Source organism: Schistocerca piceifrons, chromosome X, assembly GCF_021461385.2.
Source record: "Schistocerca piceifrons isolate TAMUIC-IGC-003096 chromosome X, iqSchPice1.1, whole genome shotgun sequence".
In the NCBI taxonomy this organism is placed as follows: Eukaryota; Metazoa; Arthropoda; class Insecta; order Orthoptera; family Acrididae; genus Schistocerca; species Schistocerca piceifrons.
The window spans coordinates 770539933-770684111 of NC_060149.1; the positions used below are offsets into that span (position 1 = coordinate 770539933).

A 144179-nucleotide genomic window follows, 5' to 3' on the forward strand; every position below is an offset into this window, starting at 1 on the left:
AAATGTGGCGCTATAGAAGAATGTTGAAGATTAGATGGGTCGATCCATGGTTAATGGGGGGCTGTAAAAACGAAACAGAAGTTGGACCTGAGATATATACTTCATAAGGACTGAGGAGGTTAAGGTACGGGCAAGAAGAGGAGTGGTAAGCCGTGCAAAGGAAACATCTGCGAAATGGTGAAGGCTGATAGCAGCTGCTTATTTATCCTGCCCCACGGCCAAGGAAATACCCCACGGCTAGAGACAGAGTAGCAAATTCTCAGACTACCGTCACGACTTTTCCAGTCTGTGCTCTGAATGTACAAAGAGGCAGCGTCGCAAGATGAAATGCAGTCACTTACCGACGACAACAAGAAATGAATTTGACTAGTGATACCAAAACATCACTTCTAACTTGTTATTTGGTATGTGGCTAAAGCATATGGATATGTTTTTAGTGTGGAGTAAACGGGACATCTCGTACGAGGCAAGGTATACGTCTAGCGAATCAAAGAATAGTGAAATATCAGCCATTTATTATTCGGAATGACGAGGAAAAGTTCTTCTTTTTGATGGGGAATTGTTGATCTAGGAAATTTGTCTTATGCTGAAGATATCCAGAAACTCATATCCGCACCGACATGCAAAAACGGTATAACATAGAAAATCGGAGAAACAATTCCTTCCTACCTGCCTTTCGAAAAGGAGACGTCTTAACTGCACTGGAACAACAGCAGTAACTCATAACAAGTAAACGGTTATCCATATTGTAACACAATGAAAGTACTCATTGTCGGATTTATATTCAACGCCTTTGATTTTCTATAGCAAATTGTTTTCGCTTTGAGTGAGTTAAGAGGACTAAAGATTGGTAAGTTGTATGTATTACAACAGAGGCAGGTTATAATTCGCGAATCAAATTTTTCGCACTAAAGGAAAGGAACTATGGAAAAAAATAACAAGGAAATGCATGAGGAATCAACCGAAAATCTTTGGACTGATAGTCTGGCCGTTGGCAACTAGCCCACACATTACAACATAGCAGTAGTTAATCAACATTTAGTATGTGTTATCCATTGAATGAATACTTTCAACGATGTGTGTTGATCTACTACTAAAATAATAGTATCACAACTGTTTGACAAGAAAAATATGGGTTTTTTTATTATTGCCCTGTAACATACAAGTTATACATGCAAGACTGAAAAGCCTTTGAAGAAAAGAAGATATAACGCAATGTTGTTTGTTTGAAGTTATTAGTGACATATTATGCCGAAAAAATGTACTTCACGCAGCAAGTAATAATTTATGAGTTACCATAAGTCACCTGTACGATTTCCGTCATCCTGATAAGCTTTCACTGCCCACTGTTTACATATTTCTTCATTTCTTGGAAATACTGGGGTCACGAATCCACCATTGGTTCAAATTTTAGTCTATACCGGAACAATCTGTAATTTCGTTGATAATTCATCATCATTCTTGTCTTGTTACATTACACTACGGGGTCGCCATTGTTACACAGTGTGAACTGATGTCAGCGAGAGTGGGTGCTACTGTTAGGATGGAACTCGTGTATCCCATTTGTCTGTGGCTAGATGGAGCACATTCTCTAGTATGAGATTGTTTTCTAAATATGTACCTATCACGAAACTGATGTGGGACGTACGAACCATCCCAGTATTTACCTAGCTGGATGTGGAAAACCGCCTAAAACCACATCCAGGCTGGTCGTTACACCGACCCTCATCGTTAATCGCCTATCAGGGTTCGATCTGGGGCCGGCACGCCGCCCCAAATACCAGAAGCGGAGTGCGTTATTGGCCTTGTTAATCACCAAATATTGGTGTGAAAAACTAAAGCGAAACTAATCGCTCGAGAGCGGAATTACAACATGACTTTTTTATTGATGGCAAATTACGTACAATGAACCAACAAAGGGCACTCAGAAGTTCATCAAAACCTATTGCACTTCAATCTGCAAATAATTATTCCACGAAATGGATTTTGGAAACGTAAACATAGGTTTACAATAAAACCGCTCAAACTACTTCATCCATAATAAACACGAGATAACTAAAAAAAAAATGACACACCGAGCTCTCAGTCAGTCAGTGTCAATATCATTTATTGCCACTCACTCTATTTTATTATTATTTAAATGGAACTTTGAGAAGCAATTTCCAAATGTATCCACACCAGTATTAATGCCTCACAAAAATCGACGTATCACATGTAAATAATTATGTACTAAGTTCAATGATGTTACTACCAACCACAGAGCACAAAGTCTGTATAACTGTACATAACGTGCTAAATAAAAAGTCAGTAGACTTAGATAAGGTACTAATATGTGTGCTGAAACAATTTATACATAGTATACAAGCTCCCTTGTTGAATTTAATAATGAATCATTCATATCAGCGAAGTTTCCAGCGTGTTTAAAACATTCAACAGTTGTACTTCTGCTTAGGAAAGGTAATGCAGAAGGCACAGAAAACTACTGGCTCACTTCCTTGTTGCCACTGTTGTCAGAATAATATAATCAATTATGAAATACAAATTAATGACTTACTTGAATAAATACAACCTTTCAGGTGAATCACAGTTTGGTTTCCAAAGTGATGGAAGTACAGCATCAGCTATAGTAGAATTCACAGAAGTGGTACTCGACGCTCTTGAAAAAGATGAGTGTGACAGAATCATATTATTAGACCTTTCTAAGGCTTTTGATACTCTTTACCGTAAGTTTGTAGTAAATAAGCTAGAAAAAATAGGAATCTGAGGTGCAGCTGATGTCAGGTTCTGATCATACCTAACAAATAGCGTTCAATACAGGAGCTGGAAAACCCCCAACAGATTGATAACAAGGCTGACAAGGTACAAGATTAATTTGAAACAGTGGGGTATGAGTGATGATGAATTTTGCCAATGTGGACTGTGAACACTTGTTGATTTGCAGAAATCTTAGCGAACCATGGACACAGATTATTTGTCTGGCAGTAAGAATATGGCAGTACTATAGTAACTGAGAAAACATGAGAACGTCTTGCAGAGCCTGGTAGGGCGCTAAAAGCATGAGATATTTTTGTGATTCTTAGTTCATAGAAACGGCTTGTTGGGAGTTCAAAGCAATGGTGGCGCGCCCATCCCTTAATAAATCTTGCCAGACAAACCCACAGCCATACAGGGCAGCTCCTCGTCGAGACAGGGTTCCAGTAGAACAATGCTGTGATACCTGCCGCAGTGCCAGCAGAAGCCTGGGCAGGGGCAATGGTCTAAAGGAATGCCTCTATCCAGTGGAGTCGTAAACTGGGCATTGTGTGCAGAGCCACACAAAATAAAAATTCACATGTTTCCATGTTCGCCAATAGTACAAGTAGGCCAGTGAACCACTTCCCTCGGCTGCCTCTGTTGTACAAGAAAACTCTGGCATCTGAGAAACGTTTAGAGATAGAATCTTTATTATACCTCATAGCTAGGACTAACAAGCTCCAAGGCACAAACGATTTATATAAAAATCTTCGAGATTGTATCTATTCGCTTGTTGCCATGGGAAGTGACATGACTTCAGAAAAAATCATATCTTCCCCCCCCTCTTTTTTTTTTTTTTTTTTAGAGACGCAGGTATCTTAACGCTTGCCCTAGTCCGACATGAGTTTGTGCTGACGTGTGGGAGGAGAGATTTAGCGCGCCAAGAGCATTGTGATTAGCTCAAGATGGGGTGAAGGCAGAGAACAACAGATTAAGGCAGCAGCCAACTAAAACCTGAGCTGCAGTGGCTGCACAAGCAGTCACAAAACCCCAAACCACTAAAGTGACAATTGCTAAGGTCACTAAAAGGCCGGACACGGCGGTCTTTTTAAGACCCCTGCCTGGGCAAACAATCAAGAAAGTACAGGAAATATTCACTACTACAATTGACCCTGCTAAAGACAAAATTAAAATAAATAAAGTTAGGGCAACAAAAAACGTGGTAGTAGTTGACGTACCAACTGTGGAAGACAGAGATAAAATTCTAAATAACACCAAATTGAATACGGCAGTCAAATGTGAGCCACCGAAAAAGCGAAATCCGCTGGTGATCCTCTATGACGTACCAGTAGCATTAACAGAATCAGACATGTATGAGACGCTATATAATCAAAATTTCGATGATATGGAATGGGAAACTTTCAGAAATGACTTCAAATTACGTTTCAGAACAGGGCCCCGAGAGCGTGACGTCGTACATCACGTTGCCGAGGTCTCTGGAAAGATGTGGCGCAGAATCACCACTATGGGAAGAGTTTACATAGGCTTCCACGCGATAAACGTGCGAGATTACTTAGTGGTTCCAAGATGCCACAACTGTTGCGACCTAGATCATATACATAAGCATTGTGCGGGTCAGAAGATCATACGAGGAAAAACTGCAGCAAAGCCGGAATCTGCATACCCTGCATAAGGAGAGGCAAAAAGCCATGTAACACCACCGGCAGAAATTGCCCTACCTACAGGATGCTTGAGCAGAGACTCATAGCTCGAATCGACTATGGCTGAGTCCATAAATGGGAACAGGAAGCCTAAAAGAAAGTCTCCAAGCAAGAGGTTGAGGGATGCATTAAGGGCCAACAAATTCAAAGAATTTATACAGAAGATCACCAGGCCACAACACCTTGTTATCACAATGAAAGATGTCTGTATACAAACAGATCGTTGTGATCAGAATGATGCACCCTCCCCTCCGAATCGGGGACTAAGGTCGCCTAAAGGTCAAGCACGACCACTTGGGCATCCTGTGGTAGGGAAATCATTAATGACAGAAGTTCCAAATACAAAAAGTCAGGAAGAACAAGTACAAGTAAATAAAATAAGTAGCACCAGTGTACCAACAAACATAGGTACACCAATAAGCCCACCTATAGAACGAGGGCCAGGAATAGATCCTGCCAGGATTTACCCCAACCTGGAGCACGCCTTACAGCTGTCTAGACTGGAAGAGCAGGCCACCCTCACAATAGCCTTGCGGCATGTGGTGCGTGTCGGCCATGAATACGGCAGAGACGTTACCTTCCCAGTGATGGAGGCTGTAGACAGAATACAGCTAAAGACAATGAATCTCACCACAGATTTCGGAGCCCTGCGAGACCTGGTTATGAAAGTGTTTGAAAGGCGCAATGAAAAATACGACCTCAATAAACTATACAACCAATCTGTCATCACTAACGGCAGAATAGTACACGACTGGCGCAAAAACTGGCCAGAGTCTCATATACATACATACTTCCCACGTGAGCCAGTTAAGAGTGGGACAGATAAACGCACATAATAGTAAACTGGTTCTGCAGGAACTCCGGAAAGTGGTGGAGGAGAAGAGTCTAGATGTAGTCTGCATACAGGAGCCATACTCCCTGGCTGGACGGATCCCGTTCACCGCAGTCAACTGGCAACAAATCTATAGTGGAGCGGAACCTAGAGCCGCAGTCATAATCATAAAAAAGCGTTGAGAGCCACCGTATTAGCACAATTTTCGGATGACCACTGCAACGTCGTGGAACTTCATTCACCCACAGGAGTACTATACTTGGTCAACATGTACTTCCAGTACGGAAGACAAATAGATGAATTCCTGGATAAGCTTGTGCAAATAGCCACGGCGTTGCGGGGACAAAAGATTCTTGTGACTGCAGACATCAATGCAAAATCCCCCTGTGGTTCAGTGGTACTCAAGATGACCGAGGAGAAAAAGCTGTCGACACCATCATGTCACTACAACTTATGGTCGCTAACAAACAGGGAAACCCTCCCACCTGCACCGGGGGGGGGGGGGGGGGGGTCACGGTACAAACATTGACGTTACCCTGGTAACGCCAAACCTTGCAACAAAAATATCGAATTGGACAGTTTGGGATCAGATTACCACAAGTGATCATAACCTCATAACATTCACCATTGGAGACAGCGAGTGCCACTGGGACATAGGGTGGGAGACGCAGCTCAACTATAACAAATCCGACTGGGACCGCCTGGCTAGGGAGTGTGACATCCCTGCATTGCTGGAGGGTGATGTCAACATAGAAGAATACGCCCGTGATCTTACAAGTGCGATAACCAGGGCAGTAAAGGCAGCTGTACCAACCAGGAGGAGGGCCGTCGCGGCCTTCCCTTCACCATGGTCAGCCGAACTGGGGCAAATGCGCCAGGCAGTACGGAGGGCGAGGAGGTATTACCAGCGGTGTGTCGTCTGGCACAAAAAGCAGCGATGGCTGCAGATATACAGGGAAGCCAAAGAACAGTTCCAACAGGAACTCAAGGCTGTCAGGATGAGGAGCTGGGAGAAATATGTGCAAAGCCAATTGGCTACAGACCCTTGGGGATTACCCTACAAAATAGTAAGAGAAAAAATTAAATCACCTATGGTGCTATCTACCGTCAGGAGTGGGGACCGGATGACGGAGACTTGGGAGGAAACTGCGAAGGTCCTTCTCCATGCCCTATTACCTGACGATAGAGAGGAAGATGATTCGGAAGAACAACAGAGAATAAGACGAGAGAACCAACGGGTCTATGAAAACAACTGTGTGGTCTACCCCTTCTCTGAAGAAGAGGTAAACTCCCAACTAAAAGCTCTCAAAAAAGGCAAAGCTCCTGGCCCAGACGGCATTACTGCGGGGGTGATACAGTACCTCGCCCCCCAGCTGGTGGCACCTCTCACTCAGCTGTACAACGAGTGTTTACGGCTTCGGACATTCCCCTCAATATGGAAGAAGGCAAATGTAGTCATAATCAAGAAAGTCCCGGACAAAGACCCCAAAGAAGCCAAGTCATACAGACCCATATGTCTACTGGACTTGTTGGGCAAGCTCTTTGAGAGGCTGCTGGCAGACAAGTTGGCTGCACACCGAGTCCTGTGCGGGATGAGTGACAGGCAGTTCGGTTTTCGGACAGGGCGGTCGGCGTCTGACGCAATCGCCCTGGCTGCGGATGTCTGTGACTCTGCCCCGCACAAGTCCATAGTCGGCATCATGGTGGACATCAGTGGCGCCTTTGACAACCTGTGGTGGCCTTCGCTCTTCTCCTGCTTGCGGGAGAAAGAACGCCCAGGGCCGCTATATGGCTGTCTGAGGAGCTATTGTGAAGACAGGGAGGTCTGGCTATCGGCCCCTAGCGGCAAAGTCAGTAAGAAAATCACCAAGGGGTGTCCTCAGGGATCTGTCCTGGGGCCACTCTTTTGGGATATAAACATGGAACCACTCTTGGAAGAATTAAAGAGCAGTGAAGATGTGCTAGAGGTCATAGCCTACGCAGATGACCTCCTCCTGCTGGTCGGCGGCCGTAGCCGCGAAGATTTGGAACCAAGAATAGAAAGAGCTATTACAATATTGACCACATGGTGTCATAAAACTAAAATGACTATCGCACCTAATAAGTCAACTTACCTGCTGCTCAAAGGCCAACTCACAAGAAATCCTACCGTTAGAACAAATGGCCTACCAGACCTCAGGCGCCGTGAAGCCCGGTATCTTGGTGTCATCGTCGACGAGAGGTGGAACTATGCATCGCATATAGACACAGCAGCACAAAGATCACTCACAGTACTACATAACCTAATCGGAATAGGACATAAAAGATTCCACCTCCCACCTGATCTTATTAAATTATACCATAATAGCATCCTCACATCCATAGTAGGTTACGGGTCAGCGGTCTGGGCACACAGGCTCACGAGGGTCATGCCTGCCGTGGCCGTAAGAAGAGTGCAGCGGAACATGCTCCTACGCTCAGTAGGCGCATACAGAACAACTCCAGGACGGGCACTTTCAGTAATGATGGGGCTATGTCCACTAGACATAAAAATCAGGGAACAGGCCACCTGGTATTGGATAAAGAAAAATCGAAGAGAAAAAATAGAAGAAATCATGGGGATATATGTAGGGGACAAACAAAGCATCAAAAGAAGGGGAATGGAATTATAGCAAGAACTCTGGGACAGCGATGAAACTGGCCGAAGAACACACGAACTGCTTCCCAACATAAAGGAACGCCTAGAACTCACCTACATCAAACCGACAAGGGGTTGTTGCACTTTCTTACTGGGCACGGACCCTATCCGACATATCTTTGTCGGTTCGGGAAAAGGGCAACATCAGCGTGTGACTGTGGAGCAGTGCTGGGCACTCCAGACCATGTGGTGTATGAGTGTCCCCTCTTCGACGATGTTGCACAACAACTTAGGGAACAATTGCCGAACAACGACACGTACCACTTGCTCAGACACGAAAACACATTCAACGTCCTGAACCATCTAACAAACGTAATATCGAGAAAAGTCCTCAAAGAATATCTTGGCAACAATCGATAAATAAATAAACACCGGACTTGTCGCGTACGCCCCTCCTGTTCCGCCGGGACGTGGACTTGGCCAGCCGCCTCACGGCTGGAATCCGCCAGGTTTTCGGAATAGGTTGGGGGGTAGTACATAACCACCGAACTTGACTATGCACCGATCATGACATTAGATATAAGGTTAGTTATAAGATCAAACTAGGATAATAGAACTAGCATAGAATTGGAGCGACTCCGTCACCGGCCAGCCCAGTGCCAGGGGCACTCCCACTGGGATTAGCTCAGTGGGAATGGCCAAAAAAGTTAGGTTTGTATCTATTCTGGCACACTTGTAACGCTGCAGGTAGAGTAGTCATAATAATAATCATCAGCAAGTAGTATCCTAACAATAGAAGCTAAAATTAAGGAACACTAGACAGACATTAACACAGTATAGTGTGGTATAGTAGATTAACCCCCACAGTGGTGATGGAGTGTAGAAAAAAACCTGTAGTGTTAAACATCATAATAGCTGCAGATAGAACGTAGAAATAGTTAAATATAGGACATACTAATGTATTTAGGTAGTAGGTTACATTGTAACATGATAATGATCAAATAAAGATTTCTGGAAAAAAAACAAAAAAAACAGGGTAACGTACTGCCGCTCCGGCATTGTCAAAGCGTACAGATCTCAATCGCCAGTTGCTGTCAGCTGGACCTATGTAGAGAAACGTCAGTAGATTTGATCAATCAAAGTCAGCTCAGCATCAGATCAATTCAAATGGTTCAAATGGCTCTGAGCACTATGGGACTTAACATCTGTGGTCATCAGTCCCCTAGAACTTAGAACTACTTAAACCTAACTAACCTAAGGACATCATCCTGCCCGAGGCAGGATTCGAACCTGCGACCGTAGCGGTCACGTGGTTCCAGACTGAAGCGCCTATAGCCGCACGGCCATACCGGCCGTTCTCAGATCAATTCAGCCTGCGTTATCCACATCGTTAGGGGCAGACTACCTGACTCACTGATCACCTAGTTAAACGGACTTTGCCAACCAGGATCCACCCAGTGGAGTATTAAATCACTTGTTAGTTGTTAGGGGTATTCAATCTATAACTTTTATAGTGTAATTTATGTCTTGTTTGGGAAAATAAATGTTGTTAGTACACTAAATTTTGCCAACATTCTCAATCAATTAATAGTCTATACATGTTACCTTTCATATTTATTGCCAGAGTTGAAAGCTTATTGCACCTCTAAACAAGTCTTCAGAAGGAAGATTGAAATTACTGAAAGTCACAGCTGCAGCTCACAGTACTTATAATCTGCAAGTGGCGGCTGACGTGGCTGAAAAATCGGTCATTGGCTCTGTCTCCAACTCCACAAAGAAAAACCTTACGGCGTAGTAGTTTTGGAAGCATAAATATGATTAAAAATGTGTCACTGAGAGAACTAAAAGCTATCCCAAAGACCGAGTTCCGCAACAGTTTCGGGGATTGGAAAAAGGGCTAGTATAAGTGTATGACACATAATGTGACTGTTCTGAACGAGGCAACGTCGATGGAGACGAATAAATAAAATTATTTCCATAAAACCTTAATTGCCGTTTTTTTTAAGCACATAACTCCGAGACTGATTTCAGTTGTTGCGTCATGGAGATGGGCCCTCAGAAAATACCCGTCTCATTAACGCGCGTGACACACGAATCGTACTCCACCTATCGCTATGCCTGTCGACGTAGATGTACACACTGACGGAATACTCACAGCATGCAACTGTCCTAGCAGATCCTCTCTGTCTCCATCTAAGATATACTCAACGGTATGAGAGCCTCTCGTCCCAAACGAGCCTAGAGAAGTCATCTAGAAGTGAAATCTGCCCATAGAGAAGACTGCCAGAGAAGTAACTTTCTGCAGAGTGCTTCCGGCAAGGAAAACCCTATGCTCTGAACTCTTTGTTTTTCAGTGTCGTGTAATACCAATTGGCTGAATAATAATTCTTGTGTGTGCCGACCAGTAAGAAGTTATCTTAAAAGACTATGGTCTCCCTCACTTACACGTGTTTCAGATGGGTAACCAGTGAAAAACTTGTTAGTCTCGGTACTCCAAAATGATCCTTCCTTTCCTAAAGTATTCCAATGCCCTCGCCAGTACAGAAAGATCTATGTAAGCAGAGACACATTACTTACTCCCACTTGTAAATTATTTACATGCTTCAGCAGTAGCCAGTTTTACATTTTTTTTTTTAATATTTGGCTTAGCGACACTTGACTGAGGTGTCATCATCTCGCTACCTTCAAAGAAGCCGTAAACTTCCTGTTCCCAGTACACTTTCTAAGATGTTTTCTTAATAGCCTGTGTTTTTCGGCGAATTTTGACTGCCCATAGTTTCGCTCCACAATGGCAGTTCTTCCGTGGCTTTGCCATTAAGCAACATGCATCTCGTGACCACACAGCTTGCAAAAAACAGTCTCTGTTGCCCCGTATAACCCGGAGATGTGATCTGCATTGTTTGGCTTCTGATGGTCGGCACCAGTGTGGCTTCCTTTCAAAACATGGCCCTGTCCAACATTATACCTGCCTGGCCTTTTCCATCGCAAGGGTGCGAGTGGCAATTCTATGAAAAAAGATGATAGGACTGACTCCTTATAATTTATAGCCCTATTATGCTTAACTCGTTCTCCGTAGAATACAGTCTGTTATCGCAGTGAATTTTCATTTGGCTGTACTTGCAGTTCAATATAGGAAATTGTAATATAAATACACTCTTGGAAATGGAAAAAAGAACACCTTGACACCGGTGTGTCAGACCCACCATACTTGCTCCGGACACTGCGAGAGGGCTGTACAAGCAATGATCACACGCACGGCACAGCGGACACACCAGGAACCACGGTGTTGGCCGTCGAATGGCGCTAGCTGCGCAGCATTTGTGCACCGCCGCCGTCAGTGTCAGCCAGTTTGCCGTGGCATACGGAGCTCCATCGCAGTCTATAACACTGGTAGCATGCCGCGACAGCGTGGACGTGAACCGTATGTGCAGTTGACGGACTTTGAGCGAGGGCGTATAGTGGGCATGCGGGAGGCCGGGTGGACGTACCGCCGAATTGCTCAACACGTGGGGCGTGAGGTCTCCACAGTACATCGATGTTGTCGCCAGTGGTCGGCGGAAGGTGCACGTGCCCGTCGACCTGGGACCGGACCGCAGCGACGCACGGATGCACGCCAAGACCGTAGGATCCTACGCAGTGCAGGAGGGGACCGCACCGCCACTTCCCAGCAAATTAGGGACACTGTTGCTCCTGGGGTATCGGCGAGGACCATTCGCAACCGTCTCCATGAAGCTGGCTACGGTCCCGCACACCGTTAGGCCGTCTTCCGCTCACGCCCCAACATCGTGCAGCCCGCCTCCAGTGGTGTCGCGACAGGCGTGAATGGAGGGACGAATGGAGACGTGTCGTCTTCAGCGATGAGAGTCGCTTCTGCCTTGGTGCCAATGATGGTCGTATGCGTGTTTGGCGCCGTGCAGGTGAGCGCCACAATCAGGACTGCATACGACCGAGGCACACAGGGCCAACACCCGGCATCATGGTGTGGGGAGCGATCTCCTACACTGGCCGTACACCACTGGTGATCGTCGAGGGGACACTGAATAGTGCACGGTACATCCAAACCGTCATCGAACCCATCGTTCTACCATTCCTAGACCGGCAAGGGAACTTGCTGTTCCAACAGGACAATGCACGTCCGCATGTATCCCGTGCCACCCAACGTGCTCTAGAAGGTGTAAGTCAACTACCCTGGCCAGCAAGATCTCCCCCATTGAGCATGTTTGGGACTGGATGAAGCGTCGTCTCACGCGGTCTGCACGTCCAGCACGAACGCTGGTCCAACTGAGGCACCAGGTGGAAATGGCATGGCAAGCCGTTCCACAGGACTACATCCAGCATCTCTACGATCGTCTCCATGGGAGAATAGCAGCCTGCATTGCTGCGAAAGGTGGATATACAATGTACTAGTGCCGACATTGTGCATGCTCTGTTGCCTGTGTCTATGTGCCTGTGGTTCTGTCAGTGTGATCATGTGATGTATCTGACCCCAGGAATGTGTCAATAAAGTTTCCCCTTCCTGGGACAATGAATTCACGGTGTTCTTATTTCAATTTCCAGGAGTGTAGTTCAGTACTGGCAATCACTAGTACTGATTCACATTATCCGGTTGGAGTTAATTTATTCCGAATTGAGTTATTCTTACGCGTTTTACATAAGTTATGGAAGCATTAACAAAAAGACATTTACGTAACAATGTCATCAGTATTACAGGCAGCGTCTTTTAGCTATGTACTATTCATGTGTAAACCCAATCCTTAGGTATGGAATTCTATTCTATGCACCAAATGCACAAAATACACTGATAAAAACGAACGCAACACCAAAATATAATTAATGTAGACTAATAAAATTTCGGTAATACATTTGTCTAGGTAAGAAATTTTTATGTAATTAACATTGCGAGATCACAGGTTAATGTAAGCGTGGATAAGCAAGTGTAAATGTGCATAAAATGTGGTATTAGCCAAATCTCATTGGCCACTTTTCCCGACGTGCTGCGTGGCCAGTTTTCCCGATCGCACGCTGTGTCTGTGTCTGTGGTTCACACGCGACGATATACTGCTGAAGGACACGACTGTGACTTATACACTGGAGAGCCAAAAAAACTGTTACAGCTGCCTAATATCGTGTAAGACCCCCGCGAGCACGCAGAAGTGCCGCAACACGATGTGCCATGCACTCAACTAATGTCTGAAGTAGTGTCGGTGGGAACTGACACCATGAATAATGCAGAGCGCTCTATAAATCCGTAAGAGTGCGAGGGGGTGGAGATGTCTTCTGAACAGCACGTTACAAGGCATCCCAGATATGCTCAAGAATGTTCATGTTCGGGGAGTTTGATGGCCAGCGGAAGTCTTTAAACTCAGAAGAGTGTTCCTGGAGCCGCTCTGTAGTGATTCTGTACGTGTGGGGTGTCGCATTGTCCTGCTGGAATTTCCCAAGTCCGTCGGAATGCACAGTGGACATGAATGGATGTAGGTGATCAGACAGGACGCTTACGTACGTGTCACCTGTCAGAGTCGTATTTAGACATATAAGGGGTCCCATATCATTCCAACTGCACACGTCCCACACCATTACAGAGCCTCCACCAGCTTTAACAGTAACCTGCTGACATGCAGGATCATGGATTCATGAGGTTCTCTCCATACCCGTACACGTCCATCCACTCGACACAATTTGAAACGAGACTCGTCCGAGCAGGCAATGTGTTTCAAGCCCTCAACATTCCAATATCGGTGTTGACGGGCCCAGGCTAGGCGTAAAGCTTTGCGTCGTGCAGTCATCAAGGATGCACTAGCACGCCTTCGGCTCCGAAAGCCCATATCGATGATGTTCCGATGAATGTTTCGCACGCTGACACTTGTTGATGGCCAAGCACTGAAATCTGCAGCAATTTGCGGAAGGGTTGCACTTCCGCCACGTTAACCGATTATCTTCGGTCGTCGTTGATCCCGTTCTTGCAGGATCCTTTTCTGGCCGCATCGATGTCGAAGATTTGATGTTTTACCGGATTCCTGATGTTCAAGGGACACTCGTGAAATGATCGTACGGGAAAATCCCCACTTCATCGCTACCTCGGAAATGTTGTGTCCTATCGGTCGTGCGCCGACTATAACACCACGTTCAAACTCAGTTAAATCTTGCTAACCTGCAGTTCTAGCAGCAGTAACCGATCTAACAACTGCGCCAGACACTTGTCTTGTATCGGCGTTGCCGACCGCAGCGCCGTATTTGTCTGTTCACATATCTCTGTATTTGAATACGCGTGTCAATACCAGTTTCTTTGGCGCTTCAGTGTATTTGTAAGTCAAAAGACATTGAATGAAGCGTCATAGCACAAAAACCTATTGCTCTACATAAAAGTGAAGCAATTAAAGTAATATGTGTGATTTACCTTACATCAAACGGTGGAAAAGCATAAACGATTTTACAGAAAAAAGCGGAGCAAGCTTCCCTTGCCAACGTCACTGACAACACTAGTTCGGCCACTTCGTGGTAGGAAGCAGCACTGTTGAGAACATTAAATAAGCAGTGGCCACTTTTCCCGAACTGGCCACTTTACCCTTCTCTCCCATTTACAGGGTGTACATAAAGCCTGGGAACACTTTCAATTATTTATTGCACAAGAACTAAACAATGTACAGATGTCATACATATTACATATTGAAGAGAAATTCTGAAAGGTTTTTTTTTCTTTTTTTTTCTTTTTTTTTTTACAAGGATTCGATATGCGAACCATGAGATGTCAATACGGTAATCGAATTCTTGTCATAACCATCCCAGCGTGGCATCGTCGAGTGTGGCAGTCGCTTCCCGTATTCTCTCGTGAAGCTCTGCTACATCACGTGGTAGAGGCGGTACATACAGCACATCTTTTGGTTCCTGTCTAATAAGTAATTGAAAGTGTTCCCGAACTTTATGTACACCCTGTATATGTGTAATACATTTTGTAGAATGTGTTTCACAGTTGGGAAGCATCGTATCTAAATATGACTTTGAGCAAGTTTTTCGTCATTCAACGTATACCAAATTATCTTAGCTGTTTTGGTCAACTGAGAACGACATACTGTATAAACGCTCTTGCGTCGAGAAAGGCGATGACATTTCTGTTACAACACTAGTAGCTAAGGCCGCAAAAATACCTAATTATACGAATATATGTCTTTTATAAAACGGAAAAAGATTACGAAAATGCACACTAGAAAGAAATAAACATATACATGCTCTACACACGGAGGAAAGTCTGATGCCAGAAGAGAAAGTTATCGTTCGATGCACTCAAGACCAATGGCTAAGAGGAAAAATGATCATAAATGAATCAAATTTCATTACTTATCATTCCAGTAATTGAAGAAAAACATTAGTTCAGTAAAAGAAATTCCTCCTTATGCAAAACAAGTTATTTTTGCTTTACCCAAATATCCATTATGGGCAAATCGTAGTTCCATTTATTCTGAAAAAAGGGGTTATCACAACTGAAATCTAGGTAAATCTAGGTAAACATTGCAACTGAGGCTGTTGTTACTTTAAAATTAATTATTACCCAAATATGTTTCAGCATTTTCTGTGCAATCTTCAGTGGGTTTTTGTTTATTATTCCGTCTCAAAATTACTACGACATTACAATATCTTGTGGAGATTGTATGAATTACGGATTATGTATAAAAGCCGTAATTGCGTCTTTCCATGTGTACTTGGAGGTACATACAAACATAAAAACATATGGCTTGTAATAGCTGTAATTATTATTTTACAAATAACGTAAATACTGAGGTTTCGTACACCGTCCTCAGTCACCAATAGAAATATCTGTACTTATACCCGCTACACTAATGGTAAGAAGCTAAAAGTGGGACCAAAGGCTAAGAGAGTTTCTGCTGAAAGGAAACTTTTCCAAGAAGAAGGGGAGGAAGAAAATTCCACTGATGAGGGCAGCAACACAGACCGCTTTTACTGCAAGGAATCATTTTCTAGATCTAAAGGAAATGAACGATGGATAAGATACCGGTGCTGTAAACGCTGGGCTCATATACACTGCGCTGGAGGTGATGAACACGATAACAACTTCAGTTGCGAATTTGTCGACAGGTCGTGGTCTCGCGATCGCGTTCTCGCATCCCAAGCACGGGGTCCCAGGTACGATCCCCGGCGGGATCAGAGATTTTCAACTGCCTCGAGATGAGTGGGGGTTTGTGTTGTCCTCCTCATTTCATCATCATTTTTGAAAGTGGCACTACTGGACTGAGCAAAGGTTGGGAATTTGTACGGGCGCTGATAACCGCGCAGTTGAGCGCCCCACAAACCAAACATCATCATGGCTTGCGAATTTTGTACGTGACTTAACATTGTTTCTGTGTGGATAAACTGTGAATGAAGTAGACTAATATAGTAATCCGTAGTTAGTCGTAGATTTCTGCATTTATATAATTAGGAATAATTAATACTTCTCATTTGTTGATCTTTTTGTGACAACAATGTATTTCAACACGTTTCTTTCCCATTTATATTATCGTTCTCATAATTATAATCAATGTTGAAATAAAAACTATAAGATTACCCATTTTTTTATAAACTAAACAGTCTGCTTGGGAATTGTGGCAAAGGGTTGGCCGCTATACCCCATTACGTCAGGAAAATTGGCCACTACGTAAGCAGTCAGAAAAATGGTTCAAATGGCTCTGAGCACTATGGGACTTAACAGCTGTGGTCATCAGTCCCCTAGAACTTAGAACTACTTAAACCTAACTAACCTATGGACATCACACACATCCATGCCCGAGGCAGGATTCGAACCTGCGACCGTAGCAGTCAGAAAAATGTTTATACATCCTATAAAATATATTTGTACAAGCCACAAGATTGTGTTAATAGTCATGATTTCATAAAAATTCAATTTCATTTAGAATGGCCACTTTCGTGAGTGCGTACGCGCGTGTGTGTGGTTTTCAGTCATGATTTAGCCATCAAATTTTATGATGATACGCTCTAAAGAGGTTCTCTTGCTGATTCTGGGTGATTTGCACTCCAGGAATAAGATATGTGACTCGGATATTATTTTGACAAAGCCTCAAGACTGTTACTCGATCATACTTCTTTATACAGTAAATTTTCTGTTCTTTTAATGTAACATTTCATTTCGTTTGCAATAAAACTCCAAAATTGCTGAGCTGTAGACTTCAGACCAACTTAATCATTATTGGATTAAGTGATTACAGTTATTAAAATGTAAAGATGTGGGTACATTCTGGAAAGAAATGATGCCTTCTGAATAGTTATTTCTCTTTTTCCTTTGCAATGAGGAGTTGTTGTGCAAAAGAAATTACAATATGGAAGAAAATTGTGACACTAATCGTATTATGTGTAATGTCCAGTAATTCTAACAGCAATAGGGGAGGTGGAAGTTGACGGCTACTTTCAGTGTATTGTCTTCCAAACTGAAAAAAAAAAGTAGAAAACAAATGCAGGGTCCTTGACCATATATTGCGTAATAATAGCACAGCTCTAAATAGAGTGCTTGTAAAGTATATTTTATCGTACGCACTACAACAATAGTAACAGGTAGTGTACGCACTATGGAAGCTCATGAGTTTTCATCTGATACAAGCTGGAAGCACACAAAGCTTTGCTGTAGGCCATCTGTTCCAAATCACTAACTTGTAATAGCAAATCAGGACATCAGATACAGTTCATGATGATCCGCGCGCCACATTGTGGTCTCATGAGATACTACCTCCGTCATTCTCATAGGCTGATCGTGTGAATGCCTTTAATTGCCATCTATGACAGTTCGTTTTCCAAACGCTAAATGAAAACGTCGGCCGTAAACAACTGAAAGGGACAGGTTAATTGTTTTGAGAAATTGCTTATTAAAGATTAACTGAAATCTCATAAATAGGAGATTTCAGTTACAAGCAGTGTGATTTTCAGTCGTCCCTTAACATGGTGTACTTGCGAACTGAGTGCACGTAACATGGGTTAGCATGTACTTGCCACTGTCTAATTTCTGGTCGAATTAAGGAAACATTATGCGAAGCCTGTCGAAGATATCAATCCAAAAGTCTTAAATTATTTCAGTTTTTGATACTAAGACACCCATTAACAATTTTTACAATAATGTAAGATAACAAACCCAAAAATTAATCTGCGATTTAGCACAATGTAAGATTAATTTTAGCAAGAGCCTTAAGTATAGCACTTAATACTCTGCAATCACCTTGCCATGTAAACTCACGACAGCTATGGTAAGGGACACAACACTGTTTACCTTCTTAAAGAAATGTTCGCATTTACCTAATTGGCAAGTAATTTTGAAGCGAATTTGCATTCAGGTTCATTTTCTGAGTTATATTTATCCACGTCATTCTCATATTCTTACAAATCGTCCCCAAAAACCCTTTTCCTCGCATCATCATCGCCCGCGTCACTAAAACTGGCAGCCATCATTTTGACACTGACCACACACAACATGACAAGGTTGCCATTAGCAAAAATCTGAAATTAGAGATAAAGCTTCAGTTTCTCAGTTATTGTGGAATTAAGCACTAATATGAATAAAGCACATCGCTTACCATGATTATATGCAGTCACTCCATTTCTCATTGCTTGTCCCTTACCACTCTTTGCAGCAAAGGTCTTCAAATGTATGATACGCATTCTGAACAGTACGTTAATGAAATTTTGAAAGAAGTTATAGCCAGTATCGTCGACAATATATTTGACTGTTGGATGACTACCTCTGACATTTCTCTCACAGGATCTCTAATTCAAAAGTTCCGGAGAATACTCGGTAATAACATGTGCCTTTAGAGACGGAAATGTAAGCTATTATAATCATTTGAAGTGATGTGGGAGAATTATCATACTGTTTGCCAACTATTCCAGTACCTTCTAACGAATCTGTATTGCTGAAAGACAGTAATGCTGCAGAACGTGCTTTGTAGTTAGGATACTTTGGGTGTGTTTCTGCATATGTATGGTGTCCAGGTAATAATGAAAGAAAATGAAGCTTGATACTCACGACGTGCATAATAACAAAGGATAAATAGCTTATTGTCGCCGTAAGTATCCAAGCTTTCTCACTGCATAGTATTTTGCTAAAAAATGACAAGAGATTCTTTATATATGTTTCCAGTGTGGAAAGAAGACGTATGAGGTTTCTGGCTCATCCCGGATTCTCGTAGCGTCTTAAGCGAATCTCAGTAAATACATGTGAGAAATTGCACTGATAACTTCTTAAGCGAGTTCCGTTGTCCTACACTGTCTCGCTTGGAGACCGTAACGTTCAGTACCAAGGTCACTTCTCAAAATCAACGAAATCGACTGCAGTTTTACGTGACTTGCATACAGTGCCCCTTACTTTAATGTTCGAGTTCACCCTCGGCAGCTGCTGTTTCAACAAGACGGTACTATTTCCAGATACTGAGTCGGAATATTTGGTTGCTTCCAAATGTAAATCGCAGTGTAAGAATGCGGAGAAACAGTTCATAGACAACAGAAAACGCCTGTCGTCTTCTAACATTGGCGAATGTCGTATACAACACCAAGAAACACTTGGGCTTCATGATTCAACCGCCTGAGGCAGTCTTTGTTGCTCATCCTCTTGTAAATCACTTTCTCTGTAGTTTTCAGTCAGATGTAAGTGGTGCACTGGCATCTGATGAACATCAAGACTGTCAGCTGGAAATTTAGGGAGCTTTAATAGTAAGTACCTAACAGCAAGATAGTCGAAACGTTGGTGCTCAATCTTGACCCACTCTTCAACAGTGGTTCTTCTGAGGTAATCCAGCACGTGAGGAGGATTCCTACAATGACGCACTGTAAGTTCCAGTTTATCCCATGTATGCTTAATAGCGCTAACGCCATTAGATACCGCATACCATTCCATTAGGTTAACTCATGTGCCCTACAGGAAGGTGTTCACAAGCTGTGTGCGGTTTGCTCATGTTTATCGTTTTGAAAGATAAACCCACCGCCCAGTTATTGACTGTAGGGCTTGACAGTAAATTGCAGGATTCTTTCTTGATACCGCACAGTCATCAAATTACCCTTAATAGCGATGGGAGGCGTCTGACATTCGTAAAAGATACCGGTGCAATAAATGACAGATCCTCCTCTCTGCCTATCCAGTAGGACTGTGTGACTAAGAAATGCATCGGAGCATGATTGTCTCTTGCATCAGGCATCAGACAAATCCAACATTCTGTGAAGAGAACCCGGGGTCATTGGTCCTACACTCCAAATGTTTCCTTGCCCACCTACTTCGCTCACCATTGTGCTGTGGAGCTTGTGCTGTTGTTAATAATTAGCACTTGATTTGAGCTGATTTAATCAGGGAGACAAAGCAATAGAGGAGTTAGCTTCCCGTTGCCCGCACCGAAACTATGTTAACTGAGCGGTGTATCTCCTTATTATTCTAGTAAAACCAGCCGGGGTGACGAAATTGCCGTGTGTTTTTGCAATGGATTTTAACACAGAATCATATAGCACGTAAGTTTTCACCACATTTCACCTTTTAATAACTTTAAATTCTGTTTATAAAAGTTTTGTTAGAGGTCAAAATGACTAAATCTGCGTCCGCAGCTCGTGGTCGTGCGGTAGCGTTCTCGCTTCCCGCGCCCGGGTTCCCGGGTTCGATTCCCGGCGGGGTCAGGGATTTTCTCTGCCTCGTGATGACTGGGTGTTGCGTGATGTCCTTAGGTTAGTTAGGTTTAAGTAGTTCTAAGTTCTAGGGGACTGATGACCATTGATGTTAAGTCCCATAGTGCCCAGAGCCATTTGAACCATTTGACTAAATCTGTAGTAAAATTTACCAGATAGTGAACAAATAACTGTTTTAACCCTAATCCGTGAATATGGACTGTCACTGAAACGTGTTCATGTTTTGGTTTTAAATAAAAAGCATCTAATAGCCGTCCGCAGCTCGTGGTCGTGCGGTAGCGTTCTCGCTTCCTGCGCCCGGGTTCCCGGGTTCGATTCCCGGTGGGGTCAGGGATTTTCCCTGCCTCGTGATGACTGGGTGTTGTGTGATGTCATTAGGTTAGTTAGGTGTAAGTAGTTCTAAGTTCTAGGTGACTGATGATCATGGATGTTAAGTCCCATAGTGCTCAGAGCCATTTGAACTATTTGAACCATCTAATAGCCAAACATGCATTTCATACATTAGTTGACGGCTGTTAATAGTCACCTTCTAAAATGTTTATATAACTTTCTGTCTATCCTAGTGCAACAAACCAGTAACGAACACAAGACGAGTTTCCAGCAATAAAACAACGAAACCTGTAAGAACAATCCGAAGACGTGTTTGTAAAAAAATCCAAAACCGGCCGTGATTTGATTCAAATAAACCGTTCTAAACCATACTTGTGGCTGACTGCTGTTTCAGTTATGAAACTTATAGTATTACAGCCTCGGTTCTCAAAGCGTCAGTTTTCGACAAAATAGCGTTAAGCAGAGAATGTGTCTAATACAGTCCTGTGCATGAGTTTCCAGCAATAAAACAACGAAACCTGTAAGAACAATCCGAAGACGTGTTTGTAAAAAAATCCAAAACCGGCCGTGATTTGATTCAAATAAACCGTTCTAAACCATACTTGTGGCTGACTGCTGTTTCAGTTATGAAACTTATAGTATTACAGCCTCGGTTCTCAAAGCGTCAGTTTTCGACAAAACAGCGTTAAGCAGAGAATGCGTCTAATACAGTCCTGTGCATGAGTTACTATTTATCACATCGTTCTGCTTACTGGATTTCATCCCTGCAGTGTGCCTGGAAATTGTATTGGCTTTCCTTCAGTGTTCTGCTCTCGACGAACTTGACTGTGTTTACGGATAAGGGAGGGGGCGGAAATACAGGTTTTCATTTTAGGTAAAATGGAAATGGCGTGTGGCTAGGGCCTCCCGTCGATTAGACCGCCGGCCGGTGTGGCCAAGCGGTTAAAGGCGCTACAGTCTGGAACCGCGTGACCGCTACGGTCGCAGGTTCGAATCCTGCCTCGGGCATGGATGTGTGTGATGTCCTTAGGTTAGTTAGGTTTAAGTAGTTCTAAGTTCTAGGGGACTGATGACCTCAGATGTTAAGTCCCATAGTGCTCAGTGCCATTTGAACCATTTGAACGATTAAACCGTTTGCCTGGTGCACGTCTTTCGTGTTGATGCCATTTCGGCATTTCGGCGACTTGCGTGTTGATGGGGATGAAATGATGATGATAAGGACAACACAACACCCAGCCCCTGAGCGGAGAAATTCTCCGATCCAGCCGGGAATCGAACCTGGGCCGTTAGTTATGACATTCCGTCACGCTGATCACTCGACTACCAGGGGCGGACTTAATTTTAGGTAATAAACTGGCTTCAAGTCACTGTTATTGAGCAAAAGATGAACTATAGGGCAGCCAAAACAGTTTCGTGAAATTTACTCAGAACGCTCTACAAGCTACAAATTTATTCTCACAACTGCTTAAAAACCATTTAAGAAACTAAAGAAATTATTAGGTCATATGCACAAGATTTAATTTAACTCATACCTGACGAACAACATAGGTAGCGGATGCACATAGTCTTTTGTCAGGAAACACAGCATCAAATTTTAGTTCAACATTGATTTGATGTTTTCACATGTAGTACCATGAGAGCATTTGCACAATTTTAGGTTCAGTTATTGTTTCATACAGAAAAAAATTTCTCTGTCTACATTCAAAATAATTATCAATATCAGAACGAAAGGCGGGCCGGAGTGGCCGTGCGGTTCTAGGCGCTACAGTCTGGAACCGAGCGACCACTACGGTCACAGGTTCGAATCCTGCCTTGGGCATGGACGTGTGTGATGTCCTTAGGTTAGTTAGGTTTAAGTAGTTCTAAGTTCTAGGCGACTAATGACCTCAGAAGTTAAGTCGCATAGTGCTCAGAGCCATCACAACGAAAGGAAAATAATGCGAGTTTCCATTTCTAACTGTACAGTACATTACATTACAATTTCGAACATATGATGAGAATATTTACACCATTAACTATTGGCTGAATTAGCAAATATAAGTATTATCAATATTCATCCACAGATCTAAATAACTGCGGATGGTACTGATATACAGGTGATTTGCCATGTCTGCTGTGATTTACCATGTCTGCTGTATTACATAGTGTGTGCGATAACATTGTATTAGATAGTGTTAAATACGATGTTCCATATTTGTGTGTTGTGCAGTGGCTATTTGTCCTAGAGCAAGTAATGAAACAGTAGCTGGTCCACCGTTGGCACTACCTACGACTCCTCGAAAACAAAGCTCAGTACAAACAGTGAAGCTAGATGGAAACAGTGGCTGTATTGTACGAGGGAAGCAGGACTACCTTCATCCCCACCGTTCGTTACTCTGTAGCAGCAGACATGGTGGCCCACATTGCTAAAACGGGAAACCGCCGTGACATCAAATCTGATGAATAAGAGGTACATTTTGTCATAGGTGGCTCAAAGCTGATATCCCTGACTGTTAAAGTTTGGCGTGGGAAGCAGGAATATTGTCCTGCCGAGCAAGCTATGCTCAGCTAGACAGACAATCCATCGGTGGACCCTTATGACTAAGCTCAGTGCGATGCTCACTTCAGCGAAGAGTCACATTCAGTGAGAGTATGTACAGCTAAATCACGTGATTTACATACAATCTATACGTCAGTAGATATCTGTTCAGGATATCCAATGAGGAAGTACTCTAAAATTGCTGTTTCTTGTCTAAGTCAGTCGGTGAGTGTGAATCCTACAGAAGAGGCGGAAAACTTACACTGCTAAGCAAAACATACGGACTACTGCCCACTGCGAGGTTGGATGTCGCCTGATGGCATTGCGATACGGTAAGGAGAGTATACAGGGTGGTCCATTGATAGTGACCGGGCCAAATATCTCACGAAATAAGTATCAAACGAAAAAACTTGAAGGGGGAAACCAGATGGCGCTATGGTTGGCCCGCTAGATGGCGCTGCCATAGGTCAAACGGATATCAACTGCGTATTTTTAAATAGGAACCCCCATTTTATATTACATAATCCTGTAGTACATAAAGAAATATGAATGTTTTAGCTGGACTACTTTTTTCGCTTTGTGGCAGATGGCGCTGTAATTGTCACAAACGTGTAAGTACGTGGTATCACGTAACATTCAGCCCTTGCGGACGGTATTTGCTTCGTGATACATTATCCGTGTTAAAATGGACCGTTTACCAATAGCGTAAAAGGTCGATATCGTGTTGATGTATGGCTACTGTGATAAAAACGCCCAACGGGCGTGTGCTATGTATGCTGCTCGGTATCCTGGACGACATAGCCCAAGTGTCCGGACCGTTCGCCGGATAGTTACGTTGTTTAAGGAAACAGAAAGTGTTCAGCCACATGGGAAACGTCAACCACGACCTGCAACAAATGATAAAGCCCAAGTAGGTGTTTTAACTGCTGTCGCGGCGAAACCACATATCAGTAGCAGACAAACTGCTCAAGAATCGGGAATCTCAAAAACATCAGTGTTGAGGATGCTACATCAACATCGATTGCACCCGTACCATATTTCTATGCACCAGGAATTGCTTGGCGACGACTCTGAACGTCGTGTACAGTTCTGCCACTGGGCACAAGAGAAATTACGGGACGATAACAGATTTTTTGCACGCGTTCTATTTAGCGACGAAGCGTCATTCACCAACATCGGTAACGTAAACCGGCATAATATACACTACTGGCCACGGAAAATCCACGATGGCTGCGACAAGTGGAACATCAGCGACCGTGGCGGGTTAATACACTCCTGGAAATGGAAAAAAGAACACATGGACACCGGTGTGTCAGACCCACCATACTTGCTCCGGACACTGCGAGAGGGCTGTACAAGCAATGATCACACGCACGGCACAGCGGACACACCAGGAACCGCGGTGTTGGCCGTCGAATGGCGCTAGCTGCGCAGCATTTGTGCACCGCCGCCGTCACTGTCAGACAGTTTGCCGTGGCATACGGAGCTCCATCGCAGTCTTTAACACTGGTAGCATGCCGCGACAGCGTGGACGTGAACCGTATGTGCAGTTGACGGACTTTGAGCGAGGGCGTATAGTGGGCATGCGGGAGGCCGGGTGGACGTACCGCCGTATTGCTCAACACGTGGGGCGTGAGGTCTCCACAGTACATCGATGTTGTCGCCAGTGGTCGGCGGAAGGTGCACGTGTCGCGACAGGCGTGAATGGAGGGACGAATGGAGACGTGTCGTCTTCAGCGATGAGAGTCGCTTCTGCCTTGGTGCCAATGATGGTCGTATGCGTGTTTGGCGCCGTGCAGGTGAGCGCCACAATCAGGACTGCATACGACCGAGGCACACAGGGCCAACACCCGGCATCATGGTGTGGGGAGCGATCTCCTACACTGGCCGTACACCACTGGTGATCGTCGAGGGGACACTGAATAGTGCACGGTACATCCAAACCGTCATCGAACCCATCGTTCTACCATTCCTAGACCGGCAAGGGAACTTGCTGTTCCAACAGGACAATGCACGTCCGCATGTATCCCGTGCCACCCAACGTGCTCTAGAAGGTGTAAGTCAACTACCCTGGCCAGCAAGATCTCCGGATCTGTCCCCCATTGAGCATGTTTGGGACTGGATGAAGCGTCGTCTCACGCGGTCTGCACGTCCAGCACGAACGCTGGTCCAACTGAGGCGCCAGGTGGAAATGGCATGGCAAGCCGTTCCACAGGACTACATCCAGCATCTCTACGATCGTCTCCATGGGAGAATAGCAGCCTGCATTGCTGCGAAAGGTGGATATACAATGTACTAGTGCCGACATTGTACATGCTCTGTTGCCTGTGTCTATGTGCCTGTGGTTCTGTCAGTGTGATCATGTGATGTATCTGACCCCAGGAATGTGTCAATAAAGTTTCCCCTTCCTGGGACAATGAATTCACGGTGTTCTTATTTCAATTTCCAGGAGTGTATATGGTGCGGCATTACGGGAGGAAGGATAACTGGTCCCCATTTTATCGACGGCAATCTAAATGGTGCAATGTGTGCTGATTTCGTACGTAATGTTCTACTGATGTTACTACAACATGTTTCACTGAATGACAGAATGGCGATGTACATCCAACATGATGGATGTCCTGCAAGCCGGCCGGAGTGGCCGAGCGGTTCTAGGCGCTTCAGTCTGGAACCGCGCGACCGCTACGGTCGCAGGTTCGAATCCTGCCTCGGGCATGGATGTGTGCAATGCCGTTAGGTTAGTTAGGTTTAAGTAGTTCTAAGTTCTAGGGGCCTGATGACCTCAGATGTTAAGTCCCATAGTGCTCAGAGCCATTTGAACCATTTGATGTCCTGCACATTGCTCGCGTGCGGTTGAAGCGGTATTGAATAGCATATTTCATGACAGGTGGATTGGTCGTCGAAGAACCATACCATGGCCCGCACGTTCACCGGATCTGACGTCCCCGGATTTCTTTCTGTGGGGAAAGTTGAAGGATATTTGCTATCGTGATCCACCGACAACACCAGACAACATGCATCAGCGCATCGTCAATGCATGTGCGAACATTACGAAAGGCGAATTACTCGCTGTTGAGAGGAATGTCGTTACACGCATTGCCAAATGCATTGCGGTTGACGGACATCATTTTGAGCATTTCAAAAAATGGTTCAAATGGCTCTGAGCACTATGGGACTTAACTTCTTAGGTCATCAGTCCCCTAGAACTTAGAACTACTCAAACTCAACTAACCTAACGACATCACACGCATCCATGCCCGAGGCAGGATTGGAACCTGCGACCGTAGCGGTCGCGCGGTTCCAGACTGTAGCACCTAGAATCGCTCGGCCACCCGGCCGGCCGTGGTCATGAACCAGCTCTTCTAACCTTTTCACAGTTTAGCTCCAAGTATTTCCCTCTTAGGTGTCTGTGTTCCATGTATTCCGTCCTTTCATGTGAGACTTTGAGGTCCGTTTGTCCAGTGATTTCAGGCTAGATCCCCAGCATTCTTTGTGCATCTTTCCGGTTCCTGGCTAATAGGTCGAGGTCATCGGCAAAAGCTAAACACCTCATTCCCAAGTTGTTTCCTTCGTTTCCAAGTTGAATTCCACTTATTAGAACTCCAGAGATTCTTCTCAGGTCCTCGTAGTTTTCTCCAGGGCGGTACTGAAGACAGCTGAGGATAGTCAGTCTCCTTGCCTGACCCCTTCCTTTTTTCGTAGGGCTCAGAGATTTCTCCAAAAAATTAAACTATTGAAATGGTCTGTCAGGGTCTATTTTGCGATATCTCTAGTTTTTTCTATCAATTCAGAGTTCCCGTAAAGAGCTAAATAAAATTTGTCTGTCAGCTGAGACGTGTGCTTTTGTGAAGTCGACAAAAATTATTGCTGTGTTCTGGCTTCTTGTTGCTCTAGCTCTCAGAATGCTCTTCAGGTTGAATATCTGTTCCACGCGTGATCTGCCTTTTCGGAAACCACCTTGGTGTTCTCTAATGAAGTCATCAGTCTGTTCTTCTACTGTTTTCTGCAGGACTTCAGAGATTACCGTATAAATAACTGAAAGTAATGCAACACGTGCACATTTCGTGTTACAAGCCAATTTTATAGTATTGCACTGCTTCAAAAGTTCTGTTACGGCATTCATGTCGTACCAAAAAGGCTTTCTAACCACTATATAAATAAAGCAGTCATATAAAATGCATTGTAATCTTATAATATACTAATTAAAAATAAACAGTGTTCGTAACAAACGTCAGAGGGTTATTGTTAGATTCAACAAAAGACAAAATAGTCCTATTAACTTACATTCGCAGTTCCAGAAACCACACTGAAGTATCCGCTATGAGAAGCAATAAATGCCTGCTCCCAACACAGAACGATGAAGCCGCTCTGTGTTACACACGTTCTGTCGAACTGCGGTACATGCATTACAGACAGGCTATCTAAAGTCTTTGACGTTGTTAAGCGGAGTACGGTTCATCATACATTGACACTGGGTGGATTTCGGTCCAGATAGCTGATAAGCAATAGCACTGGTCCTCGAAGATCGATCCACCGCCTTAAAATATATGTTGCCTAAAATCTGATGTACTTCCAAACAGAAATGCACACTGGTTCGATACTGTATTAGCCACAGGGCACACCTTCCGGTAAGACAGGGCAATCGTCAATAAAGTCAAGTACAGTGGTCGACAGAGACTTCAGGATAACGTCCACAAATCCAAATGATCATAGAAAACCTACAACATATTGACTCCAAGTTAGTGAAAACGCACCATGGCAATTCCAGCCTGCATTTCAGTTCGTAGGGCTATCTCTTCCAAATAAGTTCAAATGGTTCAAATGGCTCTGAACACAATGCGACTTAACTTCTGAGGTCATCAGTCGCCTAGAACTTAGAACTAATTAAACCTAACTAACCTAAGGACATCACACACAACCATGCCCGAGGCAGGATTCGAACCTGCGACCGTAGCGGTCGCGCGGTTCCAGACTGTCGCGCCTAGAACCGCTCGGCCACTTCGGCCGGCCCCAGTTGTCGTTGAAGTTAGTCAATCGACCCACTGCGCGCTGAAATTCATGTGACCCGCCAGATACAATTAGTGTCAGTTGTTCTCAGAGCGTAGATGATAGCGCAAGAAACTGATCTATCCTTGGCTCGTGTTCGACTCTTACCACCGTCCCATGTCCAATTTTCTCTATCAGTCTCTTGTTCGGTTTTAGGCAACCAAACGAAGAACACGTTTGGTGACAATGACTCTGGAGGGCCGCTTGAATTTGCACGTACAGCGGCTTGACTGTCTAAAATCAATACTGATTTACTTGAAAACGGTGCAACGTATCTAACCTACCCTGAAACATCCTTATAAGCTTTTCAGGCTGATTCTGATTGCCTTGTATAAGATAACATTACGCAGCGGGTTTCTCATTTAGAAATCAGATTTAAATGTTGTTTATTTATGAGAAGATCTGCCCGTCCAGGGTAGCCTAGAGCGCTAATGCGCTGCTCCCTGAACTCGGGTATGCACGTCGACCCTGGATCGAATCCGCCCGGAGGATTAACGATGCGGGTCGGTATGCCGGGCAGCCTGGATGTGGTTTTTAGGCGGTTTTCCACATCTCGCTAGGCGAATACCGGGATGGTCCCAACATTATGCCTCAGATACACGACTCATAGACATTAGAACACTTTCGCACTATTTCATGGCTTGCACTAGACGCAGACAGCTGGGGTACACTACTTACACCCCGGGGGGTTCGGGATGGCTGCAGGAAGGGCATCCGGCCACCCTCTGCAACTAAATCCGTACTAACACGGCCGACCCCGCGCTGACGCGGGACGAAGGCCCAAAGAAAGAAAGAAAGAAAAGAGTATATGAGAAGATCGTGTTATGCGTAGTGTAAGAAAGTGAAGCGTCTCCCAGCACGTGTCGGAATTCTACAGCGGATGGTAAATGGCCTATCGAGACAGAGATTTATCGTTCCGCGATGTGGCTGTTCTTGTGGCTCAGGGTCACACGAATCTCATTCGAATATGGAATGTATGGATTGAGTTGGGTCCTAGACAACGTCATACACGATCTCAGCGGCACCGCTCAACTAGCGCCAGAGATGATACACATATTCGCTCGGCCGTGCAGAACCCTACAGACATTTCATGTTCCTTGAGAGAGCAAATGGGCGTGTTTGCAGCAAGACACTGACACCTCGACATCTGGATCACGAAGGACTCTCAGCACTAATTATGGGACAACCGACCGTTTTTAACAATTGATTGGTCAATCTGTTGTTTTTTCGTTCAGTCAGTTTTTTCAGTCAAATGAAACAACCGAATAAACTAGTCTTTGCGGCCATGTCAGCTATAGGAATGTTTCCACTCTCTCGCAAGGTTTAAGTGTTTCCCTCAATGTAACGCAACCGATTGGAACAAGTCTCCGTCGACAGTGACCTTTTTATGAATGTTTTGACTTACTCACCGGGCTTGAGTGGTTTCATTCAGTGGGATAAAAATGAGTTTGAGTGGCATTATTTACATACTTCTTCAGCCTTTATACACTAAAGCGCCAAACAGAGTGATATAAGCTTGCGTATTCAAATACAGAGCCGGCCGGGGTGGCCGAGCGGTTCTAGGCGCTACAGTCTGGGACCGCGCGACCGCTACGGTCGCAGGTTCGAATCCTGCCTCGGGCATGGATGTGTGTGATGTCCTTAGGTTAGTTAGGTTTAAGTTGATCGAAGTTCTAGGGGACTGATGACCTTAGAAGTTAAGTCCCATAGTGCTCAGAGCGATTTGAAACATCAAATACAGAGATATGCAAACAGGCAGCATACGGCGCTGCGGTCGGCAACGCCCATATAACACAAGTGTCTGGCACCAGTTGTTAGATCGGTTACTGCTGCTATAATCGCAGGTTCTCAAGATTTAAGTGAGTTTCAACGTGGTGTTATAGTCGGTGAACGAGCGATGGGACACAGTATCTCCGAGGTTGCGATGAATGGGGGATTTTCCCGTACGACCGTTTCACGAGTGTACCGCGAATATCAGGAATCCCTTAAACATCAAATCTCCGACATCACTGCGGCCGGAAAAGGATCCTGAACAATAGGATCAACGACGACTGAAGAGAATCGTTCAACGTGTCAGAAGTGCAACCATTCCGCAAATTGCTGCAGATTTCAATGCCGGGGCATCAACAAGTGTCAGCGTGCGAACCATACAACGAAACATCATCGATATGTGTGCCCTTGATGACTGTATGACACAAAGCTTTACGCCTCGCCTGGGCCCGTCAACACCGACATTGAACTGTTGATGACTGGAAACATGGCCGGCCGCGGTGGTCTCGCGGTTCTAGGCGCGCAGTCCGGAACCGTGCGACTGCTACGGTCGCAGGTTCGAATACTGCCTTGGGCATGGATGTGTGTGATGTCCTTAGGTTAGTTAGGTTTAAGTAGCTCTAAGTTCTAGGGAACTGATGACCACAGCTGTTAAGTCCCATAGTGCTCAGAGCCATTTGAACCATTTGAACTGGAAACATGTTGTTTGGTCGGACGAGTCTCGTTTCAAATCGTATAGAGCGGATGGACGTGTATGGGTATGGAGACAACCTAATGAATTCATGGACCCTTCATGTCAGCAGGGGACTGTTCAAGCTGGAGGAGACTCTGTAATGGTGTGGGACGTGTGCAATTGAAACGATATAGGACGTCTGATACATTTAGATACGACTCTGACAGGTGACACGTACATAAGCTTCATGTCTCATCACCTGCATTACTTCATGTCCATTGTGCATTCCGACGGACTTGGGCAATTCCAGCATTACAATGTGACACCCCACAAGTTCATAATTTCTACATAGTGGCTCCAGGAACACTCTTCTGAGTTTAAACACTTCCCCTGGCCACCAAACTTCCCAGACATGAACATTATTGAGCATATCTGGGATGCCTTGCAACGAGCTGTTCAGAAGAGATCGCCACTCACTGGTACTTTTACGGATTTATGGACAGCCGTGCAGGATTCATGGTGTCAGTTCCCTCCAGCACTACTTCAGACATTAGTCTAGTCCACTCACGTCGTGTTGCGGCACTTCTACGTGCTCGCGGAGGCCCTACACGATGTTAGAGATGTGTACCAGTTTCTCTGGCTCTTCAGTGTAGATGGATCATGACTAGGGTTGATAACTTTTGTTAGAGAATAGTAAAGTGTTTTATTTTCAGGACATGTGAATAAATGTATATTTCTAAAACTAAAGTATTTTCAAAATGTATCTATTTACTTACTCCACTATGAATTTATGTACTTGTGGCATTAAACATAAAGTTTTGATTGGTTTTAAAAGTTTAATATGTCGTGCTGCGCTCTAAATTTATGTATATATAAATGACAATCACTGTTTAACATGTTTTATTAGGTCTGTTTCTTGTCTGTTTGTTCGGTATAAATTTTGCAACTGATTTTAAACTAACTTCCAGGTAAGCTACAGACCTGACACTTTCAACATAGCTCAGAACTGGATGTCACTGCAATATTAATTCCTTTAGAGTCTGGTGTGTGACGGAGTGTATTTTGTTTTTCAGTCTGTCTGTCTGTTCCGTGCAAATTTTCCAAAAGACTTTAAACTAACTTCTCGATAAGCTCAAATTTGGAACTTTCGACTTAGCTCGCAAGTGGATGACGATGCAGTATTAACTTGATTTCTTTTCTGGTGTGTGGCCGAGAGTATTTCGTGTACCAATGCCGTTTCCCTGTTTTTCCCGTTCCAGTCGCGAATGTTTCGCAGTTAAGAACGATTGCTGCTAAGCCTCAGTGTGAGCTCCATTGTTTCCAATTTTTACACTCGCGGTCTTTTCGGGACGTAAACATAGGACGAAGAAATATATTGGTTGGCTCAGCTCAAGAGAAACTGAAAGAATGACTCTTTCAGTCAATACGTAAAGCTACAACGGTGTCGAGTGCTTCCATTCTATTGCTCCCTGACACTGCTCTTACTCGGAAAAATACATAAATAACAGTCCAGTCAGCACGTAAAACTAAAACCGACTGACTTGATTGTTTTCATTCTGTTGCTCCCGCAGAAATCTATTGCTTTCATTCGTTTTCTCCCAAAGACTGGTTTCAGTCAAAAGAATGAATTAGCAGTCCCACGAACTGACACATTGTTTTCATTCGGCTGCTACCACAGACTGGTTTTACTTAAAAGAGTGAATGAGTAGTCCAACCGGCTGAATCGCTTGTTTTCATTTGGTTGCTCCGATAGACTAGTTTCACTCAAAAGAATAAATAAATAATTCAACCAATACGGAAAACTACAACAGAACGAGCCGATTGTTTTTCCAATGACCGAATGAATAGAATGTTCCCACCACTTCTCAGCACGGCGACAACTGTTGTCCCTTCTCTTGACGTGGAAAGAGAGGTAAGTGTGCTGACAGAGGGGCGCCCAACGACAACACTGGTTATATTAGTGGCAACAGTTCGTCTTTTCTGACGGGTCTCAGTTTTCCATACAGTATAGCGATGGTCATATCTCTGTGTGGAGCCTAAAAGAGAATGAATGTTGCCAGACTGCATCCGTCATCGTCATACTAGTCCAGCATGTAACGTAATGCTACGGGACGTCGTCGTGTACACAACACATCATCTCTATTTTGCATAGATAATTTGTGCTGTAGGCACTATATATCTGACATATTAAGGTCAGTGGTTGTGCTCTGTCTCCAAGGTCTCCGTTTACTCTGAAGAGTCAAAGAAACTGGTACGCATGCCTAATATCGTGCAGAACCCCGCGAGCACGCAGAAATGCCGCAACACGATGTGACATGGACTCGACTAATGTCTCAAGTAGTGCTGGAGGGAACTGACACTATGAATCCTGCAGAGCTGTCCCTAAATTCGTAAGAATACGTGGAGGTGGAGATCTCTTCTGTACACCACGTTTCAAGGCATCCCAGATATGCTCAATAATGTTCATGTCTGGGGCGTTTGGTGGCCAGGGGAAGTGTTTAAACTCAGAAGAGTGTTCCTGGAGCCACTCTGTAGAAATTCTGGGAGTCTGGGGCGTCGCATTGTCATGCTGGAGTTGCCCAAGTCAGTCGGAATGCACAATGGACATGAATGGATGCAGGTGATCAGACAGGATGCTTACTTATGTGTGACTTGCCCAGTCGTATCTAGACGTACCGGGAGTCCCATATCTTTCCAAATGTACACGCCCCACACTATTAAGAGCCTCCAACAGCTTTAATAGTCCCCTGCTGACATGCAGGGTCCATGAATTCATGAGTTTGTCTGCATACTCGTACTTGCCCATCCGTTCGATACAATTTGAAACGAGACTCGTCTGACCGGGAAACATGTTTCCAGTTATCAACAGTCCAATGTCGGTATTGACTGGCCCAGGCGAGGGATAAACCTTTGTGTCGTGCAGTCTTCAAGGGTACACAAGTGGGACTTCGGCTCCGAAAGCCTACATCGATGTCTTTTCGTTGAATGGTTCCCATGCTGATACTTTTTGATGGCTCATCATTGAAATCTGCAGCAATTTGCGGAAGGGTTGCACTTCTGTCACGCTGAAAGATTCTCTTCAGTCGTCGTTTGTCCCGTTGTTGCAGGATCTTTTCCTGGCCACAGCAATGTCGGAGATTTGATGTTTTACCGGATTCCTGACATTCACGGTACACTTGTGAAATGCTCGTACGGGAAAATCCCCACTTCATCGCTACCTCGGAAATGCTGTGTGCCATCGGTTGTGCGCCGACTATAACACCACGTTGAAACTCACCTAAATCTTGATAACCTGCGATTGTAGCAGCAGTAACCGATCTAACAACTGCGCCAGACACTTGCTGTCTTATATAGGTGTTGCCGACCGCAGTGCCATATTCTGCCTGTTTACATATCTCTGTATTTGAATACGCAAGAAGCCTGTACCAGATTCTTTGGCGCTTCTGTGTAGATACTGTAGGACCAAACGTTGTCCGTGCTACCCTAACTTAACTGGATACAGAATTTGTTCGCCTGTTGACACGGCCAGCATGTTCTGCAGATCTCTCACCCTCTGATAATAGCTGGTCGTGGGTTGCCGCGAGACTGGCATGCCTCCATTGACAAGCCATTATGACTGAAGAACTCTGGCATATAGTTGAAGAAGAATGGAATGACGTATCCGTATCTATCGCCCAATCTCAATTCGGAAACTGGAAATTTGTGGTAAGTTCCTATGGGACCAAACTACTGAGGTTAGTTGGTTGGTTGTTTGGGGAAGGAGACCAGACAGCGTGGTCATCGGTCTCATCGGATTAGGGAAGGATGGGGAAGGAAGTCGGCCGTGTCCTTTCAGAGGAACCATCCCGGCATAAACTGCTGAGGTCATCGGTCCCTAGGCTCACCCGCTACTTAATCTAACTTTAACTAACTTACGCTAAGGACAACACACACATCCATGCCCAAGGGAGGACTCGAACCTCCGACGGGGGAAGCCGCGCGAACTGCAGCTATCGCGCGCGGCCAGTCTCTCGGTGCCCAACTAGTATTTTATTATTTCTGTTATTATTATTCAAAATGGTTCTAATGGCTCTGAGCACTATGGGACTTAAATGCTGAGGTCATCAGTCCCATAGAACTTAGAACTACAAACCTAACTAAACTAAGGACATCACACACATCCATGCCCGATGTAGGATTCCAACCTGCCACCGGAGCGGTCGCGCGGTTCCAGACTGTAGCGCGTAGAACCGCTCGGCCACTCCTGCCGGCTATTATTATTGTTGTTATTATTATTTTATTTGCTACAATCTACAAATGACTTTTCACATATTGACTAAGAAAGGTCTTATTTTCATAATATTAAATTGCTACATATTATGAAGCTTATTTGATTTTTTGGTATTTTGACAAAGTTATAGCTTTAAATATTTGGAGATTTAAAACTAATAATGAAACATAATTGCTTAAAATTAAGAATTTATGTATTAAGAAGGTAGGAAAATAGGAAGATAGAAAAGAGGTTAGGCTTACGCGATGGGCATTCAATTAGCAATGCAATACTTTTTTTTCTGAAAGCAGGTAGGTTTTATTCAGGGTTCCAGTACACCATATTACTCCTCACACTTTTGGCTACAACATCCTATTATTCAACATCAGCTTTGTTCAATGTGACCACCTTACGGTACCTTACGAGAGGGTCTGTATGCCCGCGTGGTTCCTCTCTACTCGTCAACGTCGGAACCAACGTCCTTCTGCGTCAATAACCTCCTCATTCTCCACGTAGTGCTTCCCGCGGAGTGCATCCTTCACTGGGCCAGGCAGATGGAAGACGGAATGTGCGAGATGCGGGCTGTAGTGTGGATGAGGAAGAACACTCCAATGAAGTTTTGTGAGGTGCTCTCGTCTCTGGAGACTTGTGTCGGCCCTTCCTTTGTCATGGAGAAGAAGTTCGTCTGAATTTTTGTCACGCCGAGCACGCTGAAGTAATTTTTTCAGTTTCCTGATGGTAGCACGATACACTTCAGATTTGATCGTTGCACCATGAGGGAGGACATCAAAAAAAATATCTCCTTCACAGTTCCTGAAGGTCGTCGTCTTAACTTCACTGGCTGAGAGTGGAGCTTTGAACTTTTTCTTCAGAGGAGAGGTGGTGGCCGCTTTGTTTCCAGTTCGAAGTGATGGACCCATGTTTCAGCGTCTGTGACAACGTTCGACAAAAAATTGTCACGATCGGCCTCGTAACGCACGAGAAGTTCCGCACAGATAGTCCGTCGATGCTCTTCAGGATGGTTCAAATGGCTCTGAGCACTATGGGACTCAACTGCTGAGGTCATAAGTCCCCTAGAACTTAGAACTAGTTAAACCTAACTAACCTAAGGACATCACAAACATCCATGCCCGAGGCAGGATTCGAACCTGCGACCGTAGCGGTCTTGCGGTTCCAGACTGCAGCGCCTTTAACCACGCGGCCACTTCGGCCGGCGCTCTTCAGGATCTTCTGTTACACGGCGAGCAACCGAGCTTTGAATACGCCAACTGGTGGACAAGTGTGTCAGCACAACCAACAGAGACATTCAGGTGAGCAGCGAAGTGTTTGACTGTGAACCGTCGATCACCTCGAATGAGAGTGTTCGCACGTTCCAACATTGCAGGAGTCGTAGCTGTGTGCGGCCGGCCCTATATCTACACTACTGGCCATTAAAATTGCTACTCCACGAAGATGACGTGCTACAGACGCGAAATTTAACCCACAGGGAGAATATGCTGTGATATGCAAATGATTAGCTTTTCAGAGCATTCACACAACGTTGGCGCCGGTGGCGATACCTACAACGTGCTGACATGAGGAAAGTTTCCAACTTTTTGTACTTCTCCTACACAAACAGCAGTTGACCGGCGTTGCCTGGTGAAACGTTGTTGTGATGCCTCGTGTAAGGAGGAGAAATGCGTACCATCACGTTTCCGACTTTGATAAAGGTCGGGTTGTAGCCTATCGCGATTGCGGTTTATTGTATCGCGACATTGCTGCTCGCGTTGGTCGAGATCCAATTACTGTTAGCAGAATATGGAATCGGTGGGTTCTGGAGGGCAATACAGAACGCCGTGCTGGATCCCAACGCCCTCGTATCACTAGCAGTCGAAATGACAGGCATCTTATCCGCATGGCTGTAACGGATAGTGCAGCCACGTCTCGGTCCCTGAGTCAACAGACGGGGAAGTTTGCAAGATAACAACCATCTGCACGAAGTTCTACGACGTTTGCAGCAGCATGGACTATCAGCTCGGAGACTATGGCTGCGGTTACCCTTGACGCTGCATCACAGACAGGAGCGCCTGCGATGGTGTACTCGAAGACGAACCTGGGTGCACAAATGGTAAAACGTCATTTTTTCGGATGAATCCAGGTTCTGTTTAAAGCATCATGATGGTCGCAGCCGTATTTGGCGACATCGCGGTGAACGCACATTGGAAGCGTGTATTCGCCATCGCCATACTGGCGTATCACCCGGCGTGATGCTATGGGGTGCCATTGGTTACACGTCTCGGTCACCTCTTGTTCGCATTGACGGCACTTTGAACAGTGGACGTTACATTTCAGATGTGTTACGACCCGTGGCTCTACCCTTCATTCGATCCCTGCGAAACCCTACATTTCAGCAGGATAACGCACGACCGCATGTTGCAGGTCCTGTACGGACCTTTCTGGATACAGAAAATGTTCGACTGCTGCCCTAGCCAGCACATTCTCCAGATCTCTCACCAACTGAAAATCGTCTGGTCAATGGTGACCGAAGAACTGGCTCGTCACAATACGCCAGTCACTACTCTTGATCAATAATCAATAATTCAAGAACAGTCTTAATTGCATTTATTATTATTATAATACCGCCAACCGGTTTCAACCCGACGTAGAGGTTATGTAGACAGGAGTGACACCAACAGCAGTCGACCAATGGTGTAAACGCCCAGAAGATGACCCCTACGTCGGGCTGAAATCGGTTGGCGGTATTACAACAATAATAAGTGCGATTAAGACTGTTCTTGAATTATTGCTTAATCATACTAATCACTGCTTCTCTCCACAACCATGTTGTCCAAAAAACTACTCTTGATGAACTGTGGTATCGTGTTGAAGCTGCATGAGCAGCTGTACCTGTACACGCCATCCAAGCTCTGTTTGACTCAATGCCCAGGCGTATCAAGGCCGTTATTACGGCCAGAGGTGGTTGTTCTGGGTACTGATTTCTCAGGATCTATGCACCTAAACTGCGTGAAAATGTAATCACATGACAGTTCTAGTATAACATATTTGTCCAATGAATACCCGTTTATGATCTGCATTTCTTCTTGGTGTAGCAATTATAATGGCCAGTGGTGTAGGAAGCAACGGTCGGCGAGGAAACGGTAGTCAGAGCCGTACCCCTTCTGATGACTCCCTACACAGGCAAGGTGACGACCCAGCTACTGATGGTGCGCTGTCCTCTGACGTCCTGACACCTAGCGGCGCGACTCCTTCCCCGCCTCCATATCCAGTCAGTGTCCACCTCCGCACACCGACCTCCTGCAGATGTTGACGTTGCTCTTCTTCAGTAGGTGGACGTTGCAACTTTCTGTGCTCCCCATAGTTTTACAGCACATGTCTCTCTTGCTAGTGGGGTGGTGATTCTCTTACGTGACTGTATCCTCGCTGATGCAGTTGCCTATCTCCCTGACGCGAGAGGTATGGCTCTCATGTTTAGTGGCGTCAGGATCGCCAATATCTATGCGCCATCTGATTCGGGCCGCTGCCGTGAACGTTTCACCTTCTTCTCAGAGACAGTCATGTCTCTTTTATTGGATCGGCTTTAATCTGCTTGCTAACGTCATTGACGACGAAGTCCACGATGCTCTCCAGGTGGGTTCTACGAACAGGTTGCCTGCCTCTAACGGCCTCCCACTGCAGTATTATCGGACACTTCGTCCCCTTCTGGACGGAAATTTGTCAGTACTCTCTGTCACCTTTCACGACGATTCCAGACAGTTTCCTTGATGTTTTCCTCATTCCCTTCCATAAGCCTCTGGGTAGTTCACAGATATACGATTACCGCCCCTTGACGTTACTCAACAGCGACACAAGGATCTTTACTTGCCTGTTGGCTGCGCGGCTTCAACGGGCGGCTTGGTACGTGGTTTCCACCGATGAAACTTCTTTGGGAGGTGCTAATAACATCCGCACTGCCCTCTGTCTCTGTCGGGACATAATCGCTCTTGCTCACACTCGTCGTATGCCTGGACTTTCGGAGGCTCTTGACTTCAGTCAGGCGTTCGATCGGGCAGATCACGACTACCTGGAATGGGTTCTCCTCAATATAGGAAACCCTGATACTGCGGTCGACGTCGTAATGGGTCTCCTTCGTGGAGCTACGTCTCGTGTACTCTACAACGGCTGTCGGACTCCTCCCATCTCGATCCGTCGATCAGTGCCCACTCTCTGCACTGTTATATGCTTTCGCCATGGAACTCTTGCCCTGCGGCCTCCGTCAATGCCTCTCTGGGATGTCTCTCGGTGACCATGTATTCATCTGCATTGATTATGCAGACGATCTCGTCATTGTTCTTCGTACCGGTGATGACGTCAGAGAGTCACTGCCATGGGTTACCACCTACGGCGAAGCTTCTGATAGCTGCCTTAACGCCGCAAATCGAGCGCTATGGCTACAGGTGCAGGGTTTCATGCGGACAGCGCTGCCCCATTGCGTGTAGCTGATATTATCCGATGCTTAGGACTCGATTTCGCAAGAGATCTGCAGTCCACGATTGCCCTGAACTGCCGACACCTACATTTCCAACTACGAGCTGGGCTCTTAGATCACCGTTTACGAGCACTCGATCTTCTGCAACGGACACAATATGTAAATGTATATTTGGAATCATGTATCCCCCAAGTGGCACGGACGCTTCCTATTCTGCCATCTATAGCCCCGCCGCTTTCTATCGGCATTGGGTTCATTTGTTTGCCAAGGCTTGCTGTTGAAGATAAGGTACGCTACTGGCCATTAAAATTGCTACACCACAAATATGACATGCTACTAACGCGAAATTTAACCGACAGGAAGGAGATGCTGTGATACGCAAATGATTAGCTTTACAGAGCATTGACACAAGGTTGGCGCCGGTGGCGACACCTACAACGTGCTGACATGAGGAAAGTTTCCACCCTCATAGACAAACAGCAGTTGACAGGCGTTGCCTGGAGAAACGTGTTGTGATGCCTCGTGTAAGGAGGAGAAATGCGTACCATCACGTTTCCGACTTTAATAAAGGTCGGATTCTAGCCTATCGCGATTGCGGTTTATCGTATCGCGACATTAGTGCTCGCGTTGGTCGAGATCCAATGACTGTTAGCGGAATATGGAGTCGGTGGGTTCTGGAGGGTAATACGGAACGCCGTGCTGGATCCCAACGGCCTCGTATCACTAGCAGTCGAGATGACAAGCATCTTATCCGTATGGCTGTAACGGATCATGCAGCCACGTCTCGGTCCCTAAGTCGACAGATGGGAACGATTGCAAGACAACAACCATCTGCACGAACAGTTCGACTACGTTTGCAGTAGCATGGACTATCAGCTCGGAGACCATGTCTGCGGTAACCCTTGACGCTGCATCACAGACGGGAGCGCCTGCGATGGTGTACTCAACGACGAACCTGGGTGCACGAATGGCAAAACGTCATTTTTTCGGATGAATCCAGGTTCTGTTTACAGCATCATGATGGTCGCATCCGTGTTTGGCGACATCGTGGTGAACGCACATTGGAAGCGTGTATTCGTCATCGCAATACTGGCGTTATCACCTGGCGTGATGGTATGGGGTGCCATTGGTTACACGTCTCGGTCACCTCTTGTTCGCATTGACGGCACTTTGAACAGTGGACGTTACATTTCACATGTGTTACGACCCGTGGCTCTACCCTTCATTCGATCTCTGCGAAACCCTACATTTCAGCAGAATAATTCACGACCGAATGTTGCAGGTCCTGTATGGGCCATTCTGGATACAGAAAATGTTCGACTGCTGCCCTGGCCAGCACATTCTCCAGGTCTTTTACCAATTGGAAACGTCTGGTCAATGGTGGCCGAGCAACTGGCTCGTCACAATACACTAGTCACTAGTTTTCATGAACTGCTGTATCGTGTTGAAGCTGCATGGGCAGCTGTGCCTGTACACGCCATACAAGCTCTGTTTGACCCAATGCCCAGGCGTATCAAGGCCGTTATTACGGTCAGAGGTGGTTGTTCTGGTTACTGATTTCTCAGGATCTATGCACCCAAATTGCACGAAAATGTAATCAGATGTCAGTTTTAGTATAATATATTTGTCCAATGAATACCCGTTTATCATCTGCATTTCTTCTTGGTGTAGCAATTTTGATGGCCAGTAGTGTACGAGACCCTCACGCTCCCGCGGTGCAAGTGAGGTTTAGGTCTGTATCATGTGCGTGACAGCGATAGCACTTTCGTTGGCTTTCACATGGCGTTGTGGCGCCGTTGTCCGACGTGCCTGAGCAGCTTATTGCTGGAGGCCCTTGCACTACACTCTCTGCAAGCACCTATCTCGCTTTCGGACGTCCCGCCGCCCTTCTTTTACTTCCGCCACTTTTTCTTCGAGCTGAGCTACGTACTTACGTACTGCGATAATACCAACGCACTTGATATCCACGAAGGCGATCTATGGCTTTTTTCAGTCACACAGGTCAGTGTATCTTAGAAGAAAGATTAAGGAAAGGCAAACCTACATTTCTAGCATTTGTAGACTTAGAGAAAGCTTTTGACAATGTTGACTGGAATACTCTCTTTCAAATTCTGAAGGTGGCAGGAGTAAAATACAGGGAGCGAAAAGCTATTTACAATTTGTACTGAAACCAGATGGCAGTTATAAGAGTCGAGGGATATGAAAGGGGAGCAGTGGTTAGGAAGTGAGTGAGACAGGGTTGTAGCCTCTCCCCGATGCTATTCAATCTGTATATTGAGGAAGCAGTAAAGGAAACAACAGAAAAGTTCGGAGTAGGTATTAAAATCCATGGAGAAGAAATAAAAACTTTGAGGTTCGCCGATGACATTGTAATTCTGTCAGAGACAGCAAAGGACTTGGAAGAGCAGTTGAACAGAATGGACAGTGTCTTGAAAGGAGGATATAAGATGAACATCAACAAAAGCAAAACGAGGATAATGGAATGTAGTCTAATTAAGTCGGGTGATGCTGAGGGAATTAGATTAGGAAATGAGACACTTAAAGTAGTAAAGGAGTTTTGCTATTTGGGGAGTAAAATAACTGATGATGGTCGAAGTATAGAGGATATAAAATGTAGACTGGGAATGGCAAGGAAAGCGTTTCTGAAGAAGAGAAATTTGTTAACATCGAGTATAGATTTAAGTGTCAGGAAGTCGTTTCTGAAAGTATTTGTATGGAGTGTAGCCATGTATGGAAGTGAAACATGGACGATAAATAGTGTGGACAAGAAGAGAATAGAAGCTTTCGAAATGTGGTGCTACAGAAGAATGCTGAAGATTAGATGGGTAGATCACATAACAAATGAGGAGGTATTGAATAGAATTGGGGAGAAGAGGAGTTTGTGGCACAACTCTACTAGAAGAAGGGATCGGTTGGTAGGACATGTTCTGAGGCATCAAAGGATCACCAATTTAGTACTGGAGGGCAGCGTGGAGGGTAAAAATCGTAGAGGGAGACCAAGAGATGAATACGCTAAGCAGATTCAGAAGGATGTAGGCTGCAGTACCTATTGGGAGATGAAGAAGCTTGCACAGGACAGAGTAGCATGGAGAGCTGCATCAAACCAGTCTCAGGACTGAAGACCACAACAACAACAGATCAGCGAATGTGGTTGAGGGGAAGCATCCCCACGTCGACCGGCGTGCCGTTTGGCGATCGGTGTGCGCTCCTCATCTTGACACTGACGTCCAGTTTTCATGATGCCTTACTGTCCATGAGAAGCAAGTATGCCGGTCACGCCTTCACAGGATTCACCTCGCAGACACACCGTTGTGTGTCGCTTGTGACGTATACAGACCAGCATCGCCTGGTGTGCAGATCAGTAAGAGGTGTCTGACTACTGGTGCGAAAGATGTTGTTCCTAATTACCCGTACGTACGACTCCTCATCAGATACGTACTCAACTGCTGCTCTTTCCGGATGCGAGATGCTTCCCGCAAGCGAAGACGTCCTCTATGAAGCAGATTTGTGGACACGCAGCTCACCACTCGTTTGCTGATGGCGAGAAAAGTATCCTTGATGTTTGGCAGTTCCTTAATGAACGCCATTGTGCAGTTGACCGCAGTCTAAAATGCAGAAAATTTTTCTCCAATTTCCTTTGCAGTGTTTTCCTTAAACCGCCCCAGAGTTGGGGTGCTCCTGTCATGAAGAGTTGATGCCCTCGGAACCGATATATCCTCTGGTCATCGGAACGTTCTTCTCGGAAAAACTATACGTCGATTGTCTACATGAGTCTGACGTCTTGAAGAGCCCTTCTCCTCGCGACGCCGATTTCCTGCTATTTTCGGTGGCATTAATGTTAATTGAAAAAAAACAGGAAAATAAATAAATATGCAATTGATGTTTATTGTACCTCCACTCGACGTTCCCTACGCTTTGCTTGGTTCCCGGAGGGTGGGAATAGGACATGGTAGTCAGGCCTCGGGTTGCGACCCCTGCCCACTTTGCCCCCACCCCTCCATTTGGGCCCCAGGAAGGTTCTTATAGATTAAAAAAAATATAAGATGAAATTCTGTTAACTTTTTATTTTTAAATCATTATCGAATGACTTTGATTATTGTTTTTATTCAGGTAATTGGATTAAATGCATTTCTTTTCAAGTTTAAATTCCTTTGTAACATTATTTTAATCACCGTGTAACTGTTACTGTTGCTCTCATCTTTTTTCCTATCTTTCTTTATCCACCTGTAGTGTTTACGGAAGTGATTTTAATTACTTCCATCCATTAGCTCCGATTCAGTTACTTCCGTTTCTGCATCTATGTTTTCAAATGGTTCAAATGGCTCTGAGCACTATGGGACTTATCGGAGGTCATCAGTCCCCTAGAACTCAGAACTACTTAAACCTAACTAACCTAAGGACATCACACACATCCACGCCCGAGGCAGGATTCGAACCTGCGACCGTAGCGGTCGCGCGGTTCCAGACTGGTGCGCCTAGAACCGCTCGATCACTCCGGCCGGCTTCGATATTTTCGATCATGCTATTGCAGTAATTATTCATCATCTTTGTTCTTCATTTTCCTTAAATTTTTGTTTTACGCATAATTCCTACTTTCGTTTAAATCTTCATCTGCGTTATTTTGTCCCTAGTGCAATAAGAATTTATGTAGTAAGTGTTTGTATGACGTTTACTATCCAAGAAAATGTACATCTTGTAACGAAAATTACATTTTGACATCATTCCATGTATAAGTAGGTTATCCTGTCTTTTGTTTTATAACCGATAAATCGACATTTCTTTTAAATATTATGATAGATAGATGAAAATAATTATATAATCAAATTCACACGCACGAAGAGACCACCTGGATAAAGAATGACGGGAAGAAGAAATTAGAGGAATTGAAAAAGTATATACGGTGATTAAAATGACGTGAGAAAGGAAATGCAATATAAAATTACTTTAAAACCCTTTAATTGATTAAAAATGATGATCGAAGTCATTTCGATGAAGATTTAAAAATAAAAACAATTGTAGCACCTGACGAGATCCGAACACACAATCATTTGTGTTTTTGATTTGTTCAGACTACGTAACTTGTCCTTACGATTTATCTCTTTTAAACCTATAGCGTGTCAAGCGAAATTCGAAAATTTTTTCAACGTTTATTTGCCAACGAGGGCCCACCAGGATGAATGGTTGCCCGGTGTGGTATCTGGGACATTAACCTATAATAACACCGAGCGAGGTGGTGCAGTGGCTAGCACACTGGACTCGCATTCGGGAGGACGACGGTTCAATCCCGCGCCCAGCCATCCTGATTTAGGTTTTCCGTGATTTTCCTAAATCGCTCCCAGCAAATGCCGGGATGGTTCCTTTGAAAGGGCACGGCCGACTTCCTTCCCCGTCCTTCCCTAATCCGATGAGACCGATGACCTCGCTGTCTGGTCTCCTTCCCCAAACAATCCAACCCTATAATACCGTACATATGGTTTCAAAAAGCCGATCCAACTGCTGGGGACGTCTCCTTGTAAGTGATCTGTATACTCACAATAATTAAAATTTCATTTTTGTAGTCCTTCTTGGTTTTGGACATTGATGACCAGAGATGTAATATCCAAGTGCGTGGCGACTGGGCAGGAGGCGTTGTCCACCCTAAGTGACCAGTGGCCTGCTAGAGGCACTCAGCAGCTCCACAGCTCCCGGAAGGCTGCAGCCAGGGGCGCGTTTCGTCATGTAGGCCGCAGGAGCAAAGCTGGAGGCAGCGGCGGAGTGGAGAAAGTGGGGCCGAGTTGATTTAACCGGCGAGCGGCGCGCGCCGCCGACACTCAGCTGCAGCATGCGGCCCGCGCTCCTACTCCTGGTCGTCGCAGCCGCCACCGCCGCCACCATCCAGGTGACCCAAACCTTCTGCTCTCGTGTCGACACTGCTCAGCGGAGACAATTTTGCTCACTTTATGATAAATTTTGGGGCCTTGTCGTGGTCCCAACTTTCCTTTCAGCCATTCTTTTGCTGGAATCTAATTTAATACCTTTCGCTTTTTTTCTTGATACGTGTATGTAGTGATGATCGGTTTTTGATACGTGTTAAAAATACGGCGTCTCAAAATTTAAATACTGGCTTGATGAATCTCATGAGCTCGTTACTATGTGATTGGTTGGTTGTTTTTGGGGAAGGAGACCAGACAGCAAGGTCATCGGTCTAATCGGATTAGGGAAGGACGGGGAAGGAAGTCGGCCGTCCCCTTTGAAAGGAACCATCCCGGCATTTGCCTGGAGCGATTTAGGGAAATCACGGAAAACCTAAATCAGGATGGCCGGACACGGGATTGAACCGTCGTCCTCCCGAATGCGAGTCCAGTGTCTAACCACTGCGCCACCTCGCTCGGTCGTTACTATGTGAAAACATGTTTACTGAGTATACAAAATCTCCACAATTTCCACACCCTGTCCTTAACTATTAGTCGATATTCGTATCTCGCTTAATATTTACCGCTTACCACAAATGGCTCTGAGCACAATGCGACTTAACTTCTGAGGTCATCAGTCGCCTAGAACTTAGAACTAATTAAACCTAACTAGCCTAAGGACATCACACACATCCATGCCCGAGGCAGGATTCGAACCTGCTACCGTAGCGGGCGCTCGGTTCCAGACTGTAGCGCCTAGAACCGCATGGCCACTCCGGCCGGCATACCGCTTACCACAATTTGTAACGAAACGTCCAGTAAATATAGACACACACACACACACACACACAGACAAACTGTATTCCACGTGTACGTAAGCTTTGTTGACTCTTATTTTCAGCGCATTATAACTCAAACCTACTTTAAAAATGAAACTGCTGCTCGGAATAAACTGCGCGAAGTGTCACGAAATGACGTTAATGAACGTCATGATTCATTTAAAGTTATGTTGTTTGCAGGAAATGGGACACAAATCCAGACCAATTTTCTTAAGCGGTCTCAGGTGTCTCGTTGAATCATTCTCGCTGACGACACGCAGCTGTAATTTCTCCGTCCGCCGTGGGTCCAGATGATAATCTGAAAAAAAAAGTTCAAATGTGTGTGAAATCTTATGGGACTTAACTGCTAAGGTCATCAGAAATGGCTCTGAGCACTATGGGACTCAACTGCTGTGGTCATCAGTCCCCTAGAACTTAGAACTACTTAAACCTAACTAACCTAAGGACATCACACACATCCATGCTCGATGCAGGATTCGAACCTGCGACCGTAGCGGTCTCGCGGTTCCAAACTAAGGTCATCAGTCCCTAAGCTTACACACTACTTAACCTAAATTATCCTAAGGGCAAACACACACACACATGCCCGAGGGAGGACGCGAACCTCCGCCGGGACCAGCCGCACAGTCCATGACTGAGCGCCTTAGACAAGTTTCTTTTTTTTTTTTCATTTTGTTCGATGTAGTTCGTTGCGTTTGGTCGGGGTGGACGTCACAAGTTGCTTCACTCAGTTTTTTTATTACAGAGAGCACGCAGCCCTCTGACCGAACACGCTTTTTTTTTTCAATTTGTACGTTGCGTTTGGTCGTTACGGACGTCACATGACATCCGGTCAAGTTCGTTTGTGATCCTTCCACTCAGTTTTCTTATTACAGAGGTCAATCAGCTCTCTGACCGAACATGCTGAGCTACCGTGCCGGCGACCGCTCGGCTAATCCCGCGCGGCTGATGGTCTGATGCGTCCCTTTCGCGCTCTACTAATTTATCACAATGTGGACTAACACAATATTACCACATATCACTCTGAGATGTAAATAGTAAAGATAAGCTAACCCTGTCGAGGTGCAGGGGTTGTAGGTGTCATTAAGTTCCATATTCTCGTGGATGGGATGTCATTGAATCGATCCTTTGAGATCATTCCGTCATATGTTCGTTTTGCAGTAACCACAAGGTAACGCATGTATGCTAACACAGAGGCTCGCCGCTACTTCGGCTACTAGTCATACTACTCGTGATATAATGAATTGCCTAGGCAGCGATTACGACGATGACGGCGACGTACGGCAAGCAGCTGCCTATTCTACATGTGCAGCCAGTTCTGGTTACGGAAGACATATTTTGAACTTCCTCACGGGCCATCTCTTCTGCGACTCGAGAATGATGGAGAATTTCGCGGTGTTGCCGTCGAGAACCATAACTCAGTGCCACAAAAAAGTGGTTCAAATGGCTCTGAGCACTATGCGACTTAACGTCTGAGGTCATCAGTCGCCTAGAACTTAGAACTAATTAAACCTAACTAACCTAAGGACATCACACACATCCATGCCCGAGGCAGGATTCGAACCTGCGACCGTAGCGGTCACGCGGTTCCAGACTGAAGCGCCTTTAACCGCACGGCCACACCGGCCGGCTCAGTGCCACACACTGTCTCAAATGTTACTTGTAATGAAAAGAACTGTATGATCACCAATCCATCTTGTACTTGTTTAGCGATGTTCTTACGACGTAAATCTGAAAACACGATATACCGAGGACAGATTATTAGAGATAATTAGCAATGTTCGGTTGCACTACCTAAAGAGTCTGTTTTTGAAGAGTACAAACAACTATGGCCGGTCGAAATGTGGTTTACAGCGTCATAGGTCCCTCCGTAATTTGTGTTCAGAATGGCCCAGCTATCATGTGCTTTAACACAATCATATCTACTGTATATTAAACAACTTGAACTGTTCGCGTTGCAGCGAGGTTCTCGTTAATATGGGGCGTGTCGATACTTGAAAGCCAATAGTGCCTCCGCTGTAGAAGAAACATCTGTGGAGATGAACATTGTAGAATCAAGTGCAACCATTTAGCCAGAAAACTCATTGCGCCAAATGTAAATGAACATAGCTGACAAAATAGTTTGAAACTCATAGAAACTTCAGTACAGTTACATGCACGAGAACTGCTTACTTTATGTTACGAAATTATAACTGCTTAAAAATACATGTCGCTCGTTTTCTTAAATTTCTTGCCAGAATAGTTTTCTAGTTTACCATATAATTTAATCAGTGTGAGATGATTTCCAGACAATTGTTTGGTTTACACGCTCATGTGGATTACGACTCACGCCTTGCTCTCGGCTGATAACGATCATGTGTCTTCCCAAGCCAACGTAACCTTACAAAACACATTGTTCCTTGATCACCACACAAAATTCGCATCGTTATCGTCTAAATAACAATCTCTAGCTGATTGCTATTATCACTCTAACCTTCACTGGAGTTAACTGTAACTGTAACAGATGAGAAACATTAGGACAGACGATATGTATCGCACGTACGCACATCGATAGTATAATAAGCATTTGTTTGAATTGCGCAACTGTCGGTATCTGCGATCCTGAACTCAATTGTATTTGCATCATTTATCGAGTTTTGAAGATGATACGTCGGCACTGAAATTTCAACACAAAGTTTGAACTAGCTAGATTTAATTGTCAAGACGTGCTGAATGAATGTAAAGAAAATTTCGACACTTGATTACACTGTAATTACAATACTCTTTAAAACTGATGGCTCTATTTAAAAAAAGCATCATATTTAAACACTGTCCATAACGTATAGAGGTTTTTCAGTAAAGCAACAACCAGGACAGAGTCAACTGAAGACAATGTCCACCTGTTATCCTTCAGTTGTCCTGCGTCTGGATTTTGTAACTTTCATAGTCTCGAATGCAGAACGTAAAAGTAACGTTGCTACTTCCCCAAACTGAAATTTATCTGGTTTTTTCATCGGAACAGGTATTAGTCAGAATTAGATACATGTATTCGGATTTTAATACAAAGTCGATTATAAAAATGTACATCGCTAAAAAAGTTACTTTCTCATCCCTACGGAATTACGATGAAATACTGTTGCACTTACCTTTAAAGGGTTTACAATTTTGAAAGGACGTAATGTTTAGACAATCCAAAACTAACGACAAATCATTACATTGCTATTTTATACCACCTCATTCCTATAACTATGCAAAACTTCTGCTGTTACAGCTTCTGTGCAATGATATTAGATGTAAATTAACAAAGACAAGTGACTTCAGACGTTTATTTCCTCGTCATACTTTACGAGCGGAAATAATAAGTGGCCGTTACACGAAATCATGGCTCCAACATTGAGGCAAGCGGGCAGGTCGTAGTCTCAAGTGGTCTGACGGTGAGGTAGTAATATATGAGTTGCAGGTTAACTGTAACTACAAAATATAGACATTATGTTGATAAATTTTGTAAAACAAATGTAGCCATCCATTACTGCCTTAACATTCAGGAGCCATTGTGAGCCGGCAATTATTTGGTTTGTTAATCATTAAAAGAATCTGGTAGTTAACTTGACACTGACTCTTGGTATTCTCAAATTACGATTGTGTCTTTTATAACAAGAGTAGTCTCTGCACCGACGAATAAGAAACGTGATGTTTTGTTGTCTAGCACGTAAAAACTGCTTGAACAGAACCAAAGAGACCTAGCTAGTTTGAATACTCGGAGTGGAAGAAATCTTCGTAGCCGATACTCGGTCATCATACAAATTAGACCTGATGGCGCTCAACTTCTGATCACTGAACTGTGCGCTACTGTGCTGGCTTGAACTGCAAACCTCTCCGGAGTTTCTTATGTGGTCGTGTGTGACTAGGGCCTCCCGTAGGGTAGACCGTCGCCGGGTGCAAGTCTTTCGATTTGACGCCACTTCAGCGACTTGCGCGTCGATGGGGATGAAATGATGATGATAAGGACAACACAACACCCAGTCCCTGAGAGGAGAAAATCTCCGATCCAGCCGGGAATCGAACCTGGGCCGTTAGGTATGACATTCCGTCACGCTGACCACTCAACTACCAGGGGCGGAGTTAATTTTAGGTAATAAACTGGCTTCAAGCCACTGTTATTCAGCAAAAGATGGACTATAGGGCAGCCAAAACAGTTTCGTGAAATTTACCCAGCCGGGAATCGAAACCGAGCCCTTAGGATTGATATTCTGTCGCGCTGCCCACTCAGCTAGCGGGGGCGGACTCTTACGTGGTGAGAGCAGTCACACTGTTGATATCGAGATCGGGAAGGAGACGTTAATACCGCTGATTCGATAGGATTAGGGTATGTGCCGGCACCAGTTTCTACCACCTCCCTACGTTCCATTCCATACAAAAACCCGTCTGGTTAGTTGAGCACGTTAACGCGCCTCTTTCGGGATACGGGGAGCCGACTCTGACCCGAATCGAATCTGCCTCGCGGATTAGCGACGGGGGCTGTTAAGCCGCCTTGCCTGGACGTGGTACTGAGGCGGTTTCCCACATCCAAGTAGGTAAATGCCGGGCTGGTTTCCACACCCCGCGTCAGATACGCACTGTGCAAAGATTTAGAAAACGTTCTCACACACGCTCAAGGGATTTACTCTAGACGCAGACACGTGGGGTACACAGATTCTGTCTTCCAGGGTGAATACGAGACTGAAGACCACAGGTGTTTCTTCTCTTGCCCGCATCTCGTGGTCGTGCGGTAGCGTTCTCGCTTCCCACGCCCGGGTTCGATTCCCGGCGGGATCAGGGATTTTCCCTGCCTCGTGATGGCTGGGTGTTGTGTGCTGTCCTTAGGTTAGTTAGGTTTAAGTAGTTCTAAGTTCTAGGGGACTGATGATCATAGATATTAAGTCCCATAGTGCTCAGAGCCATTTGAACCATTTTGTCTTCTCTTTAAATCCATAATCAGCATCATTCCATACAAATAACAGACTCTCACCATTCATCTACACAATCCCAATAAATACTCGCCCTTTTGTAAAAGGTCATCATATTATTCTAAGAGAAGGGACGTTCAATAGTAACCTGCGTGACGGGACTGAGGTCACTACGTTTTAATTCTCAAAACAATCACGGCCGCCGTGCGGTTCTAGGCGCTGCAGTCTGGAACCGCAAGACCGCTACGGTCGCAGGTTCGAATCCTGCCTCGGGCATGGATGTGTGTGATGTCTTTAGGTTAGTTAGGTTTAAGTAGTTCTAAGTTCTAGGGGACTGATGACCTCCGATAAGTCCCATAGTGCTCAGAGCCATTTGAACCATTTGAAATTATAGATGCAGAAACGGAAGTAACTGAATCGGAGCTAATGGATGGAAGTAATTAAAATCACTTCCGTAAACAATACAGGTGGATAAAGAAAGATAGGAAAAAAGATGAGAGCAACAGTAACAGTTACACGGCGATTAAAATAATGTGACAAAGGAATTGAAACTTGAAAAGAAATACATTTAATCCAGTTACCTGAATAAAAACAATAATCAAAGTCATTCGATAATGACCCCAGACGTTGAGTCCCACACTGCTCAGAGCCAATCACGGCCAGAAGTCTTTACGTAGGTTCCATTACTCACCAAGAGACACATAAATAAATGACTTTACATTGCATAGGACGTCCGAAACTTAACAGCTTATATCTACATCATGTATATAAGAGACGCGTTACACCATCGTTAATGATGACAGAGAATCAATTCTCCGTGTAGGTAGAGTATTGTTTCTTCCCTGTTATGTTTGTTGATCGAAATCTGGTATTATACACTACTGGCCATTAAAACTGCTACACCAAGAAGAAATGCAGATGATAAACGGGCATTCATTGGACAAATATATTATACTACAACTGACATGTGATTACATTTTCACGTCCGCAGCTCGTGGTCGTGCGGTAGCGTTCTCGCTTCCCACGCCCGGGTTACCGGGTTCGATTCCCGGCGGGGTCAGGGACTGGGTGTTGTGTGATGTCCATAGGTTAGTTAGGTGTGAGTAGTTCTGAGTTCTAGGGGACTGATGACCATAGATGTTAAGTCCCATAGTGCTCACTGTCAGAGCCATTTGAACCATTTGAACATTTTCACGCAATTTGCGTGCACAGATCCTGAGAAATCAGTATTCAAAACAACCACCTCTGGCCGTAATAACAGCCATGATACGTCTGGGCATTGAGTCAAACAGAGCTTGGATAGCGTGTACAGGTACAGCTGCCCATGCAGCTTCAACACTATGCCACAGTTCATCAAGGGTAGTGACTGGCGTATGTGACGAGCCAGTTGCTCGGCCACCATTGACCACACGTTTTCAATTGGTGAAAGATCTAGAGAATGTGCTGGCCAGGGCAGCAGTCGAATATTTTCTGTATCCAGAAAGCCCCGTACAGGACCTGCAACATGCGATCGTGCATTATCCTGCTGAAATGTAAGGTTTCGCAGGGATCGAATGAAGGGAAGAGCCACGGGTCGTAACACATCTTAAATGTAACGTCCACTGTTCGAAGTGCCGTCAACGCGAACAAGAGGTGACCGAGACGCGTAACCAATGGCACCCCACGCTTTGAATGTGCGTTAACCGCCATCTCGCCAAACACTAATGCGACCATCACGATGCTGTAAACAGACCCTGGATTCATCCGAAAAAATGACGTTTTACTATTCGTGCACCGAGGTTCGTCGTTGAGTACACCATCGCAGGTGCTCCTGTCTGTGATGCAGCGTCAAGGGTAACCGCAGCCATGGTCTCCGAGCTGATAGTCGATGCTGCTGCAAACGTCGTCGAACTGTTCGTGCAGATGGGTGTTGTCTTGCAAACGTCCCCACCCATCTGTTGACTCAGGGATCGAGACATGGCTGCTCGATCCGTTACAGCCTTGCGGAAAAGATGTCTGTCATCTCGACTGCTAGACGAGGCCGTTGGGATGCAGCGCGGTGTTCCGTATTACCCTCCTGAACCCACCGATTCCATATTCTGCTAACAGTTATTGGATCTCGACCAACGCGAGCACCAATGTCGCGATACGATAAACCGCAATCGCGATAAGCTACAATCCGACCTTCATCAAAGTCGGAAACGTGAGGGTACGCATTTCTGCTCCTTACACGAGGCATGACAACAACGTTTCACGAGGCAACGCCGGTCAACTGCTGTTTGTGTATGAGAAATCGGTTGGAAACTTTCCTCATGTAAGCACGTTGTAGGTGTCGCCACCGGCGCCAACCTTAAGTGAATGCTCTGAAAAGCTAATCATTTGCATATCACAGTATCTTCTTGCTGTCGGTTAAATTTCGCGTCTGTAGCACGTCATCTTCGTGGTGTAGCAATTTTAATAGCCAGTAGTGTATTACGATGAATTAATACGTTTAACAGTCTGGCCTCCCTCCCTAACATCTCATCTTGAAAGCATTGCAGGACTACCATCCGGTAGCCGAAGTACGACACGGCGCAAGGTGATGACTTATAATTTCAACAAAACGGTTCCGAGCAGTCGTTGTTAGGGCGCGGATCACGTAAAGACGCATCCACATTCATCCAAAAGAAATGTATTCGCAATAGCGAATACAATGAGACTCTAGCTGTGAAATTTATTGGCGACATCTGAAAATTTGTACCGGACCTTAACCACCTGCCGTATCCAGCAAGGCTTCTACGGCCGATCGAAACCTCCATATGTCACCTTGTGTCCACGTCCTGCACTCGCAAGATCGCTGCCATTCCCGCACACGAAGAGACTTACTTGTTATTGTCGCGGCCTTTGCCGGCATGTGAATACTATTTGCAGTGTCCGTGTTTAACGGTCTGCTACGCAATGTCCTTCAGACAGGCATGCGTGCGTACAGATGTCTGCGGGACACTACATTATTTTTCGAGTCATCAATCTTGTGATTGGTTTGATGCGAACCTCCACGAATTTCTCTCCTATGCCAACCTCTTCATCTCAGAGTAGCACTTGCAACCTACGTCCTCAATTATTTGCTCGATAAATTCCACTCTCTAATTTCCTGTACATTTTTTGCCCTCTACAGCTCCCTCTAGTACCATGGAAGTCGTTTCCTGATGTCTTAACAGAGGTCCTACCATCCTCTCCCTTCTCCTTATCAGTGTTTTCCACATATTCCTTCCCTCTCCGATTCTGCGCAGAACCTCCTCATTCCTTACCTTATCTGTCCACCTAATTTTCAACATTCGTCTGTAGGGCCACATCTCAAATGTTTCGATTCTCTTCTGTTCCGGTTTCTCCACAGTCTATGTTGCACTACCATACGATGATGTGCTCGAAACATAAACTCTCAGTAGTTTCTTCCTCAAATTAAGGCATATGTTTGATACTAGTAGACTTCTCATGGCCAGGAATGCCCTTTTTGCCAGTTCTAGTCTGCTTTTGAAGTCCTCCTTGCTCCACCCGCCATTCGTTATTTTGCTGTCTAGGTAGCAGAATTAGTTAATTTCATTAACTTCGTGACCATCAATCCTGATGTTACGTTTCTCGCTGTTCTCATTTCTGCTACTTCTTATTACCTTCCTCTTTCTTTGATTTACTCTCAACAAATATTCTACACTCAGACTGTTCATTCCATTCATCAGATCATGTAATTCTTCTTCACTTTCACTCAGGGTAGCAATGTCATCAGCGAATCGTATAATTAATGTCCTTCCCCCTTGAATTTTAATTCTACTCCTCGATCTTTGTTTTAATCTCATAATTGCTTCTTCTATGTTCAGATTGAACAGTAGGAGCGAAAGACTACATCCTTATCTTACACACTTTTTAATCCGAGCCTTCGTTCTTGTTCGTCCACTCTTATTATTCCCTCTTGGCTCTTTTACGTGTTACGTATTAACCGTCTCTCCCTATAGCTTACCCCTATTTTTCTCAGAATTTCGATTATATTGCACCGTTTCATATTGTCGAACGCTTTTTCCAGGTCGACAAATCCTATGAATGTGTCTTCATTTTTCTTTAGTCTTGCTTCCATTATCAACCGTAACGTCAGAACTGCCCCTCTGAGGCCTTTACCTTTTCCCAAGCGAAGCTGATCGTCATCTAACACATCCTCAATTTTCTTTTCCATTGTTCTGTATATTATTCTTGTAAGCAACTTGGATGCATGAGCTGTCAAGCTGATTGATTGTGCGATAACTTCTCAGCTCTTGCAGTCTTCAGAATTGTGTGGATGATTATTTCCAGAAAATCAGATGGTATTTTGCCAGACTCATACATTCTACGCACCAACGTGAATAGTAGTTTTGTTACCACTTCCTCCCATGGTTTTAGAAATTCTGATGGAGTGTTATCCATCCCTTCTACCTTATTTGATCTTAAGTCTTCCAAAGATCTCTGAAATTCTGATACTGGATCCCCTATGTCTGCGTAGTAAGCACAGACACTGCAAATAGTATAAATTCATACACCTTAAAACGTTGCAGGTTAGCTAGGACCAGATCAGGCGTTAGTTCTCACGTTGTATTTTCTAATGCAGGTCGGAAAGAACTATTCACAATATATCGCTTCATTTAGTATCCTCTGACCATCTGTGTAATGCACTGTCACCGACAAAATTAAATTATGCTAGGAATCGTGCAGATCATATTTGAGCTTCTTTGCAGTTGTTCTCACTCGATAAGGATTCTCGACTAACTTGCAGCACTCAAGGTCGGGACGCTCGTCTGCGTCTACCTACATACTCTGCAAACCATTGCGAAGTGCATGGCAGAGAGTACTTCCCATGGTACAATTCCGTAGGCATATGGAGCACGAGAAGAAAGATTGTTTAAATGCCTCTGTGTGCCGTAAGTTGGACAAATTTTGCGTTCATGATACGTAGGGGGGTGTAGTATATGGCTAGATTCCTCATTTAATACCGTTTCACTTAACTTTATAAGTACGCTATAGCGGATCCATCTACATCTACGAGATTACTCTATAATTAACAATTTGTTTGGCAGAGGCATCTCAGTACCGCTCTTCCGTGGGTCAAGTAAACCTGTAACGTTCAATATCACCAACTAGTTCTACTCTTTGTGTCCCAAACGTTTCGCTAGCTAACTCCTCCGTAGATGCGTTGCAGCCACTCAAAATCATTACAACGAAACATACTTGTGAAACTCGTTTCCACTACTCCAGGGCTTGGTGATCCTTCCCTGTCAAAGAGCCTCATAAGTGAGAGCTAGACGTCTAATCGATGTTAAGGACCCATTCTGCTTTCGCAGATACCACGCACAAACCACAAAGCGAATTTTTATATTCTTCTGTTTGTTATTTTTCCAAACTTTAAAGTAACGTCAGAATAGTTCACATTTCTACAGCACAAGATAAGTGAAATGGGAAAGAGAGAAAAGAAGACCCCCCCGTTCATCAAAAAAAAGTACCTACTAATACAACCTCTTCCTTTTTCATATCAGGTTTAAATGAAAGTCATCTCGCGTTTGAAGTAGTTATGTGCACTGTTCTTAGTTTTGTTGTGGTAAGGGCAGCAACTATCCTGTAGCGGTGAGTTTTGTGCATGTACGATAGTGTACCTGGTACAACATGATGGTTCTTGTTTGGCCTTATATTCTAGTGAGCGACTTTAAAATCATATGAAGAAACGCTTACTAGAGACCGCTATTAAGCAGTTTGCACCATTTTCTACTGTTTTTATTGTTGAGAGACAAGTGTTTTGTCCAGCGTTTGGAAATATTACGATTTTTACATACTTAAGTGCTGTATAATACATTAAAGCTATGTGGAGAACAGTGTTAATTCTTCAGTTAAAACGTTTTATGGTGAGTAAAATTCTATATATTTTTACAACTTGGTACATAACGTGTGGACGGTTAAACCCTACTTCCTCTGTCGTGCGCCATCTTGTATCTTGAAACGGAAGGTCTCCTGCCACACAACACGTGATGTTTGATGTGAACTGCTTTTATTTAATTTCTTAACAGTTTTCCCTTTCATGTAAATATAATTTTTTCTTAGCCAATAGCTTTTATTTCAAAATGTTTTTAACTTCTAACTAATTTCAATAATAATTCTTCTTTATTTGATTTCACTTACCGATTGGTGATGTATAGTAGATCAATAACATAACAGAGATACCATTGAATATAGTTTTGACAAGGTTTTCTCAGTGTTACACGTCTAATTGAGCGGAATATTTGTTTCTAGGTACGTGACAATGTTTGTACCTTGGAACCGTTTCTTCGTATTTGCAAAAACCTTACTTTTCAGGTGTAATTTTTGTAATTTCAGAAAAAGATGCAGCACCCATAAACTGAATTCAACCATTTAAAAATGGAATCTAAAATTGTATTAAACTTTTATTACAGAGCTGACTGGAGGCGAATATCTGAAAAGTGTTTCAAGGTACAACACTCTCAACTAATAACTACTGTACATTTCTTTGTGTTTAAAAACTGAGAATCCCTCTCAGTGTACTGTCTCTCTATAATAAGCTTCACTGACTATTAACAGTCTCACTGAGCTACTAAAAGTATGTTGAATTCATTGCGTGTAGTGCAGATAGTAGCGTGCTCAAAAAAGACGACTGCGCCTTTAATGACATTGCGATGACTGCGCATCCCGAAACGCACTTTCAGTTTCTACTGGGAAGGAAGTAGGTCGAGAGGAACAGGTTGGATCGTGCACTTGCGCAGCTCAAGTCGTGAGGATGTCGCCATACGCAACGCTCTAACATCACGGAGGAAGCGACTCGTGCTGCGTCTTCAATCCCCGGTGGATATTTATTGCGTCGTGACTAACGGGTAACAACGGCGGCGGTTCCTCAAGCGGAAAGCAGCTGCCCACTTGTAGACGCCGTTCTCAAAACTATTGGTTTGTATAGATTACTGAATTTGAATATCACGAGGTCACCGCGACTGACTAGCTGCATCGACCCCTCTACTCACTGGTGCATTAATAACGACAGAGGTTCAGATGCGCAGTAGCAGGAGAATGCTTCACGCTATGTGCCAAGCAAGATCGTAAGAGATGGAAAAGAGCCACCGTGGTACAAAAACCGAGTTATAAAACTGCTGCGGAAGCAAAGGGAATTTCACAGCAAACATAAACATGGTCAAAGCCTTGCAGACAAACAAAAATTACGCGAAGCGAAACGTAGTGTGAGGAAGGCTATGCGAGAGGCGTTCAGTGAATTCGAAAGTAAAGTTCTATGTACTGACTTGGCAGAAAATCCTAAGAAATTTTGGTCTTATGTCAAAGCGGTAGGTGAATCAAAACAAAATGTCCAGACACTCTGTGACCAAAATGGTACTGAAACAGAGGATGACAGATTAAAGGCCGAAATACTAAATGTCTTTTTCCAAAGCTGTTTCACAGAGGAAGACTGCACTGTAGTTCCCTCTCTAGACTGTCGCACAGATGACACAATGGTAGATATCGAAATAGACGACAGAGGGATAGAGAAACAATTAAAATCACTCAAAAGAGGAAAGACCGATGGACCTGATGGGATACCAGTTCGATTTTACACAGAGTACGGGAAGGAATTTGCTCCCCTTCTTGCAGCGGTATAACGTAGGTCTCTAGAAGAGCGTAGCGTTCCAAAGGATTGGAAAAGGGCACAGGTCATCCCCGTTTTCGAGAGGGGACGTCGAACAGATGTGCAGAATTATAGACTTATATCTCTAACGTCGATCAGTTTTAGAATTTTGGAACACGTATTATGACTTTTCTGGAGACTAGAAATCTACTCTGTAGGAATCAGCATGGGTTTAGAAAAAGACGATCGTGTGAAACCCAGCTCGCACTATTCGTCCGCGAGACTCAGAGGGCCATATACACGGGTTCCCAGGTAGATGCCGTGTTTCTTGACTTCCGCAAGGCGTTCGATACAGTTCCCCACAGTAGCTTAATGAACAAAGTAAGAGCATATGGACTATCAGACCAATTGTGTGATTGGATTGAAGAGTTCCTAGATAACAGAAACCAGTATGTCATTCTCAATGGAGAGAAGTCTTCCGAAGTAAGAGTGATTTCAGGTGTGCCGCAGGGGAGTGTCGTAGGACCGTTGCTATTCAAAATATACATAAATGACCTTGTGGATAACATCGGAAGTTCACTGAGGCATTTTGCGGAGGATGCTGTGGTATATCGAGAGGTTGTAACAATGGAAAATTGTACTGAAATGCAGGAGGATCTGCAACGAATTGACGCATGGTGCAGGGAATGGCAATTGAATCTCAATGTGGACAAGTGTAATGTGCTGCGAATACACAGAAACAAAGATCCTTTACCATTTAGCTACAATAGAGCAGGTCAGCAACTGGAAGCAGTTAATTCAATAAATTATCTGGGAGTAGGCATTAGGAGTGATTTAAAACGGAATGATCATATAAAGTTGATCGTCGGTAAAGCAGATGCCAGACTGAGATTCATTGGAAGAATCCTAAGGAAATGTTCACCAGTGTGGGACCCGTACCAGATAGGAGTGATAGAAGAGATAGAGAATATCCAACGGAGAACAGCGCGCTTCGTTACAGGATCATTATTAATCGCGAAAGCGTTACGGAGATGATAGATAAACTCCAGTGGAAGACTCTGCAGGAGAGATGCTCAGTGGCTCGGTACGGGCTTTTGCTGAAGTTTCGAGAACATACCTTCACCGAGGAGTCAAGCAGTATATTGCTCCCTCCTACGTATATCTCGCGAAGAGACCATGAGGATAAAATCAGGGGGATTAGAGCCCTCACAGAGGTATACCGACAATCTTTCTTTCCACGAACAATACGAGACTGGAATAGAAGGGAGAACCGATAGAGGTACTCAAAGTACCCTCCGCCACACACCGTCAGGTGGCTTGTGGAGTATGGATGTAGATGTAGATGTAGATTACATTTACAGACCAATAGTTCAAGCGGTTCTGAGGTAGCAGATATCGACCCATGCTGAAACAGCCATGTTAGTACGTGGTATAGCCTCCACAGGTGGAGCCGCAAGCGCTGACTCTGTCATCCAATCGATCGTACAGATGGCGAATATTGTCCTGGGATAAGTTATTCCACGCATGCTCGTCCTATTGACGTAGTTTTGTAAGAGTTATTGGTTGATGTGTCGCACGAGTCACTTCTCGTCCCATTATATCCCACGCGTGCTCGATTGAAGACAAGTCCAGAGATCGTGCTGGCCTGTGAAGTTGCTACACGTCTTGCAGAGCACATTGAGTTTCACAGGGAGTGTGTGGCCGAGCGTTATCCTGTTGGAACAACACATCACCTTACTGCTGCAAGAACGGTAAAAGAATGGGTGTAACAACATTCTCCACATACTGAGGTCTGCTTAGCGTCCTCTCTAGAAACTCCAGAGCTTAATGAGAACTTTAGCTTATCACACTCCAGAGCATGAGTGCTGGGATGGGGCCAGTGTGTGTTGGGCGTATGCACCCTAGAGACAGCGCTCACCATGGTTGCCTTGTACTTGCAAACGACCGTCACTTGAGTGCAGGCAGATCTACTTTCATCGTTGAAGACCACAGCGTGCCGTTCTATCTTTCAAATGATCCTCTGGTGGTAATAGTCGAGCGTGTACGTCGATGCTATGGCGTGAGTCGAAGACCGGCTGGATGCGTCCCTGCCCGCAGTCCCACTGCTAATAATGGGTTCGCAATTATTCGTGTTGACACGTCTGGGCTCTCAATTCCTCTTATCTGTGTTGCGGTTGCTGTGCTATCTGCCACTGCTGCCCTTACAATACGACGATCCTGGCGGGCGTCTGTGCTGCATGGACCCCCAGAACCTCGTCTACGGTTATGTGGATGTTCACGTTACCACTGATATCAGCATCTTTGCACAACTGACGCAGCAGCATTTCCAACTTGCGTGGCAACTCACTGAAAGGCTTATCCTGCCACTCGGAAGGTCACAACTTGACCCTTTCAAACCCGCTCACTTGGGTGTAGGAAGCACGAGTACATCTCCGTGTCATGGCTGCCTGCTTGCTCCACACGTTTGCACCACATTGTTCGTTCTGGCTGCGAGCAATCCCCCTTAAAGGGGGAATGGCGTTTTGGTAGCTCTGCCACTACGCTATCTATCGGCGGACGACACTGAAGCCATTATCAGTATTTTTCGACAACATGGTTGTGGAGATGAAGCAGCGATTAGCATGATTAATCAATTATTCAAAAACAGTCTTAACCGCATTTTTTAATTATTATACCGCCAACCGGTCGGTTTGAAACCGGTTGGCGGTATAATAATAATAAATGCGATTAAGACTCTTTTTCAATAATTCATTATCAGTATATCCACACTACTGGTACAGTTCATCAAGAGTAGTGACTGGCGTATTGTGACGAGCCAGTTTCTCGGCCACCATTGACCAGACGTTTTCAGTTGGTGAGAGATCTGGAGAATGTGCTGGCCAGGGCAGCAGTCGAACATTTTCTGTATCCAGAAAGGCCCGTACAGGATCTGCAACATGCGGTCGTGCATTATCCTTCTGAAATGTAGGGTTTCGCAGGGATCGAATGAAGGGTAGAGCCACGGGTCGTAACACATCTGAAATGTAACGTCCACTGTTCAAAGTGCCGCGAACAAGAGGTGACCGAGACGTGTAACCAATGGCACCCCATACCATCACGCTGGGTGATACGCCAGTATGGCGATGACGAATACACGCTTCCAATGTGCGTTCACAGCGATGTCGCCAAACACGGATGCGACCATCATGATGCTTTAAACAGAACCTGGATTCATCCGAAAAAATGGGGTATTGCCATTCGCGCACCCAGGTTCGTCGTTGAGTACACCATCGCAGGCACTCCTGTCTGTGATGCAACGTCAAGGGTAACCGCAGCCGTGGTCTCCGAGCTGATAGTCCATGCTGCTGCAAACGTCGTCGAACTGTTCATGCATGTGGTTGTTGACTTGCAAACGTCCCCATCTGTTGACTGAGGGATCGAGACGTGGCTGCATGATCCGTTACAACCATGCAGATAAGATGCCTGTCATCTCGACTGCTAGTCATACGAGGCAATGTCGTAATACGATAAACCGCAATCGCGATAGGCTAGAATCCGACCTTTATCAAAGTCGGAAACGTGATGGTACGCACTTTTCCTCCTTACACGAGGCATCACAACAACGTTTCACCAGGATCGCCGGTCAACTGCAGTTTGTATATGAGAAATCGGTTGGAAAATTTCCTCATGTCAGCTCATTGTAGGTGTCGCCACCGGCGCCAACCTTGTGTGGATCTCTGAAAAGCTTATCATCTGCATATCACAGAATCTTCTTCCTGTCGGTTACATTTCGCGTCTGTAGCATGTCAACTTCGTGGTGTAGCAATTTTAATGTCCAGTAGTGCACCTGCCACTGCTTCCCTTACAATACGACGAATCCTGGCTGGCGTCTGTGCTGCATGGACCCCCAGAACCTCGTCTACGGTTTTGGGGATGTTCACGTTACCATTGATATCAGCATCGTTGCACAACTGACGCAGCAGCACTTCCAACTTGTATGGCAATTCACTGAAAGGCTTATCTGCCACTCGGAAGGTCACAATTTGACCCCTTTCAAACCCGCTCACTTGGGTGTAGGAAGCACGAGTGCATCTCCGTGGCATTGCTGCCTGCTTGCTCCACACGCTTGCGCCACATTGTTCCTTCTGGCTGTGAGCATTCCCCGTTAAAGAGTAAACACAGATGGGGAATTGGTAGCTATGCCACCACTCTATCTGTCGTCGGACGACACTGAAACCATTATCAGTGTATCTATATCCTCAAAAAATGCCTGTAGGGCAGTTGCTGTCGACTATCCAAGGAGCGCACATGCCCGTGGGACAGTTGCTGTCGACTATCCAAGGAGCGCACATGCCCGTGGGACAGCTGCTGTCAACTGTCCAAGGAGCGCACATGCCTGTGGGACAGTTGCTGTCCACTGTCCAAGGAGCACACATACCTGTGAAAAAAAAAAAAAAAACTTCACGATACCTCTTGACAGTGCTGCATTGCTTTCCAACACGATGGTTACTCGATATACGCATGCCTGAAGATGGCATAATGTGTTGCCAAAACTGGTTGCCTAACAAATAAAACCAAAATAACGGCTGTTGGTATTTTATTATGGGCGGCTTATGTTCTCTTCAAATCAAAATCGACGTCGTCTTCCCAGGTGTACTATTTTTTTTTTCCCAGCAGTGTATGTTAATTTTTTCCCATCGCTTCCAATATATTACAAAAATTATAAGGAATGACAATGTGACCCTGGAAGACTCAGCACAAAGTATCACTTTGGTACAGAACTTGCGAATAAGTGTTATTACTTTTTTAACTAGTAAAGAGTATTTCGTAAAAAAATGAAGATTTCACTCTGTGATACTTCCGGTGACCATGTTTGTGTTCTCCATCAGATCAATATTACCATTTATGATCTACCAGTTCTGATATTTTCAAATACTTTTTCAATATTATCGTCGAGTCGACAGTAGTGATTCTGGATAGGGCTGTTATCTACATCGATATAGCGTCGGGAACTAAACGCTGGTGATATTTGTCAAGGAAGAGTTTTCCCATTCATGTGGAATGACATCCACGTATTCTGACTATGTAGGATTCGTTACCAGTTCTGTAGTGGAGCTCTCAGCGATTCAAGATGCATACGGAGTCCGTCGCCCGTTGGGAGAAAAGGAAGGAACGTCACAATTCAAAGTACTGTTGACGACAAGCTGATTTTAGACGGCCCGTGCGTTCAGATTCGGCAATGAAGGAAAAAAATAACGTAATCTTATAAAAAGAACTGTCAGAATTCACCTTAAGGGATTTGCAGCGCGGGATTAGCCGAGCGGTCTCAGGCGCTGCAGTCATGGACCGTGCTGCTGGTCCCGGCGGAGGTTCGATTCCTCCCTCGGGCGTGTGTGTGTGTGTGTGTGTTCGTCCTTAGGATAACTTAGCTTAAGTAGTGTGTAAGCTTAGGGACTGATGACCTTAGCACTTAAGTCCCATAAGTTTCCACACAGATTTGAACATTTCTTTTTTGGGGGAGAGACCAATTTAAACCGGTATGTTAAGATTAAAACTGCCCATTTTCATTGGCAGTTAATACTAATGGGATAAAAATCACCTTTAACATATTAGAGAGAGAGTTCACAACCAACAAGTTTAGCGAACTTCTGACATGGTATCTTGAGCAAATACACTCCTGGAAATTGAAATAAGAACACCGTGAATTCATTGTCCCAGGAAGGGGAAACTTTATTGACACATTCCTGGGGTCAGATACATCACATGACCACACTGACAGAACCACAGGCACATAGATACAGGCAACAGAGCATGCACAATGTCGGCACTAGTACAGTGTATATCCACCTTTCGCAGCAATGCAGGCTGCTATTCTCCCATGGAGACGATCGTAGAGATGCTGGATGTAGTCCTGTGGAACGGCTTGCCATGCCATTTCCACCTGGCGCCTCAGTTGGACCAGCGTTCGTGCTGGACGTGCAGACCGCGTGAGACGACGCTTCATCCAGTCCCAAACATGCTCAATGGGGGACAGATCCGGAGATCTTGCTGGCCAGGGTAGTTGACTTACACCTTCTAGAGCACGTTGGGTGGCACGGGATACATGCGGACGTGCATTGTCCTGTTGGAACAGCAAGTTCCCTTGCCGGTCTAGGAATGGTAGAACGATGGGTTCGATGACGGTTTGGATGTACCGTGCACTATTCAGTGTCCCCTCGACGATCACCAGTGGTGCACGGCCAGTGTAGGAGATCGCTCTCCACACCATGATGCCGGGTGTTGGCCCTGTGTGCCTCGGTCGTATGCAGTCCTGATTGTGGCGCTCACCTGCACGGCGCCAAACACGCATACGACCATCATTGGCACCAAGGCAGAAGCGACTCTCATCGCTGAAGACGACACGTCTCCATTCGTCCCTCCATTCACGCCTGTCGCGACACCACTGGAGGCGGGCTGCACGATGTTGGGGCGTGAGCGGAAGACGGCCTAACGGTGTGCGGGACCGTAGCCCAGCTTCATGGAGATGGTTGCGAATGGTCCTCGCCGATACCCCAGGAGCAACAGTGTCCCTAATTTGCTGGGAAGTGGCGGTGCGGTCCCCTACGGCACTGCGTAGGATCCTACGGTCTTGGCGTGCATCCGTGCGTCGCTGCGGTCCGGTCCCAGGTCGACGGGCACGTGCACCTTCCGCCGACCACTGGCGACAACATCGATGTACTGTGGAGACCTCACGCCCCACGTGTTGAGCAATTCGGCGGTACGTCCACCCGGCCTCCCGCATGCCCACTATACGCCCTCGCTCAAAGTCTGCCAACTGCACATACGGTTCACGTCCACGCTGTCGCGGCATGCTACCAGTGTTAAAGACTGCGATGGAGCTCCGTATGCCACGGCAAACTGGCTGACACTGACGGCGGCAGTGCACAAATGCTGCGCAGCTAGCGCCATTCGACGGCCAACACCGCGGTTCCTGGTGTGTCCGCTGTGCCGTGCGTGTGATCATTGCTTGTACAGCCCTCTCGCAGTGTCCGGAGCAAGTATGGTGGGTCTGACACACCGGTGTCAATGTGTTCTTTTTTCCATTTCCAGGAGTGTATGCTGAACGTCTAAATAGAAGGTTAGGCGTCATTCGCGACACATCACAAGTAGGTCATGAAATTCTTCATGTAATCATCTTTCAGTGCCGGCCGCTGGTGGCCGAGCGGTTCTGGGCGCTTCAGTCTGGAACCGCGCGACCGCTACGGTCGCAGGTTCGAATCCTACCTCGGGCATGGATGTGTGTCATGTCCTTAGGTTAGTTAGGTTTAAGTAGTTCTGAGTTCTAGGGGACTGATGACCTGAGATGTTAAGTCCCATAGTGCTCAGAGCCATTTGAGCCATTTAATCTTTCAGTCATTAGTGAAGCATTATCGTCAAGACCGAAAAATATTGATAGCATAAAAGGCACATGAACTGTAAATTCTTCATGTAATAATCTTTCAGTCATTAGTGAAGTATTATCGTCGAGACCGCAAAATATTAATAGCATAAAAGGCACATTAACTGTAAAAAGTGATGTAATTTTGATCTTGAGCACTTAAAGCATAAATCAAGCGCAATAAAACTGGTACTGGAAATTTCGATCACTTGTCTCTTCGGCCTAAATATTAAGTGTTTGGACGTTAGTGTTCGTCTTATGAAGGTGGTTATAACTATATTCCGGGGAATAATGAACTGGTTTGTACTGCTGCAGTCCAAGAATATTTAGAAGAAATAAATGGAGCACCATACAAAGCCCTGAAAGATTCTTATTGAATCCTGAAAGAGATCGACACTTACAAGCTTCGAGATAATAGTATTGCCACACATCACGTTTGACGAAATTGTGTTACATTTGATGTGGATAATTTCGAGCAGATGAAAATTGTACCTGAAGTTGAAATCGTTGTGTAGACTATTGCGTATTCCTACGAAGTTAGTGATGTGCATTCGCATGCGGCTTGCTTCATAACCACAGGAGTAATTGCACGTTACTCCGTGAACAGACGATAACTACCTATCAGTAAAGGTCATGCCGAACTCATAACAGCCAGTTACCCGGCGTCCTCTATAATTTAATCTTCGTTCGTGCACTTGTTTCGTTCGAATACTAAAATTAAACACCATATTATGGCAAAAGGTAGTCTCACCCGAAGGGCGTTTTTTTCTTTTTTTTTAACCAAGTCGATCATGCGATCGTGATGAAATAAGAATCGGAACGAGGATTCGAGGTCGTTCAAAGATGGGGCAGTCAGCAAAATAACTTCCTCGTTAACGCAAAAATCTCTCCCCTCCTGCGTAGAAAGGTCAGCTTCGTGAAAATGAACAGCTGTTATGTTGCGTACACGCCAGCTGCGAGGCGGCTGCTAGCGGCCCCGCACTTCCAGTGTTCGAACATCTGTGCTGTCGACCCGCACTTCCAGAGATCTAACATCTGTTCTGGGCTACGTAGTCATTTCTTCTCACGAAGTTACTTTGTGAATGCTCAAGGCTAGCGACGGCTGCCTTCGCATGGAGTATAACCGATGAGTCTGGTTGAAAGATGTTCATATGTCACGTACACTGCTGGCCATTAAAATTGCTACACCAAGAAGAAATGCAGATGATAAACGGGTATTCATTGGACAAATATATTATACTAGAACTGACACGCGATTACATTTTCACGCAATTTGGGTGCATAGATCCTGAGAAATCAGTACCCAGAACAACCACCTCTGGCCGTAATAACGGCCTTGATACGCCTGGGCATTGAGTCAAACAGAGCCTTGATGGCGTGTACAGGTACAGCTAGCTGCCCGTGCAGCTTCAACACGATACCACAGTTCATCAGGAGTAGTGACTGGCGTATTGTCACGAGCCAGTTGCTCGGCCACCATTGAACATATATTTTCAATTGGTGAGAGATCTGGAGAACGTGGTGACCAGGGCAGCAGTCGAACATTTTCTGTATCCAGAAAGGCCCGTACAGGACCTGCAACATGCGGTCGTGCATTATCATGCTGAAATGTAGAGTTTCGCAGGGATCGAATGAAGGGTAGAGCCACGGGTCGTAACACATCTGAAATGTAACGTCCACTGTTCAAAGTGCCGTCAATGCGAACAAGAGGTGACCGAGACGTGTAAACAATGGCACCCCATACCATCACGCCGGGTGATACGCCAGTATACACGCTTCCAATGTGCGTTCACCACGATGTCGCCAAACACGGCTGCGACCATTATGATGCTGTAAACAGAACCTGGATTCATCCGAAAATTGACGTTTTGCCATTCGTGCACCCAGGTTCGTCGTTGAGTACACCATCGCAGGAGCTCCCGTCTGTGATGCAGCGTCAAGGGTAACCGCAGCCATGGTCTCCGAACTGATAGTTCATGCTGCTGCAAACGTCGTCGAACTGTTCGTACAGATGGTTGTTGTCTTGGAAACGGCCCCCTTCTGTTGACTCAGGGATCGAGACGTGGCTGCACGATCCGTTACAGCCATGCGGAAAAGATGCCTGTCATCTTGACTGCTAGTGTTGCGAGGCCGTTGGGATCCAGCACGGCGTTCCGTATTACCCTGCTGAACCCACTGATTCCATATTCTGCTAACACTCATTGGATCTGGACCAACGCGAGGAGCAATGTCGCGGTACGATAAACCGCAATCGCTATAGGCTACAATCCGACCTTTATCAAAGTCGGAAACGTGAGGGTACGCATTTCTCCTCCTTACACGAGGCATCACAATAACGTTTCACCAGGCAACGCCGCTCAACTTCTGTTTGTGTCTGAGAAATCGGTTGGAAACTCTCCTCATGTCAACACGTTGTAGGTGTCGCCACTGGCACCAACCTTGTGTGACTGCTCTGAAAAGCTAATCGCTTGCATATCACAGCATCTTCTTCCTGTCGGTTAAATTTCGCGTCTGTAGCACGTCATCTTCGTGGTGTAGCAATTTTAATGGCTAGTAGTGTACATTTCAGTCATTTTAGAAGTTAGAAAAAAAAAAGCAATCGTCAACCTTGAGGTTGGTTTAAACATTACAGCACTGCCTCACCTATGGCCATACTGTTAAGTTCCACTCACAGCTCTTCCCGTGACAGAATAACGCCCCGCCAGTTCATGTAGCAGCTGCACTTTTAAGTGGATTCTGAACCAATACGAAAAACGTTTTTCATATACGCAGCGCACCAATAGACCACGTGCTGGGAACTGTAAAATAAAAAAAAATTAAGACCTTTATGTAAGAGAAACATGAATAAACTGCAGATGCAGACAAATTTCATGAACAGCTACTGTCAGAAACAGACAAAAGCTTAAGCACTGAACGAGGTGCAAGCTTGAAACGTTCGTATTTGTACGAGGTCTTCAAAAAGTCTCTCCGCAGCGCCATATGCCGCAGTGAATACACCGAAATGAAACTCAGTGAAATAGAAGTTATTAATTTATTGAATATTCATTTTTACTTAGAAATTTTCAAATTAAATGTTGAAAGTGTCCCCGTGTTGTTGAATACATAATTCAATTCGTGTAATCATATTTCCAAAATCTAGCTGTAACATTTATTCTGTAACAGAAGCAGTGAAAGTGGATATTGCAGTTTTCAATTCATCGTTGGATTTTGGACGTTTTTTATAGACAGTTGCTATAGACAGGTGCTTTAGCTGCACCCCAGGAGAAAAGTCTGGTGGTGTTAGGTCAGACGATCGTGGAGGCCAAAGTCCTTGTGAAATTATGCGGCCACCAAAAACAACAGCAAGCAGTGACATTGAAACGCGAGCTGTATGCGCGGTTGCACCATCTTGCTGAAAATAACCGTTAAGTATTTCACTTAACACAAGTTCTCCTATGAATGGGTACAGACTATCACTGCAGTATAGTTTTACGTTTATTGTTTCGTTGAAAAATATGGGACCCAAAATCCGACGTCTAAAATTGCAATCCAAACTCCTTTTTTCTCAGAATGAAGTGGTTCCTCATGAATACACAATGGATTTGCAGTACTCCACATACGAGAATTTTGCGAGTTCATGTACCCGGATAAATGAAACCACGCCTCATCAGTGGAAAACGTTCCACTAAGAATATCCCTTACATTTCGTTGAACGAAAGTTTTGAACAATTGACAATAATGCAGTCTCTTGCCATGATCAGTATTTTTCAGTTCTTGCACGACTGTCACTTTGTATGGGAAAAGTTCTAATTTTTTCCTTACAGCTGTGTGGGCCGTTCCGACACTAACATCGATTTCCTGGGCGAGTTTTCTTACTGACTTGTTCGGACTCATGGACATTTTATCGGAAATATCCTCAGACAAAACGCTAGGACGATCACTTCTCGGTGCATCTGTGACTGAACCCGTACTTCGAAATTTGTTAATGAAATCTCGCACACTATCGCGATGCGGGAGTGTTGTCTCCGGGAAAACTGAATTAAATGTTTGACGAACTGAAACTGTGTATTTACCGCCGGCTTTGAACACTTGTTCGACTAAAAAGACACGTTCTTCAATTATTAGCATTTTAACAGTGACAAAAACGAAACAAACGATCAAAGGAACTAAACTTAAACGTTCACGTCAACACGTAACGACACACACCAACGATACTACTGACACTGGTTCAGATAAACGAAACAGTGGATCGTTGGGAGAGTCCACTTGAAGCCAGGCCAACAATCATACGGCACGCGCGGCTAACAATCATACGGCACTGCGGGGAGACTTTTTGAACACCCCGTAGTTTTAATCGTTGAGCCATCAAGGTACACAGAAGCTGGGATGCCTTTGGAACAGTTACTCGCGTGCAGGATATTTTGGGTGGCTGTGCAGATGCAGTCATAATAGACAGTCCAGTCACATCAATGTGACCACCGCCTATCTTCTAAGTCAAAGTGCAATAATCACTCGCAGACGGCAGTTGGCACCACTAGCGGTGGAGGGCATAAAGGGTGTAGGGGGGACGCGGAAAACAGTGCAGTCTTTGTACGAGGCTTGTCCAGAAAGTAAGTTCCGATCGGTCGCGAAATGGAAACCACTGGGAAAATCCAATAAAGCTTTGCACAGATGTGTTGGGCATTGTCTCTAGTATGCCTGTCGATAGTGTCGCGTCGCTCTTTTCAGTTTTGAGTGAATAGTGAGCACGTAAAGACGCGTCTCCCGCCAAGTATGAGGGCCTGGTTAGAGATTTCGCCTGTGTCATGCAGCCCACATAACACAACTGTCGAGCAGTACCTTGTTCATGCCAATTCTCGGCGGCACACTGCAGGGGCAATGAAGACGCTCCTGCAGCGTTTCCGATGAGAAGTGTTTGATCACGCACAATACAGTCCGTAATTGGCTCCCCCTGAGACTCATCTCTGTTCACAAGAACCCCTTGCTATGAAGACAAAATTTTTCCGCAGACAACGAGCTGCAATCCAGTGCAGATAACTGGCCGAAAGCACATGCGGCTCCTTTCTACGACGATAATATTGGAAAGTTGATACAACACTACAACACTCGAAGTTGGAGCAGCGACTATGTAGAGAAGTAGGTAGAAGGTGTACCTAACTGTTGCAAATAAAACGTTTCTGGTTTTCGCTGTGGTTTCCATTTCGCTCCCGATCGGATCTTATTTTCTGGACAACCCTCGTATTGTGGAAACGGAGCGATTTATCTGAGATCCAAAAAGAGCATGATCATTGGCTTTCGGGCCAAGAGTGGAAGCATTTCGGAAACGGCTAAGTCTGTAAGCTGTTCGCATGCCGTTGTGGTTAAAATATACCGTATATGGTCAAATGTCGCTATCCAAAACCGACGCAGAGGGCCATAGATGACAAGGGTAAACGACGACTGCGAAGATGTGTGGCCTACTGGCGAATAGAAGCACAACTGTTTAGCAGCTGACTCCCATATGAACTAAGGAGCTACCAACACTGCCTGCTCAATGACCGTTCAGCGAACATTGATGCGTATTGGCCTCCGTAGCGGGCACCTGGTTCATGCTCCCCTCTTGACTGCTGTTCATCGGCGACGGAGGCTGGAAATCGCATGCCAACTGGACGTCCATTGAGCTGCGACAGGTGACCTTTTCAGATGAATCACGATTTATGCTCCATCGGACTGAAAGCAAATTCCCTGCAACAATAGTAGGAAAGATCGAGGCCGGAGGAGGGAGCACTATGGTCTCGTAATGTTTTTGTGGCGTTCCCTGGGCAATTTCGTCGTTCTGGAAGACAAAAGGTTTGCATCTGCCCTTAGGGACCATGTCCGATCCTGGATGCGTTTGTTTTTCTCGACATCTACCATCAGGACAATACAACATGTTAGACAGATAGCAGAGTACGTGCGTGGTCTGGAGAGCACCAGGATGAGTTTACAGTACTCTCCTGGCCACCAAACTCCCCGGGTTTAAATCCAGTCGAGAATCCGTCTCGATCAGGCTGTTCGTGCCATGGATCCCCAACCGAGAAATCGAGCGCAGCTGGTCACGCACTGGAGTCAGCATGGCTCCACATCCCTATCGATGCCTTCCAGAACCTCATTAACTCTCTTCCTGCACCTCTCGCAGCTGGATAGCTTATTTGGATGAATTCTTGCCCAAGTCCTCAAGTTCGAGTCCCGGCTAGGGACACAGTTTTATTCTGCCAGGAAGTTTCAAATCAGATGCAGAGTGAAAACTCTTTCTCTCTGCTCCTCATTGTAGGTCCAGTGCACCGCCACCATCGATAACAGTGCGCAAGTGATACTTGTACCACAATATTTGGTGGAAGACAATGATTGGTTATAGAGTATCTGTTCACTGCCTATCTGCATAGTTACCATAAAGTCGTTGTATCTTTTAACATTCGATCTTACGAAATAATGTATTATTTGTCTAATTAGGAATTTCTAAACCTTCAGTTCTTTTTTCAAATGTTATAACTGCATGTACCCCACGAATCACTGGCATTTGTGTTGACAGGAAAAACTTCTGGCATTCTTGAAGTTAGTATTTCTCTAACTCCGACAATACCTTTCTTACTCGGTATAGTACAAAAGATGATGGACATTTCATTTCTGCCAAGAAAGAAAGAAAATACTTTATACAACAGGAGACTCTGTAAACTCTCAAACTGAACTCTGCAAATCTGGAAGCTGTCTGGTTCTGCTTCAATATGCCAATGATTCTTGTAGAAAAAAAGAAAGATTCCTTTCAGTAAGTTTTATCAACACCAACTATATTAATAGATGCATTGCTATGGATAGAGAAATATATACTCACATGATAAATAAAATATTTTAATTGGTCTAACACAAACTCAATTCTCAATCTCTAACAACGACTTGTACACCACGAAATGCAGCAAAGGTTCAGAAACTGTGATGCCAGCTGCGGACTTATGATAATGGCAAAGAAATAACCTGAAAGTGGCTAGATCGATGTTCGAAATTAAATTACAATTGCTAATTCATTATGTCAGCAATATCAAACGCATAATTTCTTGTGACGAAATTAACACTCAAAAAAGCTAGAATTAGCCTAACAAGGCAATATTGTCCAGAGACAGGTATCAATATTTCGGTATTAAAGCAAGTTAAGTGCAGAAGTTATGTTGTCAAATGTTTTTAGTAAATTTACCCTTGTTTAGAATCAATATTACTTGTGGAAGTTAAATAACTTATATTTTCGTATAACTAAAATACTGTGGCTGATGGGGAATTTCTGATTTCAACTTTGGATTCCCCATATAAAATTGCTTCACAAAAACTTATTTCCATATTAGAAAATTTTCCTTTGTAGAACAGTGTAGTAAATGAACCATGTGAAAATAACTGACGCATTTGTGGTATTAAGTAGATTTTTAGAAATGTTCAAATGTATGTGAATTCCTAAGTGACCAAACTGGTCAGGTCATCGGTCCCTAGAATTGCACACTATTTAAAAAGAACAACACGCACACCCATGCTCGAGGGAGGACTCGAACCTCCGGCGGCAGTCCGTGGCGTGACGCCTTAAACCGCGCGGCCACTCAGCGCGGCGTAGATGTTTAGAAACCACGAAAATATGACACGTTGCCGTAAATTCATTAGTGTAAATGTAGTATGGTCACGAGGTTCTGCGTATTCGTGATAAATGAAATTATGATATCCGCTATACTTCGTAGCTTTTAGAAGCGTTCTGTCGTTCGAAAATCTCAACATTTTTTTATCGAATTTATAGTGTCACAAGTGTGGAAACCCCTATTGGCCTTCAGCCGGTGCGAGATCCAATGAAAATCAGCACTCAATAGATATTACAACAAGCAGCATATGTGCGTTAAACGAAAACAGTTAGGTTCATGTGTCGTGAGGCTGACAGAGTGATTGTGATTTTCATGCGGCAGTTACCTCAGTTCAGATAAACCGGCAATATCGCTCCGTATCACACTCACGCAATCTAAGACCTTTGTTGGGAACAACAGTTACACATTCACCGCTCGATTCTTTACTGCCTCGCGTGATATTGTCATAGTTACGCGCAGCTTTCCAGTCCGTTCCGCAGTCGTTTGTAGCTGGGCTTTACTTGTATACGGCAGCAAGACCGAAAGTGAGCCTGTTCATTTTGATTCCATCTACACAGAGATTAGGCTTTAAGGCTTTCCATGTTTTATATTCACTTCTGTGCTCCTTTATTTATCTTTAGACCTTTTCTGCACTATCAGGACAATAAGAGTGGATTGTGTTACATAGTTCTGACCTCCTGGAAATTTATTTTGTTTTCCTTTTCCAAGTGCGAGTTAACAGACAGAAGCGCCAATGCAGTGTATTATGTGTCGTTTTTCAATGAGTACAGAGCTCGCGTGCTTCTAGTTTTTATGGGATTACAGTCTCGTAAACAGTGACTACTGGGGAGACATAGTATATTTCATGACTTGAAGTTTAGTGCAACTTTGGATGAAGTGGGAAATCAAAGGCAAACTTTAGAAATATACTTGGATTTGTGTTTCATTGTGAACAGGGGAGGTGATGAATAGAAAAAGAAGAAAGGCAACTTAGAGTTTAACTTCTCTTTCACGCCGAGAATTTTAATGACGAACCACTAGTTAATCTAAAGAAACATGGAGAAGCAAATCAACCAATGTCTTCTTGATGAAACCTGATCGTACCACAAATTATAATTAGGTGTGTTCGGCTAGTATAACTTTCGTATATGCACTCTGAACTTTTTTTAAACAACAAGTTTTCTAACGTAACTTACATATAACTATCTTGACTGAGTAAACTGAAGCGCCATTCTCCGTTGGCAATTACACCGTCTCTGTATGCTATCTCGCCACAAAAATGAAAGAAGCCACTCACATCACTTAGGAACTACTGTCGTGGTGCGTTAGTGCGTTAACTGTCTTCAGATCTTCGACTGAGTCTTTATGCTATGACAAGTTCCATCTTATCGATCGACTCAGTGGTGGTGGAAGCACAGATTACTACTGATGTGTTTTTTCTCTCTGCCAGAAGACAAGAAACGGTCAAGCTCAAGCGTATCCTAACGAAAAACCACGCGCATAAACATTTTGAGACGTGGAACGAACGATTGCTGACGTGTCTGAGCTCAAATGATTCCTACTCTGAGGACGACCAACACTGACTGAACATATTTAGTAAGTACATAAATTTGCCGTATCTGACTCGTTTCTTTCGTGTCAGCCTTCGGACACGACTTTTTCCGGTGTAGCCCTACGACACGCCTGTTGTGAACAACTCTTTCATTGTCACTGAGTCCACCGATTTTGATGAAACGTGTCAAAGCGTAAGAACACAACTTAAGTCAAAAAACATAGTGCAGTCTAGTATGTCACGAAAATTAGTTCCTTTGTCCGTGCTGGTTTGAGAACACCGTGACTATTTTCGTAAATATCACACAAAATAAAATGCACCAATCCACACTTTTTCATTAATGATTTATTTCGTCGTAACTAGTTTCGGACCTGAGACTATCGTCAGATGGCAGCGAGGATTTCTTGTCTCAATTTCGTTTTATTTTTCATCCACACTCTATACCGCCATTTTTAGCTTAGGTAGTTAAAAAACTTTCTTACGAAAAATTTCATTTTGTAGTGCAATTATTTTTCAAAAGGTAAATGTATAGCAGCCATTACAATCTAGACTAAGAAAAAGAGTATTATCAATAATATGCATCATAGCTGTATGCCATTACTGCGCCATCTTGTTGTTTTGTACAACCAGTCAGATCGTAAGATCACGTGACGTCAGATCTGAACACACGGGGCCAGCGGGATGTACCAACACCGACTCAAAGGAAGGCCTCGGCGCTTGTTGGTGACGTCACGTCAGCTAGGCACGGCGAACGCCAGGTCTCTTGTAGGCAGAAACGCCTGGGCGTGCTTATCACTATAAATCTCTTATTTTTGGACAAAATGTTTGGTATTGTTTTGGATTCTGCAGTTTTATTTTGATGAAAGATTTTCTTACTATTGTAAAGCTGCAAATGAAGATCGAAACAAACGTAGATCAATATGAGAAGATGCTTTGCCCCATTGCGAGCTTCGGAAATTTTACATTCAAGTAACTATATTTACTTGATCCATTTTGTTATCAAAAATGGTTCAAATGGCTCTGAACACTATGGGACTCAACATCTTAGGTCATAAGTCCCCTAGAACTTAGAACTACTTAAACCTAACTAACCTAAGGACATCACACACACCCATGCCCGAGGCAGGATTCGAACCTGCGACCGTAGCAGTCCCGCGGTTCCGGACTGCAGCGCCAGAACCGCTAGACCACCGCGGCCGGCCATTTTGTTATCGAAACTTACTCCAACCCCCACACAATTAACTCGTTTCTTTTATTTATTTATTTTCGCTTGACATCGTCACTGGAAATGTGAACTAATTTACATGTGTAAATGTCCAACTGTTGCCAGTCATTAGATTACAGTCGTTTTCAACGAAAACAGGAAACAAACAGGAAACAAAATAGCTTCATACATCGAAAATACTGCTGAGCTTAAACTTTTTTAAACATGCATATTAGAAAAGATAAATAATCTCCTCTTGAAACTGAAAGAACAAACTTTATATGATAAAACAATTTTATTTAATAAAACAAGTATCTCACTTTTGCCTCTTCTTGTCCCCCACCCCCTACCCCAATGTGTGCAATCGCAAGATATTTTATTAACATTCGGTGCTCCTCACCCCATAGTCAACCAAGATACCTAAAGAAGAGCACAAATATGTTAACAGTTTCTTGTAAAAGCAACCCAGTACAAACGTAACTTCCTCAGATTTACAAATAAGGTAAAGAAGGACGAATTCTATTGCTACTGGACCATGAAGTTGTTTTTGTATGTCAATCCTTAAAAGACATGGAAATTTAAGTTCAGGCGTACACTATTTGTTAAGAGGTGTAATGAATTGCACAATTAATTGATTGCAGAAATCTCTCAGAACAATGTGTGTTGGTCAACTACCGCCAATAGTTTCACATTTTCCTGTGTCAGAGAGGGAGACACCACTATTATGAGTATGCCTGCAACAGACCTGGCGATCGCCGTGCCTAGCTGACGTGACGTCACGAACAAGCGCCGAGGCCTTCCTTTGAGTCGGTGTTGGATATACAGACCCTGCAACGAACTCGTGACGTTACATTCGTCGGCCTGTCCGCCACACTTCGAAAATGTTCGGCTCCGTGCAAGGGCCACTCGTCTGAAATAGTACTCGCTCCCCGCCGGAGACAGCTGCTGGTACTCTGAAGACCTGCAGTGTCATGTCCATTGACATACACACCACGGCCTGTCTTTATCGTGGGACCCGTAAACACATGTTACCACCATCTTGTCTTCAGTCAAGCTCATGTTTAGTATTTTACCGGGTGATCAAACAGTCAGTATAAATTTGAAAACTTAATAAACCACGGAATAATGTAGATAGAAAGGTAAAAATTGATATACATGCTTGGAATGAGATGGGGTTTTATTAGAACCAAAAAAAAAAAAAAAACCCCATATTGCTAGACGCGTGAAAGATCTCTTGCAGGCGTCGTTTGGTGATGATCGTGTGCTCAGCCGCCACTTTCGTCATGCTTGGCCTCCCAGGTCCCCAGACTTCGGTCCGTGCGATTATTGGCTTTGGGGTTACCTGAAGTCGCAAGTGTATCGCGATCGATCGACATCTCTAGGGATGCTGAAAGACAACATCCGACACCAGTGCCTCACCATAATTCCAGGCCGGCCGGTGTGGCCATGCGGTTATAGGCGCTTCAGTCTGGAACCGCGTGACCTCTGCGGTCGCAGGTTCGAATCCTGCCTCGGGCATGGATGTGTGTTATGTCCTTAAGTTAGTTAGGTTTAAGTAGTTCTAAGTTCTAGGGGACTGATGACCACAGATGTTAAGTCCCATAGTGCTCAGAGCCATTTGAACCATAATTCCGGACATGCTTTACAGTGCTGTTCACAACATTATTCCTCGGCTACAGCTATTGTTGAGCAATGATGGTGGACATATTGAGCATTTCCTGTAATGAACATCATCTTTGCTTTGTCTTACTTTGTTATGCTAATTATTGCTTTTCTGATCAGATGAAGCGAAATCTGTCGGAAATTTTTTGAACGTTTGTATGTTTTTGGTTCTAATAAAACCCCATGTCATTCCAAGCATGTATGTCAATTTGTACCTCTCTATCTATTATTCCGTGATTTATTCAGTTTTCAAATTTATACTGATTTTTTGATCACCCAGTACATTACAATGATGCAGTCCTCTATGCTGTAATGCTCTGTAGCGAACAAAGAAAAACCTTTCCTCAAGCAAGTAAAATGTAAAGTGCTTATTTATATAGGGTAAATGCTTTTGCGAATGAGAAAATTATAAATATTCTGTTACATTGATAAATTCTTCTCGGGTTATCAGCCGAGTGGTGGCGTCTTTGCCAGGAGATGATGGGTACGAAACTCACTGAAACGCTGCGACAAGACGACGCCACCACTCGGCTGATACCCCGAGAAGAATTCATCAGTGGAATACTCCGAGAAAGACTGCAATCTTCTTCTTCTTCTCCTCCTTCTTGCGTTACGGCCTCTGTAGGACCACGTGTAGCCCCTCTGTGGACTGCATTCTCCTCTTCTCCCAGAATCTCTTCATTCTTTCTCTTCTTCTCTCCCGTTCTTCTTCCGAGATCTTCAGTGTCCGTTTCTCCTGTTGGCTCCACTGGCGACACTCTAATCTTTTCCTGTATTCTTCTCTGTCATTGATATCCGTCATATTGGTCGGTGTATATTTATTCCTCCAATTTTCCTTTCTTTCGACCTTGATCCCCAATTGCAACCAGTCCTTTCGAAGTTCAACAACCCACTTGGTTCCTGTCTTTCCCCTGGTCCTCCCTGTTGTTTCCCACACTCTCTTCGTCATTCTGTCCATACTCATCCTAACTACATGTCCAGCAAACCTTGCCCTTTTGAGTCTGATTTCCTCGGATAGGCAGTCCACTTGAGCCCTGTTGTCCTTTTTGTACCCCATATGGGTCTTTGGTATTCCCATTTCCTCGTTTATTGCTCTCCACTGCCTGATTACTTCGTCCAGTGCTATATTGAACAACAATGGTGAGAATCCATCTCCCTGTTTAACGCCAGTCTTCATCTCAAATTCTGACTGCAGTCGCATATACTCTGTTACATTATAAGACAAAAATAATGTAATAATGTAAAAGTTGTACAAAAATCCTCTCTGCCGTCTGACGATGGGCTCAGGGCCGAAACTAGTTACGACGAAATAAATCGTTCATCGAAAGGTGTTGATGGTTGTAGGTTTCGCTTCTGTGATATGCAGCTCGTCTCCATTGAGAGCAGTCTCGTTTATTTTGTGTCGTGCGAGTATGCCAATAGCGTCACCACAAATAGATTGGTTAACGGTCAAAGATAATGTTAGAAGTAATTTTGGATGACAGATTTGCCTGTTTCAATGATGTAACGTTTAGCACTGTTGAATGACAGTCTATGGCCTGTAGCTTTAACCCACTGTTGTTTTGACGACGTGTGTTCATGGAAAACATACAGCAGCAGTGTGCTTGTTCATTTTTGTTCTTCTGATAGTGAGGTATTGTGCCATATAGTTTGATGTACACGATCAACAACTTATCACTGACAGCACTGTGATTAGTCCCGTATGAATTAAACACAAACGTCAGAATAAGCCTAACAATCCATCCCGGTTGTACGAACTATATTTCATTCCATAGCTATATAGTGTTTGAAGAATATAATTTGACTGTTCACCTTTCGGTACTTGTAATTTCCTGGGTATAGTGTCGTTCGTTCACACACTGCAAAAGTTAAGAAGTTATTTCTGTAGAATCATATGAGCAATCACATTAATAATGAAATAGTTTTTATATCTACACTCTAAATTCGGAGCTCGGAATCCCCATATTATCATGCGTTGCCACTTTCAGATGCTGCAGTGCATTTATAGGAAGACTAGAGCCGATTGCCTCGGTCTGTTCGTGTGGGAAGGATAGCCAGTACCTTATTCGCTAAATGAATTAACTACCTTGAGCGTTTGACCTAACCGGGTAAAGTAAACCAGTACGTGCATTCTTGGGATGGGTACTGGAGTTCCCCACCGCAATAGTGGCCTTTAGGCTGACACACCGTCTGGATTTTCACATTCATTTAGACGAATGGTAGACTGGCTCACTATTTATACTCTAAATTCACAACACGTAAAGAATTGTAATTGGCGGCCAAATGAAGACGAGTCAGTTAGAAAAAAGTAAGTAAATGTTTATTTTTTCAAATCGCCATTCGTGGCAGTCAACTTGCTTCGGATGAAGAGGTGCTCATCTGGGTGGAATGATGGTACCACAGACAACCACAGACATTTTTTCATGAAGGTACCGACCGTCTTGTCTCAAAAGGGGATAAATGATTAAGTTATGGCGATAATTTTTGAAATAATAAACAGTTTACTTACATTTTTCCCCATCTGTCTCATTTTCATTTGACTCCCCTTTATAAAATGCCAACGACTCAAAGAAAAGCGTTTATCTAGCTCAGGTGGATGATGTCCACTTTAGTCTCCAATGTAGGTTACAATGACATTGTTGCGTGATAAACTGTATGAGACTATTGAAATCGGCGGCAGTGACTACGGCGGTAATTGAATATCTCTCCGTATGAGGTTCGAGTCTTCCCTCTGGCATGGGTGTGTGTGTCGTCCATAGCGTAAGTTAGTTTAAGTTAGATTAAGTAGTGTGTAAGCTTAGAGACCGATGACCTCAGCAGTTTGGTCTCATAAGACCTTACCACAAATTTCCAAATTTTCCAAAGATTAAAGGCGTCGGATAATTGGTTTCTTGGCATACTGAACGCACTAATGACACACTATGTAGCTTTTTGTGGATTCCCCGGTCCCTGTTGCTGACTGTAAGGTTATTCCCTCATTCTACATCTACATATATACTCCGCTAGCCACCAATCGGTGCGTGGCGGAGGGCACAATTCCCCCTCTGTTCCATTCGCGGATCGCGCGAGGGAAAAACGACTGTCTGAACGCCTCAGTACGCGCTCTAATTTCCCTTATCTTTGAGTGGTGATCACTGCGCGATTTGAAAGTTGGTGCTAATAATATATGCTCTACATCCTCGGTGAAGATCGGAATTCGGAATTTACTGAGCAGCCCCTTCCGTTTAGCGCGCCGTCTATCTGCAAGTGTGTCCAACTTCAAACTTTCTATGAGATTTTTAACGCTCTCGCGATGGCTAAATGTACCAGTCACGAATCTTGCCGCTCTTCTTTGGACCTTCTCAATCTCTTGAATCACACCCAACTGGTAATGGTCCCATACAGTCGAACAATACTCTAAGACTGGACTAACTAACGTATTGTAAGCTTTTTTCTTCGTTGAAGGACTGCAACGCTTCAGGATTCTACCAATAAACCGCAATCTAGAGTTCGACTTACCCGTTACTTGTGTAATCTGATCATTCCATTTGAGATCATTTCGAATAGTCACACCCAGATACTTGACGGATGTTACCGCTTCCAAAGACTGGGCATTTATTTTGTACTCGTACATTAATGGGGATTTTCACTCATGTTACCCCAGGTACAGGTACAACAACACATCGGCAAATGGAACAATGCTCTTCATTGTTTCAGGAAACAGGATGGACGCTGGAGTGAAGATGAATCCAAGACAACTTTGTTGGAATCATTTCTAGAGACATTCTGGTGCCCATGTTCTAATCGAAAGCGCAAGGTTCTATTTATTCAAAATATTAAATGTGTATAGACTGCGGGACATAACTGGAAAGTACATTATTTGCCCTGTTATTCTCATTATTTTCATATGAGGTGAAACACATTAACATGACTCCACAGCGCTGTTAATAGTAATTTTCTACAATTCGTCGATGAATGACATAATCACTTCGGCTGAGTGTGGACGGACAAATCACCATAGACAGTGTCACACGCCATCGCTCCATGAGACACTGGGCAAAAATTTAGAACTATAACAATTACTGTGGAGCACCGCGCAATGTTGAACATCTGAATGCTGGCTTATCTGTCCTTACCGACCAAATTCTAGTGGCTACACTATTTTCCGCTCGTCATCAGGATCTGAAGCAGCTCTGTCAGAGTGCAGTGCAACATCACTGCCACGTGTTAGAGAACTTAGCCACGAGAGTGAGTGGAGAAAAGTACAGTGACGAATACAATATACCTATTAGACGAAAATATCATGGTAGTCGAACGTTTGAATAAATACACGACATATATTTTTGTTTCACTATTGATTAAGACAAGTGGTCGGTTAATGAGATAACCAGTAACTTAGTGTGTGTTTCCTAAACATCCCGTACACACAAGCTGAACGTCCGTATGAAATCGGCTTCGTGAGCATATGAATAGTAAACGTTCTCCAGAAGACAACATTTACGTCCAATACAGGAACAAACATGTAAAATTATGTATTTCATTTTCTATCGTCTAATGGTTGGAAAAGTGTTAGTAATTTATGAAGGCTTTTTTAATTACTACGTTTGTACGCAGGTAACTAAAGTCTAACAACGTGCTGTACTAAGTTACACACAAAATATTAAGTATTCGCGTCTCACATTCACGCTCGGCGTCTCTTCCTCTACTAATGGTCCACATACCCTTCCAACACTGTAGTAGAGATTAGCTTTTGATATTTTCAGACATTTTCAGTGAAAATCTAGCAACACCCTACACAATACACTTAAAATAGCTGGCATCGATACAATATAAGATTTATGTTTCGAAGGCTCTCAACAAGAGAAACGGAAACACAGTGGGATATCGTCTACTAGAATAAGAAGCTGCAGAAGAATTTTGAAAAAAGCGATCTTCTGCTCGATTATCAGTTTTCCACCCTTTCGAATACGTGAAGCTTAATATATTCACTCAACCGTTGGCTTAGCGTGTGTAAACAACTTAGCGCACTCCAGTAGTATTTTCAGTGCGACTTATGAAACATTAGTTAAATTAAGGGGAGCAGCAATTCATAACGCCCACCGTTGCGGAGAACTGCGGTTAACGTGGTGTGAAACGTAGGCCATTACGTTGTACTTTAGAATTCATGGTTATTTCCAGCTTATTTCCAGTAATAGTCGATACATTAGGGCTTAACTGGCAAGTACCTCTTAATTGGCTCCACCTAAAAAATTACGTTGCCGTTTCAAGATACAGTCCCATGAATTTTCGATTTGCCTCGAGTGTAATTACTTCTACCTTTTTAGTGTTTCGGTTCACGCTCTACGGAAACTAGTACTGGCATAATATTAACGAAATGTTATGCATTCATTATCACTGGCGATGTAGCATTTCCGCAACAGCTTTCCATAAGGGATGAAGCATTGAAAACATAAGATAGCAAATCGAATGCTACACGTTCTCAGTGTGAGGTTTGCTAGAGCAATGTCAGAAGTCAAGGAAATCCTTCTGTTTTACAGGCATGTCTTAAGACACTTCTTGTTTTGACTTCTTATCGAGCCTCCTGGCCATGATAATATAGATTATGGCTACCAGTCACATATTGCCTGGCACTTTTCCATATTTGTCACACACCTGTACAACATCGAAATCATATACAGCATGCACTGCCGGAAATGCAAAGCGTTACACCTCGAAACACCAGTACGGTATTTATCGAACTTTATCGAGACATTTATCAAAACTTATGGAGATGTTCATCACATAATGTGTATTACGTGATTAAACGTTCATTTCATTCGCAAGTAATGTTCATCATCAACATCGGCGTGAAATGTTACCAACACGAGTATGAATACACTGTTGTAATCCATGTGGCACGGAAACAAAGATCCTTCCAACGTTACTTTGAGGAATTCCTTGCCTTGTCTGAAACACGTACTGTGTCATTTCATGAAGACTGTTTGCTCAAAGCTGCTGTGAATTTCTATGTCTTCCCATCCCATCCCAGACATGCTGTACGAGTGGCAAATCAGTGGACAGGGGAGGCCAGTCAACATTCCGCGCATTCATGAAGCCGTTTATGATGTAAACTGTGGTTTGGTGTCTTCATTTATCCTGCTAGAATATGCCATTTGGTACCTTGGTCATGAAGGGTATGACAACAGGCTTTATTACTCTTACCCTATACTGGCGAGCATTCAGTGTCCCTTCAACATCTGCTAGATCAGTCCTGTTGTGTCTTTCCCATTAGCACCCCACATCATGAATCCAGGATTTGGAGAGGTATGGACTTCGAGAATAGCTGCTTCCTAGGACTTTTCACCTGGTCGCTAGCTGACACATTGATGTCAACCTGACCGCCACAAACCGAGATGAGATTCACGACTGAACACCACAGAATGCCCCTGTTGACTCTACAGCTAACTCTACAGCACGCAATTCTCTGTTGTTTGTGATATGGTGCCAGCCGTAAAAGACGCATGGGAACTCGAGGTCTCAGTCCACATTCCAGTAATCTTCTTCCATTCGTTGGAGCAATTCGAACAATCCTATGATCTTCTCTTGTGTAGTTCTTCAGGAAGCACCAATACCTACAAATGTTGCCAGTCGGTCGTCTTTAGTTCACCTCGTCACCATTCTTTCTGCAGTCATGCACTGCAGCCAACTGTGTGATCTGTCGGTACTATAGTTATAAAACTACCGTAGGCTATCATAAGTAAACATAGACAATGGTAGTTTTGTTAGTAGCTTTGGTCAATTATGGTCGTACTCGCGTTACAAGTCCATTAGGTGTGCTGCATGCCTATTGAGCGTTACCTCATAATGATCGCTTTCTTTAAGTATACTATCAGTGTCTTATTCAAGTCCCCTAAAATCCGAAAGTGGTGAAACGTCTAGAAACTGAGTGAGGATATATAAAGGGCCAGGTAACACACGGAACATCTTTGTTCTACACATTTATCCTCTTGCCTGTTACTTAAAAGTAAACAGTATTTATAGCAAAATTGAAATTGTCCGGTTTTATTCGAAAATCGTATATATATAACGTGATATAGAAGGACGCTGTACCACAAATAAAGAAAAATATACAGATTTTTCTTATAGCACTAGAGAAAGCAATTTCCTTAACAAAAAGGTAAAATAAAAAAAAAGAAAACGTAAAAAAATACATCAAACATCGCTTCAATACTGCGTCCAACTTATATAAAACATATATCTATATATCTGTTACTTACAAACAACTTCCGCATTTATCAATAATAACAGAAAACTCTTGCCTTTGATCACGACGAAGAACATTCTACCGAGTACAAAGTAAGAACAATAATGTTATATATTTTTTATGTTTGTGCATGTAAATTGTACTTGCATCAAAAGTAATTGCTTTTTTTATGTAAAAGACGGAAGTTATGCTATCAAATAATTTTTACTACTGATAAAATGAAATTTATAATCTGCAAAGATATAAAATACACAATGGACTAACGCTGACTTATGCGTAGTTCTAATTATGTGCAAAACAAGCAACCAAACAAACAAAAAAGACAAAGAGAATACGTTGGCTCCCGGTTTCTCTCTTACACATTCTTTTATGTTTCTTTCTGTACCAATGCTACCAACATTATCGGTGATCCCATCATTTCCTACGTCAATTATGAAGTGTACCAAAACTACCGAACCATAGTTATGGTAAAGCACAACTCTAGTTGGTATTATTTCTACAGTGAATCGACGTTTCTGAAAGTCAGAAACATGGCGATAAGCTGCATGTGCATGCCCGCTCGGCATGCTGAAAAGTTTCAGTAACGTTAGACACACTCGACGGTCGTCATGTACTCCCAACATTCTTCATCTGTAGAAATGACTTCTTGTGTACTGAAAATAAGAGCGCATAATGGAATTTTAATTCAGATACCCCATGGGCATATAAATACTGAAGTATCAGTTTTGTAGTGTTCGACCAAGGTTTTCAAGGGGTGACAATTTCATTTCAGTCAGTGAAACATGAAAGAAAAGCACTCCGTCTTCAGGCCACGAGTGGCCTACCGGGACCATCCGAGCGCCGTGTCATCCTCAGTGGAGGATGCGGATGGGAGGGGCTTGGGGTCAGCACACCGCTCTCCCGGTCGTTATGATGGTATTCTTGGCCGAAGCCGCTACTATTCGGTAGAGTAGCTCCTCAATTGGCATCGCGAGGTTGAGAGCACCCCGAAAAATGGCAACAGCGCATGGCGGCCTGGATGGTCACCCATCCAAGTGCCGACCACGCCCGACAGCGCTTAATTTCGGTGATCTCACGGGATCCGGTGTAGCCACTGCGGCAAGGCCGTTGCCCAGTCAGTGAAACATAGGCAATAATTTTATTAGACGTTTATTATGAGAAGTTTCGATTCTTTGCGTACTGTAAATGTTGAGTATGTTTTATTTCGTCTCGTTGTCTCTGTAGGCTTGTACCAAGAGAGCAAGGAGAGGATGTTGTTCGGTGGCGGGTATCCTCTTCCTATAACACAAACTGCATGCACATATTAATTGGGTTCTTTATTCATAAGAATAGAAAATTATTTAACTCAAGATAGTCATTGTGGTAAAAGCTCTCAGTAGTAGTCCATGTTATCCTCATTGCTGGTGAAGTAGAAAGTCCACTATGTACACTATTCTGATCACGATGTGCTGCCTGATTCTGAGCTACAGGCTGAGCCTGCGGCTCCGACTAGGGGCCCCCCAGATGACAGACTCGAACTCACTCGGTGCGACAGACTGGCCCTCCGGTCCGCGGCAGTGATGTAAATACTGGCGGCCGAGAGGGCGTTGGCGGTGCGTTTCTTTAGAGTCTGTCGTTGGCCTCTATCAGTCTTCTTGCAACCTCTATGCCACACAGGGTGCTGGCGCCCGCTTACGCCAGCACAGCATAAATGTTAAGATGTTGTGAAATGGATAATAGTAGCGTTGATCTAGTTGTGATCCAGAATCATTGATTGATTGCAAATAAGGGCCCAAAGCGTTTTGCACTGCATATGATCCTCTCTCTTATGCGATATTGAGCGAGCTGGCGCAATGATCAGCTTATTGGACTCGCATTTGAGAGGACGACAGTTCAAATCCATGTCTGGAAACCTAGCTTTATCTTCCAGAATGAAATTTTCACTCTGCAGTGGAGTGTGCGCTGATATGAAACTTCCTGGAAGATTAAAACTGTGTGCTGGACTGAGACTCGAACTCGGGACCTTTCCCTCTCGCAAGCAAGTGCTCTACCAACTGGTCTGCCCCAGCACAACTCACGCCCCGTCCTCACAGCTTTAATTCCGGGTAGCTCAGTTGGTAGAGCACTTGCCCGCGAAAGTCAAAGGTCCCGATTTCGAGTCTCGGTCCGGCACACAGTTTTAATCTGCCAGGAAGTTTTATTACCAGCGCACACTCCGCTGCAGAGTGAAAATTTCATTCTGGAAACATCCCCCAGGCTGTGGCAAAGCCATGTCTCTGCAATATCCTTTCTTCCAGGAGTGCTAGTTCTGCAGGGTTCACAGGAGAGATTCAGTGAAATTTGGAAGGTTGGAGACGAGGTACTGGCGGAATTAGAGCTGTGAGGATGGAGTGTCAGTCGTGTTCGGGTAACTCAGTCGGTAGAGCACTTGCCCGCAAAAGGCAAAGGTCCCGACTTCGAGTCTCGGTCCGGCACACAGTTTTAATCTGCCAGGAAGTTTCATAGCTTTAGCTTTTCTGTGCCTTTCGTCAATCGTTCAAGGCAAATGCCGCGATGGTTGCTCTGAAATGGCAAGACCGATTTCCTTAGCCTTAATCTGAGCATGTGCTCTATCTCTAATGACCTCGTTGTCGATGGGACGATAAACACTAATCTTCCTCCCTTCTCAGGTGGTGCACAATGTAAATGTAGACGTAGGTAGACACGTGAGCCAGAGCGGCGTGTGTGGTGTTGCAGAAGCGCGGCGTGCTGGTGGGCGCGCCCGCGCAGGTGGTCCCGGTGGCTGGGTACGTGCTGAAGCAGCGCTCGAGCGAGCGCGAGCAGCAGCAGGACTTCAGCAAGATCCCCGGCGTGCCCGGCGTCGACTACCCCATCTACCACTCGGTGCCACCCACCAGCTTCCACTGCGGCAACGTGCCCTTCGCGCCGGGCATGTACGCCAACGTCGAGACCGGCTGCCAGGTATCTCCCTCTATCCACACTTTCTGTAAAAGTTCCAGTGTTACACGTTTTCCCTCCTAAACAAAATAGCCTCATATTTGATTGATGTTCCGAAAGTTTTAAGTCTAATACGAACATTGTGAGAATGTGGCCTAAATACGGGGAAACTTAAAAAGTAAGTTACACATTATTACGACAAACCAAGTACACTAGTGGCCATTAAAATTGCTACACCAAGAAGAAATGCAGATGATAAACGGGTAGTCATTGGACTAATATAATATGCTAGAACTGACATGTCATTACATTTTCACGCAATTTGGGTGCATAAATCCTGAGAAATCAGTACCCAGAACAACCACCTCTGGCCGTAATAACGGCCTTGACACGCCTGGGCATTGAGTCAAACAGAGCTTGATGACGTGTACAGGTACAGCTGCCCATGCAGCTTCAACACGATACCACAGTTTATCAAGAGTAGTGACTGGCGTATTGTCACGAGCCAGTTGCTCGGTCACCATTGACCAGACGTTTTCAGTTGGTGAGAGATCTGGAGAATGTGCTGGCCAGGGCAGCAGTCGAACATTTTCTGTATCCAGAAAGGCCCGTACAGAAGATACAGTCGCCGTCGCCGTGCAAGACAGACTATATATAAAACAATTGAAGACGTCGAAATGACCACATCTGCCGCCGACAAGAAAAAGAATACCATCAAATCTGTCGCTGCACACGCTCTACTGGACGGACCTGCAGTCTTTTGTGGATGCAGACTGAACTTCAGCATCGACATCAATGATTCGTTTACCCACGGAAATGGATGGCTAACAGTCGCTGTTGTACGTGGTGGAACAGGCGTACCCAATGTATCCGGACTGGAAAGCTTTGTTGATCGTGACATCATAGCATACCGAACATATCATGTTACTGAAAATGCTAATAAAGACTTTGGCAAATCAACATATATGTCACCCTCACCCTTTTCCTTGTATACACGTAATAGACGTAAATTATCTGTTAATGAAACTGTTTTTATATGGATTAAAGGTAAAGGTACTTGTGAATATGTTAAATTTGTAGGAGATTGTACATTGTCCGGAAATGCATGATTTCCACACTAGAGACCATTTATTCAATCATACATTGTTACAGAGACTGCGGTCTAATATGCGCAGTACCATACAGCCGCAGTTACAGTATGTGCTGAAAATGGTTTCCATGTGCCTCAACGATGCGTGTACGCGCCGTAGCATGTTCTGTCTCACACGTTCACATCGGCCAGGCTGCATCCGAACAGTGTCAAAGGCAGCATGAGTACGCTGCTCCAGTGTCTTCACGTCTGGAAATGGCTCTGCATATACGATGCTTTTGAGATGGCTCCATAACCTGAAGTCGCACGGGTTGAGATCGATGAACGAGCAGGCCACGCGACTGGACCGCCTCGTCCGATCCATCGAGCAGGGAAGACACGATTGAGATGCGCTGGAGCACCATCATGTAGCAGCCACATAACTCTTCAAATCATCACTGACACTTCTTCCAGCAGGGGAGGCAAAGTCACCGGCAAGAAATGCCGATAGTTACGGCCTGTTAGTTGACGTGGAAGGAAGACAGGTCCCAAAAGACAGTCGCCAGTTATCCCGGCCCACACATTCCTGCTGCACCGATGCTAGTGATTCGCTGTCACCATACCGTGGCGGTTCTGCATACCATACTATCCCACAGATAAGTTATGAAAGTTGAAGATACCACTCCGTGTAAAAGTGGCCTCATCTGTGAATACAATGGATGACACAAATCTCGGAATCTTGGTTGCCTGGTGAATAAGCCAGTGACAAAACTGATCACGATGTTCAAAGTCTGTCACTAGTAAGCCCTGCACACGCTGTAAGTGATGATGGTAGTAATAACTGTCATGGAGAATGTTCCACATGGTCGTCTGGCTTATGTTGTACTGGCGGGCCAACTGCCCGGTACTGACACGGCGGTAGCCTTCCACAGTATTAATCACATGGTGTCCGAACATGTCGAGTACGTCCTTCCTGATGTCTTGCACCCTGACACCACCTTGTCGCAGGAAAACGGCGAAACACTCTTCCAAACATCGAATACTGTTGCTGATGTCGACGAGGATAGATCTCCTGATACAACCTAGCTGCACGCCGCCCGTCGCCATTTGCCTTTCCGTAAGCAAGCAACACGTGGGCAAGCTCTCGATTCGAATACGGAATCATTATGTAAAATGCTGTATTACATCCACTACAAGGTGAGTCAGCAAGAGAAGTGAATCGGACAAAACACTACCAGTTACTATGGCAGGAGAGGGCGCCACAGCATAATGTATGAGGAACAGTTCCACTCTCTAGGAGATAACCATGCATACTGTAACTGTGGCTGCGTGGTACAGTGCGAATTACACGACTGGTCATTAAAATTGCTACACCAAGAAGAAATGCGGATAATAAACAGGTATTCATTGGACAAATATATTATACTAGAACTGACATGTGATTACATTTTCACGCAATTTGGGTGCATAGATCCTAAGAAATCAGTACCCAGAACAACCACCTCTGGCCGTAATAACGGCCTTGATAGGCCTGGGCATTTAGTTAAACAGAGCTCGGATGGCGTGTACAGGTACAGCTGCGCATGCAGCTTCAACACGAACCACATTTCATCAAGACTAGTGACTGGCGTATTGTGACGAGCCAGTTGCTCGGTCACCATTGACCAGACTTTTTCAATTTGTGAGGGATCTGGAGAACGTGAGGGACAGGGCAGCAGTCGAACATTATCTGTATCCAGAAAGGCCCGTACAGGACCTGCAACATGCGGTCGTGCATTATCCTGCTGAAATGTAGGGTTTTGAACGAGACGTGTAACCAATGGCACCCCATACCATCACGCAGGGTGATACGCCATTAGGGCGATGACGAATACACGCATCCAATGTGCATTTACCGCGATGTCGCCAAACACGGAAGCGACCATTACGATGCTGTAAACAGAACCTGGATTCATCCGAAAAAATGACTTTTGCCATTCGTGCACCTAGGTTCGTCGTTGAGCATATCATCGCAGGCGCTCCTGTCTGTGATGCAGCGCCAAGGGTAACCGCAGCCACGGTCTCCTAGCTGATAGTCCATGATGCTGCAAACGTCGTCGAACTGTTCGTGCAGATGGTTGTCGTCTTGCAAACGTCCCCATCTGTTGACTCAGGGATCAAGACGTGACTGCACGATCCGTTACAGCCATGCGGATGAGATGCCTGTCATCTCGACTGCAAGTGATACGAGGCCGTTGGGATCCAGCACGGCGTTCGGTATTACCCTCCTGAACCCACCGCTTCCATATTCTGCTAACAGTCATTGGATCTCGACCAACGCGAGCAGCAATGTCGCGATACGATAAACCGCAATCGCGATAGGCTACAATCCGACCTTCATCAAAGTCGGAAACGTGAGGGTACGCATTTCTCCTCCTTACACGAGGCATCACAACAACGTTTCACCAGGCAACGCCGGTCAACTGCTGTTTGTGTATGAGAAATAGGTTGGAAACTTTCCTCATGTCAGCACATTGTAGGTGTCGCCACCGGTGCCAACCTTGTGTGAATGCTTGGAAAAGCTAATCAATTGCATATCACAGCATCTTCTTCCTGTCGGTTAAATTTCGCGTCTGTATCACGTCATGTTTGTGGTGTAACAATTTTAATGGCCGGTAATGTAGCCGCAGTCTCTGTAACAAAGTATGATCGAATAAATGGTCTCTAGCATGGAAACCATGCATTTCCGGACATAAGTTCAGTACACCTTTTATGTTCTGAGTACTCTCATCGATCAGTCCCTAGAGTTTTTACATGGAGGAAAAAATCACCCTGTACAGTGCCGTCGAGAATGCGTACGAGGCAAAAAGACGGTCATGTGCGTTTGTACATAACTTTAGCCGCGGGGAATAGGCACAGCTGGAGTGTGGGGGTTGGGCAGCTGCAGGTTGCGTCATCATTCAGCCGAGGAACCAGTCTGGGGCGCGTACGGCAGGCAGGGTCGGCTCCGGTGGCGGCGGCCTTTCACCACGCACGAGGCGAGCCGTCAGCTGTGGGACAGGGCGTGGCGGCTGGCCTAACTGTGCCAGCGGTCGCCGTCCGCACCACAATCATATGCAGCGCTACTGTAGGTCACTCGAGAGCGCTGTAGTTTCCGACAAATTACATCACTGTCTTTGCACATTGTTCTTAATCGATTTCACGTGACTAAGGAATAGTCCTTCTTCTTCAAGTTCGCAATCTCAAGAAAGATACACTACTGGCCATTAAAATTACTACACCTCGAAGACGACGTGCTACAGACGCGAAATTTAACCGACATGAAGAAGATGCTGTGATATGCAAATGATTAGCTTTTCCGAGCATTCACACAAATTTTGCGCCGGTGGCGACATCTACAATGTGCTGACATGAGGAAAGTTTCCAACCGATTTCTCATACACAAACGGCTGTTGACCGGCGTTGCCTGGTGAAACGTTGTTGTGATGCCTCGTGTAAGGACGAGAAATGCATATCATCACGTTCCCGACTTTAATAAAGGTCGAATTGTAGCCTATCACGATTGCGGTTTATCGTATCGCTACATTGCTGCTCGCGTTGGTCGAGATCCAATGACTGTTAGCAGACTATGGAATCGGTGGGTTCAGGAGGGTGATACGGAACGCCGTGCTGGATCCCAATGACCTCGTATCACTAGCAGTCGAGATGACAGGCATCTTATCCGCATGGCTGTAACGGATCGTGCGGCCACGTCTCGATACCCGAGTCAACAGATGGGCACGTTTGCAAGACAACAACCATCAGCACGAACAGTTCGCCGACGTTTGCAGCAGCATGGACTATCAGCTCGGAGACCATGGCTGCGGTTACCCTTGACGCTGCATCACAGACAGGAGCGCCTGCGATGGTGTACTCAACGACGAACCTGGGTGCACGAATGGCAAAACGTCATTTTTTCGGACGAATCCAGGTTCTGTTTACAGCATCATGATGGTCGCATCCGTGTTTGGCGACATCGCGGAGAACGCTCATTGGAAGCGTGTATTCGTCATCGCCATACTGGCGTATCGCCCAGCGTGATTGTATGGGGTACCATTGGTTACTCGTGTCGGTCACCTCTTGTTCGCATTGACGACACTTTGAACAGTGGGCGTTACATTTCAGATGTGTTATGACCCGTGGCTCTACCCTTCATTCGATCCCTGCGAAACCCTACATTTGAGCAGGATAATGCACGACCGCATGTTGCAGGTCCTGTACGGGCCTTTCTGGATACAGAAAATGTTCGACTGATGCTCCGGCCAGCACATTCTCCAGATCTCTCACCCACTGAAAACATCTGGTCAATGGTGGCCAAGCAACTGGCTCGTGACAATACGCCAGTCACTACTCTTGATGAACTGTGGTATCGTGTTGAAGCTGCATGGACAGCTGTACCTGTACACGCCATCCAAGCTCTGTTTGACTCAATGCCCAGGCGTATCAAGGCCGTTATTACGGCCAGAGGTGGTTGTTCTGGGTACTGATTTCTCAGGATCTATGCACCCAAATTGCGTGAAAATGTAATCACATGCCAGTTCTAGTATATTATATTTGTCCAATGAATACCCATTTATCATCTGCATTTCTTCTTGGTGTAGCAATTTTAATGGCCAGTGGTGTATGTTGTCATCGACGGTGGGTGTTCATCAGAGGCAAGGGTATCATCGGCATTGCCCCAGGGAAGTGTTTCAGAACCACTACTGTTCTCTGTATACTTAAATGATTTTGCGGACAGGATGGGCAGCAATCTGCGGTTGTTTGCTGATGATACCGTGATGTACGGTAGGGTGTCGAAGTTGAGTGACTTAGACAAAATTTACAGTTGATGTGATGAATGGCAGCTAGCCCTAAATGTGGAAAAATGTAAGTCAATGTGGATGTGTAGGAAGATCAAACCTGTAATGTTCGGATACAACATTACGTGTGTCCTGCTTGACACAGTGAAGTCGTTTAAATACCTGGACGTAACGTTGCAAAGCGATATGAGATGGAACGAGCGTGTGAGAACTGTGGTAGGGAGGCGAATGGTTGACTTCGGTTTATTGGAGCACGAAGATAAGATGCGAGAAATTAGGGCTTATACGGAGGCATACAGATAATCTTTTTCCCCTCGCTCTGTTTGCGAGTGGAACAGGAATGGAAATGACAAGTAGTGGTACAGAGTACCCTCAGCCACGCACCGTACGGTGGCTTGCGGAGTATCGATGTAGATGCAGATGTCGGAAGAAGATCTTCACGAAGTGTCGTCTTCAGCTAGCATACGTTGATGAGTACCTATCCGCAACTCCAAGTCTCTAACATTTACGAGCATCTGATCCTATTAGACAGTCACAAGTACATTAACATTTACAAACCAAATAGTTATTACAGAGATCCAGTGAAAGAAAGTAAGGAGCAGTATTGAACGATACATGGCACCGTCTGCGAAGCAGCCACAGCTTCGATGGTCTCATCCATCTCCAACTGTAGAGAGCAGCAGTTTTCCCTATCGCGTATATTAAAATCATTTTACGCCAGGTGCCACGAGGAAGACGATTCAAGCACATTTCTATAGCCGACTTTCCGACTATCAAGAAACCTTACTGGGGTGAAAATTGCCACTCCGATCTCCAGAGAGCCACATGACTGACAGCGCCGACTAAAGGCTTATGCAGGCTCTCTTGCGTCTACATCTACATCTAATAATCTGAAAGCCACCTTACGGTGTGTGGCGAAGGGTATTTGGTGTACTACTGTCAGTTCCCCGTTTTTCTGTTCCAGCATCACACTTGGCCACAATATCGTAAACAGTTGATCTCGGATACCCGAAGAATCGAACTGTTTCAGTGGGCGAACGTCCAGCGCGAAGACTTTCGATAATCGCTGCTCTTCGGTTCTACTCCGCACTTGTCCGTAATATCGCGCCCATTTTGAGGGTCTGACTGTTTACTAGATGCATATGGCTTTCAAGAACGCCTATCACGACCTCCGGCGGAACTACGATATGGCGGGAAATTCAGATTGAAATTTGTCCGGATTTGGGAGCCGCACCCTGTATACAGCTGATGGTAGACCACATTCGCAATTGCGAATACATTTCACGTATTTCGTAACAGTTTTAGTCGCCGCAGCGCCTGTTCCTTCGGACATTCGTGCATGTCCGAAGTAGCTTTCATCGTAGTTCGGTACAACACAGGCACTGCAGCATCGTAAAAAGTTATCTTTTCTCTTCTTACGTACCGTGACTTATCCTTAGTTATCCTGCCTTATAAATTATTTCTACGTCTTCATCTACATCCATACTCCGCAAGAAACCTGACGGTGTGTGGAGGAGGGTACCTTGAGTACCTCTATCGGTTCTCCCTTTTATTCCAGTCTCGTATTGTTCGTGGAAAGAAAGATTGTCGGTATGCCTCTGTGTGGGCTCTAGTCTCTCTGATTTTATCCTCATGATATCTTCGTAAGATATACGTAGGAGGGAGCAATATACTGCTTGACTCCTCGGTGAAGGTATGTTCTCGAAACTTCAACAAAAGCCCGTACCGAGCTACTGAGCGTCTCTCCTGCAGAGTCTTCCACTGGAGTTTATCTATCATGTCCGTAACGCTTTCGCGATTACTAAATGATCCTGTAACGAAGCGCGCTGCTCTCCGTTGGATCTTCTCTATCTCTTCTATCAACCCTATCTGGTACGGATCCCACACTGCTGAGCAGTATTCAAGCAGTGGGCGAACAAGCGTACTGTAAACTACTTCCTTTGTTTTCGGATTGCATTTCCTTAGGATCCTTCCAATGAATCTCAGTCTGGCATCCGCTTCACCGACGATCAACTTTATATGATCATTCCGTTTTAAATCACTCCTAATGCGTACTCCCAGATAATTTATGGAATTAACTGCTTCCAGTTGCTGACCTGCTATATTGTAGCTAAATGATAAAGGATCTTTCTTTCTATGTATTCGCAGCACATTACACTTGTCTACATTGAGATTCAATTGCCATTCGCTGCACCATGCGTCAATTCGTTGCAGATCGTCCTGCATTTCAGTACAATTTTCCATTGTTACAACCTCTCGATATACCACAGCATCATCCGCAAAAAGCCTCAGTGAACTTCCGATGTCATCCGCAAGTTCATTTATGTATATTGTGAATAGCAACGGTCCTACGACACTCCCCTGCGGCACACCTGAAATCACTCTTACTTCGGAAGACTTCTCTCCATTGAGAATGACATGCTGCGTTTTGTTATCTAGGAACTCTTCAATCCAATCACACAATTAGTCTGATAGTCCATATGCTCTTACTTTGTTCATTAAACGACTGTGGGGAACGGTATCGAACGCCTTGCGATAGTCATGAAACACGCCATCTACCTGGGAACCCGTGTCTATGGCCCTCTGAGTCTCGTGGTAATTACTTTAAGACACTCATTTCCGCAGTAAGTTTCCAGTGTATCAGTGCGCAAACCGTGTCGGCCAAGCTGCTTTGTCGGCAAGGTATCAGTGTCCGGCAAGAACCGTGATAGCGTACGATAAGTTGTATGGACGTTTGTCTTCTGTCGACAGGCGTACCACGTGTGCCACGACGGACGTGAAGGGGAGCAGGGGGCGGCGTTCCTCTGCACCAACGGCACGCTCTTCAACCAGAAGGAGTTCGCCTGTGACTGGTGGTACAACGTCGACTGCGCCTCCGCTCCTTCCTTCTACAGGTAACTTCTACCTCTGACTAAGGCATGCAGCAAGTAGCAACACAGCTCAGTCTACATAGACACATATTTATTGATTGTGCAGAACAAGAAAGCAACTGGTCTGTCCCTTGCAAGCTTCTTCACCTCCGCATGACTACTGCAACTTACATCTACACTCCTGGAAATTGAAATAAGAACACCGTGAATTCATTGTCCCAGGAAGGGGAAACTTTATTGACACATTCCTGGGGTCAGATACATCACATGATCACACTGACAGAACCACAGGCACATAGACACAGGCAACAGAGCATGCACAATGTCGGCACTAGTACAGTGTATATCCACCTTTCGCAGCAATGCAGGCTGCTATTCTCCCATGGAGACGATCGTAGAGATGCTGGATGTAGTCCTGTGGAACGGCTTGCCATGCCATTTCCACCTGGCGCCTCAGTTGGACCAGCGTTCGTGCTGGACGTGCAGACCGCGTGAGACGACGCTTCATCCAGTCCCAAACATGCTCAATGGGGGACAGATCCGGAGATCTTGCTGGCCAGGGTAGTTGACTTACACCTTCTAGAGCACGTTGGGTGGCACGGGATACATGCGGACGTGCATTGTCCTGTTGGAACAGCAAATTCCCTTGCCAGTCTAGGAATGGTAGAACGATGGGTTCGATGACGGTTTGGATGTACCGTGCACTATTCAGTGTCCCCTCGACGATCACCAGTGGTGTACGGCCAGTGTAGGAGATCGCTCCCCACACCATGATGCCGGGTGTTGGCCCTGTGTGCCTCGGTCGTATGCAGTCCTGATTGTGGCGCTCACCTGCACGGCGCCAAACACGCATACGACCATCATTGGCACCAAGGCAGAAGCGACTCTCATCGCTGAAGACGACACGTCTCCATTCGTCCCTCCATTCACGCCTGTCGCGACACCACTGGAGGCGGGCTGCACGATGTTAGGGCGTGAGCGGAAGACGGCCTAACGGTGTGCGGGACCGTAGCCCAGCTTCATGGAGACGGTTGCGAATGGTCCTCGCCGATACCCCAGGAGCAACAGTGTCCCTAATTTGCTGGGAAGTGGCGGTGCGGTCCCCTACGGCACTGCGTAGGATCCTACGGTCTTGGCGTGCATCCGTGCGTCGCTGCGGTCCGGTCCCAGGTCGACGGGCACGTGCACCTTCCGCCGACCACTGGCGACAACATCGATGTACTGTGGAGACCTCACGCCCCACGTGTTGAGCAATTCGGCGGTACGTCCACCCGGCCTCCCGCATACCCACTATACGCCCTCGCTCAAAGTCCGTCAACTGCACATACGGTTCACGTCCACGCTGTCGCGGCATGCTACCAGTGTTAAAGACTGCGATGGAGCTCCGTATGCCACGGCAAACTGGCTGACACTGACGGCGGCGGTGCACAAATGCTGCGCAGCTAGCGCCATTCGACGGCCAACACCGCGGTTCCTGGTGTGTCCGCTGTGCCGTACGTGTGATCATTGCTTGTACAGCCCTCTCGCAGTGTCCGGAGCAAGTATGGTGGGTCTGACACACCGGTGTCAATGTGTTCTTTTTTCCATTTCCAGGAGTGTATTTGAAACTGCCGACTGCAGTCGAGCCTCGATCTCCCTCTACAATTTTTACCCCCGGCTGTCCCCTCCACTACCAAATTGACGGTTTCTTGTTGCCTCAGAGACTCACTACCCCTTCTTTGTTTATTCCATCTAGCCATCTTATCTTCAGCATTCTCCTGTAGCACCGAGTTCTTGTCTCAACTGCATATTGGTCACCTTTCCGTTTCGTACAAGACAAAATTACAGACAAATGACAAATACACTGACAAGGGAAGCCACGAGGTTGGGATCACGGACTTACTTCAGACTTTGTACACCTTCAGTAGACCATTAAAACAACATAATATGCAAGTAGTAATGTGCACTCAAATGGTTCAAATGGCTCTGAGCACTATGAGACTTAACATCTGAGGTCATCATTCCCCTAGAACTTAGAACTGCTTAAACCTAACTAACCTAAGGACATCACACACATCCATGTCCGAGGCAGGATTCGAACCTGCGACCGTAGCAGTCGCGTGGTTCCGGACTGAAGCTCCTAGAACCACTCGGCCACCGCGGCCGGCTTAAGGTGCACTACTTTGGCAATTCCGAGGAAGTCGCAAGAGAAAATTATGTAACTGATATATCCTTGCAAAGTAATTAGTAATGAAAGCTATAGAGGTCAAATGGTAAGCGTTATGCGTTCGCGCATCGCGAATGGGTCGTGGAGGAGGCGACCGATCGAATCCTGCCAACACTTACTTTTTAATCTATGTGTTTTTCGTCACTGGTCACGTTATTTAATTTATATATCATTTGAGAGGTAATACAGTGAAGAAAAAATGCCCCACGTGCATTTCCGTGAATTTGCAGTGAATTTCGTATGTTGCGGTATTTCACTATTTACTATTCGTAATTAAATTTTCAAGGACGAGGGACAGGCTTGGAAAGTTCAAGTCAAACATTGATAAATAATGATGCGAATGACGTCATTGACAGGTGGTAGTATAGTAAGTGACAATGTGCCAGATCGCAAGAGTAAGTTACAATTACTCGTCGCATGTGCTCTCGTCATCACACGTTGCAGATGGTATTTTGTCATACAGACAATGAAAAGCTAAATTGAAACTTCGTACAAATACAAGTGTTTTTTTTCATTATATTACCTCTCAAATGTCATATAAATAAAATAATATGACCAGACATGAAAAAATAGATTAAAAACTAAGTTTAAATGGTGGTCGAACCATCGCCACATACACATTCGCCTTACGGGGTTCGAACGCTAATAACTTTTTTTTTTATTTAAGTGTGGGGAAGTGTTTGGTGTATAGGTTGTATAGTGATAACAACAAGGGAGGGGCGAGGATGACTGGAGAGGGATAGGGAGAGAGGAGCCCTGATGTGGATGCAATAGGTGAGGAAAAGTTAAAGCTTGTAGCGGACCACTTGACCACAATGAAGTCGAATGTCCAGTATCTAGGCACAGACACATACACCACATAACAGACTCGTAGAACTTCTTTTACGATTTTCTCGAAAAATCGCACCTTGCTAGTTGCACATTACGTTGTTTTAATGGCTGCTAAAGCTGTGCAAAGTGTTAAGTAATTCTGTGATCATAAGGTTGTGGCCTCCCCTTGCGAGGAAAGACATCCTATCATTTCAATTTATTTCACATATTAGCAAATTTCTCTTTTTTACAGAAGTTTTTCTTGCAATTGGCAGTCTGCTACTTGGCAGTCTCACTACTTCGGTCATCGTCCGTTATTTTGCTGCTCAAGTAATAAACGTCACCTACAATTACCGTCTCATTTCCTGTTCTAGGTTCCCCAACAGCGCCTAATTTAATTAGACTGCATTCCGTTGCCCTTGTTTTATTTTTTATGCTCATCTTACAAACTCTTGTACGATATTATCGCAATATAATATTATGTGTTATATGCAGGGTGTCCCAAGAGGAATAGTCAGTATTCAGGGATAAGACATGAACGATTATTCGGAGCAAAAATGTATAGTAAACCTGAGTTCTAAAACGCATACCTTAAAAACTACGAGAACTTACTCAGTGGAACAGACGGAGCGAAGATGAACAAGTGTTCATAGCTCTTAAGGTATGCACTTTACAGAGTCTATGATAACTGAAACGTTTCTGATCCATGCTACCACGCTCAGAATAAGGAAAACAAGGGACTGCAATACCGGACATAAATGAGTGCTCATACCTCTTGAAATATTCATTTTAAAGCTCCGTTCAGTAAACTTTTTTGCTTCAAATGATCGTGAAATATGTCTGAATATACGCCATTCTTACTGGGGCACCTTGTATATATAGGGATATGTATTATCCCTAATACGTAATGGGTATTTCGTGAAGCTTGAATGGGTTGAAAGAAGAGCTTCCATACATGACGAAATAGAATAAAAGAGGCGTTTGGTATGGTCCTGAGACATTGTCTATAGTGTTGCTTCTGTTAAGGGATTTGTTTATGGTACTCATGGCCGAGAAAGGTTGAACTAACAGTTCTTGTATTTCTTTTCTGGTATTTCTTATTTAGATTTTCTTAGCTTGGGTAGGTATGGTAGACTAGCTGTTACCACTTTTCTGCCTTCGATTTAAAGAATAATGAAAACACACAAAAATATAATTCATCGACACAAAACGATGTTTTAACATGTGATGAGAAGTTGGTGACGCGTACATTTCGGTGTCCAGTTGGGTAGTGGGGGCTCTTTTAAAAATTAATAAGTAACAGTTGGATCGTTTCTGGAATTGGAGAGGATATTGCTTTATAAATTGACGCTGTTTATGTGACTGAGTAAATAATGATGGAAACTGCGTGTGCATTAAGAAGTGGAGAGAACTTTCAACTGGACAGGAAAGAGAGGAACATAGTATTTCCTTGGGGTGGGAAGGGTGCGATAGACTATCGTGGGAAGGGTAGGTACATCTCAAGGAGGATGCTATAGCGCAGGAGAGGAAAGCCATTGAAAGCATCGTGGGAACGATTCTGAGGTATTGGGACATGGAAGATGGGATAGTCTGGTATAGGTCGCCACAAGGCAGGGTCATCAAGGAAGTAAGATGCAGTGGGGTGCTAAGGTTTGAAAAAAAGTGAAGATGAACGTTCCACGTCACGGCGACGATGAGGTCATAAGCGAGAGAGCATAAACTCGGACCGGCGAAGGATAAGGAAGGAAATTGACCATGTGCTTTTCAAAGGATCTGGTATTTGCCTTAATCATTTTTGGGACACTTCAAAAACACCAAAATCTGGATCGCCGGATGAGGACTCGAATCACCATTCTCCCGAATGGATGTCCACTGTCTTATTATTGCGCCAACTTGCTCGGTTGTTGGGATTAAAATATGCGGAAGATGTAAACGTGATCTATGTGCTGAGCATGTGTGGAACATTATGAGCTGATGCAGAGTATTAATGGAACAGTTATACGACACGAAAAGGAAGATCTTCAACGATTTCGAGGGAGCGACAAAACGCTGGAATGGTGGAGCTGCATGAAACGTTTATACAGGCAAGATGGGATCGATGAGGGTCTCCCACGTGTGAATGATTGTCGTTGGATGTAGTAACCATGTTCGACTGGATAACAAGTTAGTTTTAATAGTTTTAGTAAACTGTGTGGTTTGAGTTGGATTTTTTAGTAGAAAGGACTCCAAAGCTAGTTGTTAATCGATTGTTAGTCATAGGTAGTTTAATGTTTTAGTTCGGATTATTTTTTCCTGTAATTATTGTCTTGGTTTTTACTACGAACAGACGTTTTAAGCAGCATGTGGCTGAAAATTGTAGTGATAGTTAATAAGGAATAGTGCGCCGATTGAGGCGTATTACTTTGGGTGTCTGGGTGTCATATCTTCCATGAGAAATATATTGCAGTCAACATGATCGGTGTTAAGCCATAGCGCTCCTTACCATAAAACGCGTTTCTCCTACAGTACAATATTTCAAAATTACACTCGAACGGTACGCAGCTCGTGGTTGTGCGGTAGCGTTCTCGCTTCCCACGCCCGGGTTCCCGGGTTCGATTTCCGGCGTGGTCAGGGATCATCATCATAAAACACAAACATAACATTACTCTGTACATGCAGCCATTACACTCACCCACACTCTGCAAATACACATACGACACAACTCACATATCTCAAGTGCAGGAGCCATTGTGCTCTGTCTATACGGCAAGAAAGGAAGAATGAATTGATTGTTGGTGTTAGTAACGATCATCCTCCTTTACTTCCTCTGCATTGCTGCAGATGTGTCACTGAGCACACTTGTTACGTGCATGCAGTACACGTGAGGCGCCTAGTTGTTTCCACTGCACTGTGTGGAATACGAAGGTTCTGTTATAGTTCACTAGCCTGCTGTCTTCAAGTTGATGTCCCCAGCGCAGAAAACAGCACGCAGGTCGTATGTTCTGTATCTTGAGGCTGAAACTGACTCTTAGCGAGGTTCTGTTCTGAAATAATATATCACCTCTTTGGGGTGCCACTCGCGTATTTTAATATAGCCACATGAGAAGACTACATGATCTCAATGCAACACCTTCTGATACAGCAAAGTACATGATCAAACATAACGTTTACGAAAATGTGTCTTTACACTATTTGTGGCACGTGTCTGTGCCTCATAACTACCGGAATGAATCTTTTAATACTGAATACTGGGAAACACATCCTGCGACAGACAACATCACTGTGCATCTCGACTGCCTAATCCAGAGTGACGAACAGGAACTTAAATAAAAACTGGAAAAACATCCTACGACAAACAACATGTCTATTCTTCTCGACTGCCCGACAGACATCGCGCGCCATACCCGAAAAGGCGTGACCCGAACGCTTCCGAAGCGCTTCGTCTGAAATGTCGTCAGTCTTTTTTTTATTTAAATTGTTTTTAATAATCCTAAAATGACTGACTGATAGTCAGCTGTTGAGAGATATTTGTATTAAAAAGTGAAGTCATTCCAATGAGTAGTTTAATTAATAATAATAACTATACTTTAACGTTTTGGCGGCCTTGCTCCGAACACAGCAGCCAATCACAGAGCAGTAGCATAATGCAGGCGGTCTTTCTCACCGGAATGGTATCGAATCTAACATCTGTCACAGGTACCTCACACCACACTTCGTCATCTATATACTTCTTGCATCTCCACTGCTCTGGGAACAGCTTCTTGGAACCTAATATGATGGCTGACTAAGCTAGAAATATTACAACTAGACATACCCATTTCGACTAGGCGGACGACCCAACCCCGTGGGATATCCCAAGTAACAATGCCATATGGTATTTAACTTAGTTTTTATTGTCATCCCAGAAAAACGGTAAATTTTATAGTGCGTTGTGTGTAAATACCGTCACGAAATTTTGCTCTGCGATCTGCTGAAGTTTCGAGAACTGAATGCTACGTCCAGGAAATTGTGTCTTTGCTCCAACACATTCCTGGGCGCTTATTTCACCACGACAGTGAGCACTCTCTTTTTCCACAGATTGTCGAGCTTTCTTCGTTATAAATCAGATACCAATTCCGCTAGGGTTTTTTCACTGCACAGTCGAATGTGCACTGTTTTGGAAGTCCCAGCATTTTAAAACAATGTGGCGGATAAGGCCTTGAACTCACAACCACGTGCTTTTCGCAACTGAGTTACCAAAGGATAATGTCATTTGGATACTGCCCTTAAAATGATCTATATAGGTCAGTGTCAGAAAACGGCATCAACTCTGCCAGTACCTCTCTCCTACTTTGCAGATTTCACATAAACTTTTCTCTCCTGCGTTCCTTTGCAGTACTGGCACTCCTGGAAGTACAGATATCGCAGCGAAATGGTTTAGCCGTAGCCCACTTTGCCTGTGACAACCAACGTTCCAGGTTCGAATCCCAGTTTCACTCAATCTTAATCTGCCAGGAAGTTTCAAAATAGCGAACGCTCCATTGCAGAGTGAACTATTCTTTCAAGAAACTTTTGCGTTCCTAAAGTTTCGTCCTGAGCTGCACTGGACATTTCCAGAGGCTTGTTCCACTGAGTCTTGTGGGCTGATGTGTCGGACATTTGCAGACCGACATAAATACTACGGAAAGGAGAGAGTGGTCGAACTTTACATGTGTGGGCAGCGAGAATCCTTGTCAGAGATAAAAATTAATTATTGATCGTCGTCTATAGTCGTTTATCTTTGACCAGGATTATTTTTGCTGATCACGTGTAAACTTTGTCTCACTCCTGTTTTCCACACCATTTATGTGGCTCTCTGACGGTCCAACACAGTAATCATCAAAACTCAGTGCAGCACTGGTCGGGACAAAACGTTAGAAACGGAAAATTTTTATGAAGCATTACGGTACGATACAACCAAGAATATTCATCAGCAAACGGCAATACAACCCAGAAGATTCACCAGCAGCTAAGATATCCACCCATGAAAGCCTTCACCATATGATTATTTCAAGCAACATTCTGGAGGTTGTAGCTAAGCCCCTCCTGCAGAACACAGCTTTAAAATGTCAGGATATTTCAGGTATGCTTTCTTTCATGGCTTGATTGTTGGACTCAGTTGCCATTCATTAAAAATGAAAGGTATAATGTCATGTGGATACTACCCTTAAAATGCCCAACAGAGGTCAGTGTCAGATGACAGAGCACTCGGATCGAAACGTTAAAAGCCAAGAAATACACCAAATCACTGCAATATTTGATTATTTTACATCACTTTCATCTTCCTGTAGCTCATTTGAGCATTTCCAGAGTCATAGGTATGGGCTGAATGAATATACATTATAAAAGTTGAGCCTCTTATGAGAAAACTATTGATGGTGACATGTTGTATGTCCCAGTTACCGTCATCAGTATGAAAAAAAATTGTAGTCCTTCCTTAAGGGCCTTTAGCTAGAGACTTGGTGGTTTATTCTTGTGGCCCATAACCTCCATCCTTCCTGTATCAAGAAATACTCACATTCCTTTCTCCCTCTGTCAAATATGTCAGTGATTCAAATTATTCTTCCTGTTGTAATGCTGATAAGTCTGTTTTCTTATTTTGATATATTGTTAATTCATCCACTTGTACTCTCCTGCATAGCCTGAACCTGGATCCACTGAAGAACCCATACGTTCCAAAGCCTAAGGTGGAAGAAGTTCCAATTGTTGCAGCCGCACCAGCACCACATTTCAAGATAGTGGTGCGCAAGTAGAAGAGTCACCATGGACATCATACTTCTCTCACAGCCATTTCATCATTAGTTTCACATACATATTTCATTCAGTATTACTTTGATAAATGTATACTGCAAATGGATGAAAGTTTGACCAAATGTAATTAAAATGGAACTAGCGGTCTACAGAACTTCATCTGAATCCTTTCCATAGTTTGAGCAGTGTCATCCATGAGAAACTTAATTTATGAAGAATACTGTTAAACACATGTAACTGTATTAGTATTAATAGGACAATACATCCACTTTTTAACACCAAAATATGGAAACATTTCCTAGCTAGCATTTAGTGCTGACAATAATAACTGTTACAACTGTTATACACTTCACGTAAAAAGCTAATTTGATGTAGCTTGTAAAGTGTGCAAGAGTTTCCATAATATTATGATATATGAAGAAAGTTATTGAATTAACTTAAACAGCAGAGCATATTCAGATACTTACACATTAATATCTCCTGCAAAGCATCATGCAATTTTTCCAAATTCTGTTCTTCTAAAGTGTCTGCAAATTCTTTCGTTTCAATGCTTGTTGTACATGCAGCTGTCGGGTTGTGCAATATTAGGTTATAGGAAAAAAAAATCTGAAAATAGGATAAATGACATTAAGTACTTAGTCAATGTAAAACAGCCTTGAAGAATTATTACATACTTGTACATATATCTTCTTTCAAGTATATATACCATTTTTGTAATTTATTAACTAGTTTGAGGAGAAACTGAAACATTTAATAATATTATCCATTGTCCAGTAGCTGTCTCATGAAAGTAGGGATATTGAATGAGAATAATTACTGATTTGAAGAACTAACAATCATACTAATGCAAGTACTTCCTTGTTCAGAAGTCATCATCTTGTAATTTTAGATGTATTACTTGCAGTTTAGTAAACATGTATGCTTATAATATGTACTTAAAGCTACTATAATGTATGCTTTCTCCTCCTCAGATTAGCTTCACTCTGTAAATAACATTCATTTCATATAATAACTATCAAATACACAAGAAAAGAAGTTCATGTGATACAAGGAGTATAAGAGTTACTGGATGACATATTGGATTTTCTACAAACTACAGATTTTAATTTGTGCTCACATACAATTATTAACTAATTGATGTCTATTTTGAAAATATTTCTGTCTTTGTTATTTAGTTACTAAAAATACTAACAATCCCATAGAGTCTGGATTTATATGAATGTTACACTATTTTACTTTACTTTACAGGTAAATATATCTCCATGTCTACATACTCACAAAAACAATAGTTGTTATTTATTGATTTGTACTAGAGACAAGAGTAAAGCTCAGTAGCTAATCCACGAGTGTCAAAGAATAGTAATATCAGTTCCATTGTTTCCTTTCTGTAATTATACAGAGTAATGATGTACCATAATGAATTTGTATATATACCATTTTTATCCTATGAAATAACAATAATTGAATACTAAGTACCTAGTGCTATTAATTGCATATAATCCTCTACATTAACGTGAGTGCTTTTTGCTTCAGTCACATTGCTGCAACTGATACAAAATCATTTTGCCTGTATTATGAAAGTATGAACAACATGCACAAATACTGTTAAAACAATGGACTCATTTGTTTTGGGTGTAAAGTTTTTGTACTGCATGCTCTAACATTTAATTTTCTAATTTGATACAACATAGAAATATTTTTTCATGATTGTATAACTATTTAGATTGTGATTTCTACTTACACTTATAAACTACAATGATGTCATTCAGACAGTGGTACACATAAGGCGAACTAGTGGCGAAACTGTGACTACTTGAGCAGTTTTCAGTATTATGCTTGACTATCAATGTTTGCAATATATATATATAAGTTTCTTCATTTTGAAATTGAATGGCTATAATTACTGACAACTGATATGACTTTAATGGAAAATTTTAACAAACATTTTATATGAATGAAACGAATTTACATGTATTGTACAAAAACTTATTAATTTGTTTTTAGTGATATTTTCTCTGCTGACTTATGTCTCAAATAAGCATCATTGCAGTAACAAACAAATTTAGTTCATGTTTTTTTAATATTAAAACTGTGACTTCATTGTTATAATATATTAATGCATATAAAATTTAGTTTTTATATGGTTTCTAGTGAATGCATTGCACTTTAGTTTGTAACCGAATTTTAATGATTTTTTGAATTATTTCTGCTCATTGCTGCATCAATATACACATCATTTTGGATAAATCTCATCTATTTCTTACACAATATTCTTTATCTACTTTTTAAATTCTTATTATAAACACTCTCACTCTACTTCTGAATCTGTATAGCTGCTGCTTTTTGTTTCTGAAGTGTTCTCTTTAAATATAAGGCATTCTAGATTAGAGCATGTGTTGAACAGTATTCTGTCTCTGAAACACTTCACAGTGTAGAAGCTGTATGTCACCTACAAAAGTAATGTACAGAATTGTTGTATGTGAATAAATCATTCATCATGGAACCCTATATTGTTGTTTTGGTAATAACCATTGTCATTTATATAGGAAATAATGGCCAGAGAGTTCACTGTCTTTATCTGTGACCCATTGTTTCATGTTAGTTAATACTATTAAAACTAGATAGCCTCCATGCACAGCAGCAATTAGGTACATTATGTGGCATCATCTGAGATATGCATGTGCATCTCGGTATGTGTGATGCAAAAGATCTAAGAGTGTACTTATGACCACCCTTCATTGCCCATTATTGTATAGAACTGTAATGTCTGTCTGTGTTAACTTACATACTTTTGGTGAATTTCATACAGGGTTCACATGAAAAAAGCCTTGATATTTAGGTCACTGAAGTCAAACAACTAAAATTTGCGGCTAAACATAGGTTGGAAATGCACCATTGTGTAGCAATGGGCATGAAATGGCAGTTAATAAACAAGTGAGTAGAAGTCTGTATATTTACCCTAACTTGCCCAGATGATTGATACCTTTTACACTAAAAGTGGCAGGTGCTGGATAAGTGGCTTGAACTTCTTACTTAAGCTAGAGTTAAGCCAGCTTTTCCATCATATACAAGAGGGATTACTTCAGATAAGTTTTTTTGTTATGTTTACTTGGCACTGACTATTGAATCACCTACAGGAGGAGTATCATAATGCATTTACAAAAGCCATGTGCTTAGAGTTTCACTAATGAGCATATAAACAGAATGGAATTCATTCTAACAAATAGATCAGTAATATAAGAAAAAAAGATATTGATGAACAAGTAAATAGAAACGTAACTGAAACACTCTCCTTTAAAGAAATCATTATTTTACAGAAAGTATTCCAAAGTTCTGTCACTGACAGAGCTACAAAGTAAACACCATTGACTAGATACACTCTGTCAAAATTTAAAGACATTTTGTGAATGATTCTTATGGCCCAACAAAATTCTTGCTAGTCACCCTACATAATGCAGAACAGTCAAACGGCAGTTTAGTTAGATAAAACCATACTTGCGACCTATGATTACTCGGTAAATTCATCTCACCTCAGTGTCGTATTTTTCTGCAATTCTACACATTTATTGCACAGTGCTCTGTCCCCTGTTTTTTTATTCATATTTTGTGTCCACTTCAGGCACACACATCATATTCTATTACCTTCTTTTCTTTCTGATAATTTTATAACATGACCAAAATAAGATGCCTATCAGTCAATGTTATGGATTGGAGAGCATCAACTTTAGGCCATTATCATTCATCAACTCATAACTTACCATGGGCTGTATAAACTAAACTGGTTATTAACTTATGCATGTTACTAGTGGTTGAGTTCCATTGCTGTGGCTTGAATTACTTAAAGAAATATAACAACTGGCTACTTTTTGAAGTAGCTTTATTTATGGCAAGATGTGTTTTGGACTTTCATCCATTTTCAGTTGATGTAATATATTAATGATTTTATCAATAAGTTTTTATGGACTGTATTTGAAAGCCAGAGAGCTTTTTGTTTTGTGACTTGTGATTTCTTTCTTCTACCTTTATATGCATAGCACACTTGAAGGTCCACTGATGCTCTGGTTCAGCAAACACAACAAAACAAGGCAAACAATAGATTGCCCCATTACACCAGAAAGTGTTTATGCTATGCGTATAAAGACAGAGAAAGAAGCTACAGAAGAAAAAGACAGCAGCAGCATTCAAAATGAAGTTAACAAAAACATTGTGTGATAAATGTATTATGCCAGTTGAAGATGGGTGAAAACTAGTGTCTTGATATAAATAAAGCTAGCCTACACAAAGGAGAGACTGAATTCTATAGTTCTTCAAGTAAATTTGGTATGTTTTTTGATACTTGCCATTAATCAGTTATGGGTTGACGGCATCGTTAGCACCATGTTGGTCAACTCAGTATGGAGTGCAGGATGATAAGTATGTAGTACCAATTTCTCAGCAGTCATGAAATCAGAACTGCATCAGTATCAGCATCATATTTTATTTAACAAGATACTCATACAATAACCAAAGTGGCCTGATGGTGGTATGCATTGACTACCGGGTGGCAGGACCTGCCTCAGCATAAAACAAGGTGACATGTTAGGAGGTTCACAGACACTGACCAGGCAAGCAACATCAACAAAGTAACAACATCAGCTATGTTTCCATTCCTCGAGCAGTGAGGCACATCCAGACACCAGCAGTCCTGGCAATGGGTCAGGTATAAGACATGCCAGGGTGTGGACTGCAAACCCAAGATCCATTGGGGACTTCCAAGAGCCAGATGAGTTCTCCTAGGTGGTGGGTTCCATTCAACAGTAGCTGCTCTGGCCCAGGTAGGATCACAGCTAGCAGTGACCCCTAGACCAGCAGCTAGCTGATGATGCAGCTAGATGAAGTTGTGAGGTACTCTTGGAAACAGTAATAGGCATGGTGTATGTCCCAGTGTAGGCTGCAGCATGGTGTATGTCCCAGTGTAGGCTGCAGCTCGACATAAAATATTGTTAGTCTGGGGCAACCAGCATTTATAATCACTGGACTCAGTTTATTATGATAAGGCACTACTTCTGGTCATATAGGAGCCTGTCTTGCACCATGCTGCGTCAGCATGATTCCAGCACTGACCACGGATTTCCACAGACAGCTAGCTCGCTCGCCCCATCTTGGGTCATGAAGTGAGTTCAGAGGTGTCTGGGTGCAACAGGTGACTACAGAAGCCTGATTGCACTTATCAGTGTGCTTTGATAATGCTGGTGCCATGTTTGTGATAGTGTAAAATCTCTAAACAGAATTCATTAACAGTGTTGCATCTTGGTTTGTAAATGTTAAACTGTGTTTGAGGTGTTGTGATCACAATGATAGTGGGATGGTGTTGGGAAAAGCACTTCACTGGTCTTTCCTAGATGGTCAAAGAATGTGAAAACATAGCACACATTTGTACTATCATAAGTAAAGTGATCGTGGTCGGGCACACAAAACTTAGAAGTTCGGGTTGCTAGTAACAATGTTGTATAAAGGCTGTGTGGTTCCCAGGGATTGGTGCCCCAGCTATCTTGTGTACATTTCTCTGAGTCTAAATCTGAATCAGTCCACCATGAAGTGTATCATTCGTCATCGCTTTTCTCTGTGGTGCATACACAAAGACCAGATCCATATCCTTCCCATCCTGAAAACGACATGACATACCACAACACATTGGTGAACCCAAGACAAACAACTGAAACCTGTATGAATGATGGCAGGAAGGATTCAATTAGAAGACATCTGACACTTTGAACGAAGTATATATTTATCTCATGCATAATGGTAGTATTTGAGCAACTGTGCATCACGAGACAGCTATTAAAAAGCATATAATGTTTCCCCAGCAGTACTAAGATAATTCCTTGAGATTCATGACTATAAAATACATGTTTCACCATCAGCTGCTTTTTTATGTAAAACCCAAATATTGACCAGTTTCAGTCAGAGACCATCTTTGTAGATTCATTAGGGTTACAATGGTTTGGGCTACAACATTATATCTGTCATTACTTAAATAATTGTCACAGTTCATATGTAGAGCATGCCATGGATTCCAGTAGAACACACAGGAATTTTAAAGACAATCATGGTAATAACATGCATATACAGATTACTACTTAACTGTGTTGTGGCACAAACTGTTTTAATCCTAATCTGTGAAGGTGGTCTGTGACTGAAACCAGTCAATATTTGGATAAAAATGTAGCTGATGGTCAAATATGCATTTTACACATTACTTGACAGCTGTTAGCAGTCACCTTCCAAAAAGTTTGGATTCATAACTGTTGCTACAAGAGGATGTTTGTGGTGCATATGGTTTAAAAAACAACAATTTCATTTCTTCACTGTCTTCTATTTTCCCTTTGGAATGTGCTGACTGTTCATCAGACACACAGGTTTTAAATAAATAAAGTTACAAATAAAAGTATTAAAGTATGGTTTAAAACTGCAGTTCTGTTACTTTAAATATTGGTGATGTTGATGAGTCAAAGAATAGCTGCAATGGTAGTTAAATTGGTTTTGTTATGCTGCAGAGGATGTTGTGTTGGATGTGCTGTTGTTATACTGCAAATGATCTCTCTACTTCTTGATGACCAGCTCTAGACAAAATGTGGAAATGACCTAGGATTGGGAGTTTTGGGAGGAAAGAGACATTGAGACATTGGTGAGGAACTGATGAGAGGATGTGGGCTGGAGAAGAGAATTGTTAGATGGACATCACAAGGGCACAGCTCAAGCAAGATTATCTGGCTCTGCTTGTGGTTTGGATCACATACAACAGGATGAAGATGCTCTATAAAGTCTGGTGGGATTGAGATTAACTAAGGGTACAAAGTGCGGGACACTGAAATGATAGTTGTTCTGGGAGTACTTGGCAGTAGCACTTGGATGAAAAACAGAATTTGCAACTTATTTGAATTAGAGATATGAGGTTGCTTAAAGAGAGGTTTTTTTAAAATAAATCTCTAAATTTTGAACATGGCTGCATGGTCAGTTTACAAAGTAAAATTAAAGCAATAACAGACCTCAGTCGTAAAAAAACAGTCTTTTGACCTAGGTTTTGGCACTACTATGAGTGCCTTCTGACTAGAGCATCTTTGGTTACATGTGCAGAAAATATGGGGTTATTTGAGTGCGACAGTGTATCAGTAGAGTGGATGAGCATGGTTAATTAGTATTTGGCAGGCAGAGGCTAAACCTTACTTGTATAGAAGTAGGTTAGATAGATTGGATTATACTGCAGCAAGGATTGTGGGTTGGATAATGTTTCAGCAGATGACTGACTTTGCAATGGGGGCAAGTGGGAGAGATTTTGGTGTCTTGGATGAGGTAATCATTGTAGGTTAACCATTTCAGGCATCAATATCTCTGAGACATGGATCTAGAGGATACAGTGCAATGTCTACAAAAGCAAATTAGGGAACCATTGATGATGAGGTAATCAATACTTGATAGAATTTCTGAGAAGATAAGAAATAGGGATATGAACCTTAGACTGTAAATCTGGAAACACAGGCAGATATTTACTTACCACTCAGCCTCATCTACTATGACCTCAGTATTACTACAGTAAGGTACTTGCTGAGGAGGCTGAGGTTATTTGGGGCATTGGGTTCTGAGTGACTGTAGTGATGTACAGGGATCAAAGATTACAGCAGAGAGTTCAGGCAGCAAGAAAGAGTGTAAGTTAGGATTTGATGATTTTATTATGTCAGCATCTTTATGAATACGGATTGGCATATATTTAGGCCAAGCAGGTGCCTTTCTTTTTTTTTAATTTGAAGGACAAGGATTTGGTTTGAGGAATATTGAGTCACACTGGGTTAGAACAAAGGGGTGATATTTGGCAGGGGTTTCAGAGGATATGAAACAGGAGTTCATTAGCTAGGTGACCAGTGTTCTGGTTTTGCGGCTTCTGGGCTGGGTGGTGTATAAAGTGCTGTTACACTTACAAGAGTTGTGAGGTGTGGCTTGTGAGGTTACTGGTTGGTCTGAGGGTTTGGAATTGTTGCAGCATGGTGTCTTACCTAGAACGTCATCAGTCAGAAAAGATGAAACTGGAGGAGTTGGAACTGATGTTGATGTTGGTGCCAACGATGATGATGCCACTGTGACAATTGTATATGATGTTGTGTGGTAATGACTGCCACATGTGATGTTAATGGCTGTGACTGCTTCATTCAATGCTATGCTGGTAGTAAACCTGTTGCATGTCCAGGAATGTCAGCAGCTGCAGGAGAAAGGGTTGCTGAGCTCAGTGAACATTAAAATATTAGAGGAAAGATTTCAGGAACTGTTCTCGTAGTAAAATAGGTGGAAAAGTTGGGGCAGGCAAGTGGAAAGGTGCATGCAGTTGCTGGGGCCAAATAAAGATTGCTGTGGATAGCTGTGTATGTGATCGTAGTAAGAAGATTACTTTCTGTTGATGGTTAGAGACAGGTGAAGACAGTGTTGAGAGAGTAGGTGATGAGTAGAACAAAATGATTTCAGGTGATGGTACTGGTGATGATAACATCAAACATCCAGTGTGCAGTTAAATGGTATAGGATGTGATGGGGGTAGTGGCCATTAAAATGATGATGATGTGAATAATAATAATATTGACAAGATCAATGAGAGGCAATGAGTAAGTGGTGGTCACATGGATGACACTGCTGATAGTCACTTACACAATACAATGACAATTACAAAGTTCCAGTGGCGCTTTGAATAATGCAGGGTGCATGAAGAAGTTTTATTCAAACACAGAGATGACCCTGAAAATACCGCAGGCTAGTTACTCCATGAGTAAATGAGCATTTCCAACTATCAGATGTTGATAGCAAAGTAAATGTTGCGTATTTCTAGGAAGCCATTGCGACCCCAGTTGTCTTACACATGTCACTCACTTTCATATATCAACAAGAATCAGTTGTGGATCCACATACAATGCATTTCACAAAGAACTGTATAATGAAATAACTTGGCAATAGTGAATAAACAGAATTTGCAAACAGTACTCTCTTTACTAGGAAATCTTTACAAATCAATTAATAACATTCTTAATTAGTTCAAAATGCCACAGACATGTGCTGTTGTTACTGTTATTGTTGCTGATGTCCAAGAAATTTCATCTGATGAGTTTTATGTGAGTCCAAATTAGCACCATATTCTACAGAATGTCCTACTAATATTTCTATAGCTGATGCAATGTGACAAAGCCATAGCCATCTGCACTTTGCATCAAATAAATGCAAGAACAATGTGTTCGCTATAATTGGTGTTAATGGATTTGTTTTCAGCTGCGTACGGTTCACAGTTGAGGCATCTAAAGGTGATCCCCATGGTATAACCCTTATGTAAACAAACCAGCCACTTGGCCTAGACTCTACATGTAAACAAACACACTCCAATTAGCCACTCCATTGTTTATTTAAGTTAGTTGATGACTCTAATGTATACTGAGTTCAAGATGGCGGCGTATATGAATGTAGTGGCAAATCGCTCCGTGAATATCGGTAAATTACCGTCAGTGAATTGTATGCTATGTGCAAAAAAAGTGATAAAAGGTGTTAAAATACGTGTAGTGGCGCATAAATGGTATCATTCTTGTTGTTTCGTGGAAGCAAATCTCGGTCAACATAGGCCTACATGTGACTGTGGAACTGAGTGCAACGGTCTTGAAACTGCATTTGAAATGTGCAACGCTGGACTCGAAATAAGTGTGAGGGAAGAACTGCAAAGTGACTTAAGTAAAGCTAGACAATATGCAGAAATGCTGAAAAGTTTGATCGACTATATGGACCTTCCCACAGATACGCAAACAGGCAAACGAGAGTGTGTATATACTAGGCCTAAGAAAATCTCTCGACCTGTCTTAAATACCAATGTTTTTCGTGTTCCACTAATGAATAAATACGATGTTCTAAGTGCAGACAGCTCAGAATCACGGACAAAAAATCTCAGTGTAACAGGTAACTGCTCGGAAAGATCTGTTGAACAAAAAAGTGCCAGCAGAAACACGTTACCATCAAATACTATTAAACGAAAAAATCGTGTGAGAGCAACTTGTAATAAAACTGAACACGAGACAAAAAAGGAAACAGAGAAGAAGAAGGAAGAAATATACATATTATCGACGAGTCATGGCAAGGGACTGGCTACAATCATGTCTGATATGCAGTCCGAATATAAAGTGATTGGAATTTCGAAACCTGGTGCTCCTCTACGAGAAGTGCTGAAAAACTGTGAAAGTTCCGTGAAAAGCGACGTCAACTGTGTCATAATCGGAGGGGGAAACGATGTCTATAAAAATGAAAGCAGCCTTGCTGTAAGAACACTGAAAGAATCGCTAGGAAAAATTTCACAGGCGAAGGTATTTGTTGTAAACATTCCCTACAGACACGACTTAACGGAAGATTCGTGTGTAAACAAAGAAATCATCGCGACAAATCGGAAATTCAGGAAGATTTGTAGCGGTTTTGTGCACACAACTTTCATTGAAGCAACGAGTTCAGTAAGAGAGCATTTTACTAGACATGGACTGCACAGAAACAACCTAGGCAAGAAAGTGCTGGCGAAAGAAATTCTCCAGGTGATAAAGACAGCAGGAGTGGGTGCCTATGTAAAAATAGCACTACCTGCAACAGGTTTTCTGCCAATGATAACAGAAAAGAAAAGTGCACCAACAGCATATGAGGAAGAAACATCTGCAGATACACCCTATGATGAAAAAATTACAACTGTGCAAACATGTAAAGCGTCACAGTCACCAGTGGCATTATCAGTAGCAGCAGTGGAAAAGGAAGTAACAGTAGCATCAACAGCAGAAGTTTCACCAGCAACAGTAACTATAGTGCCTCTAAAAGGAGAAATGAGAATTCCAGCAGGAGAAGCAGCATCAAGTGTTACGTGTAGACGGAAAACAGCACCTCCTGTCCGTCTAAATGATTTTTTAGTGGAAGGCAGCAGGATGAAGCAGCCCAGGAGATAAGTAGTGTAACAAATTTCACAACACCTCACCAAAACGTTCAATCTAGAATAAACAACAATTATGATCTTAAAATTTGCTATCTGAATGTTCAAGGACTAATAGATAAAGAATTTATTGTAAACAGTTTTGGACTAGATAACAAATTTGATATTTTCTGTCTGAGTGAACATTGGGTTACTGAGAGTGTACTTACAGTTGTCAAACTTGATAACTATAATGTAGCAAATAGTTACTGTAGAAAACTGCATATAAGAGGTGGTGTGGCAATATATATTAATCAGTCATTCAGTTGCTCCATTGTTAAGTTGGACCTAGATTATTTATGTGAGGAACAGAACTTTGAAGCCACTGGTATAGTTATGGACAGTCTTAAGTTAGTAATAGTATCCCTTTACAGGTCACCTAAGGGTATCATCAATGTATTTCTAGAAAAATTGGACATGCTGTTAGATGTACTAAGAGGGACCAGATGGTTGCATTATGACATAGTAATTGGTGGAGATCTGAATGCAGATTTTGATATAACAACACATAAACGTACTGTGACTGAGTTGAAAAACCTTTTAAGACAGTGCAATTTGCACTCAATCAATAACAGGCCCACAAGAGATAAAGCATGTCTTGACAATATTTTTGTCAACTTTAAAACTACAGAAGAATCATGTGCTGTTACAGCGTTTCCATTTTCAGATCATGACTCTGTATCTTTAAACTATACAAGTAGGTTCTGTATTGATAATAGTAATATTCCTAAGCCTGTCCCAAAAGTTATAATCACCAGGCCTGTCACAGATGACAAAATTGTTCAGCTCTGTAAGTCCCTTGCTGAGAGAGACTGGTTCAACCAATGTCATGGTGACACAAGTTATAGTCTTAGTGCTGATTTGTCAGGGAAACTATTATTTGAGAGATTTTTTAAAACATTTCTGACACAATTTAATGACAATATCCCCATAAAGAAATGCAAATTAACTGACAAAGGCTTTACAAACAGGGCTACAAACAGACAAAATTCATGGTTCACTAAACAATTATCAAGTATGAAAAACCAAGTTATGGTGTTGCACAATATATGTAGCAATCAGAAAACAGAACATGCCAGATTAGCCTATATAAAATGCAGGAATGAGTATAAAAAAGCCATTGTGGAAGCCAAAAAAGCACATAATTTCAATACCATTGATAATTCTACAAATAAGTGCAAAGCTGCATGGAAATTAATAAATGGTGTTGCTAAAGATGTAAGAAGCAAAAAAATTAATATAAGTCCCCAAAAATTCAATGATTTCTTTATTAAATCTGTTGAAAATGTAGGAAATACTATAATCAAACCTGATATCAATTCATCAGAGTTACTTTCTAAAAATGTTTGCAGAACACCAACAGACACAGGTACGTTTATGTTCTCCGAGGTCTCACCTAGTCATGTCCTAAGCATTGTAAAACGGATGAAATCTTCAGACAGTGTAGATATATACGACATATCCTGTAATTTACTAAAGAAAGTAATAGACTATATTGTGTACCCCTTAACATTCTGTATAAATAAATGCATATCTGAAGGATATTTTCCCGAAGAACTCAAAGTGGCTAGGGTAATTCCAATATATAAAAAGGGAGATATGGACTCACCTTGCAGTTACAGACCAATCTCCATAGTCCCAGCTTTTTCTAAAATACTGGAATGTGTAATTTACCAACAGCTATCTGTCTATTTTGAAAAATTAGGAATAATTAGTGAATCTCAGTATGGTTTTAGGAAAAAGTTGTCTACTGTGGATGCAATAGACTTTGTAGTCAAATACTTACATCAAGTGTTTGAGGATAAGAGCTATGCTCAACTCACATTTTGTGATCTAAGCAAAGCTTTTGACTGTGTAAAGCATAAGCCACTCCTAGAAAAACTGGAATTCTATGGCATTAGACATAACAGCCTTAAATTAATAAAATCATATCTTCAGAATCGTAAGCAAGTTGTTTGTGTAGGTAGAGAAATGTCGAGTATAGAGCAAGTCAAGGTAGGTGTTCCGCAGGGATCTGTGCTGGGCCCCTTTTTGTTCCTGATAATGATAAATGATCTGCCGTCATTTATCAAGTCCACCACGGTGTTGTATGCAGATGACACAACATTTCTTCATGCTAGTGAGGATTTCAATAGCCTTAAAACTTGTGCAGCAAAGACAATTGACCAAGCATCCTATTGGTTCAAGGCAAATGGATTCCTGCTGAATGAAAACAAAACACAGCAGATGGTCTGTAGTCTTAGAGACAAGCTTCTGTCAGACGATCCAAGTTATGTCAAATTTTTGGGGGTATACATTGATGATAAATTATCTTGGGGTCAACATGTACAATATATTAGTGGTAAATTGTCTAGAGTTATTTACCTGTTAAGGCGACTTATGGATTGTGTTCCTGAAAAATATGTTAGAACATCCTATTTTTCATTCTTTCAGAGTATAATAACATATGGAATTATTTTGTGGGGGAACTCTAGCTGTGTACATGACATATTAATACTGCAAAAAAAGCTATTAGGATAATAACTGGTTCTGCATATAAGGCACACTGTAAACCATTGTTCTGTGAACAGAAAATCATGACTGTTATAAACTTGTACATATACTATGTTCTAATTTATACGAAGAAGAAATTACCAGAAACAAAAACCAGAGAAAATGTACACAGCCACAATACAAGAAGGAATAGGTGCCTCTATATTCCTTACCACAGGTTGTCAAAGTCACTCAACAGCTACGAAATCATGGGGTACAAATTATTTAATAAACTTCCTCAATCTGTTCAAGAATTACCTGAACAATTATTCAAACAAACAATTCATGACTGGCTAGTCCTCCACCCATTCTATGACATAAGAGAATTTATCAACTGTAATATAATACTATAATGTTAACAAGAAACCTGTTGTTTCTTTCAAACTATTAATTGTATTTTAGTATGTATATGACGTTGTCTATTGCTGTAATGGCCGAATGACAATAAAATTATTATTATTATTATTATTATTATATTACAAACTGCTCACTTTTGGCCTTAACTTTTGTGTACATAAGTCTAATTTATGACCAGATGCTTTTAGCCTTATCTTAATTACCTTAATTTGTTACCCAAAACAACTACCTTCAAGAAACAATTGCTCATCTAGTCCATTTGGTTGATGTGTAAATGGTGGGAAATTACTCACCTGATGGAATTTGACCCCACCACCAGTGCAAGTTGTAGGTTACCTCCACAGCTCATCTGGATATGCTAACCACCATCATGAAATAGACTCATCATTTGTGCTCTGTATGTCAGTCGATCATAAAGTTTCAGCAGCAGCAGCAACAGCAGAAATCAGTCTTAGGGCAATTTGTTACAGTTTTGAGGCAATTTGTTAAAATTTTTCGCTGATTTCACACTTTCAAACACTTTTCAAGATCATCATCCATAAAGATTATCATAAATATGAGACTTTTAATGTTTAATGATTAATTCAGTCATTATTTCAACTAATACACACTTGCTACATACAAATTATACTGATATCCTACTGTTCAATGTTTAACAATTTTCACAGTGCATTATTTAAACAAATTCACTCTTACTATGTACAAGTTACACTGATATCCTAATTCAAACAATTTGCCACACTTGTGCTGCTACCACCACCACTGGTCTATTATAGGATGGGGATGATTACATGTTCAGTTATAACACGCATAATTTGGGAAGAGCCTCACTGCCCATCTGGAACACATTGTGTTGGAGAGCTAAAGCCAATACCTTCAGCACTGCCTGTCCAGAGTCACTACCACTTTCACTAGGAGGGCCCAGCTTACAACTGCCACAGCCCAGATGCTGTGGCAGGTAGCAGCCCCAACACACAATTGCCTTTGAGACAGCTAGAGAAGAAGTGTAGAATGATTTGTTCTAGTCCTCCACACAGACTGCAACAGGACCAAATACACCTTTCTTCTTCTTTGCTCTTACCACTAGAGAAAATGTCCATTACCACTCAATACTAACTCCCAAAATCATTCTTTATATATACTAAAACACATGGATTGTGGTGTGGGCAGGTGAGTTATAATGTTTAACATATCATAGATGAATGTGTTGACTTTAGTTTTCCTAAATACAGATTTATGTGTACTGATTGTCACAGAATCACACTCCATGACCATCTAACAAAGTTGACATCTATTCTCACTTTCTCATATGTTAATAATGCAGAATAATGATCAATTGCAGCTGCCAGAGTTTCATATATACTCTAAAGACCCAAGATGAATGTAACAGATGGAAACAATGTTCAAGGAAGTATCTTTATCCAATTGTAGATACCCAGCACAGCTGCACTATTTTGTGTATGTGTTGGTTTGTCATGGTGGCTCTCATTATACAAGATAGCTCCAGGGTAGTGTCCTGAGGTGAATATACCCACATTATGTCCAGAATAGTGTTTTGAAGTAGATCCACCTGCATTACATCCAGAATAGTGTTCATAGGTGGATCCTGAATAATGTTTGAACATGAATTTCCATGGGTTACATCTCAGACAGCATCTGGAAATGGATCCAGCACATTAAATCTGCAATAGCATGTGGAGATAGTCAGAAAGTTGATAAATCAGTTAAGAAGGCTAGGAGAATGTTTCTGCTAGAAAGACCAGATAAGCAGTTGTTTCCATCTCACTTAGACAATGAGCTGACATACACTCCTGGAAATGGAAAAAAGAACACACTGACACCGGTGTGTCAGACCCACCATACTTGCTCCGGACACTGCGAGAGGGCTGTACAAGCAATGATCACACGTACGGCACAGCGGACACACCAGGAACCGCGGTGTTGGCCGTCGAATGGCGCTAGCTGCGCAGCATTTGTGCACCGCCGCCGTCAGTGTCAGCCAGTTTGCCGTGGCATACGGAGCTCCATCGCAGTCTTTAACACTGGTAGCATGCCGCGACAGCGTGGACGTGAACCGTATGTGCAGTTGACGGACTTTGAGCGAGGGCGTATAGTGGGTATGCGGGAGGCCGGGTGGACGTACCGCCGAATTGCTCAACACGTGGGGCGTGAGGTCTCCACAGTACATCGATGTTGTCGCCAGTGGTCGGCGGAAGGTGCACGTGCCCGTCGACCTGGGACCGGACCGCAGCGACGCACGGATGCACGCCAAGACCGTAGGATCCTACGCAGAGCCGTAGGGGACCGCACCGCCACTTCCCAGCAAATTAGGGACACTGTTGCTCCTGGGGTATCGGCGAGGACCATTCGCAACCGTCTCCATGAAGCTGGGCTACGGTCCCGCACACCGTTAGGCCGTCTTCCGCTCACGCCCCAACATCGTGCAGCCCGCCTCCAGTGGTGTCACGACAGGCGTGAATGGAGGGACGAATGGAGACGTGTCGTCTTCAGCGATGAGAGTCGCTTCTGCCTTGGTGCCAATGATGGTCGTATGCGTGTTTGGCGCCGTGCAGGTGAGCGCCACAATCAGGACTGCATACGACCGAGGCACGCAGGGCCAACACCCGGCATCATGGTGTTGGGAGCGATCTCCTACACTGGCCGACACCACTGGTGATCGTCGAGGGGACACTGAATAGTGCACGGTACATCCAAACCGTCATTGAACCCATCGTTCTACCATTCCTAGACCGGCAAGGGAACTTGCTGTTCCAACAGGACAATGCACGTCCGCATGTATCCCGTGCCACCCAACGTGCTCTAGAAGGTGTAAGTCAACTACCCTGGCCAGCAAGATCTCCGGATCTGTCCCCCATTGAGCATGTTTGGGACTGGATGAAGCGTCGTCTCACGCGGTCTGCACGTCCAGCACGAACGCTGGTCCAACTGAGGCGCCAGGTGGAAATGGCATGGCAAGCCGTTCCACAGGACTACATCCAGCATCTCTACGATCGTCTCCATGGGAGAATAGCAGCCTGCATTGCTGCGAAAGGTGGATATACACTGCACTAGTGCCGATATTGTGCATGCTCTGTTGCCTGTGTCTATGTGCCTGTGGTTCTGTCAGTGTGATCATGTGATGTATCTGACCCCAGGAATGTGTCAATAAAGTTTCCCCTTCCTGGGACAATGAATTCACGGTGTTCTTATTTCAATTTCCAGGAGTGTAATTTATTTACAGTATGATAGACACAGAGGAATTATGGGAAAAGTTTAAACAGATTGTAAATCATGCTCTGGACAAGTACGTACGTTGTAAGTGGATTGAAGATGGAAAAGGCCACAATAGCTTAACAATGAAATTTGGAAATTTGCTGAGGACGCAAAGACTGTTCCACTCTCAGTTCAAAAGAGAAAGTGCAATTGATGACAGGCAAAGGTTAGTAGAGATTTGTGTGTCTGGTAAAAGATGTATGCACTAAGAATACAACTACCACTATCACACCTCAGCAAAAGATCTGCTTGAGAAACCACGAAAATTCTGGTCCTATATAAAATCACTAGGCAGATCCAAGGCTTCCATCTGGTCACTTCTTGGCCAGTCTAGTATGGCAGTAGAAGATTGCAAAACAAAAGCTGAAGTTTTAAATTCATGTTGAGGAATCATACAAACATACCATCGATTGAACATAGCACAGAGCCCTGCATGGACAGGATACTATCAAGCATCCCTGACATCAAGAAAAAACAATCCCTTTTCAGTTTTCAAAGAGTGCTCTATGGCACATACCTTGCATTTATCAGGAATCTCTCACCCAGTGCAAAGTCACAAGTAACTGGAAAGAAGTGCAGCTGACTCTGTATATTAAAAGGATACAAGAATGGACCCACAAAATTACAGACCAATATCCTCAACATCAGTTTGCTGCAGAATTCTACAGCATATTCTGAGTTTGAATGTGATAAATTTCGTAGAGACTGAAATGGTTATGGCCACAAATCCTCAGCTTAACCTTTTCTCACACAATATCCTGTAACCCATGAATGAAAATCAATGGGCTGTTTCCTTATTCCTAGATTTCCAAAAAGCAATTAACATGGAGCCTCACTGCAGACTGTTAACAAAAGCTCAAGCTTGTGGAATAGATTCCCACATATGTGAGTGGCTCTAAGTAACATAATGTAGTATGTTGTCCTTGATAGTGAGTGTTCGTCAGACACAAGAATATCATCAGGAGTGCCTGAGGGAAGTGTGATAGGACTGCCATCATCTTCTATATATGTAAATGATGTGTTGCACAGGGTGGACAGCAGTTTGATGTTGTTTGCTGATGATGTCTTGGTGTATGGGATGGTGTCAAAGGTATGTGACTGGATGTGGATACAAAGTGACTTTGACAGCTCTAAATGTAGAAAAATATAAGTTAATGCAGATGCATAGGTGAAAGAAACCTGTAATGTTCAGATACAGCATTAATAGTGTCCTGCTTGACACAGTCATAGTGTTGAAAGATTGGGCACAATGTTGCAGAGCAGTATGAAATGGAACAAGCATGTGAGGATCATGGTAGGGAAGACAAACATCAACTTTAGTTTTTTGGGAGAATTTTAGGAAAATGTTGTCCATCTGTAAAGGATATATATGATGCTAGTGTGACATATTCTTGAGTACTCCTTGAGTGTTTGCCATCTGCAGCATGTTGGGTTAAAGGAAGACACTGAAACAATTCAGAGCTGGACTGCTAGATTTGTTATCAGTAGGTCTGAACTACACAGAAGTATTACTGGCATGATTCAGGAACTCAAATGGGAATCCCTGGTGAGAAGGCAACATTCTTGTTGAGGAACACAACTAAGAAAATTTAGAGAACTGGCATTTGAAGCTGACTGCAGAAAAATTCTACTGCTGCCAACATTCATTTTGCATAAGGACCACAAAAATAACATATGAGAAATTAGGACTCATATGGAGGCATATAGATAGTCTTTTTTCCCTTGCTCTATTTGCAAGCAGAATAGAAAATGAAATGACTATTGATGATACAGGGTACCCCCCACCATGCACCATATGGTGCTTTGCAGAGTACGTCCATAGATGCAGATGTAGATGTAGAGGTGGACTCACCTCCATTACTTTTGCCAGTGTCCTTATCCAGTCTGAGCTTGCACTCTGTCTCTTATGACTTTTCAATAGGACATTAAACCCTAAAAGTCCTTTTACTTTCAAAGACATGAAACAAAAATGACTTTCTTTATAATTAATGCATATCAGATACAGTTTCATAATATAGTGCTTGATCAACAATAAAAGAATAATGAGACAAAAATACATCTATTACTATATCTGCCAGTCAAATATAAAGTGAACTTATATTACATAACAGAGAAACGTTGTATTTTTTCATACCAACTGTAGAAATTGTAACATTTACTTGGGCTTCATACTGTTCATGTCATCTACATTATAGCCAAGTTTGTGTGAAAGATTTGGTAAAGAATAGTTTTTGGTGGAATATAAATGCTTCAGAGCTAACTAGTACAGAAATAACACTAGCAGGCACTGAAGTTTTACAGTCTGGGCTTGTACTCAGCAGCATGCTCCTCCACTTGGTGGTCACCTCTTCCCTTGGCTACTGCTTGTTGATGTCTATTCACTCGAGTGGACAGTTGGTTGATGGTCATGCCCACATGAAAGGCAGTACAGAAGTAAAAAAAGAGCAGGTATATGACATGATCTCTTTTAATGGTGAACCTGCCTCTGATAGGATAGGATATGCCTGTGAAAGGGCTGGAATAGTATGTGCTGTGTGAGTGATTAGGACAGGACTTGCACCTAGGGCTTCTAAAGTCCCATGTGGAAAGGTTTTGGGAATTGGTGAGATTTGAGGATGGACAAGGGTGTTTCATATATGTGGTGAGTGGCAGAATAATGCTTTGGTAGGGGTGGGGAGGACTGTGAATGGAATTTTCTTCATTTCCAGACACAATGATATATAGAAAAAGTGATGACAAAAAAAGTGGTGGACTTGTTACAGTCCAGGGTGATACTAAATGATGAGGGAGCTGTTCCTTTTCTGTTGATTCATAATGGTGATTGAACCTGACAAAGAATGTGGTGGAGTTGGTACAGTCTGGGTGATAATGAATGATGAGGGATCTATTCCTTTTCTGTTGGTGATTGAATGATTGGGGGCATGGGTTGATATGGCATGTGGCTGGGAATGAGGGACAGCAAGCTGCACTTGTTGAAGCCAACTATTTACTGTGGTGAACCCTATGCCAGTCACTCAGGCAGGATGAAGCAGCCCTGACCCACTTTTGAATTCATCACAGTTCATTCAGTTTGTATGAAATACATATAGATTATACACACAAACCTTCCTCAAAAACCAGTCTACCTATTAGTAAAAAATTAATCAAAATCTCTACAGATTAGGCAGAACATACAGACAGAAGTGAGCAAGTGAATTCAGTTAATATATGTAGAAATTATCTACTGAAATCATAAAATATCCTTTACCCTGTCTACAAATACCTTCACATCCTGTGCAAAAATCACTCCTTGGAAATCTTAATGGCAACATCATGTACTACCTCACCTTTTTTAACAATGTTATACCAAACTATGGAGCATGACTGACCTTATGTCACTGATGTGGTTGCTTTCTTCTTCTCCCAAAATCACTTCACCTCCTCAATGTTATTTCTATTATGTTCAGTTCATGGTGTCCTATATTTAATACTTGTTTTAGGTTTAAACTGGTGCTTATCAACTAAAGCTTTTAATTCAGCTCTGTCCTGTGAAATGTTGTTTTTGATGACCATTTCCAGAAGATCTTTTTCAATTTCATGTAACCAATTGTTTTTAATTTTCATTGAGAGAGTGCAAGATCAAAGGCATATACAGACGTACAGAGAAACAAAACATACAAAATCTAAACCTGTTTCAAAAACACACAAGCTTCCTTCAGGAAACAGAGTCCAAAGTTTATATTTAGTCAATGAACATAAAACTGTTGAGGCTTGTGGATCAGATAAAGTACATAAAACTGGATTGCTAATAACAAAATGCTTAACGTGCCAGTTAGGTCACAGTACATTAGTAGAATCCATTAAAAAAGAGGTAAACAACCTGTTTCACAACAACATTCAAATGACAAAAAATAATACCAACACAGTTCTGCTTGCTGACAGCCATGGCAGAGGGATTGCAGGAATACTTCGCTACCAGCATGATGTAAATATTATCAGCGTTGTGAAACCTGGAGCTGGATTTCAGGAAATCTTGAAGGACTACAATAACAAAAATTGTGTTACAAAATCAATGTTTCATGATTCCATGAACAAAAACAAACTCAAAATTGCAGCCAAAGTTCTAAGAGAGAGACTTAATGAAATAGATGATCAGAAAGTGATTGTGATAGCCATACGACATAGGCATGACCTTATGGCATCTTCTGTTATAAACAAAGAAATCCAAATGGCCAACATGACTCACAGACACATTTGCCAGTCCAATCCAAATGCTTCTTACCTCAGCATAGATGATGATCAGGAAAGGAAACACTTTACAGCACATGGCATGAATCTGAATATATGGGGTACGTCATTACTCAGAGAATTAAAGTGTTCTTGGAAAGCGTTCATCATACAAATGAAATCTGTGATACTGTTGCACTGCCATCAGAAAAAAGGCATGCAAAGCATTGTACACAGCAAAGGTCATCATTGTTGTTGTTGTTGTTGTTGTTGTGGTCTTCAGTCCTGAGACTGGTTTGATGCAGCTCTCCATGCTACTCTATCCTGTGCAAGCTTCTTCATCTCCCAGTACCTACTGCAACCTACATCCTTCTGAATCTGCTTAGTGTATTCATCTCTTGGTCTCCCTCTACGATTTTTACCGTCCACACTGCCCTCCAATACTAAATTGGTGATCCCTTGATGCCTCAGAACATGTCCTACCAACTGATCCCTTCTTCTGGTCAAGTTGTGCCGCAAACTTCTCTTCTCCCCAATCCTATTCAATACTTCCTCATTAGTTATGTGATCTATCCATCTGATCTTTAGCATTCTTCTGTAGCACCACATTTCGAAAGCTTCTATTCTCTTCTTGTCCAAACTATTTATCGTCCATGTTTCACTTCCATACATGGCTACACTCCATACAAATACTTTCAGAAATGACTTCCTGACACTTAAATCTATACTTGATGTTAACAAATTACTCTTCATCAGAAACGCATTCCTTGCCATTGCCAGTCTACATTTTATATCATCTCTACTTCGACCATCATCAGTTATTTTGCTCCCCAAACAGCAAAACTACTTTACTACTTTAAGTGTCTCATTTCCTAATCTAATTCCCTCAGCATCACTCGACTTAATCCAACTACATTCCATTATCCTTGTTTTGCTTTTGTTGATGTTCATCTTATATCCTCCTTTCAAGACACCATCCATTCTGTTCAACTGCTCTTCCAAGTCCTTTGCTGTCTCTGACGGAATTACAATGTCATCGGTGAACCTCAAAGATTTTATTTCTTCTCCATGGGTTTTAACAGCTACTCCGAATTTTTCTTTTGTTTCCTTCACTGCTTGCTCAATATAGAGATTGAATAACATCAAGGAGAGACTACAACCCTGTCTCACTCCCTTCCCAACCACTGCTTCCCTTTCATGTCCCTCGACTCTTATAACTGCCATCTGGTTTCTGTACAAATTGTAAATAGCCTTTCGCTCCCTGTATTATATCCCTGCCATCTTCAGAATTTGAAAGAGAGTATTTCACTCAACATTTTCAAAAGCTTTCTCTAAGTCTACAAATGCTAGAAGCGTAGGTTTGCCCTTCCTTAATCTAGCTTCTAAGATAAGTCATAGGGTCAGTATTGCCTCACGTGTTCCAACATTTCTACGGAATCCAAACTGATCTTTCCAGAGATCGGCTTCTACTAGTTTTTCCATTCATCTGTAAAGAATTTGCATTAGTATTTTGCAGCTGTCACTTATTAAACAGATAGTTCGGTAATTTTCACAGCTGTCAACACCTGCTTTCTTTGGGATTGGAATTATTATATTCTTCTTGAAGTCTGAGGGTATTTCGCCTGTTTCATACATCTTGCTCACCAGATGGTAGAGTTTTGTCAGGACTGGCTCTCCCAAGGCCGTCAGTAGTTCCAATGGAATCTTGTCTACTCCGGGGACCTTGTTTCGACTCAGGTCTTTCAGTGCTGTGTCAAACTCTTCACGCATTATCGTATCTCCCATTTCATCTTCATCTACATCCTCTTCCATTTCCATAATATTGTCCTCAAGTACATCGTCCTTGTATAGACCCTCTATATACTCCTTCTACCTTTCTGCTTTCCCTTCTTTGCTTAGAACTGGGTTTCCATCTCAGCTCTTGATGTTCATATAAGTGGTTCTCTTATCTCCAAAGGTCTCTTTAATTTTCCTGTAGGCAGTATCTATCTTACCCCTAGTGAGATAAGCCTCTACATCCTTACATTTGACCTCTAGCCATCCCTGCTTAGCCATTTTGCACTTCCTGTCGATCTCATTTTTGAGACGTTTGTATTCCTTTTTGCCTGCTTCATTTACTGCATTTTTATATTTTCTCCATTCATCAATTAAATTCAATATTTCTTCTGTTATCCAAAGGATTTCTACTAGCCCTCATCTTTTTACCTACTTGATCCTCTGCTGCCTTCACTACTTCATCCATCAAAGCTACCCATTCTTCTTCTACTGTATTTCTTTCCCCCATTCCTGTCAATTGTTCCCTTATGCTCTCTCTGAAACTCTGTACAACCTCTGGTTCTTTCAGTTTATCCAGGTCCCGTCTCCTTAAATTCCCACTTTTTTGCAGTTTCTTTGGTTTTAATCTACACGTCATAACCAATAGATTGTGGTCAGAGTCCACATCTGCATTCACTGCAAGTGAATGTGAATGTGTAGTGTAACAAGTAGGAGGAAATCACCATGATAAGTAGAACTAAATGTTTAACAATATTTTGTTAAAATATATTATCGATAAAGAATAAAGTTCAGCAGCTAGAATTAGAATTGCAAATACTATACAATATCACTGTATGTATCACTGAACAATGGTCTAAGGAAAAATAAATTGTATATTCTGTATTAACATCAGATTATCTGCCTTGTTCCTATAGCAGAAATTTGATGAAATGTGGAGGTTCATGTATTTATGTCAAAAAAGATGTTACATTTAAAATTAGTAAGGGCGTGATAGCATTAAGTGAAGACACAGATTTTGAATTATCAGCAGTTGAAATAACAGAAAAAAAGCCAAAAAAATTAATTGTATTTTGTTTGTATAGATCCCCTAGTGGTAATATGGAATTTTTTTCTCAAAACTCAATCAGAGTTTGGACAAAGCATCTAGTCCAAAAATGGACATTCTCATATGTGTGGATTTAAATATCAATACAATGAAATCAGGTAATACTGTATCAGTAGTACATATGTGAGTATCATCAGCAGCTATGGCATAATATCACTCGTAAGCTGTCCAACTAGAATGACTAAATAGTCTTCCTCAATAATATACCATGTGGCAACAGATGTAGAAAGAAAGCACTGCAGGTTACTTGTTCATATTCTAGGTCTATCAGATCATGTCTGTCAGACATTAACAGCAAATATTTATGTAGAAAGGTCTGCTAAATGAATGCATACAAAAATGTCTTCTCAGAGTTAAACCTATGTCAGTTCTCGTTCCAGCTGCAGCATGGAAGATGGGAGACAGTGTATGCAGAAACAAATGCAAACAAAATGTTTAATAAGTTCATGACAATATTAAAATTAAAATTTGAGGAAGAATTTCCCAAAACATTCCATTCCATTGGAGCTTCAAAGAAAAGTATATGGATGTATGGATGACTTGAGGTATCAAAATATCATCTGAAACTGTAAGGTATCTCACAGCCATTGCTAAGAAACTGCAAGAGAAATTTCCAGACACATATGTTCTACACCACCAGGACCAGCCACCACACTCAATGGTGTTCTTTCCAACAACAGAGAAAGAGGTGGGACAGGTAGAATACCGATTAAACCATAAAAAATCCACAGACTTAGGTGAGATCCCAGTCAGTGTCCTTAATAAATGTGTAAATAACATAAAAACCCAATAACAATAATAATAAATGAATCTTTCAGACCTAGCTGCTTTACTGAATGTCCAAAATAAGCAAAAGTAATAACAATACTAAAAAATGGTGATCCAGAAAACGTAGAAAATCCCAGATGAATTCCTTTATTATCTTACATTTCCAAAACAATGGAAACCATAATTAAAAGTAGACTAATGAAGTACTTAAAATAAATACAACCTTCTGTACAAAGAACAGTTCCGTTTCAGACCCACAAGAAGTACACAATCAGCTATAACATAGTTTACTAAAGTTGTACTTGAAGCACTAGATAAGGGTGAGAATGGAACAGGAATTTTTTGGGATCTATCAAAGGCCTTTGACACAGCTGACAACACAATTTTACTACAAAAATTAGAAATATTAGGAATAATGGATAAGGTGCAGAAGTGGCTTAAGTCATACTTGGCAAATCAGGTGCAAAGAGTTGAAATCTCACATATTTCTAAAAAACTTCACCAGCACAACAAAATTCTAACTTCCAGAATTACCTAGACCTTGGGATATCTTCCAGATATCTTCCCACACAAGGTTTAGGTAATGCTGGAAGTTATAATTTTGTTGTACTGGTGAAACCAACCAACGTGAATGCAAAATAAAGGTTGCAGTAACAAACTGATCTGTAACACTCATGACGTCTACATTTGCATCATACTTAATGGTCATATAAATGCACTTTTCATTATGTAACTTTTAGCAAATGACTGATGTTATATGGTAACCTTCCTTTGTAATTCATTCTGTAATACCTTCACTGGAATTCCAGTCAAAAATCTCCTTCCCATTGGTTGATTTTTCTCCTGATTTACTTCTGGAAAAAAATGGGTGGTTTGTTACTACATTAACTCATGTAGTTACTTTTCAAGAAACAATATTCCATGCAGGCACTCTTGACAATCAATAAGCACAACAGTTACTAACCATATAAACAAATAATATGTTACAGAGATACAATACTTTGTTGTGTTTACGAGTTCATTTTCCTGGAATGGTACTGCAACACTTGTTTCCAAGTTAGCACATCAGACAACCACATTTATATGATATAAAGGTGTGTACTTATGTCCACTGCCATTAACTGTGGAATTAAAAATTAACTTAAGCATAATGAGGTTTAGACTCTGTTTCATGTGACTGATCATCTCTGAAGTCTTCAGCATTCTCATCTTCTTATTTATTGTAGATTACAAGCTATAATCACATAAATTAGTGATGTCACCATAAAATTTACAGTAATAACCACATGAATGTAAATTGTGTCAGTGTATGCTGTTAGATGACAGCAAAATTCCCTTGTAGCGTATCGGAATGCTGCAGTATATAACGAACAGATTGATGCCAAGAATTTCAGAGACTGTAGTACTATTTTGCAAAGCTTACACAGTGTTATATACATGTAAAAATTTCTACTGTATTCCTTACACTTACCGTATCAGTGAGAATTAATTAACTTATGACAAAATGAGTTGCATAATGTAAATATATACAAATCCAACTGACTTATGGACTGACTTTGTACAGCAAACTCAAAATATGAGAAACCAAATGTAAATACACACTAAAATTATTATTTTTAAGATGAGATACAAGAAAAAAGTAGTAGTAATAATGACAGAACTCAATGTAAAGATGCTAAAAGGATTTTAGTATCAGAAGTCATGGTGTAATCACAAAGTAATTAAGGGTGTAGTTAATCAGTTGTTAACAGTAAATAGTTATTGCAATTTTGATTCAAAAACTGATTTAGTTCAAGATAATAATTATTTAAAAGTTGTTGCCACTATTTGTCAAACTAAATCCTGTAATCAGTTTTCTGAAAGCAAAAAAATTTCAGTTGTAAGTTTAATTGTGTCAGTTCAAAAAATATGCAGAAACTTTTGGTACTTGTAGGATGTTATATAAGTGCCAGCAATGGTAGCCATATAGAGTCAGAATTGTGATTGTATTGCTTCTGGCCTGGACGAGATTTTATGGTGATAAATCTTTGTGTGCCTTGGTAGAAATAAATAGGTGAAAGATAAAATCCAATGTGTTGGCTACATTATTTAGTAATTAGTTTTTTTTTTGTCCTCAGTCTGCTGACTGGTTTGATGCAGCCCGCCACTAATTTCTTTCCTGTGTTAACCTCTTCATCTCAGAGTAGCACTTGCAACCTATGTCCTCAATTATTTGCTTGACATATTCCAATCTCTGTCTTCTTCTACAGTTTTTGCCCTCTACAGCTCCCTCTAGTACCATGGAAGTCATTCCCTCATGTCTTAGCAGATGTCCTATCATCCTGTCCCTTTGCTTATCAGTGTTTTCCATATATTCCTTTCCTCTCCGATTCTGCGTAGAACCTCCTCATTCCTTACCTTATCAGTCCACATAATTTTCAACATTCGTCTGTAGCACCACATCTCAAATGCTTTGATTCTCTTCTGTTCCGGTTTTCCCACAGTCCATGTTTCACTACCATACAATGCTGTACTCCAGACATACATCCTCAGAAATTTCTTCCTCAAATTAAGGCCAGTGTTTGATATTAGTAGACTTCACTTGGCCAGAAATGCCTTTTCTGCCATAGCGAGTCTGCTTTTGATGTCATCTTTGCTCCGTCCGTCATTGGTTATTTTACTGCCTAGGTAGCAGAATTCCTTAACTTCATTGACTTCATGACCATCAATCCTGATGTTAAGTTTCTCGCTGTTCTCATTTCTACTACTTCTCATTACCTTCATCTTTCTCTGATTTACTCTCAAACCATACTGTGTACTCATTAGACTGTTCATTCCATTCAGCAGATCATTTAATTCTTCTTCACTTTCACTCAGGATAGCAATGTCATCAGCGAATCATATCATTGATATCCTTTCACCTTGTATTTTAATTCCACTCCTGAACCTTTCTTTTATTTCCATCATTGCTTCCTTGACGTACAGATTGAAGAGTAGGGGCAAAAGGCTACAGCCTTGTCTTACACCCTTCTTAATACGAGCACTTCGTTCTTGATCGTCCACTCTTATTATTCCCTCTTGGTTATTGTACATATTGTATATGACCCATGTCTCCCTATAGCTTACCCCTACTTTTTTCAGAATCTTGAACAGCTTGCACCATTTTATATTGTTGAACGCTTTTTCCAGGTCGACAAATCCTATGAAAGTGTCTTGATTTTTCTTTAGCCTTGCTTCCATTAGTAATTAGTACACCGCAAAAACTGTCTTGATAATGCTAGATGTGGCTAGCAGGCATGTTGCAAAAAGGTAAGCATATTTATTGTTGAAGAGCTACACCACCCATTCAATGAAAGCAGGTACAGAAGTTAAGTATTCAACACTGTTCCCAGAAGTATCTTAACATTTCAATACAATGAAGACAAGTTGGGGTGTGCTGAGAACATCAAGACTGGCACACTAATTATTTTCTCAGCTTGAGTTCTACACTGAAAGACCAAAAGTAATTTGGCAAGTAGAAGAAAAACAGAATTTCATGAAATGATTTGGGCAACAATACCTGCATTACTGGCTGAGAATATGACTACATGGAGGGACAAGAAACCACAATCAAGTGAGTGACTGGAATTAAATGAGTGGGGCTTCATCACCAAGAACATCAAAAAAAGATAAGTACTGCAATTTTCATATTTTTTCTGGACAGTAGTGAAAAACACTGGTTAGGCCATGTGAAGCTTTTTTTAGTTTTAGCGTGTTAAATTGTTTAGAAAATGGAACATCAGAAGAAGTAGTTAGCAATGGATCATTTTCAAATAACAACATGGAACGTGATCTAAATCTTAGTGAGGCACAAATAGTTTTGAGCAGTAATGCCAAATTTAATCAGACTTGTGATGAAGAATCAGGTAGATGGGAATGATAGTAATATTTGCAGTCCATTCTGAGGCTTTAATCACAGATAACTATTAGGAGGGAACAACAGTTTGTCTGAACAACTCATGAAGCTTTTTGAAGAGAAACTGAGTAAAAATTTTAGTATCAACATAGAATGAACACTGATCAGTAGGACTGAAGCATCAAAAAGTGATTTGGGCATTAAACTTCGCATTACAATGAATGAATTAAATGAAATTTTAAGTTGTAAGACTCAAGTTCTGGCATTATTAAAAGTACTTGCTGTGGATTCAGTGCGTGCAGATAAATGAAGCTGAAAAAAATAGTACTGCATAATATGAAATTTTGTTGGAAGAAACTAAAAATGTATTTTTCAATGTTGATGGGTTGGCAATAGTGGATGTTGATTGCCAACAAATTGCCACGCATGTCAGAAATGAAGTTAGAAGTGTTACCAATGTAGTCCCAATAGCTTATGCAGATTTTAACGAAAGTAGAGATAATAATACTGAAAAGAAATTAAAATATTCGAAAATTAAGCTAAAAAAAGGCTTGAGTAAATGCAAGAAATGCAAGTTATTAGCAAATACGTATGTCGAACATTTTTTAAACAAAGATGCAGTGGAATTTGTAAACTTAACTAACTGTAGAAGAAAAAATTATTTCAGATGCAAGTTGTGAAGAAAACATTTATTTGCCTAGAAGAATAAAAAATCTAATACTGTTACTGTGGGAATCCAAATGTGTTATCAGTTCACGGAGTGCAAAACTGAGCAGCAACCATGAAGTGTACTGTTATACTAGGAACTATTTTAAGTCAAGAGTATCTTCCAAGCCATTTTTGTATTTTCTGTTGTGTATGTGTAATGTCAAATTGAAACAAGTGTTTTCAAAGAAATTTATGCAAGAAGTAGATCAGATGAATTTGAAAATAGTGATGATTATGTTACACTGTAGCTTCAGTGCCTCCAGGAGGGTATACACTCATTTGTATACTATGTTGATGGTGAACACAGAGTCCTGAGCTAATATGGTTCTTATTTCCAAAATTTGGTTTCCAGAGCCACATTCATTCTCTGACAAAGCCATAAATGAAGTTTTGTCCAACTGGTTCCATCAGAGAAATTTTGCAACTTGCTTATACTTCAGGCACTTTACATTGCTGTAATGAAAAAATGTATTTACATTTATGTTTGTATAGTTAAGATGTTGTTTTGCATTTTGAAAAGGAATAATTTTTGAGTGTTTCCAAATAATATATTTTTGAATTTAATGACATTAAAAGTACTTTAAGTTTCTGTGCTGTCAGGTTTTATAGAAATAGCATAAACATAAATTTTGTATCTATTTTGAGAACTTTTGTACTATATTTTCAACTGAAAAGATAGGAAGTCAGAGTTGATGCTTTCCTACTGTTATTTTTAAGACCTATAGTTAGCTTTTGAATATAACTATTATCGTGAAAATGTTGCTAAAGATTTTGTTATAAGAGAATACTAAACTGAAATTTCAAAATTCGACAACTTTTGTGTTTTATCTCAAGTACGTTTCACTGTGAAAAATGCTTAGATTAAGAAGACTACTTTTCAGACCACACGTAATTTTTGAAAACTGTAACAGGTGAACTCTATGGCATATATGAACTGGATTAATATTTAAAATGTGTTGTGGTGGATGTTTTCTCATTTTTGAAAGTATTGAACATGTTCTGAATGATTATGATTTGAAAACAGTTACGTTATGGTTAGAATATTTTGTATATTGGAGACAGTATGTTGAGCATCCATGTTGTGAGAAAGAGGAGTTGACTAAGAGTGTGACAATGTGTGATGATGTGAACAGATTTTCTTTATATTTAAATCAGATATTGCTAAAGTGTGGGATGTATTGAATACTGTGGAGATGATGGTTCAGATGTGGCTGCATCGTGTTAGGAAACTTTATTTTATGCTGTGGTGTGTGAGGTTCAGTTGTTTCATGTAATGTGTGTTTGTGTGTGTCTGGGAATAATAAAGAGGTTTGTAATGAGTTTACTGAGAGTCTAATGGCAACATAAAGAAGTATACTGGCTACTTTGATGAGTGTGTGGTAACAGAACATGTCTTGAGATACTGAAAATAGTAAAACTTTTATTACCAAGTCTGTATAATTCAGCAGCCATTGCCAGATAGGCAGTGGTTAGTTGTGAAAAATTTGTTTGCAATGAAGTGATGTTGATGACTAATAATTTGTACCATACAACTGTTACTTATAACATGTCTAGTCTATTAAAGAGAATAATGCTCAAGAAGGAAATGAGAGGTTGCTCAGTCTGAAAAAGAACCTGAAAACTGTTTTTGATGTAGAGAAGTTGTAGGAGGTTGTTGTCCCTGATGCCATGCAAAAAGTTTTGTTATTATGATATAATTTTCTGAAAAGATAATAAATGGAATGGAACATCATTGTCTAGAAGCACACTCTGTCATAGGCATTTGAAATTTTTGTGGGATTACACTTAGAATTTTGACATATTAGTTGTAGGAAACATAAATAAGTTACAAGGATAGTTCCCAAATTTGTTGAAGAATGTATTTGGTAAGGAACGTGTTTTGTCATGTTATCACAATTACATCTTGCCATATATGAGATATATGCATACCCTTGAGTTCTTATATACAAGTATAGTGCAGTCCAAGAATTTATATTTGTTGAAATGAAAGTTAAACATGTAGTACTTCACATTCAAAATATTTTAGTTCATTCTATATAAACATGGATTGATGAACATTTCAACTTAATGGAAAGAACTTACAGTACTTGACTTCAATTACTTAAAAGACATGATTTTTCAAATGATTGCCTTAGAATCCACTGTTTTGCCATGTCTCTTACGCATGTGTAATGCCATATGCAGATGCTATTTGCAAATTTTAAGTGACATGCTCAAATGATTTATGCTTATGTTAATTAGCTTTAATCCAATGAAACAGTTGAACTTGACAGAGACTATGTATACTGTTTCTCTGTTATTATATTAAATGCACAATTATTTAATTATTACCACAGTGAGTATTACTCAGACATTTATAATGCACACACTATGTCAGAACACCTACGTATACTATGTTGACTGAAAGAGGTGATTGTACTAGAAAGGATCATTCCAAACAAAGACTAAGTTACCATTGGCATATGTTCAAATAAGAAAATACCCACAACCAAAACAAAAAAGTATAATGATAATCTAAGCTTGTGACTATGGATATGAAATTATTACTTGTCAATTTGCCAGCTAATGTTCATGAACAACCAAAGTGAAGCTGGAAGGAGGATAAGAAAGCAATTTATATTCATTTTGTCACTTGCATATGAAAGACTTGGTTTACAGTAATGCATTGTATAGAAGGTGAAGGAGTAGAGATTAAGCTAATTAACTGAATATTATTCTGCAAATTCATGTCAGAGAGAGACATACTACTTGTACTGTCATACTGTGAACACAACTCAATGAATTGACAAATCAATCATATCCATTCTAATCACCGACACTTTTCATTAGCATTTTTTCTTAAATATATTGGTGTCCAAAATTAAAGCAACAAATGGAAATTTTACAAAGATGCATTTATTTTGCCACGAAAGAGTATAGAAATGGATAGTAAAGTAGGAACCATGTAAAGAATACAGAACATAAATAACTACTAGATCCATAATGATAGACAAAAATTTTTTTCGTTTTCTTCCAACTTAATGTATTTTCACACACATTCTGACAACTGGTTAATGTGCTCAGTTTGGGGTGTGACCACCTCTGGCTGCAATACAGACCTAAAAATGACAGGGCATGCTGTGAATGATGTCATCAATGTCATGTTGAGGCAATAACACCCATTCTTCATGTAAGCTGCTTGCAAGTCTTGAAGAGTGGTTGGTGGACACTGACATGATTCAACCTGTCTCCCTACTGCATCCCAGACATACTCTACAGCATTCAAATTGGTAGAGTGAGCAGGCCACGCCATGTGTGCAACATTTTCTGTTTCCAAGAAAACATCAACCACTTGTTCTCTATGAGGTTGAGCATTATCATCCATCAATATGAAGTGTGGATCCACACCATCTCACAACAGCTGCACATGGGGTCCAAAGATCTCATCACAATACCTAACAGCAGTTAAACCTTACTGACTCATATGAACAATTTCATGAAGAGGTGTTCAAGTGGTCCACACAATCCCTGCCCACACCATTAGGGATCCTCCTCAATATCGGTATCTTTCCACAATGCTTGGGTCCCAAAATCATGTTCCATGTTCCTTCCAGATGTGAATGCTTGGAAAATCAATCTCCAGATCAAATAAAAATGCATTGTGAAAAGAACATTGGCTCACTGTTGTATTTCCAGGTGGTATATTGACAACTCCACTCCAGACATTTCCTTCTGTGACGCACATCATAGGTACGCATACAGCATCCCTCCAACAATAAAGGCCACTCTGCCAAAGACTTCTGTCACCGTTTGTCTGAATACAACATGTTCAGTGGATGCTGGGAGGTCAAATGCCAGTTGCCATGCAGTACTAAGGCGGTACCATCGTGCACTTACAGCTAAATAACACTTCTCTCTGTCTGATATCACATGTGGTTGGTCCTGTTCTGGTCTTTAGGGTACTGTTTTGATCTCTCTAAGTTGTTGCCACATCCAAGAAACAACAGAATGATTCACATTAAGTAATTGGGCCACATCATTTTACAACTGTCTTGCTTCCATTCTTCTTACGGCCCTCCACTGCAGAGAGTCTGGTAGTATTCTTCTTCGTGCCATACTGCCCCACTTGTGACTGTATATGTTACTGGCATAACCCGATTTTAGGATGAACTAGTTTTGCCTAGGTCAAACTCGTTCATCTTGTTACTGATAGGATAAAACAGTTTTCCCTAGGTCGAATGAGTTTATCCTAGTTAGAATTTACATGCTTTAGGATAAACTGGTATGTCCTAGTCTGAACTAATTTCAACTAGTTTGCATCTTCTATAAGCTTTTCAAAGTAAACTGAATAAAGGAATAGAAATAAAATAGTCAATATGATTCATTAAAGTTATTTATTAACTAATCAGTAATTTCACATCCATCACTAGATCAACTTAGATATATCCATCCACAGAAAACACCTTATCTGCAATATGCTCACTTACTTATTTTTGCAAGGTTTACTTTGGTGGCACTTAGGATTGCAGAGTACTTCATTTTTCTTACAGTTGCATTTGTTTGTTGTACAGTTTTTCATGCAACTGCATATCATGAAGCCTTGCCCCATCCAAAAGAATGTTTTGTGGCTGCAGTCCTTAAAGATATTTCAGTAACCTGGTTAATATCTCCCACATCTAAAAACTTCTGAATGCAGACGTTGAAATCAGTACTAAAAAAATAAAAAAGAAGTTAAAAGAAATATTTTTTAATATTTTATTACAAAAAGTTACAGAAAATTTTAATAAAATTATACCTGCAATAATGTTTTTGAAGTACACCATGTTTGGTGCCAACTTTGTAGAGGACCTCATCAGTCTTTTGAAGTATTACTCCAATTATGTTTTGAAGGTCACCTCTGCTTTTATCTACATTTTGGAATAGGTTTAGTTACATTGTCTCCAATGTCAGCTGGTGGATGGGATTTGTCAGAAGAAGCTTTCATTCTTTTAGCTTGTTTTTTTAAATTTTCTGTCGCAATTTTTCTAGCATTTTGAATGTAATTTGCATCAATTTTCATAATGTTATCATGATCAGTGTCTTTGTACTGTTCAGTGTTGCTGTCATCTTGATTGCCTCCTTTAGGCCATCTGCATCCTGAATATCATTTATGATTTCTTGAGGCAACAAGGCAGTGGAAAGTCCTACTCTAGATTCGATTCTGAATAATGCTTTGTAAAGTGATTGTTTTATGCCAGAATGGCAAGCTCGATTTTTCATGAATTAGACATACCTCAATCCTTCTGACCACTTAGTCAAATTGTTGTACTGCAACCAAGAACTTATCATAGTTTCAATGTCTTGGTTGGCACGTTCAACCGAATCATGAATTTGGCTGTGCCTTGGTTTTCCATGCACAATTTTCAGTTCTGACCAAAGCTTTGTGAGTTCACTTATAACATTATTGACAAATCCTCTGCCATTATCAGATTGAAGAATGCACAGCACCCCTACAGTTAGGGACATGTCATTCAAATGATAATCCACTTCTTCAGGCCTCTTTGATGTTAATGCATGAAGGAGAACAAATTTTGTGAGATGGTTGTGGTAAACTAGAATGAATTTTAAATTCCTGTCTGGTTGTGTTTGGAACTCAATCAAATTAACTTGGCTTCTGCTATTTATTTCTGAATGGAGAATTGGCTTTGAAACTAGCCCTCTTTTCGTTTTTGTCTTCTTTTGTTGCCAAACATCACACATTGACAAATAGAGGCATATAATTTCCTTTCTGATACTGGCATATTTTTTTGATGTCCTGGCTAACATCCTGTCACGACCACCATGAACCACAACTACATGAGCTGTGTCAGTCACATCATAAAGTTCATCAGCTGGAACAAAGTATTTTATATTCCCTTCACACCGTGCAATGAGTTTTTTCACATCATCAATTTTAAAAACCACAAATTGTTTCAGTCATCTTTTTTATAGTGATGTTCTTTCTTCCAACTTTTCCACATCTCCTACTTGTTTAACCAAATCCGTATATTTGTCTACTGATAACACACTCTGCAAAATTTCCTCCAGAAACTTTTCTCTCCACAGCTTTTGATTGGCTTGTCTACTACACAAAGGCTCATCCAAGATGAAATGGCTCACAATAATTATACTAGGATTATAATAAAATCTTTTAAATGCAACCAGCAACTTAACGCGCATACTCTTCAATGCAAAACACGATTCAAAACAAAGAACAGTGCGAGTGAAGAGTGGGTGAGAGGTGCGAGGGGCAAGCCAGAGATGATTTGGGGATTCACCATTCATACAGGCAGCAACATGTGGTCCGACTAGGTAAAATTAGTTCAGATTAGGACGTACCAGTTTATCCTAAAACATGTAAATTCTAACTAGGATAAACTGATTTGACCTAGGTTAAACTGTTTTATCCTATCGGTAACACAGTGAAAGAGTTTGACCTAGGTGAAACTAGTTCATCCTAAAATTGGGTTTGGCTATGCGGCACACACTACTCCATTTGACAGGTGCCCTGATGTCACTGTTGGTGTGGCTGTCCATTGACCAGAGGCTCACCTTCCATGCAGTACATGATTATACAGACATCTGTTAACAGTTTGCATGATTATACCATGAATTAGACACAAGATGAGGAAATAGTGGTTTGTTGCTTTAGTGTTGGTCACCAGTGAATGAAACATAAATAACTTAATTATATACTTGTATTATATGATTCTGTTGTTATTGGAGATAATTAACTTTTCAATACTCTGACAAAATGAGTTCTTTTAATAATGTGATATTAGTAACCATAAAACCTACCCTTGCTTAGTATTATTTATGTTTTCCTGTAATTATGCTCTGACTGCATTGTTAATGACAGAGACCACGTACAAGGAGCATTCAATAAGTGATGCATAAAATTTTTTTCCTCAGCCAATTCTGGTTGAAAAATGAGGAATTTGTTGTGGGACACGGTGGTATGCTTTCAGTTAAGCCCCTACAGTGTCACGAATTTCTGATAGGTCGTGGTGCAATACGTAGCGTTCGAAATGACATCTGTAGTGGAAGTGTGTTCTAGGCTGAGACCGATCATTAGTTTCTTTTGGCAGGAAACCATAGCATTGCAGATATTCACAGGCACTTTCAGAATGTCTATGGAGACCTGGCACGAACAAACACATGGCAAGTCACAGGGCAAGGCATCTGTCAGCATCGCAATGAGGTCATGCAAAGCTGTATGATCTCCCGTGTGCTAGCTGACTGCACACAGCTGTGACTCCTGCAATGTTGGAATGTGTGGACACTGTCATTCGAGGTAATAAATTGATCACAATGAAACACCTCACTGCACAACTGGACGTGTCTGTTGGTACTGCTGACACACTTGTGCACCAGTCAGGGTATTCAGATATGTGTGCCCATTAGGTTCCTCATCACCTAATGGAAGACCATAAAGAGCAATGAAGGACCATCCATTATGTGAAGTTCCTTACATCTCACAAGGTTAATTGTGAAAATTTTTGTCAAACATTGTCGCTTCATTGAACAGTTCTTGCTCATCTGCCCTACAGCCCAGATCTTGCACTTTCTGACTTTCATCTGTTTGGCCCAATGAAGGATGTACTCTCTGGGAAGCAGTGTATGGTTGATCGGGAAGTTATTGATGCAGCACTATTTTGCCTCCAATGTTGACCAGTAGAGTGGTAATGTGTGGGCATGCAGGCCCTCACTGTAAGGTGGTGTAAGGCTGTCACATTGAACAGAGATTATTTAGAAAAATTGTGGTTTGTAGCCAAAAGAATGGGGAATAATATAGTGTATTGGTACCCTGAATAAAATCAATCCGCTTAAAAAAAAGGTATTAAATTACTTACAGAATGCTCCTCGTACTATTTCAGAGAGAAGTAAAACAGCTGAGGGAAACTGATTAGAAGTGGGATTTCAGCTGGTGATGCTTCACACTCAAGTTTTTGAGGTGCTTGAAAGTTCGTGGAGTGAAAGAAGGGCATTCATGAGGCATTTATAAGAAAAAATGAATGTTAATAATATGTGTAAAATAAAAGAAATTGTTATGCATGGGCTCTGTGGTATAATAAGTTGAAAATGGACTGAAAAATACATACATATGATAGGTTTAGTTAATTTTTAGTGAAAATCTATATTACTGTTAAGTAACTAATATTTTATAGAAATTTCTATGCACTGTAAACTATAGATTAGAATTTGTCACCACTTTATCTCGCAAGCAGATACAAGAACTGTAATTATTTTGTATAACAAACTTCCTAGCCTGGTACATGAGTGCCATTTCAGAGTCTCACCCATAATTCTTACGTGTGATACTCAGGAAAAGGGAGCATATGTAATGTAGAGGAATGGGACAGTATATGATGAACAGGTCAATACCTAATGTTTCAGAGATTGTGATACTACTATGAGATGTATGTTATGTTGTTTTACACTTACCACATCTACGAGTATCAATTAACTTATTAGAATTAGTGAAGAGTGAAATTATTATTTGCACAATAGTATGCAAAAAGAGAGAAGTAATAATGATGTAACTCAATCAAAAGTCATGGTACAATTACAAAGTAATTTTAGGCTGCAGTCAATCAGTTGGTAATTGTGAATATTTCATTAAATTTAAATGTGAAAACCAATTTATCTCAGCCTACTACTTAT

The 144179-nt window shown here is 42.6% G+C and overlaps 1 protein-coding gene across 1 annotated transcript; it reads left to right on the top strand.

Annotated features, from left to right (window-relative positions):
- Positions 1 to 45435: 45435 nt before the first annotated feature.
- LOC124721936 lies at positions 45436 to 108429 on the top strand. The gene is made up of 4 exons (XM_047247094.1): positions 45436 to 45492; positions 88201 to 88425; positions 97039 to 97181; positions 105812 to 108429. Exons 1-4 carry the CDS (start codon positions 45436 to 45438, stop codon positions 105921 to 105923), a joined length of 537 nt encoding a protein of 178 aa, XP_047103050.1. The 3' UTR covers positions 105924 to 108429.
- The last annotated feature ends 35750 nt before the right edge of the window (positions 108430 to 144179 follow it).

Coding starts and splice junctions, on each gene's coding strand:
- LOC124721936 (XM_047247094.1), top strand. CDS start 45,436: ATGCGGCCCGCGCTCCTACTCCTGGTCGTCGCAGCCGCCACCGCCGCC. Junction 45,493..88,200: donor CCACCGCCGCCACCATCCAG/GTGACCCAAACC, acceptor GTGGTGTTGCAG/AAGCGCGGCGTGCTGGTGGG. Junction 88,426..97,038: donor ACGTCGAGACCGGCTGCCAG/GTATCTCCCTCT, acceptor TTCTGTCGACAG/GCGTACCACGTGTGCCACGA.